The sequence below is a fragment of the Oncorhynchus masou genome, chromosome 17 (assembly GCF_036934945.1).
Source record: "Oncorhynchus masou masou isolate Uvic2021 chromosome 17, UVic_Omas_1.1, whole genome shotgun sequence".
NCBI lineage: Eukaryota > Metazoa > Chordata > Actinopteri > Salmoniformes > Salmonidae > Oncorhynchus > Oncorhynchus masou.
The window spans coordinates 2,331,191-2,475,369 of NC_088228.1; the positions used below are offsets into that span (position 1 = coordinate 2,331,191).

Sequence of the window (144,179 nt, forward strand, 5' to 3'; positions counted from 1 at the left end):
AGAACCCCATAGAGATAGATAGATGACTCATCTTTGTCTGATTCCTCCTGATGACCCGGTTGAACTCCAACTTCATTTATTTAACTACATTAAAATGGTGTAAGTCCTCAATGGCGCTGTCCATGTTAAATGGCCTTTTGGCCACTAGAGGCCTCTATCATTCTCTATGGAGAACCTTGATCTAGACTAGAGACGAGATGTTTCATAGAGGTCAGACTCCGGGGTCATAGCTCAGAGAGTTCAGAGTTCAGAGGGGATTTCTCCAAACAAAAAAATGTCACACAGACTTTACGCAACTAACTTGACGTGGTGTCGTAGTTACCACTGGGCTACATTTCACCATATCATCTGTTATTACACATGATCAACCACATGATCAAACACATCGAAAAGAAAAACAAAATCATATTTTTCAATTTTAAGTTTCACAAGGGTGCTTTCGGTGCTGTAGTGCTTCTCTGATGGAAACTGAACCAGGTTTAGAGGAAGAGGAGAGGAGAGGAGAGGTGAGGAGGTGAGGAGAGAGGAAAGGAGAGAGGTGAGGAGAGAGGAGAGGATAGAAGAGACAGCGAGGTGGTGTATCAGGGTCTGTTACCATGGAGACGTGAGGTGTATCAGGGTCTGTTACCATGGAGACGTGAGGTGGAGATGTATCAGGGGTCTGCTACCATGGAGACGTGAGGTGGAGGTGTATCAGGGTCTGTTACCATGGAGACGTGAGGTGGAGATGTATCAGGGGTCCGTTACCATGGCTGCATCTGACAACACCCGCCATGTGGATTACATCAGCAGATCTTGTCCTGTGATTGGTTTAAAAACCTGGTAGGAATCAAAGACATGCCTCTCAAATACAGATCTAGGAACATATTCCCTCTCATCAACATAACATTGATACCCCCACACTACCATCACCACACACCAGTGTCAGGGTCATATTCATTAGTTCAAAACGTAGAAAAAATGTTTTGCAATAGAAAACTAAAAAGGTCAGGTAGTCCCTGCCCGTTTGTCAGTTATCTTCTGTTAGGTGAACACGACCCTGAATAGTAGTAGGCCCACTAAACCCGGAGAGGAGGGAGGACCCTCTTCTGTCTCGGCACTCAGGAATGTCAGTGTGCCTTTTTCAGTTTTTTAAAATTTTATTTTAAATAGTGTTTTTTATATTTCCATTATGTTCAGCTCAGCCAGGGGCTGGCTGGCTGAGGGCCGCTGAAACTGTGGCCCCAGGGCTGGACCAGGAAGGAGCCGCTCGGTGTAGCTGAAACTGTGGCCCCAGGGCTGGACCAGGAAGGAGCCGCTCGGTGTAGCTGAAACTGTGGCCCAGGTGCTGGATCAGGAGGCTAGGGGTCTGTAGCTGTGGCCCCAGGGCTGAGATTAGGGGCCATGCTGTCATCTGTTAGCAGGGTAGTAGTTGGGGTCCAGGTAGTTATATCCAGGGGTCTGAGCCAGACAGTAGTCCCTGTCTAGGAAGGTCTCATGGTGATGGACAGGCTCCAGATGGTGGCTGGGCAGGTGGCTCTCTGTCTTGTACAGGCTGGAGGAGGTAAACACAGGGGAATCGATTGGGAAAAGCACTCCACATACACCGATACAGTTGTGGCCAAATATATTGACACCCTTGTACTTCTCTTAAATAATTCCCAATTTCTTCAATAGTAAGTTGGTCACCTTGCTGTCGGTTTTTACACATTGCAGAACCCATTTAATTTTTTTGTAAACTCTATTTTTCCAAATTAAAATTGTAAACTTAAAAGACAAAATGGCACGGACAAATGTAGTGGCACCGCAGAGCTAGTATTTGATCAAGGGAACTGCAGACAAATTATTCTTGTAGCAATGAGCACTTTTCTTTTGGACATTTGTCCCACTCTTCAGCATTAAACAAAAACTAATTATTCCAACGTTTGAGGGGTGCCCTCCACCAACTGCTGTTGTCAGATCTTGTCATAAGTTAGATCAGGATTCTTCGCTGGAACAGTCCAGCGACTCTTCTTAACCTCTGTTCAACCAAGTGTCTAAAACTGTGTCTCTGTTGAAGGTTGTGGGACTTCCAGTAGGAGGACACATTAAAACACATAAACGTCCCTTTTTCAGGACCCTGTCTTTCAAAGATAATTCGTAAAAATCCAAATAACTTCACAGATCTTCATTGTAAAGGGTTTAAACACTGTTTCCCAATGTTTGCTCAATGAACCATAAACAATTCATGAACATGCACCTGTGGAACGGTTGTTAAGACACTAACAGCATACAGACGGTTGGCAATTAAGGTCACAGTTATGAAAGCATAGGACACTAAAGAGGCATTTCTACTGACTCTGAAAAGCACCAAAAGAAAGATGCATAAGGTCCCTGCTCATCTGGGTGAACGTGCCTTAGGCATGCTGCTAGGAGGCATGAGGACTGCAGATGTGGCCAGGGCAATAAATTGCAATGTCCGTACTGTGAGATGCTTAAGACAGCGCTACAGGGAGACAAGACGGACAGCTGATCGTCCTCTCAGTGGCAGACCATGTGTTACAACACCTAGACAGAATCGGTACATCCGAACATCACCCCTGCGGAACAGGTACAGGATGGCAACAACAACTGCCCGAGTTACACAAGGAACAATCCCTCCATCAGTGCTCAGACTGTCCGCAATAGGCTGAGAGAGGCTGGACTGGGGGCTTGTAGGCCTGTTGTAAGGCAGGTCCTCACCAGACATCACCGGCAACAACGTCACCTCTGGCCACAAACCCACCATCGATGGACCAGACAGGACTGGCAAAAAGTGCTCTTCACTGACGAGTCAGGGTTTGTCTCACCAGGGGTGATGGTCAGATTCGCGTTTATCGTCGAGGGAATGAGCGTTACACCGAGGCCTGTACCCTGGAGAGGGATCGATTTGGAGGGTCCGTCATGGTTCTGGAGCGGTGTGTCACAGCATCATCGGACTGAGCTTGTTGTCAATGCAGGCAATCTCAACTCTGTGCGTTACAGGGGAGACATCCTCCTCCCTCATGTGGTACCCTTCCTGCAGGCTCATCCTGACATGACCCTCCAGCATGACAATGCCACCAGCCATACTGCTCATTCTGTGCGTGATTTCCTACAAGACATGAATGTCAGTGTTCTACCATGGCCAGTGAAGAGCCCGGATCTCAATCCCATTGAGCAGGTCTGGGACCTGTTGGATCGGAGGGCTAGGGCCATTTCCCCCAGAAATGTCCGGGAACTTGCAGGTGCCTTGGTGGACGAGTAGGGTAACATCTCACAGCAAGAACTGGCAAATCTGGTGCAGTCCATGAGGAGGAGATGCACTGCAGTACTTAATGCAGCTGGTGGCCACACCAGATACTGACTGTTACTTTTGATTTTGACCCCCTTTGTTCAGGGACACATTATTCAATTTCTGTTAGTCACATGTCTGTGGAACTTGTTCAGTTTATGTCTCAGTTGTTGAATCTTATGTTCATACAAATATTTACACATGTTAAGTTTGCTGAAAATAAACACAGTTGACAGTGAGAGGATGTTTCTTTTTTTGCTGAGTTTAGAAGCACCCAGGAATGGTTCAAGAAGAAATGCTGGACTGTTATGAAATGAATAGAGAACTATTTAAGAAAAGTGCAAAGAGGGTGCCAATATATTTGGCTGCGACTGTTGAGTAGTATAGAAGACAGAACGTCAACACTATAACATATTTCTTGTACCGTGGTGGGTAAAAACAGAGGAATTATGGGTTAATACATAACGATGAAACAGTTAACACAGAGATCAACAGAATACGCAACAAGGCTGCCATGCCGGCGTAGGAAGCTACAAGGGGACTTACTTCCTGTCTTGCTGGAGGTGGCAACCGGGTTCAGACATGTCAATCAAGGCAACTGAAAACTGGCAACTTGATGCATTTACATTACATTTAAGTCATTTAGCAGACGCTCTTATCCAGAGCGACTTACAAATTGGTGAATTCACCTTCTGACATCAGTGGAACAGCCACTTTACAATAGTGCATCTAAATCATTTAAGGGGGGGGGTGAGAAGGATTGCTTTATCCTATCCTAGGTATTCCTTGAAGAGGTGGGGTTTCAGGTGTCTCCGGAAGGTGGTGATTGACTCCGCTGTCCTGGCGTCGTGAGGGAGTTTGTTCCACCATTGGGGGGCCAGAGCAGCAAACAGTTTTGACTGGGCTGAGCGGGAACTGTACTTCCTCAGTGGTAGGGAGGCGAGCAGGCCAGAGGTGGATGAACGCAGTGCCCTTGTTTGGGTGTAGGGCCTGATCAGAGCCTGGAGGTACTGCGGTGCCGTTCCCCTCACAGCTCCGTAGGCAAGCACCATGGTCTTGCATCAATGAACTAACTCAAAATGTGAAAATAAACTTTTCCTGCATCTTAGCGGCATTTTTATTTTTTTACTGGTGTAAACTGGTATTATTGTTATGTCCCACACAATGTATTTTATGTGTGTTTTCAAAATAGTTTTAACACGTTTCAAGCATACTGAACAGAGCCCGAGCCAATACATTGACACACGCATCAATGAAACTGAAGTTGTCTACTGCACCAGGAACAAAACTATTAAGATGCATGCAGGGTATATAATGGGAGTTAAACCTCCCTGTTTAATTCCATTTAAAATCATTAGCCTACTGAACAGAGCCCCAGCCAGGCAGGACTCACCAGTCGGAGCAGTTGGAACAGAAGTCCACAGCGTTGTCTGAGGGACAGTCCTGACAATGCCACCGCACGCCCTGGATGGGCTCCACACCACACACGTCACACTGCAGAGAGAAACATGAGCTCAGATGATTTACACAAATACTTACGTCAAACCACATTACACTAAGGAGAGAGAGTTAGCAAGCTAGCACACATTACACTAAGGGAGAGAGTTAGCTAGCACACATTACACTAAGGAGAGAGAGTTAGCTAGCACACATTACACTAAGGAGAGAGAGTTAGCTAGCACGCATTACACTAAGGAGAGAGAGTTAGCTAGCACGCATTACACTAAGGAGAGAGAGTTAGCTAGCACGCATTACACTAAGGAGAGAGAGTTAGCTACCACACATTACACTAAGGAGAGAGAGTTAGCTAGCACACATTACACTAAGGAGAGAGAGTTAGCTAGCACACATTACACTAAGGAGAGAGAGTTAGCTAGCACACATTACACTAAGGAGAGAGAGTTAGCTAGCACACATTATACTAAGGAAAGAGAGTTAGCTAGCACACAATCTACTAAGGAGAGAGAGTTAGCTTGCTACCACACATTACACTAAGGAGAGAGAGTTAGCTAGCACACATTACACTAAGGAGAGAGAGTTAGCTAGCACACATTACACTAAGGAGAGAGAGTTAGCTAGCACACATTACACTGAGAGAGAGTTAGCTAGCTTGCACACATTATACTAAGGAGAGATAGTTAGCTAGCACACATTACACTAAGGAGAGAGAGTTAGCTAGCACACATTACACTAAGGAGAGAGAGTTAGCTAGCACACATTACACTAAGGAGAGAGAGTTAGCTAGCTAGCACACATTACACTAAGGAGAGAGAGTTAGCTAGCACACATTACACTAAGGAGAGAGAGTTAGCTAGCTACCACACATTACACTAAGGAGAGAGAGTTAGCTTGCACACATTATACTAAGGAGAGAGAGTTAGCTAGCACGCATTACACTAAGGAGAGAGAGTTAGCTAGCACGCATTACACTAAGGAGAGAGAGTTAGCTAGCACACATTACACTAAGGAGAGAGAGTTAGCTAGCACGCATTACACTAAGGAGAGAGAGTTAGCTACCACACATTACACTAAGGAGAGAGAGTTAGCTAGCACACATTACACTAAGGAGAGAGAGTTAGCTAGCACACATTACACTAAGGAGAGAGAGTTAGCTAGCACACATTACACTAAGGAGAGAGAGTTAGCTAGCACACATTATACTAAGGAAAGAGAGTTAGCTAGCACACATTACACTAAGGAGAGAGAGTTAGCTAGCTACCACACATTATACTAAGGAGAGAGAGTTAGCTTGCTACCACACATTACACTAAGGAGAGAGAGTTAGCTAGCACACATTACACTAAGGAGAGAGAGTTAGCTAGCACACATTACACTAAGGAGAGAGAGTTAGCTAGCACACATTACACTGAGAGAGAGTTAGCTAGCTTGCACACATTATACTAAGGAGAGAGTTAGCTAGCACACATTACACTAAGGAGAGAGAGTTAGCTAGCACACATTACACTAAGGAGAGAGAGTTAGCTAGCTAGCACACATTACACTAAGGAGAGAGAGTTAGCTAGCACACATTACACTAAGGAGAGAGAGTTAGCTAGCACACATTACACTAAGGAGAGAGAGTTAGCTAGCTACCACACATTACACTAAGGAGAGAGAGTTAGCTTGCACACATTATACTAAGGAGAGAGAGTTAGCTAGCACGCATTACACTAAGGAGAGAGAGTTAGCTAGCACGCATTACACTAAGGAGAGAGAGTTAGCTAGCACACATTACACTAAGGAGAGAGAGTTAGCTAGCACACATTACACTAAGGAGAGAGAGTTAGCTAGCACACATTACACTAAGGAGAGAGAGTTAGCTAGCACACATTACACTAAGGAGAGAGTTAGCTAGCACGCATTACACTAAGGAGAGAGAGTTAGCTAGCACACATTACACTAAGGAGAGAGAGTTAGCTAGCACACATTACACTAAGGAGAGAGAGTTAGCTAGCACGCATTACACTAAGGAGAGAGAGTTAGCTAGCACGCATTACACTAAGGAGAGAGAGTTAGCTAGCACACATTACACTAAGGAGAGAGAGTTAGCTAGCACACATTACACTAAGGAGAGAGAGTTAGCTAGCACACATTACACTAAGGAGAGAGAGTTAGCTAGCACACATTACACTAAGGAGAGAGAGTTAGCTAGCACACATTACACTAAGGGAGAGAGTTAGCTAGCACGCATTACACTAAGGAGAGAGAGTTAGCTAGCTACCACACACTAAGGAGAGAGAGTTAGCTCGCTAAGGACACAGTCAGAGTTACACTAGGGCATTGGGTCACCACCAGAACAGCTTCAATACACCTCGGTATAGATTCTACAGGTGTCTGTCGGGAGAAATTCCATCATTTGGTGTTTTGTTGATGGTGGTGGAAAACGCCGTCTCAAGTGTTCAATTGGATTGAGTTCTTTGAGTCAGTGACCACTGGTGTCCTGTGGATGGGGGGTGTTGTCATCCTTGAAGAGACCACTCCCATCTGGATAGAACTTCTTCACCATAAGGTCGAAGGTGATCACTCACAACGGCTGTGTATTTAATGGTGTTTACCTTGCCCTCTAAGGGGTTGAGTGGACCGGAACCACGGCAGGAAAATGCACCTCACACCAGAGCCGCCAGAAGCCTTATATTTACCTGTACATTCCAGCGGACAGCAGAGACACGTGGGTAGATAATCAGTAGATATAGCTTGAAGCCCGTATGAAAGCTGATTAACCACTACCTTGTATCCATGGTGCAATGCCAATGGCGGTGTGTGTATGTTGTATCCATGGTGATGTGTGTGCCTTGTATCCACGGTGATGTGTGTGCCTTGTATCCACGGTGATGTGTGTGCCTTGTATCCACGGTGATGTGTGTGCCTTGTATCCACGGTGATGTGTGTGCCTTGTATCCACTTGTATCCACGGTGATGTGTGTGCCTTGTATCCACGGTGATGTGTGTGCCTTGTATCCACGGTGATGTGTGTGTCTTGTATCCACGGTGATGTGTGTGCCTTGTATCCACGGTGATGTGTGTGCCTTGTATCCACGGTGATGTGTGTGCCTTGTATCCACGGTGATTTGTGTGCCTTGTATCCACGGTGATTTGTGTGCCTTGTATCCATGGTGATGTGTGTACCTTGTATCCATGGTGCAGGGCCATGCTACTCTCAGCCTGGATCTCCTGCAGTTTGTGTTTCTTCATTCTCTTCAGCTCCAGAAGCTCCTTGTACTCCGGCAGGTGTCTCAATTGACTGATTTAGACAGTGTTTATTAGACTCCTGTATTCCTTTACACATTGTCATATACACTGATTTAGACAGTGTGTTATATAGACAGTGTGTTATACACTGATTTAGACAGTGTGTTATATAGACTGATTTAGACAGTGTGTTATATAGACTGATTTAGACAGTGTGTATATAGACTGATTTAGACAGTGTGTTATATAGACTGATTAACAGCAGTGTGTCATATAGACTGATTTAGACAATGTGTTATATAGACTGATTTAGACAGTGTGTCATATAGACTGATTTAGACAGTGTGTTATTAGACTGATTTAGACAGTGTGTCATTTAGACAGTGTGTTATATAGACTGATTTAGACAGTGTGTCATATAGACTGATTTAGACAGTGTGTTATATAGACTGATTTAGACAGTGTGTTATATAGACTGATTTAGACAGTGTGTCATATACAGTGTGTATATAGACTGATTTAGACAGTGTGTCATATAGACTGATTTAGACAGTGTGTCATATACACTGATTTAGACAGTGTGTCATATACACTGAGTGTGTTATATAGACTGATTTAGACAGTGTGTTATATAGACTGATTTAGACAGTGTGTCATATAGACTGATTTAGACAGTGTGTCATATAGACTGATTTAGACAGTGTGTTATATAGACTGATTTAGACAGTGTGTTATATAGACTGATTTAGACAGTGTGTCATATAGTGTGTTATATAGACTGATTTAGACACTGATTTAGACAGTGTGTTATATAGACTGATTTAGACAGTGTGTCATATAGACTGATTTAGACAGTGTGTCATATAGACAGTGTGTCATATACACTGATTTAGACAGTGTGTCATATAGACTGATTTAGACAGTGTGTTATATAGACTGATTTAGACAGTGTGTTATATAGACTGATTTAGACAGTGTGTTATATAGACTGATATAGACAGTGTGTTATATAGACTGATTTAGACAGTGTGTTATATAGACAGTGTGACTGATTTAGACAGTGTGTTATATAGACTGATTTAGACAGTGTGTTATATAGACTGATTTGATTTAGACAGTAGACAGTGTGTTATATAGACTGATTTAGACAGTGTGTCATATAGACTGATTTAGACAGTGTGTCATATAGACAGTGTGTTATATAGACTGATTTAGACAGTGTGTTATATAGACAGTGTGTTATATAGACTGATTTAGACAGTGTGTTATATAGACTGATTTAGACAGTGTGTTATATAGACTGATTTAGACAGTGTGTTATATAGACTGATTGAGACAGTGTGTTATATAGACTGATTTAGACAGTGTGTCATATAGACAGTGTGTTATATAGATTGATTTAGACAGTGTGTCATATAGACAGTGTGTTATATAGACTGATTTAGACAGTGTGTCATATAGACTGATAGACAGTGTGTCATATACACTGATTTAGACAGTGTGTCATATAGACTGATTTAGACAGTGTGTTATATAGACTGATTTAGACAGTGTGTTATATAGACTGATTTAGACAGTGTGTTATATAGATGATTTAGACTGATTTAGACAGTGTGTTATATAGACTGTTATATAGACTGATTGAGACAATGTGTCATATCGACTGATTTAGACAGTGTGTCATATAGACTGATTTAGACAGTGTGTTATATAGACTGATTTAGACAGTGTGTCATATAGACTGATTTAGACAGTGTGTTATATAGACTGATTTAGACAGTGTCATATAGACAGTGTGTTATATAGACTGATTTAGACAGTGTGTCATATAGACTGATAGACAGTGTGTTATATGACTGATTTAGACAGTGTGTTATATACACTGATTTAGACAGTGTGTCATATAGACTGATTTAGACAGTGTGTTATATATATAGACTGATTTAGACAGTGTGTCATATAGACAGTGTGTTATATAGACTGATTTAGACAGTGTGTTATATAGATTTAGACAGTGTGTCATATAGACAGTGTGTTATATAGACTGATTTAGACAGTGTGTCATATAGACAGTGTGTTATAGACTGATTTAGACAGTGTGTAGACTGATAGACAGTGTGTCATATACACTGATTTAGACAGTGTGTCATATAGACTGATTTAGACAGTGTGTCATATAGACTGATTTAGACAGTGTGTTATATAGACTGATTTAGACAGTGTGTTATATAGACTGATTTAGACTGTGTTATTAGACTATAGACAGTGTGTTATTAGACAGACAATGTGTCATATCGACTGAAGACAGTGTGGACAGTGTGTCATATAGACTGATTTAGACAGTGTGTTATATAGACTGATATAGACAGTGTGTTATGACAGTGTGTATATAGACTGATTGAGACAGTGTGTCATAAGACTGATTTAGACAGTGTGTTATATAGACTGATTTAGACAGTGTGTCATATAGACAGTGTGTTATTAGACTGATTTAGACAGTGTGTTATATAGACAGTGTGTTATATAGACAGTGTGTTATATAGACATTCAGACATGTTATATAGACTGTGTTATATAGACTGATTTAGACAGTGTGTTATATAGACAGTGTGTTATATAGACTGATTTGTGTCATATAGACTGATTTAGACAGTGTGTTATATAAGTGTGTGTTATATAGACTGATTTAGACAGTGTGTGACTGATTTCAGTGTGTTATATAGACTGATTTAGGGAACAGTTATATAGACTGATTTAGACAGTGTATATTGACTGATTCAGACAGTGTGTCATATTGACTGATTTCATTAAAAGACTGATTTAGACAGTGTGTTATATAGACTGATTTAGACAGTGTGTCATATAGACTGATTTAGACAGTGTGTCATATAGACTGATTTAGAGACTGATTTAGACAGTGTGTCATATAGACTGATTCAGACAGTGTGTCATATAGACAGTGTGTTATATAGGGAAAGTGTGTTATATAGACAGTGTGTTATATAGACTGATTTCTTGAGACTGATATAGACAGTGTGTTATATAGACAGTGTGTTATATAGACTGATTGAGACAGTGGAGGGAGTGTGTCATATAGACAGTGTGTTATATAGACTGATTTAGACAGTGTGTTATATAGACAGTGTCATATAGACTGATTTAGACAGTGTGTTATATAGACAGGGAGACTGATTGAGAGTTATATAGACTGATTTAGACAGTGTGTCATAGAGACTGATTTAGACATTGTGTTATATAGAGAGATTTAGACAGTGGAGACTGAGACAGTGTGTTATATAGACTGATTTAGAGGGAGACTGATTTAGACTGTGTCATATAGACTGATTTAGACAGTGTGTTATATAGACAGTGTGGACTGATTTAGACTGTGTTATATAGACAGTGTGTTATATAGACTGATTGAGACAGTGTGTTATATAGACTGAGACAGTGTGTCATATAGACTGATTCAGACAGTGTGAGACAGTGTGAGACAGTGTGAGCGAGAGAGACAGTGTGATGAGAGGGACAGGGATAGACAGTGTGAGACTGATTGAGACAGATGAGACAGTGGATAGACAGTGTGAGGAGTGTGTTATATAGACAGTGTGTCATATAGACTGATTTAGAGATAGACAGTGTGAGACTGATTGAGACAGTGGTTATATAGACTGAGATATAGACTGATTTAGACATTGTGGAGACTGATTTAGACAGTGTCATATAGACTGATTTAGACAGTGTGGAGACTGATTTAGACAGTGTGTTATATAGACTGGAGACAGTGTGTTATATAGACTGATTTAGACTGTCATATAGACTGATTTAGACAGTGTGTTATATAGACAGTGTGATATAGACTGATATAGACAGTGTGTTATATGAGACAGTGTGTTATATAGACTGATTGAGACAGTGTGTCATATCGACTGATTTAGACAGTGTGTCATATTGACTGATTCAGACAGTGTGTCATATAGACAGTGTGTTATATAGACTGGACAGTGTGTTATATAGACTGATTTAGACAGTGTGTCATATAGACTGATTTAGACAGTGAGACTGATTTAGACAGTGTGTTATATAGACTGATTTAGACAGTGTGTCATATAGACTGATTCAGACAGTGTGTCATATAGACAGTGTGTTATATAGTGTAGGTTATATAGACAGTGTGTTATATAGACTGATTTAGACAGTGTGGATATAGACAGTGTGGACAGTGTGTTATATAGACAGTGTGTATAGATATAGACAGTGTGGTCAGTGTGGATTTAGACCGTGTGTTATATAGACTGATTTAGACTGGTCAGGTGGTCAGTGTGTCATAGACAGACTGTGTTATATAGACAGTGTGTGACAGTGTGTTATATAGACCGTAGACAGTGTGTCATATAGACTGATTTAGACATTGTGTTATATAGACTGATTTAGACAGTGTGTCATATAGACTGATTTAGACAGTGTGTCATATAGACTGATTTAGACAGTGTGTTATATAGACTGATTTAGACAGTGTGTTATATAGTGATTTGGTCAGACTGATTTAGACAGTGTGTAGACTGATATAGTATAGACTGATTGAGTGGTCATAGTGATTTGTGTGTCATATAGACAGTGTGTTATATGGTCAGTGTGTCATATAGACCAGTGTGTTATATAGACTGATTGAGACAGTGTGTTATATAGACTGATTTAGACAGTGTGTGGATTTCAGTTATATAGACTGATTTAGACAGTGTCATATAGACTGATTTAGACAGTGTGTCATATAGACTGATTTAGACAGTGTGTTATATAGACTGATTTAGACAGTGTGTTATATAGACTGATTTAGACTGTCATATAGACTGATTTAGACAGTGTGTTATATAGACAGTGGTTATCAGACTGATTTAGACTGTGTTATATAGACAGTGTGTTATATAGACTGATTCAGTGTGTTACCGACTGTGGTCATATAGACTGATTTAGACAGTGTGTCATATAGACTGATTTAGACTGTGTTATATAGACTGATTTAGACAGTGGTAGACTGATTTAGACATTGTGTTATATAGACTGATTTAGACAGTGTAGACTGATTTAGACAGTGGTCATATAGACAGTGTGTTATATAGACAGTGTGTTATATAGACTGATTTGTGGTCATATAGACTGATTTAGACATTGTGTTATATAGACTGATTTAGACAGTGTCATATAGACTGATTTAGACAGTGTGTCATATAGACTGATTTAGACAGTGTGTCATATAGACTGATTTAGACAGTGTGTTATATAGACTGATTTAGACGTGTGGTAGACAGTGTGTTATATGACTGATTTAGACAGTGTGTCATATAGACAGTGTGTTATATAGACTGTAGACAGTGTGTTATATAGACTGATTTAGACAGTGTGTCGTGACAGTGTGTCATATAGACAGTGTGTTATATAGACTGATATCAGTGTGTTATATAGACAGTGTGTTATATAGACTGATTTAGACAGTGTGTTATATAGACTGTATAGACCGTGTGGACAGTGTGTTATATAGACTGATTGAGACAGTGTGTTATATAGAATGATTTAGACAGTGTGTTATATAGACTGATTTCAGTGTGTCATATAGACTGATTTAGACATTGTGTTATATAGACTGATTTAGACAGTGTCATATAGACTGATTTAGACAGTGTGTTATATAGACAAGATTTAGACAGTGTGTTATATAGACTGATTTAGACTGTGTCATATAGACTGATTTAGACAGTGTGTTATATAGACAGTGTGTTATATGGATTGAGACAGTGTGTTATATAGACTGATTTAGACAGTGTGTTATACATTACATTTACATTTAAGTGTGGTCAGTGTGTCATATAGACTGATTTAGACAGTGTGTAGACTGATTTAGACAGTGGTCACTGATTTAGACAGTGTGTTATATAGACTGATTTAGACAGTTTTTTATAGACTGTCAGGACAGGTGGGCATTACTTTAAAAAATGTCAGAGTAATAAAACAATGAAATTCATGAGCAGTCAAAATGATTAACAAAATGATTAACAGGACAGCGACATTCGTTTCTTGTTGCACACATCAGAGAGAGAGAGGGGGGAGGAAATGTCAGATCTAGCATCTTGAGGGGAGGGAGGGAGCGAGAAGAGAGAGAGAGATGAGAGGGAGGGAGAGAGAGACAGATGAGAGGGAGGGAGAGAGAGACAGATGAGAGGGAGGGGTCAGACAGATGAGAGGGAGGGAGAGAGGGAGAGGGAGGGAGGGAGCGAGAGAAAGACAGATGGGAGTGTGGTGACAGTGTGATGGAGAGGAAGAGAGACTGCAGAGTAGAGTGGTCAGTGTGTGTACCGTGTGGTCAGTGTGTGGTCAGCGGTGGTCAGTGTGGTACCGTGTGGTCAGTGTGTGGTCAGTGTGGTACCGTGTGGTCAGTGTGGTACCGTGTGGTCAGTGTGTCGTACCGTGTGGTCAGCGTGTGGTACCGTGTGGTCAGTGTGGTACCGTGTGGTCAGTGTGTGGTACCGTGTGGTCAGTGTGTCGTACCGTGTGGTCAGCGTGTGGTACCGTGTGGTCAGTGTGGTACCGTGTGGTCAGCGTGTGGTACCGTGTGGTCAGCGTGTGGTGTGGTCAGCGTGTGGTACCGTGTGGTCAGTGTGTGGTACCGTGTGGTCAGCGTGTGGTACCGTGTGGTCAGCAGTGGTGTGGTACCGTGTGGTCACCGTGTGGTCAGCGTGGTACCGTGTGGTCAGCGTGGTACCGTGTGGTACCGTGTGGTCAGTGTGTACCGCGTGGTCAGTGCGTGGTCCGTGTGGTCAGTACCGTGTGGTCAGCCGTACCGTGTGGTCAGTACCGTGTGGTCAGCGTGTCGTACCGTGTGGTCAGTGTGGTACCGTGTGGTCAGTGTGTGGTACCGTGTGGTCAGCGTGTGGTACCGTGTGGTCAGTGTGTGGTACCGTGTGGTCAGCGTGTGGTCAGCGTGTGGTACCGTGTGGTCAGCGTGGTACCGTGTGGTCAGGTGGTACCGTGTGGTCAGCGTGTGGTACCGTGTGGTCAGTGTGTGTACCGCGTGGTCAGCGCGTGGTACCGTGTGGTCAGTGTGGTACCGTGTGGTCAGTGTGTGGTACCGTGTGGTCAGTGTGTGGTACCGTGTGGTCAGTGTGTGGTACCGTGTGGTCAGTGTGTGGTACCGTGTGGTCAGTGTGTGGTACCGTGTGGTCAGTGTGTGGTACCGTGTGGTCAGTGTGGTACCGTGTGGTCAGGTGGTCAGTGTGTGGTACCGTGTGGTCAGTGTGTGGTACCGTGTGGTCAGCGTGTCGTACCGTGTGGTCAGTGTGTCGTACCGTGTGGTCAGTGTGTGGTACCGTGTGGTCAGTGTGTCGTCACCGTGTGGTCAGTGTGTGGTACCGTGTGGTCAGGTGGTCAGCGTGTCGTACCGTGTGGTCAGCGTGTCGTACCGTGTGGTCAGTGTGTCGTACCGTGTGGTCAGTGTGGTACCCGTGTGGTACCGTGTGGTCAGGTGTGTGGTCAGGTGGTCAGTGTGTGGTACCGTGTGGTCAGTGTGTGGTACCGTGTGGTCAGTGTGGTCAGTGTGTGGTACCGTGTGGTCAGTGGTCACCGTGTGGTCAGCGTGTGGTACCGTGTGGTCAGGTGGTCAGCGTGTGGTACCGTGTGGTCACAGCGTGTGGTCAGCGTGTGGTACCGTGTGGTACCGTGTGGTCAGGTGGTCAGCGTGTCGTACCGTGTGGTCAGCGTGTGGTAGCGTGTCGTCCGGTGGTCAGCGTGTCGTACCGTGTGGTCAGTGTGGTACCGTGTGGTCAGTGTGTGGTACCAGTGGTCAGCGTGTGGTACCGTGTGGTCAGTGTGTGGTACCGTGTGGTCAGGTGGTCAGCGTGTGGTCAGCGTGTGGTACCGTGTGGTCAGTACCGTGTGGTCAGCGTGTGGTACCGTGTGGTCAGCGTGGTACCGTGTGGTCAGCGTGTGGTACCGTGTGGTCAGCGTGTGGTACCGTGTGGTCAGTGTGTGCTACCGTGTGGTCAGTGTGTGTGGTCAGTGTGTGGTACCGTGTGGTCAGTGTGTGGTACCGTGTGGTCAGGTGGTCAGTGTGTGGTACCGTGTGGTCAGGTGGTCAGCGTGTCACCGTGTGGTCAGTGTGTCGTACCGTGTGGTCAGTGTGTCGTACCGTGTGGTCAGTGTGTCGTACCGTGTGGTCAGTGTGTGGTACCGTGTGGTCAGGTGGTCAGCGTGTCGTACCGTGTGGTCAGTGTGTCGTACCGTGTGGTCAGTGTGTCGTACCGTGTGGTCACTCAGGTGGTGTGTCGTACCGTGTGGTCAGTGTGGTACCGTGTGGTCAGGTGGTCAGTGTGGTACCGTGTGGTCAGTGTGTCGTACCGTGTGGTCAGTGTGTCGTACCGTGTGGTCAGTGTGTGGTACCGTGTGGTCAGGTGGTCAGCGTGTCGTACCGTGTGGTCAGGTGGTCAGTGTGTGGTCAGGTGGTGTGGTACCGTGTGGTCAGCGTGTGGTACCGTGTGGTCAGTGTGTCGTACCGTGTGGTCAGTGTGGTACCGTGTGGTCAGGTGGTCAGTGTGGTACCGTGTGGTCAGTGTGTCGTACCGTGTGGTCAGTGTGTCGTACCGTGTGGTCAGTGTGGTACCGTGTGGTCAGGTGGTCAGTGTGGTACCGTGTGGTCAGTGTGGTACCGTGTGGTCAGTGTGTGGTACCGTGTGGTCAGGTGGTCAGTGTGTGGTACCGTGTGGTCAGGTGGTCAGTGTGGTACCGTGTGGTCAGTGTGTGGTACCGTGTGGTCAGGTGGTCAGCGTGTCGTACCGTGTGGTGAGTGTGGTACCGTGGTCAGGTGGTCACCGTGTGGTACCGTGTGGTCAGGTGGTGTGGTACCGTGTGGTCAGTGTGGTCAGGTGGTCAGTGTGTTGTACCGTGGTCAGTGTGTGGTACCGTGTGGTCAGTGTGTGGTACCGTGTGGTCAGGTGGTCAGCGTGTCGTACCGTGTGGTCAGTGTCGTACCGTGTGGTCAGTGTGTGGTACCGTGGTCAGTGGTCAGTGTGTGGTACCGTGTGGTCAGGTGGTCAGCGTGTCGTGTGGTCACCGTGTGGTCAGGTGGTCAGCGTGTCGTACCGTGTGGTCAGTGTGGTACCGTGTGGTCAGCGTGTGGTACCGTGTGGTCAGGTGGTGTGGTACCGTGTGGTCAGGTGGTCAGCGTGTGGTACCGTGTGGTCAGGTGGTCAGCGTGTGTGGTGTGGTCAGCGTGTGGTACCGTGTGGTCAGGTGGTCAGCGTGTCGTACCGTGTGGTCAGTGTGGTACCGTGTGGTCAGGGTGGTCAGTGTGTTGTACCGTGTGGTCAGTGTGTGGTACCGTGTGGTCAGTGTGTGGTACCGTGTGGTCAGGTGGTCAGCGTGTCGTACCGTGTGGTCAGGTGGTCATTGTGTGGTACCGTGTGGTCAGTGTGTGGTACCGTGTGGTCAGTGTGTGGTACCGCGTGTCGTACCGTGTGGTCAGTGTGGTACCGTGTGGTCAGGTGGTCAGCGTGTCGTACCGTGTGGTCAGTGTGTGGTACCGTGTGGTCAGCGTGTCGTACCGTGTGGTCAGGTGGTCAGCGTGTGGTACCGTGTGGTCAGGTGGTCAGCGTGTCGTACCGTGTGGTCAGTGTGGTACCGTGTGGTCAGGTGGTCAGCGTGTCGCACCGTGTGGTCAGTGTGTCGTACCGTGTGGTCAGCGTGTCGTACCGTGTGGTCAGGTGGTCAGCGTGTGGTACCGTGTGGTCAGGCGGTCAGCGTGTGTACCGTGTGGTCAGGTGGTCAGCGTGTCGTACCGTGTCGTCTCCATCGGGGTCCTGCAGGGAGCTGTAGTAGGCCGCTCTCTCATCCTCTTCTTCCATAAAGACGGGAGGCTCATATGAGGTCAGGAAGGTAGACACAGGTACAGGTGCTTGTTCAGGTGGTGCTGCCTCTTATTGGACACCTACAGGCATAAACAACATTATCAACAACATCATTACCTATTACTAGCCTGTTCAACCTGTCTTTCGAGTCGTCTGAGATTCCCAAAGATTGAAAGCTGCCAAGGTCATCCTCCTCTTCAAAGGGGGAGACACTCTAGACCCAAACTGTTACAGACCTTTATCCATCCTACCCTGTCTTTCTAAGGTCTTCAAAAGCCAAGTGAACAAACAGATGACCAACCATTTAGAATCCCACCATACCTTCTCCACTATTCAATCTGGTTTTAGAGCCGGTCACGAGCACCTCAGTCACGCTCAAGGTCCTAAACTATATCATAACCGCCATCGATAAGAGACAATACTGTGCAGCTGTATTCATTGACCTGGCCAAGGCTTTCGACTCTGTCAATCACCACATTCTTATCGCCAGACTCAGCAGCCTTGGTTTCTCAAATGACTGCCTCATCGCCTGTTTAAAATGTTCACCAACTACTTCTTAGATTGAGTTCAGTGTGTCAAATAGGAGGGCCTGTTGTCCGGACCAGGTCTGGTGAGTAATCTATGGGTAGTGATCTAACAGGGTTCAATTAAAATAAAGTGGACATGACTAAATATTTCATTTTTAAAATAATGATGTAATTAACTGAAATCCTGCTGCTGATTAACAAATGCCATTGGTTACAACTCTCCTTCCGTGGCCTCCAACTGCTCTTAAATGCTAGTAAAACTAAATGCATGCTCTTCCCCTGAACAGGCAGCCCTGTTCCCAGGCCGTCATTGAAAATAAGAAGTGTTCACTACTCTGGTTAAAAAAAAAAAAAATAATAAATTTTCTGGTCCTCCAATGAATTTGTGGACAACTACAAATACCTAGGTGTCTGGTTAGACTGTAAACTCTGGATACAGCTTCCTAGTTACGCTGTTTAGCATTTAGGCCAAGTTTTAGCTGCAGTAGAAAATTAAGGCTAGCTAATCGGCATCTCCAATCCATTTTTTGTGAACAAAGCATGTTTCACTCATGCTGCCAAACATACCCCATTGTATTGTGTCTGTATAAACTGACCATCCTACTCGATCCTCGTTCCCCCTCCCTTAGCTATGTCATTTATAAAATAGTCCTCCAACACTCTACTCAACAAATTGTATGCAGTCTATCACAGTGCCATCCATTTTGTCACTAAAGCCCCATATACTACCCACCACTACCCAGGATCCTCTACTCTCCTCTCCTCGTTCCCACCTATCATCAATACCCTGGGTCATCATCATCAATCCCACCATCATCATCATCATCATCTACCATCATCACCATCATCCCAACCCACATCATCATCATCCCACCATCATCAACCCTGGGTCCTCATCTACTCACCATCATCATCAATACCATCATCATCATCATTCCCATCATCATCAATACCATCATCATCATCATCCAACACCATCATCATCATCAACACCATCATCATCATCACCATCATCATCACAACACCATCATCATCTCATCATCGTCCCCCTCCCTTAGCTACCCTGCATCATACTCACCATCATCACCATCATCAACTACAGATTCACTCTACTTCCTGTTTCCCACCATCATCATCTACCCAGGATCATCACTCTCCTCGTTTTCCACCTATCATTAAATCATCATACTCTGTCGGGGACCCTCCCTCTGACACCAACTTCCTAGGGACCTCCCTCCCCCCTCCCTTAGCAGCCAGGGGGACTCTAGTCCCCCCCTCCCTTAAAACTGATGTCTATGTCTTCTCCCTCTCCTCCCTTAGTACCCAGATCAGACTTACTACTGGCCTCGTTCGCCATACCCAGGATCCTCTACTCTAAATATGTTCACCTATCACCTCCCTTAGCTACCCAGGGTCCTCTACTCTGTGTATCCTGTCCCTCCCTTAGCTACCCAGGGTCCCTGACCTACTCTCCTCGTTCCCACCTATCAGGAAGTCCCTTAGCTCAGGATCCTCTACTCTATGTATAGCCATGTCCCAGTCCCTTAGATGTCCTCCCTGACTAAATAATCCCTTAGTACCCAGGCTCCCCCCCGAGTTACCCAGGCTCCCGGGTTAGCTACCCAGGTCCTGTCTAGTTAAATAGCTGACCATGTTTTAAACCTATCCTCTCCCTTTAGTAGACCTAATCCATGTAACTTGGCTACCCAGGATCCTCTACTCTATTCCTACCTAACCTCCCTTAGCTACCCAGGATGACTAAATACTGGTCCTTTTTAAAACTAATGAATGTAATTAACTGAAACCCTGGATTTCCATAGTGTTCCTCGCCTGATTAACAAAGTGCTTCATTGGTTAATAAGCTACCCGGGCGCGTTTCACCTATCAGCTTAGGTCCTGTTCCCCTCAGCTGAGGGTTGAGCACCATTTGGGGCGGCAGGGTAGCCTAGAGGTTACTCTCCTCTCCGTTCCCACTATAACCTTCTTAGCTACCCAGGATCCTCTACTCTCCTCTCCTAGTTCCCAGGTTGTATCACCTCCCGAGCTGACTGGGTCCTCTACAAATCTGTCGTTCTCACCTCCCTGAACAGGCAGTTAACCCCTTAGCTACCCAGGCCGTCATTGATAATAAGAATGTGTTCTTAACTGACTTGCCTGGTTAAAAAAAAAAAAAAAAATCCTCTTCACATGGTCCTCCATTGCAATTTGGGGTGTTCTCTACTCTACGGGCAGTTGATTTAACCTGTCCGGGTACTCTCCTCGTTCCCACCTATCACCTCCCTTAGCTACCCAGGGTCCTCTAAGTAAAGGGGAACGTTAGGCTGTGGATACAGCTGGAAAAGAGGTAAGGTCCTCTAGTTACACTGTTTAGCATTTAGGCCGTAGTTTTAGCTGCAGTAGAAACCCTATTGAGAGGCTGAGCCATTGACTCCCTTAGCGACATCTCTACATTTTTGTTTTCAGTTTTCATATCCTGCATGTTTCTGTTATGGACAAATGTTTGAGACAAGACGGTATCTCTGAACTCTCCTCGTTTGTCCCATCTATTGTGTCTGTATAATCACCTCCCTTAGCTACCCAGGGTCCTCTATTCTACTCTCCTCGTTCCCCCTATCTCCCTTAGCTACCCAGGGTCCTCTATTCTACTCTCCTCGTTCCCCCCCCTCCCTTAGCTACCCAGGGTCCTCTATTCTACTCTCCTCGTTCCCCCCTCTCTTAGCTACCCAGGGTCCTCTATTCTACTCTCCTCGTCCCCCTCCCTTAGCTACCCAGGGTCCTCTATTCTACTCTCCTCGCTCCCCCTCCCTTAGCTACCCAGGGTCCTCTATTCTACTCTCCTCGTCCCCCCCTCCCTTAGCTACCTAGGGTCCTTTATTCTACTCTCCTCGTTCCCCCCTCCCTTAGCTACCCAGGGTCCTCTATTCTACTCTCCTCATTCCCCCCTCCCTTAGCTACCCAGGGTCCTCTATTCTACTCTCCTCGTTCCCCCCCCTCCCTTAGCTACCCAGGGTCCTCTATTCTACTCTCTCTCCTCGTTCCCACCTATCACCCCCCTTAGCTACCCAGGGTCCTCTATTCTACTCTCCTCGTTCCCACCTATCACCCCCTTAGCTACCCAGGGTCCTCTACTCTCCTCTCCTCGTTCCCACCTATTACCTCCCTTAGCTACCCAGGGTCCTCTATTCTACTCTCCTCGTTCCCACCTATTACCTCCCTTAGCTACCCAGGGTCCTCTATTCTACTCTCCTCGTTCCCCCCCTCCCTTAGCTACCCAGGGTCCTCTATTCTACTCTCCTCGTTCCCCCCCCTCTCTTAGCTACCCAGGGTCCTCTATTCTACTCTCCTCGTTCCCCCCCTCCCTTAGCTACCCAGGGTCCTCTATTCTACTCTCCTCGTTCCCCCCCTCCCTTAGCTACCCAGGGTCCTCTATTCTACTCTCCTCGTTCCCCCCCCTCCCTTAGCTACCTAGGGTCCTTTATTCTACTCTCCTCGTTCCCACCCCCCTCCCTTAGCTACCCAGGGTCCTCTATTCTACTCTCCTCGTTCCCCCCTCCCTTAGCTACCCAGGGTCCTCTATTCTACTCTCCTCGTTCCCCCCCCTCCCTTAGCTACCCAGGGTCCTCTATTCTACTCTCCTCGTCCTCCCTCCCTCCCTTAGCTACCCAGGGTCCTCTATTCTACTCTCCTCGATCCCCCCCTCCCTTAGCTACCCAGGATCCTCTACTCTACTCTCCTCAGCGTTCCCCCCTATCGCCTCTTAGCTACCCTGGGTCCTCTACTCTACTCGGGGACCTCCCTCCCCCTCCCTTAGCTACCCTAGGTCCTCTACTCTACTCGGGGACCTCCCTCCCCCTCCCTTAGCTACCCTGGGTCCTCTACTCTACTCGGGGACCTCCCTCCCCCCTCCCTTAGCTACCCTGGGTCCTCTACTCTACTCTGGGTCCTCTACTCTACTCGGGGACCTCCCTCCCCCCTCCCTTAGCTACCCTAGGTCCTCTACTCTATTCTACTCTCCTAGCTCCCCCCCAGATGCTCTATGCCTTTGAACTCATCCAGAGGTGAACTAGACTACAAAACATGATGAAATGTCTGGGGAGAGGAGAGGCTTGAGATCCACTGAGGGAGGGGATGTGTAGATACCTTCTTGCTGTAGATGTTGGGGCTCCTCCCAGGAACAGGGATTCCTGCTCTAGTCAGTTTGATGAAATACTTCTGTACGCGGCTGGCCACCTGCACACACAGAGAACAAACCTTTAGCTCAATAGATAATGTATTGGTGTGTGTGTGTGTAGGTGTGGGTGTGTGTGTGTGTGTGTGTGTGTGTAGGTGTGTGTGTGTGTGTAGGTGTGTGTGTGTGTAGGTGTGTGTAGGTGTGTGTGTGTAGGTGTCTGTGTGTGTAGGTGTGTGTGTGTGTGTGTGTGTGTGTGTGTGTGTGTGTGTGTGTGTGTGTGTGTGTGTGTGTGTGTGTGTGTGTGTGTGTGTGTGTGTGTAGGTGTGTGTGTGTAGGTGTGTAGGTGTGTGTGTGTGTGTGTGTGTAGGTGTGTGTAGGTGTGTGTGTGTGTGAGACACCTGTTTAGCGGTCCTGTTGCCCAGGGCGTCAGCTATCTTCTGCCAGCGTTTAGACTCCGCCTCCTCAGGAGAGAACTGCAGCAGCAGATGCTCCAACTTTTTCTACACAGGAACGGCTCCTTTGGGAACGGCTCCTTTGGGAACGGCTCCTTTGGGAACGGCTCCTTTGGGAACGGCTCCTTTGGGAACGGCTCCTTTGGGAACAACTCTATTTAGGAACAACTCTATTTGGGAACGGCTCCTTTGGGAACGGCTCCTTTGGGAACGGCTCCTTTGGGAACGGCTCCTTTGGGAACAACTCTATTTAGGAACAACTCTATTTAGGAACAACTCTATTTAGGAACAACTCTATTTAGGAACAACTCTATTTAGGAACAACTCTATTTAGGAACAACTCTATTTAGGAACAACTCTATTTAGGAACAACTCTATTTAGGAACAACTCTATTTAGGAACAACTCTATTTAGGAACAACTCTATTTAGGAACAACTCTATTTAGGAACAACTCTGTTTGGAACAACTCTGTTTGGAACAACTCTGTTTGGAACAACTCTGTTTGGTTTGGAACAACTCCTTTAGAAACAGCTCATTTAGGAACAACTCATTTTGAAACAACTCATTTAGAAACAACTCACTTTCAACACAGAAACAACTCATTTAGGATGCTCACAAATAACAAACAAAAAAGACACTTTAAAGAGAGGAGATCTCAGATCTCTATGGTATTGTTGTACACTCTTGTCTGAGACAACTAGGAGTTTTAAATGAGTCTAAATGTATTTATTTATTATTTGTAAAAAATAAAGAATGTCTTGTCAGTACCTGTTCCTCCACGGTCCACAGCTGGTTGAAGGTGTCAGGTTTACTCTGGTGACACAGCCGCCCTCGGATCCTCTGGAGATGGACAGACATGTTTAAGACCGCGGAAGGACGCCTAATATTGTGCAGAAGTTGAACATGTCTATACACTGAGTGGACAAATCATTAAGAACACCTGCTCTTTCCATGACATAGACTGACCAGGTGGATCCAGGTGAAAGCTATGATCCCTTATTGATGTCACTTAGACTATGTAGGCAGTAGGGGAATAGACTATGAAGGCAGTAGGGGAATAGACTGCCATTTGGGATGCAGACATTATGTGATATTTGTTCAGGAGAATCTACACAATCAATTAAATTGACTGCTTTACACACACACACACACACACACACACACACACACACACACACACACACACACACACACACACACACACACACACACAGCAGTAGAGCACCAGAAGAGGAGAGATGGTTTGTTTCCATAGATACCATCTCTTATCCTCTAGTATGGGTAGAGGAATGGGTTGGTGAGGTGTGACAAGGGGCTATAAAATGACAATAACATGGTCACTTGTGAGATCTTTGAAAGCAATTAGTAGAGAAAGGAGGCTGTTGTGGCCTAGCTAGCTACATAACAAACACATCCATGTTGTTATCAAGCTGCAGTTGTGCCCTAAATGACATGGCTTTGGGTATAGCCTGTGGGCTAACAGTGGGATGTACCTGTGAGTTGTTGCTGTTCTCAAGAGTGTCACTAGAGGGCAGAGCAGAGTACAGGGTTGATGGTTCACCCTCCTCCTCCTTAGGATCCAGAGAGCTTTTTGGTCCATCTGGTAACCTAACTACAGGATAATATATATATATATATATATATATATATATATATATATATATATATATATATATATATATATATATATATATATATATAATATTGATTTATAAATACATGATTTACACTATTTAACAAAACAACAACAAATGCTGTTAAGCATTTCCAAAACAAATTCCATATATTCTAATGAGGAAATATACTAAATGAATCAAATCAACTGAATCAATATATGGCAGGGTCAACTCACCCTTATCGAATATGAGTTTGAGCCTCCTGGTTGTGCGTTTCTTGTTACAGAACTCCCTCTCGAAGTCTCCCAGTCCTGACGTGTACTGGTCCCATGAGACGTCTGGCAGCTGAACCACTCTCTGGGGACGCGGCAGGTCCAACTCCACCTGAGGTTAGAGGTCAGAGGTCAACAGGAAGTGGCCTCATAGAATTAGACAAAGATCACAAGGATCCATGTACGGGCAGGAAATATGTGAACTAGTTCCTCGAAAGTAGCCTTTGGCCTAACGTTCTACTTTGTCAGATCACGTCAGGGCTTTACAGCCAAGACGAGCAGCTGAGAGCTGCCATGTTGAACCACCTGGGGCGACAGCCTCTTGTATTTGTATAAGAAAGTCTTGTCGTTTAGATCAGTGTATGAATTTTGGATAGAGGTTTATTTACCCTTTTGTACTTGAACTATTTGCACATCGTTACAACACTGTATATAGACATAGTATGACATTTGACATGACTCTATTCCTTTGGAACTATTGTGAGTGTAATGTTAATTATCTATTTCACTTGCTTTGGCAATGTAAACATAATATGTCTTGCCTGCCAATAAAGCCCTTCAATTGAATTGAATTGTGAGTGAGTGAGTGAGTGAGACAGAGAGACAGAGAGAGAGAGAGAGAATGAGAGAGAGAGAAAGAGAGACATAGAGAGAGAAAGAGAGAGAGAAAGAGAGAGTGAGAGAGAGAGAGTGAGAGAAAGAGAGAGAGAGAGAGAAAAAAGAGAGAGAGAGAGAGAGAGGTTACTAGTACTATTACTACAGCGCTCATACAGTATACTACCTGTTTCTGCAGGGTTAGAGTTATAATGTTACATATACCTGTTATAACCTGTTATAACAAGCTGTTACCTATTGTGTAAAGTACAGTACCTGTTTCTGCAGCTGCTCCACAAAGCTGACGGGGTCTCGGAGAGCTTCTCTCTGCTGTCTGGCCAGACGCTCCAAGTCCCGTATACTCTGGGTTCTCTGGGCCTCCAACACAGCTACAGTCTGGAGCAACCTCTGGTAACTGGTGGACGGGGAGAGAGGACAACATGCATCAGGGAATCCAACAATACATTATTAACTCAGGATAGGTCCCAATTGGTACCCTGGTCAAAAGTAGTGCACTATATTATAGGGAATTAGGGTGCCATTTAGGAGGGATCCACACTATTGGAGAAACAGACAGCAGCATGTATGTAAACAGGAAACAGATCAGAGGTAGGCTGTGTCTGTGTCCCAAAACAGGAAAATTAATTTATTTGCAAATTATGGTGGAAAATAAGTATTTGGTCACCTACAAACAAGCTTTGACAGCTCTTTGGTCTTGGTCATAGTGGAGTTTGGAGTGTGACTGTTTGAGGTTGTGGACAGGTGTCTTTTATACTGATAACAAGTTCAAACAGGTGTCATTAATACAGGTAACGAGTGGAGGACAGAGGAGCCTCTTAAATAAGAAGTTACAGGTCTGTGAGAGCCAGAAATCTTGCTTGTTTGTAGGTGACCAAATACTTATTTTCCACCATAATTTGCAAATAAATTCATAAAAAATCCTACAGTGTGAATTTCTGGATTTTTTTTCTAATTTTGTCTGTCATAGTTGAAGTGTACCTATGATGAAAATTACAGGCCTCTCATCTTTTTAAGTGGGAGAACTTGCACAATTGGTGGTTGACTAAATACTTTTTTGCCCCACTGTATATATATAATCCCATAAACTCCCACTACGTACTCTTTGTTATGTTTGAGGGTCAGGTGATCTGACTCAAAGTGATACACGTTTGGGTCGTCCTCCTGTTGACTTCCTGGAACCTCCTCTCGGCCTCCCCTGGTCTCACAGAGCTCCCCATGGCCCGTACTGTCCCATTCTACCCTGTCCCTTCTGGCCCCACCGTTACCCTGCTCCATGGGGACAGACGGGGGAGACAGGAGGGACCCCTCCATGGCCTGGATACTGGAGCATGGGGAGAGGGAAGGAGTAGCGACCAGCTCTCTCCCCGCCTCCACCCCCTCCATCAGAGGGTCCCTGGGAGAGGAGCAGGGGGCCACAGCCTTGCCACCGCCGCAGGCCGCCCTACGGGGCGAAGTCCTCAGGGTGTACCTGTGTTCGTGGGGATCTGTGAAGGAGGGGGGCAAGGTGCTGGAGATAGAGGGGTGCAGGGTGGGTCTGAGCATGTTGGGGGGGCTAGCAGTGGCATCGTGAATTCTCCTGAGTTGTTGTTGTTGTTGATGTTGTTGTTGATGATGATGCTGGTGGCAACAGTGTTCTGCACCACCAGCGACGTGAACGACCATCCGTTAATTCCCCCGCCGCAACTCTCCTCCTCCTCGGTCGCTGTCACCACTTCCTCCCGACACACTGAGTACCCCACCACATCTACCTCCTCCTCTCTGACAGACAGGTGGGGAGTAGAGGAGTCCTCCTCAAAGGAGGCCAGAAGAGGAGCAGGACACTCCCCTGAGTCTTTACACTCTTCCTCCTGCCCAGGATCAGAGTCTTTACACTCTTCCTCCTGCCCAGGATCGGAGTCTTTACACTCTTCCTCCTGCCCAGGATCGGAGTCTTCACACTCTTCCTCCTGCCCAGGATCGGAGTCTTCACACTCTTCCTCCTGCCCAGGATCAGAGTCTTTACACTCTTCCTCCTGCCCAGGATCAGAGTCTTTACACTCTTCCTCCTGCCCAGGATCAGAGTCTTTACACTCTTCCTCCTGCCCAGGATCGGAGTCTTTACACTCTTCCTCCTGCCCAGGATCGGAGTCTTTACACTCTTCCTCCTGCCCAGGATCGGAGTCTTTACACTCTTCCTCCTGCCCAGGATCGGAGTCTTTACACTCTTCCTCCTGCCCAGGATCGGAGTCTTTACACTCTTCCTCCTGCCCAGGATCGGAGTCTTTACACTCTTCCTCCTGCCCAGGATCGGAGTCTTTACACTCTTCCTCCTGCCCAGGATCGGAGTCTTTACACTCTTCCTCCTGCCCAGGATCGGAGTCTTTACACTCTTCCTCCTGCCCAGGATCAGAGTCTTCACACTCTTCCTCCTGCCCAGGATCGGAGTCTTTACACTCTTCCTCCTGCCCAGGATCGGAGTCTTTACACTCTTCCTCCTGCCCAGGATCGGAGTCTTTACACTCTTCCTCCTGCCCAGGATCGGAGTCTTTACACTCTTCCTCCTGCCCAGGATCGGAGTCTTTACACTCTTCCTCCTGCCCAGGATCGGAGTCTTTACACTCTTCCTCCTGCCCAGGATCAGAGTTTCTACAAGGCACTATGGGGTCTGGGGGCGAGGGGCAGGGCGCCCCCCTCTGGCTGCCGTTCAGCACTGCTGAACCGGGACCTGGACAGGTGGTGTTGGAGGCAGTGCTGAACCGGGACCTGGACAGGTGGTGTTGGAGGCACTGCTGAGACACAGGGAGTTTGTCTGAGCATCAGGGCTACTGCTGGTCTGCCCAAGCCAGATACAGGACTTATGGGAGTTGGAGTTCAGGAGCTGCTGAACATGGCCGTCATCCTCCTCCTCCTCCTCTCCTTCCTCCTTGTTGAGGACAGGTGAAGAAGAGGAAGGTGAGGCTGCGGTGGAGTTTTGTCTGAGCAGGTCATTCCCTTCACTGTTCTCCTTGACAGTCGTTAAGGGGGCACAGGGGGAGGCGGAGATGACGGGCGCAGACGGGAGGTCATCCTTGGATCCATGGGACTCCCCAGAGCGGAAGCACCGTCTGGCCCTTTTGAGGAGTGGCGAGGCATCCCTCCCCACAACACCTGACGTCTCCTTCCCCCTCCCTTCACAGTTCTCAGCCTTCCCAGAACCCCCAACCCCCTCTCTCTCTGAGCAGGACAGGACCCTCTTCCTGGGGCTTGCCCATGTCTCCCCGTCCACTGAGGTGGCCTTGTGGTGGGCTACCTTTCCCTGGTGACCCCCAGGCTTCTCTGAGGCCCCGGCCTGGTCATCCTGTCTCTTCTTGGGGGAGCGTGGGGCCCTGCTGCCGGGGAGCGGTGACCCCTGAACCTCCTCCGGCTGGGCGATACTGCGATTCCTGAGGGTTCGGCCACAGAGCCCGACCGATGACCTTGTGACGCGCGAGGAACGTGACGCGGCCATGCTACGGCGGGAGGCTACTGGCGTCTCATCGTGCTGCTCGCTCCTCTGCTACAGAAGTGGGGCACCTGGGAGCATAGAGGAGACAGAGGTTATAAAGCTTCATAAGAGATCCATTATCCATGAATAAGGTTCAGCGTTGGGAGATGCTATACTGACAGAGGATGAATAAGGTTCAGCGTTGGGAGATGCTATACTGACAGAGGATGAATAAGGTTCAGCGTTGGGAGATGCTATACTGACAGAGGATGAATAAGGTTCAGCGTTGGGAGATGCTATACTGACAGAGGATGAATAAGGTTCAGCGTTGGGAGATGCTATACTGACAGAGGATGAATAAGGTTCAGCGGTGGGAGATGCTATACTGACAGAGGATGAATAAGGTTCAGCGTTGGGAGATGCTATACTGACAGAGGATGAATAAGGTTCAGCGTTGGGAGATGCTATACTGACAGAGGATGAATAAGGTTCAGCGTTGGGAGATGCTATACTGACAGAGGATGAATAAGGTTCAGCGTTGGGAGATGCTATACTGACAGAGGATGAATAAGGTTCAGCATTGGGAGATGCTATACTGACAGAGGATGAATAAGGTTCAGCGTTGGGAGATGCTATACTGACAGAGGATGAATAAGGTTCAGCGTTGGGAGATGCTATACTGACAGAGGATGAATAAGGTTCAGCGTTGGGAGATGCTATACTGACAGAGGATGAATAAGGTTCAGCGTTGGGAGATGCTATACTGACAGAGGATGAATAAGGTTCAGCGTTGGGAGATGATATACTGACAGAGGATGAATAAGGTTCAGCGTTGGGAGATGCTATACTGACAGAGGATGAATAAGGTTCAGCGTTGGGAGATGCTATACTGACAGACTGGGAATAAGGTAAGAGAATCAGAGATGCTACAGTTGAAGTCGGAGGTTTACATACACTTAGTTTGAAGTCATTAAAATTTGTTTTTCAAACCACTCCATAAATTTCTTGTTAAAAAACTATAGTTCTGGCAAGTCGGTTAGGACATCTACTTTGTGCATGACACAAGTACATTTCCAGCAATTGCCTACAGAGAGATTATTTCACTTAATTAGAATTCCAGTGAATCAGAAGTTTTCATACACTAAGTTGACTGTGCCTTTAAACATCTTGGAAAATTCCCCAAAATGATGTCAAGGATTTAGAAGATTCTGGTGCACCTGTGGATGTATTTCAAGGCCAACCTTCAAACTCAGTGCCTCTTCGCTTGACATCATGGGAAAATCAAATCAGCCAAGACCTCAGAAAACAAATTGTAGACCTCTACAAGTCTGGTTCCTCCTTTGGAGCAATTTCCAAACGCCTGAAGGTACCACGTTCATCTGTACAAACAATAGTACACAAGTATAAACACCATGGGACCACGCAGCCGTCATACCGCTCAGGAAGGAGACGCATTCTGTCTCCTAGAGATGAACGTACTTTGGTGCGAAAAGTACAATCAATCCCATAACAGCAAAGGACCTTGTGAAGATGCTGGAGGAAACAGGTACAAAAGTATCTATATCCACAGTAAAACGAGTCCTGTATCCACAGTAAAACGAGTCCTATATCGACATAACCTGAAAGTCCGCTCAGCAAGGAAGAAGACACTGCTCCAAAACTGCCATAAAAAAAGAGACTACGGTTTGCAACTGCACATGGGGACAAAGATCTTACTTTTTAGAGAAATGTCCTCTGGTCTGATGAAACAAAAATAGAACTGTTTGACCATAATGACCATCGTTATGTTAGGAGGAAAAAGGGGGAGGCTTGCAAGCCGAAGAACAGTGAAGCACGGGGGTGGCAGCATCATGTTGTGGGGGTGCTTTGCTGGTGGACTTCACAAAATAGATGGCATCATGAGGTCGGAAAACTATGTGAATATATTGAAGCAACATCTCAAGACATCAGTCAGGAAGTTAAAGCTTTTGGTCGCAAATGGGTCTTTCAAATGGACAATTTACCCCAAGCATACTTCCAAAGTTGTGGCAAAAAAAAGGACAACAAAGTCAAGGTATTGGAGTGGCCATCATAAAGCCCTATAGAAAATCCTATAGAAAATGTGTGGGCTGAACTGAAAAAGCATGTGTGAGCAAGGAGGCCTACAAACCTGACTCAGTTACACTAGCTCTGTCAGGAGGAATGGGCCAAAACCCAACTTATTGTGGGAAGCTTGTGGAAGGCTACCCAAAACGTTTGACCCAAGTTAAACAATTTAAAAGACAACGCTACCAAATACTAATTGAGTGTATGTAAACTTTTGACCCACTTGGAATGTGATGAAAGAAATAAAAACTGAAATAAATCATTCTTTCTACTATTATTCTGACATTCCACAATCTTAAAATTAAGTGGTGATCCTAACTGACCTAATACAGGACATTTTTCCTAGGATTAAATGTCAGCAAATGTGAAAAACTGAGTTTAAAAGTATTTGGCTAAGGTGTATGTAAACTTCTGACTTCAACTGTATATTGACAGAGGGTGAATAAGGGCAGGGCAGTATCTTTCATCTCGTGCCAGTTCAAAGAGAATTAAATGTCAGCCCAGCTTTGATGCTTCAGCTGTGAGTGATCTGTGTCTATCTGGGGAAGCAAGTAGACTGGAACACTAGGTTTCACATCCCAAATGGTACCCTATTCCCTATATAGCGCACTACTTAGCCATAGGGCTAAGTGCACTATGTAGGGAATAGGGTGCCATTTGGGACATATTCCCTTATCTCTCGCTCTCAGGGTCAGGTTTTCCAAAAACCACCGTTTTTAACCTCGCACTTGAAAAACGTTAGTAATCTGATGCCCCCATTTACATCGTGACCTTCATGCAAGTTTATTCCACTACTGGACGGACAGCCTAGTCTCCCGTCAGAGATAGCATTTATTTAGGGAGATGTTACCTTTTCATTCAAGACAGGAGAAACATTGTTTTAAGATGATAATAAATGTTAGAGAAAAAAGTAGCTAACTTTCTAGCAAGTCAAGCTAGCTTGCACTGCAGAGCAGCTAGCTAAAAGCTAGGCTAGGTTGAAGATTATACTGTAGCTAGCTAAAAGCTAGGCTAGGTTGAAGATTATACTGTAGCTAGCTAAAAGCTAGGCTAGGTTGAGGATAATACTGTAAGCTAGCTAAAAGCTAGGCTAGGTTGAAGATTATACTGTAGCTAGCTAAAAGCTAGGCTAGGTTGAAGGCATCACTGTAGCTAGCTAAAAGCTAGGTTGAAAATACCACTGTAGCTAGTGACCTCCACCTAATAATTATCAAACACAAACGTCCTTACCATAAATAAACTTAAAACGGGAGGTAACAGTCATAATATAATTTACTTAACACTACTATAAAAATATGACTTGCTTGTAGAAATGGGTAATTGTTTACAAGTTGCAAGCTTTCCCATAAAGCCATCACCAAAAACCACATATTTTAATCTTCTGTGGTTTGGTGACTTCTTGTTCTTCGACGGACTCCGGCTGGACTTTGTCTCCTCAACCCATGTAGAACACATCCTTTGTCTCCTCTACCCAGGTAGAACACATCCTTTGTCTCCTCTACCCAGGTAGAACACATCCTTTGTCTCCTCTACCCAGGTAGAACACATCCTGTCTCCTCTACCCAGGTAGAACACTTCCTTTGTCTCCTCTAACCAGGTAGAACACATCCTTTGTCTCCTCTACCCAGGTAGAACACATCCTTTGTCTCCTCTAACCAGGTAGAACACATCCTTTGTCTCCTCTAACCAGGTAGAACACACCCTTTGTCTCCTCTACCCAGGTAGAACACATCTAAACCAAGATGGCATAGCAGTTCAGACGTATTTTGTCCTCGTCTTGTCGTGTCCCATATATATAACTTTTCATTACATTTCATTATAGTACAACGGTTTGATTTGTCTAATCTTAGCAATTTCTTCTTAGCTAGCTACATAGCCGTCTTTGTATCAAAGATAATTGCGTAATTATCGTATTTCGTCGTCCTAACGTAGTCTACACTACTTTCTGCCCAGCAGCTAGCTAACGTCCACTAGCACAGCAGCTAGCTAACGTCCACTAGCACTGTAGAAACTATTACACTCAACGACTCGATTAGTGTAGTGTTAGCTAGCTACATAGTTGTCTTTGCTGTCTTCGTATCCAAGGTATTGTGTAGTTTAGAGTGTGTAGACTTAGAGTGATTATCTTAATTTACCGAGGTTAGCTAGCCAGCTATTTGTCGTCCTTAACGTAGGAGTCACTGCTATAGCTAGCTAGCCAACAGCTAGCCAACGTCTTCCGAATTGAACTTCAACAACCCGGTCAACATTCCGCCTCGCTCCACAGGTAGTATCACATTTTCATTTCACTTCACTACAGTACAACGGTTTGATTTGTTTGATCGTAGCTAGCTAGCTACATAGCCGTCTTTGTATCTAAGACAATTGTGTAGTCTGGAGCGATTTTCTAGGTTAGCTAGCCAGCTATTGTCGTTCTTCTAACGTAACGTTACGTAATCAACACTGCTAGCTAGCCAGCTAGCCCCCGAATAGCAGCACTGTAGAAACTATTACACTCGACGGAACGACTTGATTAGTGTAGTGTCAACAACGTAGCCACTGCCAGCTAGCCTACTCCAGCAGTACTGTATCATTTCAATCATTTTAGTCAATAAGATTCTTGCTACGTAAGCTTAACGTTCTGAACATTCGATAAGTGTAGTCCACTTGTCATTCCAATCTCCTTTGCATTAGCGTAGCCTCTTCTGTAGCCTGTCAACTATGTGTCTATCTATCCCTGTTCTCTCCTCTCTGCACAGACCATACAAACGCTCCACACCGCGTGGCCGCGGCCACCCTAGTCTGGTGGTCCCAGCGCGCACGACCCACGTGGAGTTCCAGGTCTCTGGTAGCCTCTGGAACTGCCGATCTGCGGCCAACAAGGCAGAGTTCATCTCAGCCTATGCCTCCCTCCAGTCCCTCGACTTCTTGGCACTGACGGAAACATGGATCACCACAGACAACACTGCTACTCCTACTGCTCTCTCTTCGTCCGCCCACGTGTTCTCGCACACCCCGAGAGCTTCTGGTCAGCGGGGTGGTGGCACCGGGATCCTCATCTCTCCCAAGTGGTCATTCTCTCTCTCTCCCCTTACCCATCTGTCTATCGCCTCCTTTGAATTCCATGCTGTCACAGTTACCAGCCCTTTCAAGCTTAACATCCTTATCATTTATCGCCCTCCAGGTTCCTCGGAGAGTTCATCAATGAGCTTGATGCCTTGATAAGCTCCTTTCCTGAGGACGGCTCACCTCTCACAGTCCTGGGCGACTTTAACCTCCCCACGTCTACCTTTGACTCATTCCTCTCTGCCTCCTTCTTTCCACTCCTCTCCTCTTTTGACCTCACCCTCTCACCTTCCCCCCTACTCACAAGGCAGGCAATACGCTCGACCTCATCTTTACTAGATGCTGTTCTTCCACTAACCTCATTGCAACTCCCTCCAAGTCTCCGACCACTACCTTGTATCCTTTTCCCTCTCGCTCTCATCCAACACTTCCCACACTGCCCCTACTCGGATGGTATCGCGCCGTCCCAACCTTCGCTCTCTCTCCCCCGCTACTCTCTCCTCTTCCATCCTATCATCTCTTCCCTCTGCTCATACCTTCTCCAACCTATCTCCTGATTCTGCCTCCTCAACCCTCCTCTCTTCCCTTTCTGCATCCTTTGACTCTCTATGTCCCCTATCCTCCAGGCCGGCTCGGTCCTCCCCCTCCCGCTCCGTGGCTCGACGACTCATTGCGAGCTCACAGAACAGTGCTCCGGGCAGCCGAGCGGAAATGGAGGAAAACTCGCCTCCCTGCGGACCTGGCATCCTTTCACTCCCTCCTCTCTACATTTTCCTCCTCTGTCTCTGCTGCAAAAGCCACTTTCTTCCACTCTGAATTCCAAGCATCTGCCTCTAACCCTAGGAAGCTCTTTGCCACCTTTTCCTCCCTCCTGAATCCTCCTCCCCCTCCCCCCCTCCTCCCTCTCTGCAGATGACTTCGTCAACCATTTTGAAAAGAAGGTCGACGACATCCGATCCTCGTTTGCTAAGTCAAACGACACCGCTGGTTCTGCTCACACTGCCCTACCCTGTGCTCTGACCTCTTTCTCCCCTCTCTCTCCAGATGAAATCTCGCTTCTTGTGACGGCCGGCCGCCCAACAACCTGCCCGCTTGACCCTATCCCCTCCTCTCTTCTCCAGACCATTTCCGGAGACCTTCTCCCTTACCTCACCTCGCTCATCAACTCATCCCTGACCGCTGGCTACGTCCCTTCCGTCTTCAAGAGAGCGAGAGTTGCACCCTTCTGAAAAACCTACACTCGATCCCTCCGATGTCAACAACTACAGACCAGTATCCCTTCTTTCTTTTCTCTCCAAAACTCTTGAACGTGCCGTCCTTGGCCAGCTCTCCCGCTATCTCTCTCAGAATGACCTTCTTGATCCAAATCAGTCAGGTTTCAAGACTAGTCATTCAACTGAGACTGCTCTTCTCTGTATCTCGGAGGCGCTCCGCACTGCTAAAGCTAACTCTCTCCTCTGCTCTCATCCTTCTAGACCTATCGGCTGCCTTCGATACTGTGAACCATCAGATCCTCCTCTCCACCCTCTCCGAGTTGGGCATCTCCGGCGCGGCCCACGCTTGGATTGCGTCCTACCTGACAGGTCGCTCCTACCAGGTGGCGTGGCGAGAATCTGTCTCCTCGCCACGCGCTCTCACCACTGGTGTCCCCCAGGGCTCTGTTCTAGGCCCTCTCCTATTCTCGCTATACACCAAGTCACTTGGCTCTGTCATAACCTCACATGGTCTCTCCTATCATTGCTATGCAGACGACACACAATTAATCTTCTCCTTTCCCCCTTCTGATGACCAGGTGGCGAATCGCATCTCTGCATGTCTGGCAGACATATCAGTGTGGATGACGGATCACCACCTCAAGCTGAACCTCGGCAAGACGGAGCTGCTCTTCCTCCCGGGGAAGGACTGCCCGTTCCATGATCTCGCCATCACGGTTGACAACTCCATTGTGTCCTCCTCCCAGAGCGCTAAGAACCTTGGCGTGATCCTGGACAACACCCTGTCGTTCTCAACTAACATCAAGGCGGTGGCCCGTTCCTGTAGGTTCATGCTCTACAACATCCGCAGAGTACGACCCTGCCTCACACAGGAAGCGGCGCAGGTCCTAATCCAGGCACTTGTCATCTCCCGTCTGGATTACTGCAACTCGCCGTTGGCTGGGCTCCCTGCCTGTGCCATTAAACCCCTACAACTCATCCAGAACGCCGCAGCCCGTCTGGTGTTCAACCTTCCCAAGTTCTCTCACGTCACCCCGCTCCTCCGCTCTCTCCACTGGCTTCCAGTTGAAGCTCGCATCCGCTACAAGACCATGGTGCTTGCCTACGGAGCTGTGAGGGGAACGGCACCGCAGTACCTCCAGGCTCTGATCAGGCCCTACACCCAAACAAGGGCACTGCGTTCATCCACCTCTGGCCTGCTCGCCTCCCTACCACTGAGGAAGTACAGTTCCCGCTCAGCCAAAACTGTCAAAACTGTTCGCTGCTCTGGCCCCCCAAAGGTGGAACAAACTCCCTCACGATGCCAGGACAGCGGAGTCAATCACCACCTTCCGGAGACACCTGAAACCCCACCTCTTCAAGGAATACCTAGGATAGGATAAAGTAATCCTTCTCACCCCCCCCCCCCCTTTAAATGATTTAGATGCACTATTGTAAAGTGGCTGTTCCACTGGATGTCAGAAGGTGAATTCACCAATTTGTAAGTCGCTCTGGATAAGAGCGTCTGCTAAATGACTTAAATGTAAATGTAAATGTAATAGACAGGCAGTTAGAAAAGCCAAGGCTAGCTTTTTCAAGCAGAAATTTGCTTCCTGCAACACTAACTCAAAAAAGTTCTGGGACACTGTAAAGTCCATGGAGAATAAGAACACCTCCTCCCAGCTGCCCACTGCACTGAAGATAGGAAACACTGTCACCACTGATAAATCCACCATAATTGAGAATTTCAATAAGCATTTTTCTACGGCTGGCCATGCTTTCCACCTGGCTACTCCTACCCCTGTCAACAGCACTGCACCCCCCACTGCAACTCGCCCAAGCCTTCCCCCAAATCCGTTCAGCTGATGTTCTGAAAGAGCTGCAAAATCTGGACCCCTACAAATCAGCCGGGCTAGACAATCTGGACCCTTTCTTTCTAAAATTATCTGCCGAAATTGTTGCCACCCCTATTACTAGCCTGTTCAACCTCTCTTTCGTGTCATCTGAGATCCCCAAAGATTGGAAAGCAGCTGCGGTCATCCCCCTCTTCAAAGGGGGACACTCTTGACCCAAACTGCTACAGACCTATATCTATCCTACCATGCCTTTCTAAGGTCTTCGAAAGCCAAGTCAACAAACAGATTACCGACCATTTCAAATCTCACCATACCTTCTCTGCTATGCAATCTGGTTTCAGAGCTGGTCATGGGTGCACCTCAGCCACACTCAAGGTCCTAAACGATATCTTAACCGCCATCGATAAGAAACATTACTGTGCAGCCGTGTTCATTGATCTGGCCAAGGCCTTCGACTCTGTCAATCACCACATCCTCATCGGCAGACTCGACAGCCTTGGTTTCACAAATGATTGCCTCGCCTGGTTCACCAACTACCTCTCTGATAGAGTTCAGTGTGTCAAATCGGAGGGTCTGCTGTCCGGACCTCTGGCAGTCTATTGGGGTGCCACAGGGTTCAATTCTTGGACCGACTCTCTTCTCTGTATACATCAATGAGGTCGCTCTTGCTGCTGGTGAGTCTCTGATCCACCTCTACGCAGACAACACCATTCTGTATACTTCTGGCCCTTCTTTGAACACTGTGTTAACAACCCTCCAGGCAAGCTTCAATGCCATACAACTCTCATTCCGTGGCCTCCAATTGCTCTTAAATACAAGTAAAACTAAATGCATGCTCTTCAACCGATCGCTACCCGCACCTACCCGCCTGTCCAACATCACTACTCTCGACGGCTCTGATTTAGAATACGTGGACAACTACAAATACTTAGGTGTCTGGTTAGACTGTAAACTCTCCTTCCAGACCCATATCAAATATCTCCAATCCAAAGTTAAATCTAGAATTGGCTTCCTATTTCGCAACAAAGCATCCTTCACTCATGCTGCCAAACATACCCTTGTAAAACTGACCATCCAACCGATCCTCGACTTTGGCGATGTCATTTACAAAATAGCCTCCAATACCCTACTCAACAAATTGGATGCAGTCTATCACAGTGCAATCCGTTTTGTCACCAAAGCCCCATATACTACCCACCATTGCGACCTGTACGCTCTCGTTGGCTGGCCCTCGCTTCATACTCGTCGCCAAACCCATTGGCTCCATGTCATCTACAAGACCCTGCTAGGTAAAGTCCCCCCTTATCTCAACTCGCTGGTCACCATGGCATCTCCCACTTGTAGCACACGCTCCAGCAGGTATATCTCTCTAGTCACCCCCAAAACCAATTCTTTCTTTGGCCGCCTCTCCTTCCAGTTCTCTGCTGCCAATGACTGGAACGAACTACAAAAAGCACTGAAACTGGAAACACTTATCTCCCTCACTAGCTTTAAGCACCAACTGTCAGAGCAGCTCACAGATTACTGCACCTGTACATAGCCCACCTATATTTTAGCCCAAACAACTACCTCTTTCCCTACTGTATTTAATTTATTTATTTTGCTCCTTTGCACCCCATTATTTGTATTTCTACTTTGCACATTCTTCCATTGCAAATCTACCATTCCAGTGTTTTACTTGCTATATTGTATTTACTTTGCCACCATGGCCTTTTTTTTGCCTTTACCTCCCTTATCTCACCTCATTTGCTCACATCGTATATAGACTTGTTTATACTGTATTATTGACTGTATGTTTGTTTTGCTCCATGTGAAACTCTGTGTCGTTGTATATGTCGAACTGCTTTGCTTTATCTTGGCCAGGTCGCAATTGTAAATGAGAACTTGTTCTCAACTTGCCTACCTGGTTAAATAAAGGTGAAATAAAATAAAATAAATCCTTTGTCTCCTCTACCCATGTAGAACACATCCTTTGTCTCCTCTACCCATGTAGAACACATCCTTTGTCTCCTCTACCCATGTAGAACACATCCTGTCTCTTCTACCCATGTAGAACACATCCTTTGTCTCCTCTACCCATGTATAACACATCCTTTGTCTCCTCTACCCATGTAGAACACATCCTTTGTCTCCTCTACCCAGGTAGAACACATCCTTTGTCTCTTCTACCCAGGTAGAACACATCCTTTGTCTCCTCTACCCAGGTAGAACACATCCTTTGTCTCTCCTACCCAGGTAGAACACATCCTTTGTCTCCTCTAACCAGGTAGAACACATCCTTTATCTCCTCTACCCAGGTAGCCAAGCAGAGGAACAGTGGACATGATGACACATGCTATCACTTCATCGGTTAATAACTGACTACGACGCATGTCTTAAAATAGGGAACAGAGTAATGTCTGTGTGTGTGTGATCATTTCATTACCTTCCTGTGGTATGATGTGATGCATTGTCTTGTCATTCAGACCTAACCTTCCTAAAACATGTTTGTGTGAGCTCTCTACATACACTACAACACCATGCCCCCCATAGAGCTCTCTACATCCACCACCACCCCCCATAGAGCTCTCTACATCCACCACCACCCCCCATAGAGCTCTCTACATACACCACCACCCCCCATAGAGCTCTCTACATACACCACCACCCCCCATAGAGCTCTCTACATACACCACCACCACCCATAGAGCTCTCTACATACACCACACCATCCCCCCATAGAGCTCTCTACATACACCACCACCACCCATAGAGCTCTCTATATACACCACAACACCACCCATAGAGCTCTCTACATACACCACACCACCCCCATAGAGCTCTCTACATACACCAAACCACCACCCCCATAGAGCTCTCTACATACACCACACCACCATCCCCATAGAGCTCTCTATATACACCACACCACCACCCCCATAGAGCTCTCTCTACACCCCCCCATAGAGCTCTCTACATACACCACACCACCACCCCCATAGAGCTCTCTACATACACCACACCACCACCCCCATAGAGCTCTCTATATACACCACCACCCCCCATAGAGCTCTCTATATACACCACACCACCACCCCCATAGAGCTCTCTACATACACCACAACACCACCCCCCATAGAGCTCTCTACATACACCACAACACCACCCCCCCATAGAGCTCTCTACATACACCACACCACCACCCCCCCATAGAGCTCTCTACATACACCACACCACCACCCCCATAGAGCTCTCTACATACACCACACCACCACCCTCCCATAGAGCCTCTATATACACCACACCACCACCCCCATAGAGCTCTCTACATACACCACAACACCACCCCCCATAGAGCTCTCTACATACACCACAACACCACCCCCCATAGAGCTCTCTACATACACCACACCACCACCCCCCATAGAGCTCTCTACATACACCACACCACCACCCCCATAGAGCTCTCTACATACACCACACCACCACCCTCCCATAGAGCTCTCTATATACACCACCACCCCCATAGAGCTCTCTAGATACACCACCACCAGTCATAGGGCTCTCTACATACACCACCACCAGTCATAGGGCTCTCTACATACACACCCCCCCCCACAGAGCTCTCTACATACACCACAACACCACCACCACCCCCATAGAGCTCTGTACATACACCACACCTACCCCATAGAGCTCTCTACAAACACCACCATCCCCCCCATAGAGCTCTCTACATACACCACCCCCCATAGAGCTCTCTACATACACCACCCCACCATAGAGCTCTCTACATACACCACCCCCCCCCATAGAGCTCTCTACATACACCACACCACCACCCCCTCCCATAGAGCTCTCAACATACACCCCCCATAGAGCTCTCAACATACACCCCCCATAGAGCTCTCTACATACACCACAACACCACCCCCCCATAGAGCTCTCTACATACACCACCACCACCCATAGAGCTCTCTACATACACCCCCCCCCCATAGAGCTCTCTACATACACTGCCCCCCATAGAGCTCTCTACATACACCACCACACCACCCCCCCCATAGAGTTCTCTACATACACCACCACCCCCATAGAGCTCTCTACATACACCACCACCCCTCCATAGAGCTCTCTACATACACTGCCCCCCATAGAGCTCTCTACATACACCACAACACCACCCCCCATAGAGCTCTCTACATACACCACCACCACCCATAGAGCTCTCTACATACACCCCCCCCCATAGAGCTCTCTACATACACTGCCCCCCATAGAGCTCTCTACATACACCACCACACCACCCCCCCATAGAGTTCTCTACATACACCACCACCCCCATAGAGTTCTCTACATACACCACCACCCCCATAGAGCTCTCTACATACACCACCACCCCCATAGAGCTCTCTACATACACCACCACCCCCATAGAGCTCTCTACATACACCACACCACCACCCCCCCATAGAGCTCTCTACATACCCCCCCCATAGAGCTCTCTACATACACCAAACCACCACCCCCATAGAGCTCTCTACATACACCACAACACCCCCCCCATAGAGCTCTCTACATACACCCCCCCCCCCATAGAGCTCTCTACATACACCACACCACCCCCCCCCATAGAGGGGTGTTATCAGACAGACAGACAGACAGACAGACAGACAGACAGGGGGGTGTTATCAGACAGACAGACAGACAGAGACAGACAGACAGGGGGGTGTTATCAGACAGACAGACAGAGACAGACAGGGGGGTGTTATCAGACAGACAGAGACAGACAGACAGACAGACAGACAGACAGACAGACAGACAGACAGACAGACAGACAGACAGACAGGGGGGTGTTATCAGACAGACAGACAGACAGACAGACAGACAGACAGACAGACAGACAGACAGACAGACAGGGGGTGTTATCAGACAGACAGACAGACAGACAGACAGACAGACAGACAGACAGACAGACAGACAGACAGACAGACAGACAGACAGGGGGTGTTATCAGACAGACAGACAGACAGACAGACAGACAGACAGACAGACAGACAGACAGACAGGGGGGTGTTATCAGACAGACAGACAGAGACAGACAGACAGACAGACAGACAGACAGACAGACAGACAGACAGACAGACAGACAGACAGGGGGGTGTTATCAGACAGACAGACACAGACAGACAGACAGACAGACAGACAGGGGGGTGTTATCAGACAGACAGACAGACAGAGACAGACAGACAGGGGGGTGTTATCAGACAGACAGACAGACAGACAGACACAGGGGGTGTTATCAGACAGACAGACAGACAGACAGGGGGGTGTTATCAGACAGACAGACAGACAGACAGACAGACAGACAGACAGACAGACGGGTGTTATCAGACAGACAGACAGATATTTGCTCATGCAGACAGAGGGTCTTTGAGGCATTATGCAGGGAAGGGAGGGGCAACAGGTAGGCAAGTGGATCATTTCCCCATTATGTTCATTTAATTACGTCACAAATGGCAACCCTATTCACTATATAGTGTACTACTTTTGACCAGAGCCCTAAGCACTAAAAATAGGGCTCTGGTCAGAAGTAGTGCACTATGTAGCATGGAATTGGATTCCATTTCAGTGTCTGGCAACATGTAAACATGAGATGCGGCAGTACTAGACAACATTTCAACAACTCCAAGTGTAAGTTGTATATGTCAAGCATTAATGACTTCCTGCCCAGGATGCGTTGCATGACGTCAACTTTAAATTGAGACGTAGCCTTTCTAATTCTACCCGTCCTGACAGTTATCCAAGCCAGGTTTTAAAACCGTGTAAACATATAGTCACAAGAACAAAACGAATTAAACCGCGTGTGAAAGGAAAGCTGATGGTTAGCTTCCTTGATTGGTATAGGAAACGGTGGAGTAGCTAGTTGCACGTAGATATGTGATCCAACTTCACTAATAAATAAATAAATACATTCAATCAAAAATAAAAAGACATTTATTTTTAACTTCACTAATTCAATAGAGTAAACAATGGAGTATTTCGTTTAGTTTTTTTGTTCTAACCCCATCATCTATACTTCTCCACCCTATATAAATATATCTCCATTCAGAGACCGGACTGCCTCCGCCAAATCCCCGGTAATGGCACTCCAGCCGAGAGGCAGGGAGCACCGACGGGACCCGACAACACTGAAGGTCTTAATAAGTAGTTCTTTAACTCGCTCCAAATACGGTAGCTACTATTTCCCAAGAGAAGTCGGATAACTAGTCCCCGTGGTCGTGTGTTCATCTTACTACCTACCAATGCTTAAACCAATGCAAACTAGCCGGCTCTCACACCGTTAGCCCACATGCTAACCAACCCGTTAGAAACGGCTGCAGACAGCAGCTTGGTCGCACCCTGATATGCCTTATGCACCATAAACTGGTTGCTATTCTTAACATATTTCTGCTCTTCTCATCCGTTTTTCTTTTGTTTGTTTCCTCGCAAAAGTTAGCAAATGACTGGATAACAAAATCATTTGTTTTTATTACATTAAATAAAAGTAGTAATGTTAGCTAGCTCACTTAGCGGTTAGTTACATTGCCAATTGGCGCACCGGATAGTTACCGAATTTACTAGTTATATATATTTATATATCAGTCTTACTAAATATATACATTATATATCAGTCTTACTCGTCTTAAAATAAATGGTTCGCTAAGGAGTAATGGTTTATTATGCATATTACAAGTATTTGACAAGCTATATTAATACTAAAGTAAGTGAGTTGATAATCGCATAGCTTTAACATTGGTAGGTAACGTTAAATTGATGGACATTAGCGGGTGGCCTAAACTCGTAATAACAAAGCTAGGATAAAGATGTGCAATAAGGGAATAGTTCCTTCTGTGGCTCGGCTGCTGCTTGCTAACAGCGGCTAGTAAACAACTTTCCTAAAGCATTAGCATGCATAACGGGCTCACTATTTGGTCGACTTTATCACTAAAATTGTTCATTAGATGGCAAGTCTATGCTTCACTTCTGATCACGACCGACTTTATCGTTTATTGGAAAAAAAAATGGGGTTGTGAAGATAGCTAGAGAATTACACTCACCTCACTTCCGCAAATCGTGTGCTGCCACACTCGACAGGGGACATATTTTCTATCCAGTCAACGGGGTCCGTGTGTGTGTGCTGCCTAGTTCCACAACTTGTCAAAATGAAACACTACATTTTACCTGTTGAAAGGAGAACAGGAAAGACATCTTGGGCCCCTGGACGAGACTGTGTGTAGCTCGGGCTACCAATGCCATGTCTCACTTGAAAGTCGAACAATATCTATAATGACCAGAGTCAGAACCTATTAGTCAGAATCCAGAAATAAAGGGTCGCTTATAATGAAATTAGTATTTCAGAGATGTTCTGATTAGTTGGTAGAACAAAACAAAATGTTGTGATACACAAGAGTTTTGGTCCACAATTCAATGAAACATAAATTTCCATACAAAATGTTCAACGTTGATCTTAAAACTATAATATGCACTGCAATAAATAGGTTTAAAATTAAGTTGCTGAGTAAACAAACAGGTGAAGAGAAATCATGTGTGTTACACTGTTCTTTCATCGTCAGGGTTTAACAGAATCGTAGAACCAGAATCATATCAACCATTCTGAATCAGAACAGATGTGTTTAATAGAACCAGAATCATATCAACCATTCTGAATCAGAACAGATGTGTTTAATAGAACCAGAATCATATCAACCATTCTGAATCAGAACAGATGTGTTTAATAGAACCAGAATCATATCAACCATTCTGAATCAGAACAGATGTGTTTAATAGAACCAGAATCATATCAACCATTCTGAATCAGAACAGATGTGTTTAATAGAACCAGAATCACATCAACCATTCTGAATCAGAACAGATGTGTTTAATAGAACCAGAATCACATCAACCATTCTGAATCAGAACAGATGTGTTTAATAGAACCAGAATCACATCAGCCATTCTGAATCAGAACAGATGTGTTTAATAGAACCAGAATCATATCAACCATTCTGAATCAGAACAGATGTGTTTAATAGAACCAGAATCATATCAACCATTCTGAAATCAGAACAGATGTGTTTAATAGAACCAGAATCATATCAACCATTCTGAATCATTACAGATGTGTTTAATAGAACCAGAATCATATCAACCATTCCGAATCAGAACAGATGTGTTTAATAGAACCAGAATCATAATCAACCATTCCGAATCAGAACAGATGTGTTTAATAGAACCAGAATCATATCAACCATTCCGAATCAGAACAGATGTGTTTAATAGAACCAGAATCATATCAGCCATTCCGAATCAGAACAGATGTGTTTAATAGAACCAGAATCATATCAGCCATTCTGAATCAGAACAGATGTGTTTAATAGAACCAGAATCATATCAGCCATTCTGAATCAGAACAGATGTGTTTAATAGAACCAGAATCATAATCAACCATTCCGAATCAGAACAGATGTGTTTAATAGAACCAGAATCATATCAACCATTCCGAATCAGAACAGATGTGTTTAATAGAACCAGAATCATATCAGCCATTCTGAATCAGAACAGATGTGTTTAATAGAACCAGAATCATATCAGCCGTTCCGAATCAGAACAGATGTGTTTAATAGAACCAGAATCATAATCAACCGTTCCGAATCAGAACAGATGTGTTTAATAGAACCAGAATCATATCAACCGTTCCGAATCAGAACAGATGTGTTTAATAGAACCAGAATCATATCAACCGTTCTGAATCAGAACAGATGTGTTTAATAGAACCAGAATCATATCAACCGTTCTGAATCAGAACAGATGTGTTTAATAGAACCAGAATCATATCAACCGTTCTGAATCAGAACAGATGTGTTTAATAGAACCAGAATCATATCAACCATTCTGAATCAGAACAGATGTGTTTAATAGAACCAGAATCATATCAGCCATTCTGAATCAGAACAGATGTGTTTAATAATCAGAATCATATCAACCATTCCGAATCAGAACAGATGTGTTTAATAGAACCAGAATCATATCAACCATTCTGAATCAGAACAGATGTGTTTAATAGAACCAGAATCATATCAGCCATTCTGAATCAGAACAGATGTGTTTAATAGAACCAGAATCATATCAGCCATTCTGAATCAGAACAGATGTGTTTAATAGAACCAGAATCATATCAGCCATTCTGAATCAGAACAGATGTGTTTAATAGAACCAGAATCATATCAGCCATTCTGAATCAGAACAGATGTGTTTAATAGAACCAGAATCATATCAACCATTCCGATTCAGAACAGATGTGTTTAATAGAACCAGAATCATATCAACCATTCCGAATCAGAACAGATGTGTTTAATAGAACCAGAATCATATCAGCCATTCTGAATCAGAACAGATGTGTTTAATAGAACCAGAATCATATCAACCATTCCGAATCAGAACAGATGTGTTTAATAATCAGAATCATATCAACCATTCCGAATCAGAACAGATGTGTTTAATAGAACCAGAATCATATCAGCCATTCTGAATCAGAACAGATGTGTTTAATAGAACCAGAATCATATCAACCATTCTGAATCAGAACAGATGTGTTTAATAGAACCAGAATCATATCAACCATTCTGAATCAGAACAGATGTGTTTAATAGAACCAGAATCATATCAACCATTCTGAATCAGAACAGATGTGTTTAATAATCAGAATCATATCAACCATTCCGAATCAGAACAGATGTGTTTAATAATCAGAATCATATCAACCATTCTGAATCAGAACAGATGTGTTTAATAGAACCAGAATCATATCAGCCATTCTGAATCAGAACAGATGTGTTTAGTAATCAGAATGCAGTATTCCATATACCTACAGCATTCTTCACATTGCTTCTTCAGTCTTCAGTGACCACATACCAAAAGAAACACCATGCCCTTATACACAAGTTAATGCTTTCTTCCACTGACAAAACTGATGAACGTTATGATTTGAAAGCTTGTCATGTAATTCTGTACATTTCAAAGACGGCCACAGAAGTTTGTGATTCATTGTGTATCTATATATATATATATATATATATATATATATATATATATATATATATATATATATATATATATATATATATATATATATATAAATAATGCAGTGAGTGGGCAGCTTACATGTAATTTAATGTGACCATAACCTTTTTTCAAATCATTCGTACATCAGGGTTGGGGGTCAATTCCACATTTGAGTAAAATTTGATTTGGAATTTCAGTTCACTTCCTGAATTGAAATGGGATTGAACCCCAACCCTGGCTGAGTGAGTGGGGTCCCCTCTAATGCATGCCTGCCAGCCACATATTCTATTTTTTTTAAGTCTAACATCATATAGGTGCCTCCTAAATGGAACACTATGCCCCATGGGGCCCTGGTCAAAGGCAGAGCACTATTTAGGGAATTGGGTGCATTTGGTATACACGGTTAATCCACCCCCTGGTCTGGCCAACAGGGGGGTAAATAACAAGGAAGTCCTGGGACCGTAGTACACCAGGGGTGTATTCATTAGGTAACACACACCAGGTTTTACAATGGAAACAAGAGTTTACATTGGACAAATTCAGATAGGTGGGTCCCGACACGTTTCATTCCTTTTAGATCCTAGTGAATACACCCCTGGACTCACGAGTACATTCAAATACACATCAGACATTGTGTGAACATGCCACGTATCTTAACCAGTAAAAAAAATAAAAAATAATTAAGAAGCATACAAATCCTTCCTGAGACTACTTAGTTTACACAGGCAGCCCAATTCTGATCTTTTGACCAATTATTGGCGAAATACCTGATCTGATTGGTCAAAAGATCCGAATTAGGCTGCCTGTGTAAACACATATCCTTAGCAGTGTTTCCCTTTTTTCCATTCACTTGCCACGATTCCAAAAAAAACAGGAGAATTTAAAATTCCCCAGTTGTCTTGGTATGGGGCCCCCATTGATTTTGTGACGTTTGCCCAGATAGCACAAGAACACGGTATGGCAAAATCTGTAGCATTGTAGGAAATTCGCTTTTACAAACAAGAGGAGGGTCTCTTACAATGTGTGGACGGAGATTTCTCTTCTTCACTTTATGGAAAATGTAAGAGCTTGAGTTTTTTTTTTTTTTTTTTAGAACCATTCACTTCAACAATATGTTATTTTCTTAGAACATGTATTAAAAAAAAGAGAACAATTTTGATATCTACATTTAGATGCATTTGTGGTTGATTCTTCTTTTGTCGTTTGCGACACACAAGACATAAGAGTGACATCATATAGAACCCCCTCCAGGGAACTCAGTCAGGGTCTCAACTTACTGTTGCTAGGTAGAATAGTAGAATGCACCAAGGTGTAACTTCAAAACATTTTTTTTTTACCTTTAATTTACTAGGCAAGTCAGTTAAGAACAAATTCTTATTTTCAATGACGGCCTAGGAACAGTGGGTTAACTGCCTGTTCAGGGGCAGAACGACAGATTTTGTACCTTGTCAGCTCGGGGATTTGAACTTGCAACCTTTCGGTTACTAGTCCAACGCTCTAACCACTAGGCTGCACTGCCGCCCCTGTGCATCAGCAGTTATGTAAGTCACTGACAGCCACTCAATTAGCCCATATCAGCTAAAAAAAAATGTTGATTGGTAAATTAGTCTAGCCAGCTATCTACATTTGTAGTAATCATGGTCGAATTACTGACCAGGGGGGCCTCCGTTGATTTTGTTAATTACTCTCACTCAGATATATTAAAAACCGCAGACATTTATCTCCACCCTATGGCAAAATGTGTAGAATTGCAGGAAATTAGCTGTAAAACTGACATGTTCTCTCTGCCCCATTGCATTATGTTTTTATTACAATTGCATGAAATTTGTTATAAAATTGAAAAATGTTCACCGCCCCATGGCAAAATGTGTAGAATTGCAGCAAACTTGCTTTATAAAACTGAAAAATGTATAGAATTACAGGAAATAAATTAAAACATTAATTCTTTCTCTCCGCTGTCAAGAAGGGTGCTGCTAAAATGTTTTGCTCGCAAGGGGGGGGGGGGGGGTCATCAAAATTTCACTTAGGGCCCCCAAAAGGAGAGGGCCGGCTCTGATTGCATGTGTGGGTATGGATGTGGGTATGCAGGCCCACGAACCATAATGGCCCCCCATAATGAGTTCAGATTTCTTTGTGGCCCCCACCCCCATTAAAGTTTCCCATCCCTGATATAGAGTGACATTGTCTCAATTTTGGTTGTTTGTTTTTTAAACGCTGCATTCAGGAAAATACATTTTTTTAAACCTGCGAACAAAATGAATAAATGCCTGGTTCTGGAAATGACCAGACACCGTTCCCATGTATTGTTCTACAGTGCTATTAGAAATGATATATTTCTACATTTATGTAGAAACAGGGCATCCTGTTATTTTCAGACATGTTCATTCTTCCGCCCAGTTGTCAAGAAGGGCTGTTCATTTTGTGGTGGTCAAGGAAGGGAAATCCTTCGTTCCAACGCTTTTTAAATAAAAAGTAAAGTGCAAAATAAAAAAGGCTTTAGTTGTTGTTTTACTCAGGGTTGGTGTTGGGGGTTTCCTGTTTGGGGGTTGGTGTTGGGGGGTTTCCTGTTTGGGGGTTGGTGTTGGGGGTTTCCTGTTAGGGGGCTGGTGTTGGGGGTTTCCTGTTGGGGGCTGGTGTTGGGGCGTTTCCTGTTAGGGGGCTGGTGTTGGGGCGTTTCCTGTTAGGGGTTGGTGTTGGGGGTTTCCTGTTAGGGGGTTGGTGTTGGGGGGTTTCCTGTTAGGGGTTGGTGTTGGGGCGTTTCCTGTTAGGGGGTTGGTGTTGGGGGTTTCCTGTTAGGGGGTTGGTGTTGGGGGGCTGGTGTTGGGGCGTTTCCTGTTAGGGGGTTGGTGTTGGGGCGTTTCCTGTTAGGGGTTGGTGTTGGGGCGTTTCCTGTTAGGGGTTGGTGTTGGGGGTTTCCTGTTAGGGGGTTGGTGTTGGGGCGTTTCCTGTTAGGGGTTGGTGTTGGGGCGTTTCCTGTTAGGGGTTGGTGTTGGGGCGTTTCCTGTTAGGGGGTTGGTGTTGGGGCGTTTCCTGTTAGGGGGTTGGTGTTGGGGCGTTTCCTGTTAGGGGGCTGGTGTTGGGGGTTTCCTGTTAGGGGTTGGTGTTGGGGGTTTCCTGTTAGGGGTTGGTGTTGGGGCGTTTCCTGTTGGGGGGTTGGTGTTGGGGGGTTTCCTGTTGGGGGCTGGTGTTGGGGGCTGGTGTTGGGGCGTTTCCTGTTAGGGGGTTGGTGTTGGGCGTTTCCTGTTAGGGGGTTGATGTTGGGGCGTTTCCTGTTAGGGGGCTGGTGTTGGGGCGTTTCCTGTTAGGGGGTTGGTGTTGGGGGTTTTCCTGTTAGGGGGCTGGTGTTGGGCGTTTCCTGTTGGGGGGTTGGTGTTGGGGGTTTCCTGTTGGGGGTTTCCTGTTGGGGGTTTCCTGTTGGGGGTTTCCTGTTGGGGGGTTTCCTGTTGGGGGTTTCCTGTTGGGGGGTTTCCTGTTAGGGGGTTGGTAGGTAGTTTCCTGTTAGGGGGTTGGTAGGTAGTTTCCTGTTAGGGGGTTGGTAGGTAGTTTCCTGTTAGGGGGTTGGTTGGTAGGTAGTTTCCTGTTAGGGGGTTGGTAGGTAGTTTCCTGTTAGGGGGTTGGTAGGTAGGTAGTTTCCTGTTAGGGGGTTGGTTGGTAGGTAGTTTCCTGTTAGGGGTTGGTTGGTAGGTAGTTTCCTGTTAGGGGTTGGTTGGTAGGTAGTTTCCTGTTAGGGGGTTGGTTGGTAGGTAGTTTCCTGTTAGGGGGTTGGTTGGTAGGTAGTTTCCTGTTAGGGGGTTGGTTGGTAGGTAGTTTCCTGTTAGGGGGTTGGTAGGTAGTTTCCTGTTAGGGGGTTGGTAGGTAGGTAGTTTCCTGTTAGGGGGTTGGTAGGTAGGTAGTTTCCTGTTAGGGGGTTGGTAGGTAGGTAGTTTCCTGTTAGGGGGTTGGTAGGTAGTTTCCTGTTAGGGGGTTGGTAGGTAGGTAGTTTCCTGTTAGGGGGTTGGTTGGTAGGTAGTTTCCTGTTAGGGGGTTGGTAGGTAGGTAGTTTCCTGTTAGGGGGTTGGTAGGTAGGTAGTTTCCTGTTAGGGGGTTGGTAGGTAGGTAGTTTCCTGTTAGGGGGTTGGTTGGTAGGTAGTTTCCTGTTAGGGGGTTGGTAGGTAGGTAGTTTCCTGTTAGGGGGTTGGTAGGTAGGTAGTTTCCTGTTAGGGGGTTGGTTGGTAGGTAGTTTCCTGTTAGGGGTTGGTATGTAGGTAGATTTAAACGTAGCACGTCTCCACCTATATCTTGTCCTTAGACTACGAGGAGGCCTCTAGTTCGGGGTGAGAGACGTTGGGCCGGACTGTTACGAGTGGACCTCCTCCGTGGACGGACTGGAGAAAGTTCCACGTCTCCTCAGAGATCTGTCCCGAGTCAGCTCCTTGAGGGAAAAAGTAGCACACAGATTTATTGAGACAGAAAAGCTACTAAATGTGTGCGTTATTTCAATCTTGATCAAGTGTGTCCACAAGTTCCATCACACTGATAGGACATTATATAAGCAGGTGATTTAGAGAAGACAATAGTTGACTGGGTCAGGCTCTTACCTTGTCTGAGTGTTAGATGGCCATTCTTGTTGATGGCGATCCTGGAGTTATCGATTGGTCCCGGTGGATCTGCAAGGGAGAGGGAAATAAATTATTATGACACATAAAATGTAGTCTGAAGGCAGCCAAATATAGCACATTATAGCACTCCTTTCAACAGCTGGGGGTGGAGACTCCAAATCACACCTACTACTCTATCCACACAGCAGTATCTAGACACCCCTTCAAATGAGTGGATTTCGCAACTTCAGCCACACAATCTCCATAGACAAACAGAGGTATAATGGCCGTACTGAAGAGCTCAGTGACTTTCAACGTGGCACCGTCATAGGATGCCACCTTTCCAACAAGTCAGTTTGTCAGATTTCTGCCCTGCTTGAGCTGCCCTGGTCAACTGTAAGTGCTGTTATTGTGAAGTAGAAACGTATAGGAGCAACAACGGCTCAGCCGCGAAGTGGTAGGCCACACAAGCTCACAGAACCGGACCACCGAGTACTGAAGCATGTAAAAAAATTGTCTGTCCTCGGTTGGGCTGAACCCATTTAGAACCTTTAATAATGGTCTGTCCTCGGTTGGGCTGAACCCATTTAGAACCTTTAATAATGGTCTGTCCTCGGTTGGGCTGAACCCATTTAGAACCTTTAATAATGGTCTGTCCTCGGTTGGGCTGAACCCATTTAGAACCTTTAATAATGGTCTGTCCTCGGTTGGGCTGAACCCATTTAGAACCTTTAATAATGGCCTGTCCTCGGTTGGGCTGAACCCATTTAGAACCTTTAATAATGGCCTGTCCTCGGTTGGGCTGAACCCATTTAGAACCTTTAATAATGGTCTGTCCTCGGTTGCAACACTACCAAGTTCCAAACTGCCTCTGGAACCAACATCAGCACAATAACTGTTCGTCAGGAGATTCATGAAAGGGGTTTCTATGGCCGAGCAGTCGCACACAAGCCTAAGATCTCCATGCACAATGCCAAGCGTCGGCTGGAGTGTAAAGCTCGATGCCAGTGGACTCTGGAGCAGTTGACACGAGATCTCTGGAGTGATGAATCACGCTTCACCATCTGGCAGTCCAACGGACAAATCTGGGTTTAGGAGATGCTAGGAGAAGGCGACCTGCCCAAATGCAACTGTAAAGTTTGGTGGAGGAGGAATAATGTTCTGGGGCTGTTTTTCATGGTTCAGGCCCCTTAGTTCCAGTGAAGGGAAATCTTAACGCTACAATGACATTCAAATCAAATGTTATGTCACATGCGTCGAATACAACAGCTGTAGACCTTACAGTGAAATGCTTCCTTACAAGCCCTTAACCAACAACACAGTTTAAAGAAAAACAAGTGTTAAGTAAAAAAGAAACAGTTAAATAGCAGCAGTACAATAACAGTAGTGAGGCTAAATACAGGGTATTACGGTACAGAGTCAATGTGGAGGCTATATACAGGGGGTACCTGTACAGAGTCAATGTGGAGGCTATATACAGGGGGTAACGGTATAGAGTCAATGTGGAGGCTATATACAGGGTGTACCGGTACAGAGTCAATGTGGAGGCTATATACAGGGGGTACCGGTACAGAGTCAATGTGGAGGCTATATTCAGGGGGTACCGGTAGAGAGTCAATGTGGAGGCTAGATACAGGGTGTTATGGTACAGAGTCAATGTGGAGGCTATATACAGGGTGTTATGGTACAGAGTCAATGTGGAGGCTATATACAGAGGGTACCGGTAGAGAGTCAATGTGGAGGCTATATACAGGGGGTACCGGTACTGAGTTAATGTGGAGGCTATATACAGGTGGTAACGGTATAGAGTCAATGTGGAGGCTATATACAGGGTGTACCGGTACAGAGTCAATGTGGAGGCTATATACAGGGGGTACCGGTACAGAGTCAATGTGGAGGCTATATTCAGGGGGTACCGGTACAGAGTCAATGTGGAGGCTATATACAGGGGGTACCGGTACAGAGTCAATGTGGAGGCTATATTCAGGGGGTACCGGTACAGAGTCAATGTGGAGGCTATATACAGGGTGTTATGGTACAGAGTCAATGTGGAGGCTATATACAGGGTGTTATGGTACAGAGTCAATGTGGAGGCTATATACAGAGGGTACCGGTAGAGAGTCAATGTGGAGGCTATATACAGGGGGTACCGGTACTGAGTTAATGTGGAGGCTATATACAGGTGGTACCGGTACAGAGTCTATGTGGAGGCTATATACAGGGTGTTATGGTACAGAGTCAATGTGGAGGCTATATACAGGGGGTAACGGTATAGAGTCAATGTGGAGGCTATATACAGGGGGTACCGGTACAGAGTCAATGTGGAGGCTATATACAGGGTGTACCGGTACAGAGTCAATGTGGAGGCTATATACAGGGGGTACCGGTACAGAGTCAATGTGGAGGCTATATTCAGGGGGTACCGGTACAGAGTCAATGTGGAGGCTATATACAGGGTGTTATGGTACAGAGTCAATGTGGAGGCTATATACAGGGTGTTTCGGTACAGAATCAATGTGGAGGCTATATACAGGGGGTACCGGTAGAGAGTCAATGTGGAGGCTATATACAGGGTGTACCGGTACAGAGTCAATGTGGAGGCTATATACAGGGGGTACCGGTACAGAGTCAATGTGGAGGCTATATTCAGGGGTACCGGTACAGAGTCAATGTGGAGGCTATATACAGGGTGTTATGGTACAGAGTCAATGTGGAGGCTATATACAGGGTGTTTCGGTACAGAGTCAATGTGGAGGCTATATACAGGGGGTACCGGTAGAGAGTCAATGTGGAGGCTATATACAGGGGGTACCGGTAGAGAGTCAATGTGGAGGCTATATACAGGGGGTACCGGTACTGAGTTAATGTGGAGGCTATATACAGGGGGTACCGGTACAGAGTCAATGTGAAGACTATATAAAGGGGGTACCGGTAGAGAGTCAATGTGGAGGCTATATACAGGGTGTACCGGTACAGAGTCAATGTGAAGACTATATAAAGGGGGTACCGGTAGAGAGTCAATGTGGAGGCTATATACAGGGTGTACCTGTACAGAGTCAATGTGGAGGCTATATACAGGGTGTTATGGTACAGAGTCAATGTGAAGACTATATAAAGGGGGTACCGGTAGAGAGTCAATGTGGAGGCTTTATACAGGGAGTACCGGTACAGAGTCAATGTGGAGGCTATATACAGGGGGTACCGGTACAGAGTCAATGTGGAGGTTATATACAGGGGGTACCGGTACAGAGTCAATGTGGAGGCTATATACAGGGGGTACCGGTACAGAGTCAATGTGGAGGCTATATACAGGGGGTACCGGTACAGAGTCAATGTGGAGGCTATATACAGGGGGTACCGGTACAGAGTCAATGTGGAGGCTATATACAGGGGGCACCGGTACAGAGTCAATGTGCAGGCTATATACAGGGGGTACCGGTACAGAGTCAATGTGGAGGCTATATACAGGGGGTACCGGTACAGAGTCAATGTGGAGGCTATATACAGGGGGTACCGGTACAGAGTCAATGTGGAGGCTATATACAGGGGGTACCGGTACAGAGTCAATGTGGAGGCTATATACAGGGGGCACCGGTACAGAGTCAATGTGCGGGGGCACCGTTTAGTCAACGTAATTGATGTAATATGTACATGTCGGTAGAGTTAAAGTGAAGGAAAGTTGGCCCCTCCTCTGTAGTGCCTTGCATGATGCAACCAGTCAGGATGATCTCGATGGTTCAGCTGTAGAACTTTTTAAGGATCTGAGGACCCATGCCAAATCTTTTCAGTCTCCTGAGGGGGAATAGGCTTTGTTGTTACCCTCTTCACAACTGTCTTGGTGTGTTTGGACCATGTTAGTTTGTTGGTGATGTGGACACCAAGGAACTTGAAACTCTCGACCCGCTCCACTACAGCCCCGTCGATGAGAATGGGGACGTGCTCGGTCCTCCTTTTCCTGTAGTCCACAATCATCTCCTTAGTCTTGGTTACGTTGAGGGAGAGGTTGTTGACCTGGCACCACACGGCCAGGTCTCTGACCTCCTCCCTATAGGCTGTCTCGTCGTTGTCTGTGATAAGGCCTACCACTGTTGTGTAATCAGCAAACTTAATGGCGGTGTTGGAGTCGTGCCTGGCCATGCAGTCGTGGGTAAACAGGGAGTACAGGAGGGGACTGAGCACGCACCCCTGGGGAGCTCCAGTGTTGAGGATCAGCGTGACGATGTGTTGCTACCTACCCTTACCACCTGGGGGCGGTCCGTCAGGAAGTCCAGGATCCAGTTGCAGAGGGAGGTGTTTAGTCCCTGGGTCCTTAGCTTAGTGATGAGCTTTGAGGGTACTATGGTGTTGAACGCTGAGCTGAAGTCACAGCATTCTCACATTCTCGCGAGTTCATTAGAACGTGCGTTGAAGATGTCGTTCCCATAGCAACGATTAAAACATTCCCTAACCAGAAACCGTGGATTGATGGCAGCATTCTCGTGAAACTGAAAGCGCAAACCACTGCTTTTAATCAGGGCAAGGTGTCTGGTAACATGACCGAGTACAAACAGTGCAGCTATTCCCTCCGCTATCAAACAAGCTAAGCGTCAGTACAGAGACAACGGAAACATGCGGTCTCTCCTTCACTGCAGCCGAGGTGAGTAAAACATTTAAACGTGTTAACCCTCGCAAGGCTGCAGGCCCAGACGGCATCCCCAGCCGCGCCCTCAGAGCATGCGCAGACCAGCTGGCTGGTGTGTTTACGGACATATTCAATCAATCCCTATACCAGTCTGCTGTTCCCACATGCTTCAAGAGGGCCACCATCGTTCCTGTTCCCAAGAAAGCTAAGGTAACTGAGCTAAACGACTACCGCCCCGTAGCACTCACTTCCGTCATCATGAAGTGCTTTGAGAGACTAGTCAAGGACCATATCACCTCCACCCTACCTGACACCCTAGACCCACTCCAATTTGCTTACCGCCCAAATAGGTCCACAGACGATGCAATCTCAACCACACTGCCCTAACCCATCTGGACAAGAGGAATACCTATGTGAGAATGCTGTTCATCGACTACAGCTCGGCATTCAACACCATAGTACCCTCCAAGCTCGTCATCAAGCTCGAGACCCTGGGTCTCGACCCCGCCCTGTGCAACTGGGTACTGGACTTCCTGACGGGCCGCCCCCAGGTGGTGAGGGTAGGTAACAACATCTCCTCCCCGCTGATCCTCAACACGGGGGCCCCACAAGGGTGCGTTCTGAGCCCTCTCCTGTACTCCCTGTTCACCCACGACTGGGTGGCCACGCACGCCTCCAACTCAATCATCAAGTTTGCGGACGACACAACAGTGGTAGGCTTGATTACCAACAACGACGAGACGGCCTACAGGGAGGAGGTGAGGGCCCTCGGAGTGTGGTGTCAGGAAAATAACCTCACACTCAACGTCAACAAAACTAAGGAGATGATTGTCGACTTCAGGAAACAGCAGAGGGAACACCCCCCTATCCACATCGATGGAACAGTAGTGGAGAGAGTAGCAAGTTTTAAGTTCCTCGGCATACACATCACAGACAAACTGAATTGGTCCACTCACACAGACAGCATCGCGCAGCAGCACCTCAGGAGGCTGAAGAAATTTGGCTTGTCACCAAAAGCACTCACAAACTTCTACAGATGCACAATCGAGAGCATCCTGGCGGGCTGTATCACCGCCTGGTACGGCAACTGCTCCGCCCTCAACAGTAAGGCTCTCCAGAGGGTAGTGAGGTCTGCACAACGCATCACCGGGGGCAAACTACCTGCCCTCCAGGACACCTACACCACCCGATGTTACAGGAAGGCCATAAAGATCATCAAGGACATCAACCACCCGAGCCACTGCCTGTTCACCCCGCTATCATCCAGAAGGCGAGGTCAGTACAGGTGCATCAAAGCTGGGACCGAGAGACTGAAAAACAGTTTCTATCTCAAGGCCATCAGACTGTTAAACAGCCACCACTAACATTGAGTGGCTGCTGCCAACACACTGACACTGACTCAACTCCAGCCACTTTAAGAATGGGAATTGATGGGAAATGATGTAAATATATCACTAGCCACTTTAAACAATGCTACCTTATATAATGTTACTTACCCTACATTATTCATCTCATATGCATACGTATATACTGTACTCTATATCATCGACTGCATCCTTATGTAATACATGTATCACTAGCCACTTTAACTATGCCACTTTGTTTACATACTCATCTCATATGTATATACTGTACTCGATACCATCTACTGTATCTTGCCTATGCTGCTCTGTACCATCACTCATTCATGTATCCTTATGTACATATTCTTTATCCCCTTACACTGTGTATAAGACAGTAGTTTAGGAATTGTTAGTTAGATTACTTGTTGGTTATTACTGCATTGTCGGAACTAGAAGCACAAGCATTTCGCTACACTCGCATTAACATCTGCTAACCATGTGTATGTGACAAATAAAATTTGATTTGATTTGATTTAGGGGTTCCTTTTGTTCAGGTGTGAAAGGGCAGTGTGGAGTACAATAGAGATTGCATCATCTGTGGATCTGTTGGGGCGGTAGGCAAATTGGAGTGGGTCTATGGTTTCTGGGATAATGGGGTTGATGTGAGCCCTGACCAGCCTTTCAAAGCACTTCATGGCTACAGACGTGAGTATTATGGGTCAGTAGTCATTTAGGCAGGTTACCTTAGTGTTCTTGAGCACAGAGACTATGGTGGTCTGCTTGAAGCATGTTGGTATTACAGACTCAATCAGGGACATGTTGAAAATGTCAGTGAAGACACCTGCCAGTTGGTCATCACGTGCTCAGAGCACACGGTAATCCGTCTGGCCCTGCAGCCTTGTCTATGTTGACCTGTTTAAAGGTCTTACTCACGTCGTCTACGGAGAGCGTGATCACACAGTCATCCGGAACAGCTGATGCTCTCATGCATGCTTCAGTGTTGCTTGCCTTGAAGCGAGCATAGACGTAATTTATCTCATCTAGTAGGCTCTTGTCACTTGCCTCCCTCTCTCTCAACCAGCCACTCACCATTGTTCTTTCCCTTGACAAAGCCCTCCCACTCTCTGAACCAGCCACTCACCATTGTTCTTTCCCTTGACAAAGCCCTCCCACTCTCTGAACCACTGCATGCTGATGCAGTAGATGATCAGTGGAGACTCCTCCTCTTGGAACGCCTTGTTCAGCTGAACAGAGGAAGGAAGAGGGGATGGGGGGAGTGAGGGAAGGGGAGGATAGGGAGAAGAGCGAGGGATGGGGAGAGGACGGGAAGAAAGAGAACATTAAAACAGGTGTGTTAGTGCTGGGGTGGAAAAAAATCCTGCAAAGGAAAGTATCCGTGAAAGTCCTTACCCGGACAAACATGTCCAGCTCTGTCCTGCGTCTCTTCTCCAGCTTCTCAATCTCTGTCTGACAAGTGTGACACACATACAGGTGGTTGACAGCAGGCCCGCCTCCATACCTGAACAGACCATTCACAGCTTAGTAACACACCTTGACAGACCAATCACAGCTTAGTAACACCTTGACAGACCAATCAGAGTTTAGTAACACACCTTGGCAGACCAATCATAGCTTAGTAACACACCTTGACAGACCAATCACAGCCTAGTAAAACCTTGACAGACCAATCAGAGTTTAGTAACACACCTTGACAGACCAATCATAGCTTAGTAACACACCTTGACAGACCAATCACAGCCTAGTAAAACCTTGACAGACCAATCAGAGTTTAGTAACACACCTTGGCAGACCAATCACAGCTTAGTAACACACCTTGACAGACCAATCATAGCTTAGTAACACACCTTGACAGACCATTCACAGCTCAGTAACACACCTTGACAGACCAATCACAGCCTAGTAAAACCTTGACAGACCAATCAGAGTTTAGTAACACACCTTGGCAGACCAATCACAGCTTAGTAACACACCTTGACAGACCAATCAGAGTTTAGTAACACACCTTGGCAGACCAATCACAGCTTAGTAACACCTAGACCAGGGACCACAGTCCCAGAATTCAGGCCTTGAAACACAGCGGAGTGAATAAACCTCTCCGCATGCGAAGCCAGGAGACGGCCGTCTGACGTCAGACAATGCTCCGAGCCGTAAAACCTTATAAACCATGACTTTATCAACTACGGGTACGGTTACACTGACACAATCATGTGATTATTGTGAATAACGCTTGATTAATTAACATAGGTTTGATTAAAACATCGTATGCAAGAAAAAGGATTTCCCTTTTTCCAATCCTGTTTAATACTCCGCCATGTAAACGTAGTCAATAATCCCACTTAATGACGGTACCGTGTCGCTGTATGAAGCTGACCTGCTGTAGAGGTGGTCCCACGCGTTCTGAGGCAGCATCACGACCAGTTCATCGATGAACGCGGCCTTGGCAGGCGGCACGCCTGACAACACAACATTTAAAAAGATATAAAATATATATAAATGTCTGATAGAGACAGATATATAAATGTCTGACAGAGACAGACATGGGTAGTTGGAAAGATAAGATATATAAATGTCTGACAGAGACAGACATATAAATGTCTGACAGAGACAGATATATAAATGTCTGACAGAGACAGATATATAAATGTCTGACAGAGACAGACATATAAATGTCTGACAGAGACAGACATATAAATGTCAGATAGAGACAGACATATAAATGTCAGATAGAGACAGACATATAAATGTCAGATAGAGACAGACATATAAATGTCAGATAGAGACAGACATATAAATGTCAGATAGAGACAGACATATAAATGTCAGATAGAGACAGACATATAAATGTCAGATAGAGACAGACATGGGTAGTTGGAGAGACATGGGTAGTTGGAAAGATAAAAGTCCATGGCTCCGTACCGCCATGTGAGCAGAGGAAGTCGTCATTGGAGATAGGTCCAGGCTCAGCGAATGTCTTGAACTTGTTGAGCCACTGTCTAGAGACATAGAACTGTAGCAGACTGGGCTCCGTCACGCCGAGTAGACCCGTCACCTTCCTCCTCTCCTTCAGCGCCTCCTCGTTGCTCTTCCTCGAGGCACACAAACAGTACACATTAGTAACCGTGCACTAAATCAACTAAACGGACGTGGTCGGTACAAGAGCACGGAAACTTCCTGTTTACAAAAAACAAGAACATGATAATCTGTTAAAACTGGCCTCCAGAGAAGGCTCTAATCCAGATTAGAATTCTGCTGTTGACGTCTGGAGGATGTCGCCCCACTGTTCAGGATTAGGTCTCAACTGTTCTTAGTGTGGTGGTCTTATGCTGTGTTGCTGTGTGTGATAAGTCCTCTATCACACCACTCCCAGAGGAGGAGGAGGTAGTTCTAATAATACCACTCCTAGAGGAGGAGGAGGTAGTTCTAATAATACCACTCCTAGAGGAGGAGGTGGTTCTAATAATACCACTCCTAGAGGAGGAGGTAGTTCTAATAATACCACTCCCAGAGGAGGAGGTAGTTCTAATAACACCACTCCCAGAGGAGGAGGTAGTTCTAATAATACCACTCCTAGAGGAGGAGGAGGTAGTTCTAATAATACCACTCCCAGAGGAGGAGGAGGTAGTTCTAATAACACCACTCCCAGAGGAGGAGGTAGTTCTAATATACCACTCCCAGAGGAGGAGGTAGTTCTAATAATACCACTCCTAGAGGAGGAGGTAGTTCTAATAATACCACTCCTAGAGGAGGAGGAGGAGGTAGTTCTAATAATACCACTCCCAGAGGAGGAGGAGGTAGTTCTAATAACACCACTCCCAGAGGAGGAGGTAGTTCTAATATACCACTCCCAGAGGAGGAGGTAGTTCTAATAATACCACTCCTAGAGGAGGAGGTAGTTCTAATAATACCACTCCTAGAGGAGGAGGTAGTTCTAATAATACCACTCCCAGAGGAGGAGGTAGTTCTAATAATACCACTCCCAGAGGAGGAGGAGGTAGTTCTAATAATACCACTCCCAGAGGAGGAGGAGGTAGTTCTAATAACACCACTCCCAGAGGAGGAGGTAGTTCTAGTAATACCACTCCTAGAGGAGGAGGTAGTTCTAATATACCACTCCCAGAGGAGGAGGTAGTTCTAATAATACCACTCCCAGAGGAGGAGGTAGTTCTAATAATACCACTCCCAGAGGAGGAGGTAGTTCTAATAATACCACTCCCAGAGGAGGAGGAGGTAGTTCTAATAATACCACTCCCAGAGGAGGAGGAGGTAGTTCTAATAACACCACTCCCAGAGGAGGAGGTAGTTCTAATAATACCACTCCTAGAGGAGGAGGAGGTAGTTCTAATAATACCACTCCTAGAGGAGGAGGAGGTAGTTCTAATAATACCACTCCTAGAGGAGGAGGAGGTAGTTCTAATAATACCACTCCTAGAGGAGGAGGAGGTAGTTCTAATAATACCACTCCTAGAGGAGGAGGAGGTAGTTCTAAAAACACCACTCCTAGAGGAGGAGGAGGTAGTTCTAAAAACACCACTCCCAGAGGAGGAGGTAGTTCTAATAATACCACTCCCAGAGGAGGAGGTAGTTCTAATAACACCACTCCCAGAGGAGGAGGTAGTTCTAATAACACCACTCCCAGAGGAGGAGGTAGTTCTAATAATACCACTCCTAGAGGAGGAGGAGGTAGTTCTAATAATACCACTCCTAGAGGAGGAGGTAGTTCTAATAATACCACTCCTAGAGGAGGAGGAGGTAGTTCTAATAATACCACTCCTAGAGGAGGAGGAGGTAGTTCTAATAATACCACTCCTAGAGGAGGAGGAGGTAGTTCTAATAATACCACTCCCAGAGGAGGAGGAGGTAGTTTCTAATAATACCACTCCCAGAGGAGGAGGAGGTAGTTTCTAATAATACCACTCCTAGAGGAGGAGGAGGTAGTTCTAATAATACCACTCCCAGAGGAGGAGGAGGTAGTTCTAATAATACCACTCCTAGAGGAGGAGGAGGTAGTTCTAATAATACCACTCCCAGAGGAGGAGGAGGTAGTTCTAATAATACCACTCCCAGAGGAGGAGGAGGTAGTTCTAATAATACCACTCCCAGAGGAGGAGGTAGTTCTAATAATACCACTCCCAGAGGAGGAGGTAGTTCTAATAATACCACTCCTAGAGGAGGAGGAGGTAGTTCTAATAATACCACTCCTAGAGGAGGAGGAGGTAGTTCTAATAATACCACTCCTAGAGGAGGAGGAGGTAGTTCTAATAATACCACTCCTAGAGGAGGAGGAGGTAGTTCTAATAATACCACTCCTAGAGGAGGAGGAGGTAGTTCTAATAATACCACTCCTAGAGGAGGAGGAGGTAGTTCTAATAATACCACTCCTAGAGGAGGAGGAGGTAGTTCTAATAATACCACTCCTAGAGGAGGAGGAGGTAGTTCTAATAATACCACTCCTAGAGGAGGAGGAGGTAGTTCTAATAATACCACTCCTAGAGGAGGAGGAGGTAGTTCTAATAATACCACTCCTAGAGGAGGAGGAGGTAGTTCTAATAATACCACTCCTAGAGGAGGAGGAGGTAGTTCTAATAATACCACTCCTAGAGGAGGAGGAGGTAGTTCTAATAATACCACTCCTAGAGGAGGAGGAGGTAGTTCTAATAATACCACTCCTAGAGGAGGAGGAGGTAGTTCTAATAATACCACTCCCAGAGGAGGAGGTAGTTCTAATAATACCACTCCCAGAGGAGGAGGTCGTTCTAATAATACCACTCCCAGAGGAGGAGGAGGTAGTTCTAATAATACCACTCCTAGAGGAGGAGGAGGTAGTTCTAATAATACCACTCCTAGAGGAGGAGGTAGTTCTAATAATACCACTCCTAGAGGAGGAGGTAGTTCTAATAACACCACTCCCAGAGGAGGAGGTAGTTCTAATAATACCACTCCTAGAGGAGGAGGTAGTTCTAATAATACCACTCCTAGAGGAGGAGGAGGTAGTTCTAATAATACCACTACTCGGTGTGTTGGTTATATGATAATGCTGTTTGTCTTACTTGTAGAACAGGACGTAGGCCTCAGCGTTCTGGACGCAGGACTCTGACACCTCCGTGACGCTCTGGTCGTCAAACTCATACCAGAGGTTGTTCAGGTCATTCCTACAGTAGGCTATGTAGTGACCACCTGGTGAGAGGAGGAGGATAGGGAGAGGAGGAAGAGAAAGGAGGTAAACCTGGAGTTTGCAAGAAGATAAAACGATAACAATCCCCATGAAGATGATGACTTTTTTTAAAAGTGAAAGACCTCAAGGTCCATGCTAGAACAAGTTCCTATCCGTCGATCCAGAGACCTCTGTCTCCCTCCATAAGAACAGACCTTATCTCAGAGGGGGGGCCTGAACGAATACTCACTGCTGGCGGTGCCATGGTGACAGATGACGGACAGCAGGTCATAGGAGGTGGTGTGGGCGGAGCTATCCTTGGCCAGGAAGGGCTGCAGTTCCAGGCCCTCCAATGGGAAGGAGACGTGAGTCCCGATCTTAGTGGAGAACATCAGCTCGTGTCTAAACCGCTTCAGGTGGATGCACAGGATCTGGAAAGGGAATGAAAACAAATTATTATTGACCCTGTAAAACAATACAATTCACTGCACCTATCTGATGTATGTGACAATAAATCACATACACTCACACTCTTCATGGCCAAAAGTATGTGGACACCTGCTCGTCGAACATCTCATACAAAATCATGGGCATTAATATGGAGTTGGTCCCCCCTTCGTTGCTATAACAGCCTCCTACATTTTCTTTCCACTAGATGTTGGAAAATTGCTGCTATAACAGCCTCCACTTTTCTGGGAAGGCTTTCCACTAGATGTAGGAACATTGCTGCTATAACAGCGTCCACTCTTCTGGGAAGGCTTTCCACTAGATGTTGGAACATTGCTGCTATAACAGCCTCCACTCTTCTGGGAAGGCTTTCCACTAGATGTTGGAACATTGCTGCTATAACAGCCTCCACTCTTCTGGGAAGGCTTTCCACTAGATGTTGGAACATTGCTGCTATAACAGCCTCCACTCTTCTGGGAAGGCTTTCCACTAGATGTTGGAACATTGCTGCTATAACAGCCTCTACTCTTCTGGGAAGGCTTTCCACTAGATGTTGGAACATTGCTGCTATAACAGCCTCCACTCTTCTGGGAAGGTTTTCCACTAGATGTTGGAACATTGCTGCTATAACAGCCTCCACTCTTCTGGGAAGGCTTTCCACTAGATGTTGGAACATTGCTGCTATAACAGCCTCCACTCTTCTGGGAAGGTTTTCCACTAGATGTTGGAACATTGCTGCTATAACAGCCTCCACTCTTCTGGGAAGGCTTTCCACTAGATGTTGGAACATTGCTGCTATAACAGCCTCCACTCTTCCTGGAAGGCTTTCCACTAGATGTTGGAACATTGCTGCAGCTAAACCCACTGTTCCTAGGCCATCATTGAGAATTAAGACAATTGGCCCAGCGTCGTCCGGATTTGGCCGGGGTAGGACGTCATTGAAAATAAGAATTTGTTCTTAACTGATTTGCCTCGTTAAATAAAATTAAAAAAATAGACCTGTCAGCAATGTGTGGCTGAAATTGAGCCCACTAATTTAAAGGGGTGTACGCATAGTTTTGGCCATGTTGTGTATATTCAGCTCATTCTTAAAGTATTCAGACCCGCTAATATATATATATATATGTCCTTATCAATCTACACACAACACCCCATAATGACAAAGCAAAAACAGGATTTTAGAAATGTTTGCAAATGTATAATTTTTTTTACCTAATTATCACATTTACATAAGTATTCAGACCCTTTACTCAGTACTTTGTTGAAGCACCTTTGGCAGCGATTACAGCCTTGAGTCTTCCTGGGAATGACGCTACAAGCTAGGTACACCTGGATTTGGGGAGTTTCTCCCATTCTTCTCTGCAGATCCTCTCATACTCTATCAGGTTGGATGGGGAGCGTCGCAGCATAGTTATTTTCAGGTCTCTCCAGAGATGTTCCATCAGGTTCAAGTCCGGGCTCTGGCTGGGCCACTCAAGGGCATTGAGACTTGTATTTCTTGGGTGTGTCCTGAGGATCGTTGTCCTATTGGAAGGTGAACCTTTGCCCCAGTCTGAGGTTGAGCGCTCTGGAGCAGGTTTTCATCAAGGATCTCTCTGTACTTTGCTCCGTTGATCTTTCCCTCCATCCTGACTAGTCTCCCAGTCCCTGCCTCTGAAAAACATCTCCACACCACCATGCTTCACTGTAGAGACGGTGCCAGGTTTCCTCCAGATGTGAGGCTTGGAATTCAGGCCAAAGAGTTCAATCTTGGTTTCATCAGACCAGAGATTCTTGTGTCTTTTGGCAAACTCCAAGCGAGCTTTCATGTGCTGCAGAGATGGTTGTCCTTCTGGAAGGTTCTCCCATCTCCACAGAGGAACTCTGGAGCTCTGTCAGTAACTATCGGGTTCTTGGTCACCTCACTGTCCAAGGCCCTTCTCCCCCTATTGCTCAGTTTGGCCCGGCAGCCAGCACTAGGAAGAGTCTTGGTGGTTCCAAACTTCTTCCATTTAAGAATGATGCCACTGTGGCCACTGTGTTCTTGGGGACCTTCAATTCTGCAGACATTTTTGGTATCCTTCCCCAGATCTGTGCCTCGACACAATCCTGTCTCTGAGAACTACGGACAATTCCAACCTCATGGCTTGGTTTTTGCTCTGACCTGCACTGTCAACTGTGGGACCTTTATATAGACAGGTGTGTGCCTTTCCAAATCATGTCCAATCAATTGAATTTACCACAGGTGGACTCCAGTCAAACTGTAGAAACATCTCAAGGATGATCAATGGAAACAGGATGCACCTGAGCTCAATGTCGAGTCTCAGAGCAAAGGTTCTGAATACTGATGTAAATAAGTTTTTTATTTTATTCTGAAAACCTGTTTTCGCGTTGTCTTTATGGGGTGTCAGGATGTCATTATGGGGTGTGGGGATGTCAGTATGGGGTATTGTGATGTCATTATGGGGTATTGTGATGTCATTATGGGGTATTGGGATGTCATTATGAGGTATTGGGATGTCATTATGAGGTATTGGGATGTCTTTATGGGGTATTGTGATGTCATTATGGGGTATTGGGATGTCATTATGAGGTATTGGGATGTCATTATGAGGTATTGGGATGTCATTATGGGGTATTGTGATGTCTTTATGGGGTATTGTGATGTCATTATGGGGTATTGGGATGTCATTATGAGGTATTGGGATGTCATTATGGGGTATTGGGATGTCATTATGGGGTATTGGGATGTCATTATGAGGTATTGGGATGTCTTTATGGGGTATTGGGATGTCTTTATGGGGTATTGGGATGTCTTTATGGGGTATTGGGATGTCTTTATGGGGTATTGGGATGTCTTTATGGGGTATTGGGATGTCTTTATGGGGTATTGGGATGTCTTTATGGGGTATTGGGATGTCTTTATGGGGTATTGGGATGTCTTTATGGGGTATTGGGATGTCTTTATGGGGTATTGGGATGTCTTTATGGGGTATTGGGATGTCATTATGGGGTATTGGGATGTCATTATGGGGTATTGGGATGTCTTTATGGGGTATTGGGATGTCTTTATGGGGTATTGGGATGTCTTTATGGGGTATTGGGATGTCTTTATGGGGTATTGTGTGTAGATCGATGAGGAAAATCAGCTATTTAATCAATTTATGAATAAGGCTGTAACGTAAATTTGGTTGATAGAAAAAGTCAAGGGGTCTGAAAACTTTGCAAATGCACTGTACACCCTGTAATATCAGCTGTAAAATACTGTACACCCTGTAATATCAGCTGTAAAATACTGTACACCCTGTAATATCAGCTGTAAAATACTGTACACCCAGTAATATCAGCTGTAAAATACTGTACACCCAGTAATATCAGCTGTAAAATACTGTACACCCTGTAATATCAGCTGTAAAATACTGTACACCCAGTAATATCAGCTGTAAAATACTGTACACCCAGTAATATCAGCTGTAAAATACTGTACACCCAGTAATATCAGCTGTAAAATACTGTACACCCTGTAGTATCAGCTGTAAAATACTGTACACCCTGTAGTATCAGCTGTAAAATACTGTACACCCTGTAGTATCAGCTGTAAAATACTGTACACCCAGTAATATCAGCTGTAAAATACTGTACACCCAGTAATATCAGCTGTAAAATACTGTACACCCAGTAATATCAGCTGTAAAATACTGTACACCCAGTAATATCAGCTGTAAAATACTGTACACCCAGTAATATCAGCTGTAAAATACTGTACACCCAGTAATATCAGCTGTAAAATACTGTACACCCAGTAATATCAGCTGTAAAATACTGTACACCCAGTAATATCAGCTGTAAAATACTGTACACCCAGTAATATCAGCTGTAAAATACTGTACACCCAGTAATATCAGCTGTAAAATACTGTACACCCAGTAATATCAGCTGTAAAATACTGTACACCCAGTAATATCAGCTGTAAAATACTGTACACCCAGTAATATCAGCTGTAAAATACTGTACACCCAGTAATATCAGCTGTAAAATACTGTACACCCAGTAATATCAGCTGTAAAATACTGTACACCCAGTAAGTAATATCAGCTGTAAAATACTGTACACCCAGTAATATCAGCTGTAAAATACTGTACACCCAGTAATATCAGCTGTAAAATACTGTACACCCAGTAATATCAGCTGTAAAATACTGTACACCCAGTAATATCAGCTGTAAAATACTGTACACCCAGTAATATCAGCTGTAAAATACTGTACACCCTGTAATATCAGCTGTAAAATACTGTACACCCTGTAATATCAGCTGTAAAATACTGTACACCCTGTAATATCAGCTGTAAAATACTGTACACCCTGTAATATCAGCTGTAAAATACTGTACACCCTGTAATATCAGCTGTAAAATACTGTACACCCTGTAATATCAGCTGTAAAATACTGTACACCCTGTAATATCAGCTGTAAAATACTGTACACCCTGTAATATCAGCTGTAAAATACTGTACACCCTGTAATATCAGCTGTAAAATACTGTACACCCTGTAATATCAGCTGTAAAATACTGTACACCCTGTAATATCAGCTGTAAAATACTGTACACCCTGTAATATCAGCTGTAAAATAGCTGTAAAATACTGTACACCCTGTAATATGTAATATCAGCTGTAAAATACTGTACACCCTGTAATATCAGCTGTAAAATACTGTACACCCTGTAATATCAGCTGTAAAATACTGTACACCCTGTAATATCAGCTGTAAAATACTGTACACCCTGTAATATCAGCTGTAAAATACTGTACACCCTGTAATATCAGCTGTAAAATACTGTACACCCTGTAATATCAGCTGTAAAATACTGTACACCCTGTAATATCAGCTGTAAAATACTGTACACCCTGTAATATCAGCTGTAAAATACTGTACACCCTGTAATATCAGCTGTAAAATACTGTACACCCTGTAATATCAGCTGTAAAATACTGTACACCCTGTAATATCAGCTGTAAAATACTGTACACCCTGTAATATCAGCTGTAAAATACTGTACACCCTGTAATATCAGCTGTAAAATACTGTACACCCTGTAATATCAGCTGTAAAATACTGTACACCCTGTAATATCAGCTGTAAAATACTGTACTGGCCCTGTAATATCAGCTGTAAAATACTGTACACCCTGTAATATCAGCTGTAAAATACTGTACACCCTGTAATATCAGCTGTAAAATACTGTACATCCTGTAATATCAGTAATATCAGCTGTAAAATACTGTACATCCTGTAATATCAGCTGTAAAATACTGTACATCCTGTAATATCAGCTGTAAAATACTGTACACCCTGTAATATCAGCTGTAAAATACTGTACACCCTGTAATATCAGCTGTAAAATACTGTACATCCTGTAATATCAGTAATATCAGCTGTAAAATACTGTGCATCCTGTAATATCAGTAATATCAGCTGTAAAATACTGTACACCCTGTAATATCAGCTGTAAAATACTGTACACCCTGTAATATCAGCTGTAAAATACTGTACATCCTGTAATATCAGCTGTAAAATACTGTACATCTGTAATATCAGCTGTAAAATACTGTACATCTGTAATATCAGCTGTAAAATACTGTACACCCTGTAATATCAGCTGTAAAATACTGTACACCCTGTAATATCAGCTGTAAAATACTGTACACCCTGTAATATCAGCTGTAAAATACTGTACACCCTGTAATATCAGCTGTAAAATACTGTACACCCTGTAATATCAGCTGTAAAATACTGTACATCCTGTAATATCAGCTGTAAAATACTGTACATCCTGTAATATCAGCTGTAAAATACTGTACACCCTGTAATATCAGCTGTAAAATACTGTACATCCTGTAATATCAGCTGTAAAATACTGTGCATCCTGTAATATCAGCTGTAAAATACTGTACACCCTGTAATATCAGCTGTAAAATACTGTACATCCAGTAATATCAGCTGTAAAATACTGTACACCCTGTAGTATCAGCTGTAAAATACTGTACACCCTGTAATATCAGCTGTAAAATACTGTGCATCCTGTAATATCAGCTGTAAAATACTGTACATCCTGTAATATCAGCTGTAAAATACTGTACATCCTGTAATATCAGCTGTAAAATACTGTACATCCAGTAATATCAGCTGTAAAATACTGTACACCCTGTAGTATCAGCTGTAAAATACTGTACACCCAGTAATATCAGCTGTAAAATACTGTACATCCAGTAATATCAGCTGTAAAATACTGTACATCCTGTAATATCAGCTGTAAAATACTGTACATCCAGTAATATCAGCTGTAAAATACTGTACACCCTGTAATATCAGCTGTAAAATACTGTACACCCTGTAATATCAGCTGTAAAATACTGTACACCCTGTAATATCAGCTGTAAAATACTGTACACCCTGTAATATCAGCTGTAAAATACTGTACACCCTGTAATATCAGCTGTAAAATACTGTACACCCTGTAATATCAGCTGTAAAATACTGTACATCCTGTAATATCAGTAATATCAGCTGTAAAATACTGTACATCCTGTAATATCAGTAATATCAGCTGTAAAATACTGTACACCCTGTAATATCAGCTGTAAAATACTGTACACCCTGTAATATCAGTAATATCAGCTGTAAAATACTGTACACCCTGTAATATCAGCTGTAAAATACTGTACACCCTGTAATATCAGCTGTAAAATACTGTACACCCTGTAATATCAGTAATATCAGCTGTAAAATACTGTACATCCTGTAATATCAGTAATATCAGCTGTAAAATACTGTACACCCTGTAATATCAGTAATATCAGCTGTAAAATACTGTACACCCTGTAATATCAGCTGTAAAATACTGTACACCCTGTAATATCAGCTGTAAAATACTGTACACCCTGTAATATCAGCTGTAAAATACTGTACACCCTGTAATATCAGCTGTAAAATACTGTACACCCTGTAGTATCAGCTGTAAAATACTGTACATCCTGTAGTATCAGCTGTAAAATACTGTACATCCTGTAATATCAGCTGTAAAATACTGTACACCCTGTAATATCAGCTGTAAAATACTGTGCATCCTGTAATATCAGCTGTAAAATACTGTACACCCTGTAATATCAGCTGTAAAATACTGTACACCCTGTAATATCAGCTGTAAAATACTGTACACCCTGTAATATCAGCTGTAAAATACTGTACACCCTGTAATATCAGCTGTAAAATACTGTACACCCTGTAGTATCAGCTGTAAAATACTGTACATCCTGTAGTATCAGCTGTAAAATACTGTACACCCTGTAATATCAGCTGTAAAATACTGTACATCCTGTAGTATCAGCTGTAAAATACTGTACATCCTGTAATATCAGCTGTAAAATACTGTACATCCTGTAATATCAGTTGTAAAATACTGTACATCCTGTAATATCAGCTGTAAAATACTGTACACCCTGTAGTATCAGCTGTAAAATACTGTACATCCTGTAATATCAGCTGTAAAATACTGTACATCCTGTAATATCAGTTGTAAAATACTGTACATCCTGTAATATCAGCTGTAAAATACTGTACACCCTGTAATATCAGCTGTAAAATACTGTGCATCCTGTAATATCAGCTGTAAAATACTGTACATCCTGTAATATCAGCTGTAAAATACTGTACATCCTGTAATATCAGCTGTAAAATACTGTACATCCTGTAATATCAGCTGTAAAATACTGTACATCCTGTAATATCAGCTGTAAAATACTGTACATCCTGTAATATCAGCTGTAAAATACTGTACATCCTGTAATATCAGCTGTAAAATACTGTACATCCTGTAATATCAGCTGTAAAATACTGTACATCCTGTAATATCAGCTGTAAAATACTGTACATCCTGTAATATCAGCTGTAAAATACTGTACACCCTGTAATATCAGCTGTAAAATACTGTACACCCTGTAATATCAGTAATATCAGCTGTAAAATACTGTACACCCTGTAATATCAGTAATATCAGCTGTAAAATACTGTACACCCAGTAATATCAGCTGTAAAATACTGTACATCCTGTAATATCAGCTGTAATATGAGTCTTGTGGGTTTCCTAAAGTGTTTGAACACTCACCTCTGGTACACTCTGAACTTTGCAGAATTTCACTCCATTCCGTAATCTAGCAGAGAAAAATCAGTCTTAATTAAATCTTGTATTCATGTTTCCTGAGTTAAACCATGAAGAAGTTCCATTCAGTCATCTATCTAATGATTTACATATTTTGTTGTTGGAGGGGGGGGGGGTTCATTTCAAGGTCCTGGAGTGGCTTAGCCAGTCTCCAGATCTCAACCCCATAGAAAATCTTTGGAGGGAGTTGAAAGTCCGTGTTGCCCAGCAACAGCCCCAAAACATCACTGCTCTAGAGGAGATCTGCATGGAGGAATGGGCCAAAATTTCAGCAACAGTGTGTGAAAACCTTGTGAAAACTTACAGAAAAAGTTTGACCTCTGTCATTGCCAACAAAGGGTATATAACAAAGTATTGAGATAAACTTTTGTTATTGACCAAATACCTATTTTCCACCATAATTTGCAAATAAATTCATTAAAAATCGTACATTGTGATTTTCTGGATTTATTTTCTTCTCACTTTGTCTGTCATGGTTGAAGTGTACCTATGATGAAAATTACAGGCCTCTTTCGTCTTTTTAAGTGGGAGAACTTGCACAATTGGTGGCTGACTAACTACTTTTTTGCCCCACTGTAAATATAATTTTGTTGTTGGAGGGGGGTGTTCGGATACTCACTTCTTGCATTTCTCACAGCTGTACATGTTGTCACCTAGGGACACACAGAAACAACACAGTAACGCTCCAGACTGAACAGGTACCAGAGACCTGAAGCATCGAGGTAGAGACAGTCAAGGTCCTCACCTTTCAGCTCGTCTCTGGTGAAGAAGGCAGCCAGACAGTCCTGTAAGGTCACCACAGGACCCCACCACCAGCTGGAACACAAGGACATATTCACAAGAGTTTTCACTGTTAACAGAAAAGACTTCACACAACTCACTGATGGCTCCAACCAGGGTTGGGTTCAATTCCATTTCAATTCAGGAAGTACACTAAAATTCCAGTTTCTCTTAAACACTTTGAATTTGTATTGAAGTGTTTATTTATTGGAATTGACCCCAACCATGACTCCTACTAACAATGTGTTAATGTTGACCCCAACCATGACTCCTAACAATGTGTTAATGTTGACCCCAACCCTGACTCCTACTAACAATGTATTAATGTTGACCCCAACCCTGACTTCTACTAACAATGTATTAATGTTGACCCCAACCCTGACTCCTACTAACAATGTGTTAATGTTGACCCCAACCCTGACTCCTCCTAACAATGTGTTAATGTTGACCCCAACCCTGACTCCTACTAACAATGTATTAATGTTGACCCCAACCCTGACTTCTACTAACAATGTATTAATGTTGACCCCAACCCTGACTCCTACTAACAATGTGTTAATGTTGACCCCAACCCTGACTCCTACTAACAATGTATTAATGTTGACCCCAACCCTGACTCCTCCTAACAATGTGTTAATGTTGACCCCAACCATGACTCCTACTAACAATGTGTTAATGTTGACCCCAATGTGTTAATGTTGACCCCAACCCTGACTCCTCCTAACAATGTGTTAATGTTGACCCCAACCATGACTCCTACTAACAATGTGTTAATGTTGACCCCAACCCTGACTCCTCCTAACAATGTGTTAATGTTGACTCTTAATAAGTGCGTGAATTGAACAATTTTCCTGTCCTGCTAAGTATTCAAAATGTAATGAGTACTTTTGGTTGTCAAGGAAAATGTAAGGAGTAAAAAGTACAATATTTTCTTAAGGAATATAGTGAAGTAAAAGTAAAAGAAGCCAAAAAATAATAAACAGTAAAGCAACGTACAGATTCCCCAAAATAAACTACTTAATTAGTACTTTAAAGTATTTTTATTTAAGTACTTTTATAGTTAGGGTCGCCAGGCTGTCTGTCCCCATTAAAGGGTTTTCTAGTTAGGGTCACCAGGCTGTCTGTACCCATTAAAGGGTTTTCTAGTTAGGGTCACCAGGCTGTCTGTACCCCTTAAAGGGTTTTCTAGTTAGGGTCACCAGGCTGTCTGAACCCATTAAAGGGTTTTCTAGTTAGGGTCACCAGGCTGTCCGTACCCATTAAAGGGTATAAGAGTTAGGGTCACCAGGCTGTCCGTACCCATTAAAGGGTTTTCTAGTTAGGGCCGCCAGGCTGTCTGTACCTCTTGATGTATTCCATGACGAAGGCGACCCATCCCTGAGCAGCGTAGGCCTCCCCACAGGACCCAGCCTTGACCAGAGAGGTCTGATGGGAGGAGGAGTGGAGTTTAGCCAGGTCCTCCTTACCTGGGATGGGCAGGGACAGGTCCTGGAAGTTCTCTAGGGTCACTGACACCTGGAGGGAGGAGTGATATGTTACGATGAGGTAGGCTGTTCCGAGGGAAGGTTGTTGCTAGATATGTTCGAATTGCGTCGAGGATAATTGTAGCATTTTAGCTAACCCTTTACCCAACCGAATCATCCTACCCTGCTACGTTAACTATCCTTCCCTACTACGTATAGTCACTCCCTACTACGTATAGTCACTCCCTACTACGTATAGTCACTCCCTACTACGTATAGTCACTCCCTACTACGTATAGTCACTCCCTACTACGTATAGTCACTCCCGCCACGTATAGTCACTCCCGCCACGTATAGTCACTCCCGCCACGTATAGTCACTCCCGCCACGTATAGTCACTCCCGCCACGTATAGTCACTCCCGCCACGTATAGTCACTCCCGCCACGTATAGTCACTCCCGCCACGCAGTCACTCCCGCCACGCAGTCACTCCCGCCACGCAGTCACTCCCGCCACGCAGTCACTCCCGCCACGCAGTCACTCCCGCCACGCAGTCACTCCCGCCACGCAGTCACTCCCGCCACGCAGTCACTCCCGCCACGCAGTCACTCCCGCCACGGAGTCACTCCCGCCACGTAGTCACTCCCGCCACGCAGTCACTCCCGCCACGCAGTCACTCCCGCCACGCAGTCACTCCCGCCACGCAGTCACTCCCGCCACGCAGTCACTCCCGCCACGCAGTCACTCCCGCCACGCAGTCACTCCCGCCACGTAGTCACTCCCGCCACGCAGTCACTCCCGCCACGCAGTCACTCCCGCCACGTAGTCACTCCTGCTGTACTCCGTCCAAACTGGCAGGCCTTCCCACAGAACCGTGTGGGTTCAGAGTGACTCCATACTCCAAAGATGAGGCAGAGAGACGCGAGTCAAGGGGGCTGAGAGGGTTAAGGCCTGAGAGGAGGAAGGAGCCCCACAATATGGCTAGACAAAATACTCACCCTATCGCAGGTCAGACACTGTACTGAGCTGACTATGGTCCCATCAAACACGTCTGATATCACACTACGGTACTTCTTCTGGCTCTTTGTTGAGGAGAATGAGGACACTACAGAGCCAGAGAGAGAGAGAGAGAGAGAGAGAAAGAGAGCCAGAGAGAGAGAAAGAGAGCCAGAGAGAGAGAGAGAGAGCCAGAGAGAGAGAGCCAGAGAGAGCGAGAGAGAGAGCCAGAGAGAGCGAGAGAGAGAGCCAGAGAGCCAGAGAGCGAGAAGAGAGAAGAGAGAAGAGAGAAGAGAGAAGAGAGAAGAGAGAAGAGAGAAGAGAGAAGAGAGAAGAGAGAGTGAGTCAGAGAGAGAGAGTCAGAGAGAGAGAGTCAGAGAGAGAGAGTCAGAGAGAGAGAGTCAGAGAGAGAGAGTCAGAGAGGCAGTGTGTTGATTGAATTGCTCGATGATAGATCTTTTTTATTTATTTGTACCCCTTTTTTTTCCTGCTTCTTGACACAATGCCCACTTAACCCGGAAGCCCGCCGCACCAATGTATCGGAGGAAACACAGTACACCTGGCAACCGTGTCAGCGTGCACTGCGCCCGGCCCGCCACAGGAGTCGATGGGTCTCCTGGTCGTGTATTTTCATTTGCCGCAAAAATAGATTTTCATATTGTACCTTTCTTATGGCTGGAGGACATTCCTGGCCAGACAGAGTTAGTCTTGGGGGGGCTGGAGGACATTCCTGGCCAGACAGAGTTAGTCTTGGGGGGGCTGGAGGACATTCCTGGCCAGACAGAGTTAGTCTTGGGGGGGCTGGAGGACATTCCTGGCCAGACAGAGTTAGTCTTGGGGGGGCTGGAGGACATCTTGGTGAGGCGTCCCTCCGTATGGACTGGATTCTGGGTCCGGGTGCTGCTGGACACTACCTGCAGCTCTGGGAACAGAGAGGTGCAGAGAGGAGGAGACTGTTATCCAAAACAACTTACAATCAGTGCCACCCACCAGCCACCCCACCCACCAGCCACCCCACCTACCCCACCTACCAGCCATCCCACCCACCAGCCACCCCACCTACCCCACCCACCAGCCACCCCACCACCCCACCTACCAGACACCCCATCTACCCCACCTTACCAGCCACCCCACCCACCATCGCCCCTACCAGACATACCAGCAATCCCACCCACCCTACCAGCCATCCCCCACCCACCAGCCATACCAGCCACCCCACCCCACCATCCTACCAGCCACCCCACCCACCCCACCTACCAGACATACCAGCCACCAGCCACACCACCTTACCAGCCATCCCATCCACCAGTCACCCCAGCCATCCCACCCGCCAGCAGTCCCACCAACCCGCCAGCCGTCCCACCTACCCGCCAGCCATCCCACCCGCCAGCCATCCCACCCGCCAGCCATCCCACCCGCCAGCCATCCACCTGCCAACCATCCCACCTGCCAGCCATCCCACCTACCAGCCATCCCACCTACCAGCCATCCTACCTACCAGCCATCCCACCCGCCAGCCATCCACCTGCCAACCATCCCACCTACCAGCCATCCCATCCCACCTACCAGCCATCCGGTTCTGTATTTGGACTTTGATTGTCCCATGGCTGCTGACGATGGGCGTGGCCTCGTTGGTGGGAGCGGTATCCACGTCTTTATCCAGGTCTCCCCCTGACCCCCGGTAGAGGTCGTTGATCAGGTTCTTCTCTTTCTGCAACTCCCTATTGGTCTGGCCGGAGGAGTGGGAGGAGTCAGGCCCGTTGGGGATCAGCATCTCCGCCTCGTTAGACTCCTCCCTTGACGCCGCCTGCCTGTCCCCGCTCCCACCCTGACCCTCGCTGTCCACCCGCTCGCTGCCGCCGCCGCCACACGACTCGCACGACTGAAAGTCGCTGTCCGATTGGCTGGGGCTGTCGTCGGGGCCGCCGTCGTCCATAACGATGGCGTGAGAGTGTAGGTCGTTGTCGGGGGGCTCGGCCAGTGGCTCCTTCAGCTCCTCGTGGAGCTGGTCCATCAGACAGCGCAGGAACTCCTGAGAGTCCTGGAGTAGACATAGATCATATATACTGTCCTACACACTGGACAAAACATTAGGAACACCTGAGAGTCCTGGAGTAGACATAGATCATATATACTGTCCTACACACTGGACAAAACATTAGGAACACCTGAGAGTCCTGGAGTAGACATAGATCATATATACTGTCCTACACTGGACAAAACATTAGGAACACCTGAGAGTCCTGGAGTAGACATAGATCATATATACTGTCCTACACACTGGACAAAACATTAGGAACACCTGAGAGTCCTGGAGTAGACATAGATCATATATACTGTCCTACACTGGACAAAACATTAGGAACACCTGAGAGTCCTGGAGTAGACATAGATCATATATACTGTCCTACACTGGACAAAACATTAGGAACACCTGAGAGTCCTGGAGTAGACATAGATCATATATACTGTCCTACACACTGGACAAAACATTAGGAACACCTGAGAGTCCTGGAGTAGACATAGATCATATATACTGTCCTACACACTGGACAAAACATTAGGAACTCCTGAGAGTCCTGGAGTAGACATAGATCATATATACTGTCCTACACACTGGACAAAACATTAGGAACACCTGAGAGTCCTGGAGTAGACATAGATCATATATACTGTCCTACACACTGGACAAAACATTAGGAACACCTGAGAGTCCTGGAGTAGACATAGATCATATATACTGTCCTACACACTGGACAAAACATTAGGAACACCTGAGAGTCCTGGAGTAGACATAGATCATATATACTGTCCTACACACTGGACAAAACATTAGGAACACCTGAGAGTCCTGGAGTAGACATAGATCATATATACTGTCCTACACACTGGACAAAACATTAGGAACACCTGAGAGTCCTGGAGTAGACATAGATCATATATACTGTCCTACACTGGACAAAACATTAGGAACACCTGAGAGTCCTGGAGTAAACATAGATCATATACAGTTAGTATATACTGTCCTACACATACACACCGGACAAAACATTAGGAACACCTGCTCTTTCTTTCCAGGACATGACTGACCAGGTGAACGGTATGATCCCTTATTGGTGCCACTTCAATCAGTGAAGGGGAGGAGACGGGTTTAAGAATGATCCATTAAGGTTAAATTAGGATTTTTTAAACCTTGAGACATGGATTGTATGTATGTGTGCCATTCAGAAGGTGAATGGGCAAGACAAAAGATTGAAGTGCCTTTGAACAGGGTTTATGGTAGTAGGAGACAGGCGAACCAGTTTGATCGTGTCAAGAATTGTAACACTGCTGGGGTATTTCCACGCTCAAGAGCAACAGACAGTCAACTGACAGTCCAGTACAACATTGGTGCCCAAAGACCCATAAAATACTGTACAACTCGATGAACCTTGACACGAATGGGTGTACGGCAGCCGACGACCTTGAAGAGATCGACTTCCTCTCAGCAAATAACAACAAGATCATGTGGTTGCAGTGGTCTTAAGGAGGAAAACACCGGCCTCTCGAGAAATGGAAAAACATTGCCTGGTCTAATAAAGCCTGGTCCCTGCTGTTTCACGCGGCTGGGAGGACGAGGGTAGGGAGAAAACCACGAGCTCCTGCATCCATAACGCCGTGCGTCAACATTACAGGCTGGTGGTGGGATGGTGTGGCGTGTGTTTTCATGGTACACACTGGGCCCCTGGATAAAAGTGGAGCTACGTTTGAATGCCACAGGATACCTGAACATCATAGCCAATCAGGTGCCTCCCTTCATGGCAGCAGTGTATCCATCTGCATGTATATATGTTTTCAACAGTAAAATGCCATGAACATAACAGTGAATTCTGCTTGCTGCAGTGTCCTGCCCAAATGAGCATCAGTGCAGATATTACTGGAGGCTTAGAGGAAATGTATAATGATAAAGTGATAACTATATCATTATAACTATAGGTATAATGATAGTTATATAGGTATAGCGATATAGTTAATGATATAGTTATATAGTTATGAGATAATATAGTGATATAGTTATAATGATCAAGTTATATAGTTATAATGATAGGCATAATGAGAACTTTATAGTTATATGACAGTTATATAGGTAGTGATATAGATACAATGAGATAATATAGTTATATAGGTAGTGATATAGATACAATGAGATAATATAGTTATATAGGTAGTGATATAGGTATAATGAGATATAGTTATATAGGTATAGTGATAGGTATAATGAGATAATATAGTTATATAGGTAGTGATATAGATACAATGAGATAATATAGTTATATAGGTAGTGATATAGGTATAATGAGATAATATAGTTATATAGGTAGTGATATAGGTATAATGAGATAATATAGTTATATAGGTAGTGATATAGGTACAATGAGATAGTGATATAGGTACAATGAGATAATATAGTTATATAGGTATAGTGATATAGGTATAATGAGATAATATAGTTATATAGGTATAATGAGATAATATAGTTATATAGGTATAGTGATAGGTATAATGAGATAATATAGTTATATAGGTAGTGGTATAGGTATAATGAGATATAGTTATATAGGTATAGTGATATAGGTACAATGAGATAATATAGTTATATAGGTAGTGATATAGGTACAATGAGATAATATAGTTATATAGGTAGTGATATAGGTACAATGAGATAATATAGTTATATAGGTATAGTGATATAGGTACAATGAGATAATATAGTTATATAGGTAGTGATATAGGTATAATGAGATAATATAGTTATATAGGTATAGTGATATAGGTACAATGAGATAATATAGTTATATAGGTATAGTGATATAGGTACAATGAGATAATATAGTTATATAGGTATAATGAGATAATATAGTTATATAGGTATAATGAGATAATATAGTTATATAGGTATAGTGATATAATATAGTTATATAGGTACAATGAGATAATATAGTTATATAGGTATAATGAGATAATATAGTTATATAGGTATAATGAGATAATATAGTTATATAGGTATAATATAGTTATATAGGTATAATGAGATAATATAGTTATATAGGTACAATGAGATAATATAGTTATATAGGTATAATGAGATAATATAGTTATATAGGTAGTGATATAGGTACAATGAGATAATATAGTTATATAGGTATAATGAGATAATATAGTTATATAGGTATAGTGATATAGGTACAATGACATAATATAGTTATATAGGTATAGTGATATAGGTACAATGAGATAATATAGTTATATAGGTAGTGATATAGGTATAATGAGATAATATAGTTATATAGGTAGTGATATAGGTACAATGAGATAATATAGTTATATAGGTAGTGATATAGGTACAATGAGATAATATAGTTATATAGGTAGTGATATAGGTACAATGAGATAATATAGTTATATAGGTAGTGATATAGGTATAATGAGATAATATAGTTATATAGGTAGTGATATAGGTATAATGAGATAATATAGTTATATAGGTAGTGATATAGGTACAATGAGATAATATAGTTATATAGGTAGTGATATAGATACAATGAGATAATATAGTTATATAGGTAGTGATATAGGTATAATGAGATATAGTTATATAGGTAGTGATATAGATACAATGAGATAATATAGTTATATAGGTAGTGATATAGGTATAATGAGATATAGTTATATAGGTAGTGATATAGGTATAATGAGATAATATAGTTATATAGGTAGTGATATAGGTACAATGAGATAATATATAGTTATATAGGTAGTGATATAGGTATAATGAGATAATATAGTTATATAGGTAGTGATATAGGTATAATGAGATAATATAGTTATAATGAGATAATATAGTTATATAGGTAGTGATATAGGTACAATGAGATAATATAGTTATATAGGTATAGTGATAGGTATAATGAGATAATATAGTTATATAGGTAGTGATATAGGTATAATGAGATAATATAGTTATATAGGTATAGTGAGATAATATAGTTATATAGGTATAGTGATATAGGTACAATGAGATAATATAGTTATATAGGTATAGTGAGATAATATAGTTATATAGGTATAGTGATATAGGTACAATGAGATAATATAGTTATATAGGTATAGTGATATAGGTACAATGAGATAGTGATATAGGTACAATGAGATAGTGATATAGGTACAATGAGATAGTGATATAGGTACAATGAGATAGTGATATAGGTACAATGAGATAGTGATATAGGTACAATGAGATAGTGATATAGGTACAATGAGATAATATAGTTATATAGGTAGTGATATAGGTATAATGAGATAATATAGTTATATAGGTAGTGATATAGGTATAATGAGATATAGTTATATAGGTATAGTGATAGGTATAATGAGATAATATAGTTATAATGAGATAATATAGTTATATAGGTAGTGATATAGGTACAATGAGATAATATAGTTATATAGGTATAGTGATAGGTATAATGAGATAATATAGTTATATAGGTAGTGATATAGGTATAATGAGATAATATAGTTATATAGGTATAATGAGATAATATAGTTATATAGGTATAGTGAGATAATATAGTTATATAGGTATAGTGATATAGGTACAATGAGATAATATAGTTATATAGGTATAGTGAGATAATATAGTTATATAGGTATAGTGATATAGGTACAATGAGATAATATAGTTATATAGGTATAGTGATATAGGTACAATGAGATAGTGATATAGGTACAATGAGATAGTGATATAGGTACAATGAGATAGTGATATAGGTATAATGATCTAGTTATGATAGTTAATGATCTAGTTAAATAGTTAATGATCTAGTTAAATAGTTATGATGATATAGTTATGATATGGTTACACAGTTATAATGGTATAGTTATAATGGTATAGTTATGATATGGTTACATAGTGATAATGGTATAGTGATAATGGTATAGTGATAATGGTATAGTTATAATGGTATAGTTATAATGGTAGTTATAACAGCCTGCCTTGCAGAGCAGCGTGACAAATGAATATTCCCTGACTAAAACTGCAGAACAAACAGTGAACTGACACTGTATGGACCACAGAATGGTGTCAAACTTAAGAGAAACGGACTGTTGAATCAGTTCAATGCTCGCGATGGTGGGCTGAGGAAAGACAGACATGACCTTTACTGGTTCAGTAACAGCCTGAGAGAAGAACAACAAGAGGAGCCCATGTGTCTGCCTGGGAATGACCTTTGGTAACAGCCCCAGAGAAGAAGAACGAGAGGAGCCCATCTGTCTGCCTGGGAATGACCTTCAGTAACAGCCCCAGAGAAGAAGAACAAGAGAAGCCTGGGAATGACCTTTAGTAACAGCCCCAGAGAAGAAGAACGAGAGGAGCCCATCTGTCTGCCTGGGAATGACCTTCAGTAACAGCCCCAGAGAAGAAGAACGAGAGGAGCCCATCTGTCTGCCTGGGAATGACCTTCAGTAACAGCCCAGAGAAGAAGAACGAGAGGAGCCCATCTGTCTGCCTGGGAATGACCTTCAGTAACAGGAATGACCCAGTAACAGAAGAAGAACGAGAGGAGCCCATCTGTCTGCCTGGGAATGACCTTCAGTAACAGCCCAGAGAAGAAGAACGAGAGGAGCCCATCTGTCTGCCTGGGAATGACCTTCAGTAACAGCCCTAGAGAAGAAGAACGAGAGGAGCCCATCTGTCTGCCTGGGAATGACCTTCAGTAACAGGCCCAGAGAAGAAGAACGAGAGGACATCTGTCTGCTGGGAATGACCTTCAGAGCCCCAGAGAAGAACGAGAGGAGCCCATCTGTCTGCCTGGGAATGACCTTCAGTAACAGCCCCAGAGAAGAAGAACGAGAGGAGCCCATCTGTCTGCCTGGGAATGACCTTCAGTAACAGCCCCAGAGAAGAAGAACGAGAGGAGCCCATCTGTCTGCCTGGGAATGACCTTCAGTAACAGCCCAGAGAAGAAGAACGAGAGGAGCCCATCTGTCTGCCTGGGAATGACCTTCAGTAACAGCCCCAGAGAAGAAGAACGAGAGGAGCCCATCTGTCTGCCTGGGAATGACCCATAACAGCCCCAGAGAGAAGAACGAGAGGAGCCCATCTGCCTGGGAATGACCTTCAGTAACAGGCCCAGAGAAGAAGAACAGAGAGGAGCCCATCTGTCTGCCTGGGAATGACCTTCAGTAACAGCCCCAGAGAAGAAGAACGAGAGGAGCCCATCTGTCTGCCTGGGAATGACCTTCAGTAACAGCCCCAGAGAAGAAGAACGAGAGGAGCCCATCTGTCTGCCTGGGAATGACCTTCAGTAACAGCCCCAGAGAAGAAGAACGAGAGGAGCCCATCTGTCTGCCTGGGAATGACCTTCAGTAACAGCCCCAGAGAAGAAGAACGCCCCAGAGGAGCCCATCTGTCTGCCTGGGAATGACCTTCAGTAACAGCCCCAGAGAAGAAGAACGAGAGGAGCCCATCTGTCTGCCTGGGAATGACCTTCAGTAACAGCCCCAGAGAAGAAGAACGCCCCAGAGAAGAAAGAGCAGAGGAGCCCATCTGTCTGCCTGGGAATGACCTTCAGTAACAGCCGTGTCAAACACCACAGAAGAAAAGGTTAGGACTGTGTCAAACACCACAGAAGAAGAAGGTTAGGACTGTGTCAAACACCACAGAAGAAGAAGGTTAGGACTGTGTCAAACTCCACAGAAGAAAAGGTTAGGACTGTGTCAAACACCACAGAAGAAAAGGTTAGGACTGTGTCAAACACCACAGAAGAAAAAGGTTAGGACTGTGTCAAACACCACAGAAGAAAAGGTTAGGACTGTGTCAAACACCACAGAAGAAAAAGGTTAGGACTGTCAAACACCACAGAAGAAAAGGTTAGGACTGTGTCAAACACCACAGAAGAAAAAGGTTAGGACTGTCAAACACCACAGAAGAAAAAGGTTAGGACTGTCAAACACCACAGAAGAAAAAGGTTAGGACTGTCAAACACCACAGAAGAAAAGGTTAGGACTGTCAAACACCACAGAAGAAAAGGTTAGGACTGTGTGTAACACCACAGAAGAAAAGGTTAGGACTGTGTGTAACACCACAGAAGAAAAGGTTAGGACTGTGTCAAACACCACAGAAGAAAAGGTTAGGACTGTGTCAAACACCACAGAAGAAAAGGTTAGGACTGTGTCAAACACCACAGAAGAAAAGGTTAGGACTGTGTCAAACACCACAGAAGAAAAAGGTTAGGACTGTCAAACACCACAGAAGAAAAGGTTAGGACTGTGTCAAACACCACAGAAGAAAAGGTTAGGACTGTCAAACACCACAGAAGAAAAAGGTTAGGACTGTCAAACACCACAGAAGAAAAAGGTTAGGACTGTCAAACACCACAGAAGAAAAGGTTAGGACTGTCAAACACCACAGAAGAAAAGGTTAGGACTGTGTGTAACACCACAGAAGAAAAGGTTAGACTGTGTGTAACACCACAGAAGAAAAGGGTTAGGACTGTGTGTAACACCACAGAAGAAGAATAGCGTACATTGGCTTTTATTATGAACCTTGATTTAACCAGGAGGACCCACTGAGACCAGGGTATCATTTCCAATGGTGCCCTGACAACAACCGTTCAAGCAATGTGAGGAACTATTTGGTATTTCTATTTATTAAGTATAACAATTATTATGGATCCCCATTAGTTCCTGCCAAGGCAGCAGCGACTCTTCCTGGGGTTTATTATTAAATAACTTATTTTCCACCAGTCCCCGCTGTTCCCTAAGGTGTATTTTTATCTGTTTTTAAATCTGATTCTACTGCTGCATCAGTTACCTGATGTGGAATAGAGTTCCATGTAGTCATGGCTCTATGTAGTACTGTGGAATAGAGTTCCATGTAGTCATGGCTCTATGTAGTACTGTGGAATAGAGTTCCATGTAGTCATGGCTCTATGTAGTACTGTGGAATAGAGTTCCATGTAGTCATGGCTCTATGTAGTCCTGTGGAATAGAGTTCCATGTAGTCATGGCTCTATGTAGTACTGTGGAATAGAGTTCCATGTAGTCATGGCTCTATGTAGTACTGTGGAATAGAGTTCCATGTAGTCATGGCTCTATGTAGTACTGTGGAATAGAGTTCCATGTTGTCATGGCTCTATGTAGTACTGTGGAATAGAGTTCCATGTCATGGCTCTATGTAGTACTGTGGAATAGAGTTCCATGTAGTCATGGCTCTATGTAGTACTGTGGAATAGAGTTCCATGTAGTCATGGCTCTATGTAGTACTGTGGAATAGAGTTCCATGTTGTCATGGCTCTATGTAGTACTGTGGAATAGAGTTCCATGTAGCTCTATGTAGTACTGTGGAATAGAGTTCCATGTAGTCATGGCTCTATGTAGTACTGTGGAATAGAGTTCCATGTAGTCATGGCTCTATGTAGTACTGTGGAATAGAGTTCCATGTTGTCATGGCTCTGTGTAGTACTGTGGAATAGAGTTCCATGTTGTCATGGCTCTATGTAGTACTGTGGAATAGAGTTCCATGTTGTCATGGCTCTATGTGGTACTGTGGAATAGAGTTCCATGTAGTCATGGCTCTATGTAGTACTGTGGAATAGAGTTCCATGTCATCATGGCTCTGTGTAGTACTGTGGAATAGAGTTCCATGTAGTCATGGCTCTATGTAGTACTGTGGAATAGAGTTCCATGTAGTCATGGCTCTATGTAGTACTGTGGAATAGAGTTCCATGTTGTCATGGCTCTGTGTAGTACTGTGGAATAGAGTTCCATGTTGTCATGGCTCTATGTAGTACTGTGGAATAGAGTTCCATGTTGTCATGGCTCTATGTGGTACTGTGGAATAGAGTTCCATGTAGTCATGGCTCTATGTACTACTGTGGAATAGAGTTCCATGTAGTCATGGCTCTATGTAGTACTGTGGAATAGAGTTCCATGTAGTCATGGCTCTATGTAGTACTGTGGAATAGAGTTCCATGTAGTCATGGCTCTATGTAGTACTGTGGAATAGAGTTCCATGTAGTCATGGATCTGTGTAGTACTGTGGAATAGAGTTCCATGTTGTCATGGCTCTGTGTAGTACTATGGAATAGAGTTCCATGTAGTCATGGCTCTATGTAGTACTGTGGAATAGAGTTCCATGTAGCTCTATGTAGTACTGTGGAATAGAGTTCCATGTAGTCATGGCTCTATGTAGTACTGTGGAATAGAGTTCCATGTAGTCATGGCTCTATGTAGTACTGTGGAATAGAGTTCCATGTAGTCATGGCTCTATGTAGTACTGTGGAATAGAGTTCCATGTAGTCATTGCTCTATGTCAGGGGTGTCAAAGTCAAATGGACGGAGGGCCAAATAAAAAATTTAGCTACAAGCCGAGGGCCGGACTGTTCGAATGTTCATTGAAAAATTTTTAAATGACGCATATAGTCTAGTGAACCTAATTGAACCTACTGAAAACCTAACAAATATATTCCAATATGATCAGATAAATAAAGCAATATTTTCTTATGGCTCTGTCAGTAATCTTTAATTTTCAACAGACACAAAAGACAAATTTCCTTTATATAAAAATCCCCATAACATGAACATTAAATGAAAGAAACCGTATTCAAGGCACCATCAGTAGCCTATATTTTCTATTTTAGCAAAAGTGGGCTAAATTTACTTCAAAGAAAAAAACAATAATAGCAATTTTCTATCATCCACTCAACTGAAATATTTTTAAAATATAATTGGATTGAAATACAATAAAATAAAGTGCAAAAATCTATTAATCAAAAACAACACTTTGTTTAAGGAGAAGTAACATGCAGTGAAAACAAATATTAAACTTTAACTTTTAAACTTGAACTGAGTAAAAACTCTAAATATGTGATTGCACAGTAATGTTCACTTGTTTGAGGTTGAGGGTGATACTTGGTGGTGTCCCATCTTTTCCACAAGTTCATCAATGTTCGGTAAGGCTCTGAGCTGAGGAAATCCTCAGAATTGAGTGGAGGTGTTCAGCAGTAAGTCGACTTCTGTGTGATGTTTTGTTCAGGTTCATCAAAGAAAAAAGTTGTTCACACAGGTATGTGCTGCCAAACATAGACAACGTTTGAGCAGCCTGGATGCGCAGCTGGGGCATTGTGTCGGGGAGGAACGGGCGAACTCCGCAGCACCCACTGCCGCATATTTTGCCCTCAGTGCATCATTGCATTGGAGGTCAATCAACTCCATTTGGAGGTTTGGTGGTGAGCTTTCCACGTCAACAGCAAATGGGTTACCGAGCAGTTCCAACCTGCTTTTTTGTGCTTCAAAGTCAGCAAATCGGCGTCGAAAGTCAGCGGCAAGCATACCTATTTTATCAGCCAACTGTGCGCTCGGGAACGCACTGGTAGAGAGCTTTCTTTCATGGTCTGGCAGCTGGGAAAGTGGCTCAAATTTTCTTTCCGCATCTGCGTCTCCCACAGAGTCAGTTTGGTTTTAAATGCCTTCACTGTACTGTACATATCAGAGATGACATGATCCCGACCCTGCAGCTGCAAGTTCATTGCATTCAGATGACTCGTAATGTCACACAGAAAAGCCATTTCACACAGAAACATTTCGTCTCGGAGTTGTGTTGTGTCTTTCCCTTTGCTGTCCAAGAACAGACAAATCTCCTCACGAAGCTCAAAAACATCTTTGAAGCACCTTCCCTGGCTTAGCCATCGCACCTCTGTGTGATAAGGCAAATCACCATGCTCCGTTTCTAACTCCGTCAGAAATGCCTTGAACTGGCGGTGATTCAAACCTTTGGCTCTGATAAAGTTAACTGTGCGCGTGATGATGCTCATTACATGCTCCATTTTCAAGGCTTTACCGCACAACGCTTCCTGGTGTATGATACAATGATAAGCTGTCAGCTCACCTGTCGCGTTTTCCTCTTGCATCTTTTCCCATTATCTTCGCCACCAGTCCGCTCCTGTGTCCACACATCGCAGGTGCTCCGTCGGTTGTCAAACCCACGAGTTTTTCCCAAGGCAGCTCCATCTCATTTACACATCTTGACACCTCTTCATACAAATCATGCCCCGTAGTTGTGCCATGCAGGACGTAAAGCCAAAAACTCCTCTGTCACGCTTAGGCTGGAGTCCACCGCGGATGAAAATTGACAACTGGGCAATGTCAGAAATGTCGGTGCTCTCATCCACAGCCAAGGAATATGCAATGAAATCTTTTCCTTTTTCACAAGCTGCTCTTTTAGATTGATGGACAACTGGTCTACTCTCTCGGCAATGGTGTTTCTGCTCAGACTCACATTTAAAAAGAGTTGCCTTTTTCTGGGCAAACTTCGTCACAAACTTTAATCATGCAGTTTTTGATGAAATCCCCTCCGTAAATGGCCGGGCTGATTTAGCGATCTCTTCTGCCAAAATAAAACTGGCCTTGACAGCAGCCTGGCCTTGTGATTTGGCTTTTGAACAGAGCCTGTCGAGATTTGAGGCCTCGTTTAATTCCTCTGCCTTTGTAGCCTTTGTTCCATGTCCATATTCTTGTTTTTGTCCGTGTTTCGTTTCATAATGTCGTCTCAGATTATACTCTTTCAGTACCGCCACACTTTCTCCACACAGAAGACACACAGGTTTTCCAGCTACCTCCGTGAACATATACTCCGACTCCCACCTTGTTTGAAACCCCCGGTTCTCAGTGTCCACCTTCCGTTTTGCCATTTTTGATGGGTATCTGAAAGTTAATTTTACTGTGATGCTGACGACTGTGCCAATAAATATTGAAATGAAGCAGCCTACTGCTCGGTGCGTCACCGTTGCATTGTGGGAAATGTAGTATTGGTGCGTGTAAAAGATCTGCGGGCTGCCGGCTTGCTGCGGTCTGCGGGCCGGTTCTAATAATAAATCAAGATCATCCCAGGGGCCGTAAAAAACCTTCTCGCGGGCCGGATGTGGCCCGCGGGCCTTGACTCTGACATATGTGCTCTATGTAGTACTGTGGAATAGAGTTCCATGTAGTCATGGCTCTATGTAGTACTGTGGAATAGAGTTCCATGTTGTCATGGCTCTGTGTAGTACTGTGGAATAGAGTTCCATGTAGTCATGGCTCTATGTAGTACTGTGGAATAGAGTTCCACGTAGTCATGTCTCTATGTAGTACTGTGGAATAGAGTTCCATGTAGTCATGGCTCTATGTAGTACTGTGGAATAGAGTTCCATGTAGTCATGGCTCTATGTAGTACTGTGGAATAGAGTTCCATGTATTCATGGCTCTATGTAGTACTGTGGAATAGAGTTCCATGTAGTCATGGCTCTATGTAGTACTGTGCACCTCCCATAGTCTGTTCTGGACTTGGGGACTGTGAAGAGACCTCTGGTGGCATGTCTTGTGGGGTATGTATGGGTGTCTGAGCTGTGTGTTAGTAGTTTAAACAGACCTCTGGTGGCATGTCTTGTGGGTATGTATGTCTGAGCTGTGTGCTAGTGGTTTAAATCTGAGCTGTGTGCTGTGTGCTAGTAGTTTAAAACAGACAGCTCGGTGCATTCCACATGTCAATACTTCTTACAAAAACAAGTAGTGATGAAGTCACCATCTCCTCTACTTTGAGCCATGAGAGGGATACCTGTAGGTCATTCCAGGATTGCCCTCATTTCTGAGGCCGCAGACCCTAACATGTTACAAACTGGCAGGGTAAAACAGCACCCGAGCAAGTAGATACGTGTGTAGACTAAACTGAGAGAATGAGATGTGTACCTGTTCTTGTGCCAGAGGTCTGACACCAGTTTCTGGTAGCTCTTACTCAGAGCAGGCTTCTTGTCTGTCCTCACCAGACCTCCACACTCCACAAAGAACTGGGTTAGCGGAGGACTGGAGAGAGAGAAAGAGGAGAGAAAACGAGAGAGAGACTGAGAAAGAGAGAGATTGTACTCGCACCACATTCTGTAATATATTATATACAGACACCTCTCGTGTCGTATCTTGATCAATGTCTGAGAAATGATCAATGTAACACTGAGAAAGGGATCTAGCAATGTAACACTGAGAAAGGGATCTAGCAATGTAACACTGAGAAAGGGATCTAGTAAAAGGGATCTAACACAATGTAATGATCTAGCAATGCACTGAGAAAGGGATCTAGTAATGTAACACTAGCACTGAGAAAGGGATCTAGCAATGAGAAAGGGATCAACACTGACAAAGGGATCTAGTAATGTAACACTGAGAAAGGGATCTAGTAACACAACACTGAGAAATGGATCTCGTAATATAACACAGAAATGTCCTTGTTTTTGAAAGAAAAGCATATTTTTGTCCATTAAAATAACATAACACTGATCAGAAATACAGTGTAGACATTGTTAATGTTGTAAATGACTATTGTAGCTGGAAATGGCAGATTTTTAATGGAATATCTATATAGGCGTACAGAGGTCCATTATCAGCAACCATCACTCCTGTGTTCCAATGGCACGTTGTGTTAGCTAATCCAAGTTGATCATTTTAAAAAGGCTAATTGATAATTAGAAAACCCTTTTGCAATTATGTTAGCACTGCTGAAAACTGTTGTGCTGATTAAAGAAGCTATAAAACTGTCCTTCTTTAGACTCGTTGAGTATCTGGAGCATCAGCATTTGTGGGTTCGATTACAGGCTCTAAATGTCCAGAAACAAAGCACTTTCTTCTGCAACTCGTCAGTCTATTCTTGTTCTGAGAAATGAAGGCTATTCCATGTGAGAAATTGCCAAGAAACTGAAGATCTCCACCGCTGTGTACTACTCCCTTCACAGAACTGAACTGAAGTCTCAACTTCAACAGTGAAGAGGTCAAATCAAATCAAATTTTATTTGTCACATACACATGGTTAGCAGATGTTAATGCGAGTGTAGCGAAATGCTTGTGCTTCTAGTTCCGACAATGCAATAATAACCAACAAGTAATCTAACAATTCCAAATCTACTGTCTTATACACAGTGTAAGGGGATAAAGAATATGTACATAAGGATATATGAATGAGTGATGGTGCAGAGCAGCATAGGCAAGATACAGTAGATGGTATCGAGTACAGTATATACATATGAGATGAGTATGTAAACAAAGTGGCATAGTTAAAGTGGCTAGTGATACATGTATTACATAAGGATGCAGTAGATGATATAGAGTACAGTATATACGTCTACATATGAGATGAATAATGTAGGGTATGTAAACATTATATTAGGTAGCATTGTTTAAAGTGGCTAGTGATATATTTACATCATTTTCCATCATTCCCATTATTAAAGTGGCTGGAGTTGAGTCAGTGTGTTGGCAGCAGCCACTCAATGTTAGTGGTTGCTGTTTAACAGTCTGATGGCCTTGAGATAGAAGCTGTTTTTCAGTCTCTCGGTCCCAGCTTTGATGCACCTGTACTGACCTCGCCTTCTGGATGATAGCGGGGTGAACAGGCAGTGGCTCGGGTGGTTGTTGTCCTTGATCTTTATGGCCTTCCTGTGACATCGGGTGGTGTAGGTGTCCTGGAGGGCAGGTAGTTTGCCCCCGGTGATGCGTTGTGCAGACCTCACTACCCTCTGAAGAGCCTTACGCTTGAGGGGGGAGCAGTTGCCGTACCAGGCAGTGATACAGCCCGACAGGATGCTCTCGATTGTGCATCTGTAGAAGTTTGTGAGTGCTTTTGGTGACAAGCCAAATGTTTTCAGCCTCCTGAGGTTGAAGAGGCGCTGCTGCGCCTTCTTCACGATGCTGTCTGTGTGAGTGGACCAATTCAGTTTGTCTGTGATGTGTATGCCGAGGAACTTAAAACTTGCTACTCTCTCCACTACTGTTCCATCGATATGGATAGGGGGGTGTTCCCTCTGCTGTTTCCTGAAGTCCACAATCATCTCCTTAGTTTTGTTGACGTTGAGTGTGAGGTTATTGTCCTGACACCACACTCCGAGGGCCCTCACCTCCTCCCTGTAGGCCGTCTCATCGTTGTTGGTAATCAAGCCTACCACTGTTGTGTCGTCCGCAAACTTGATGATTGAGTTGGAGGCGTACGTGGCCATGCAGTCGTGGGTGAACAGGGAGTACAGGAGAGGGCTCAGAACGCACCCAGTGTTGAGGATCAGCGGGGTGGAGATGTTGTTGCCTACCCTCACCACCTGGGGGCGGCCCGTCAGGAAGTCTAGTACCCAGTTGCACAGGGCGGGGTCGAGACCCAGGGTCTCGAGCTTGATGACGAGCTTGGAGGGTACTATGGTGTTGAATGCCGAGCTGTAGTCGATGAACAGCATTCTCACATAGGTATTCCTCTTGTCCAGATGGGTTAGGGCAGTGTGCAGTGTGGTTGAGATTGCATCGTCTGTGGACCTATTTGGGCGGTAAGCAAATTGGAGTGGGTCTAGGGTGTCAGGTAGGGTGGAGGTGATATGGTCCTGGAGGAGGTGACTCCGGGATGCTGGCCTACTAGGCAGAGTTCCTCTAACCCTGATTAGAAGCACCTGCTGCTCATCTGTTGTTATGGTAACCCTGATTAGAAGCACCTGCTGCTCATCTGTTATGGCAACCCTGATTAGAAGCACCTGCTGCTCATCTGTTGTTATAGTAACCCTGATTAGAAGCACCTGCTGCTCATCTGTTGTTATGGTAACCCTGATTAGAAGCACCTGCTGCTCATCTGTTGTTATGGTAACCCTGATTAGAAGCACCTGCTGCTCATCTGTTGTTATGGTAACCCTGATTAGAAGCACCTGCTGCTCATCTGTTGTTATAGTAACCCTGATTAGAAGCACCTGCTGCTCATCTGTTGTTTAGTAACCCTGATTAGAAGCACCCTGCTCATCTGTTGTTATAGTAACCCTGATTAGAAGCACCTGCTGCTCATCTGTTGTTATGGTAACCCTGATTAGAAGCACCTGCTGCTCATCTGTTGTTATGGTAACCCTGATTAGAAGCACCTGCTGCTCATCTGTTGTTATGGTAACCCTGATTAGAAGCACCTGCTGCTCATCTGTTGTTATGGTAACCCTGATTAGAAGCACCTGCTGCTCATCTGTTGTTATGGTAACCCTGATTAGAAGCACCTGCTGCTCATCTGTTGTTATGGTAACCCTGATTAGAAGAACCTGCTGCTCATCTGTTGTTATGGTAACCCTGATTAGAAGCACCTGCTGCTCATCTGAAGTTCTTTATAAATTCTGTTTTGAATTAAAGTAAATTGTACCTCCACTCTGAAGGTAAAGCCGAAACGTCGATGTACACAATCCCTGATGCAGTAAAACATTGATTAATGAAGTAAGCTTTATGCAACATTCCATGAGTGTGAACCCATTCCACCTCTTTCTTTTTGTGTATCTCCCTCTCCATTGAATGGGCTGGGGTCAGGGTGAAAGGTTAGATAGGGGTTTGGTATAGGTTCTCACCAGTTAGAGAGGGCCTGCAGGGCTGGGGTAAGGGTGAAAGGTTAGATAGGGGTTTGGTATAGGTTCTCACAGGTTAGAGGGCCTGCAGGGCTGGGGTCAGGGTGAAAGGTTAGATAGGGGTTTGGTATAGGTTCTCACAGGTTAGAGGGCCTGCAGGGCTGGGGTAAGGGTGAAAGGTTAGATAGGGGTTTGGTATAGGTTCTCACCAGTTAGAGAGGGCCTGCAGGGCTGGGGTAAGGGTGAAAGGTTAGAGAGGGGTTTGGTATAGGTTCTCACCAGTTAGAGAGGGGTTTGGTATAGGTTCTCACCAGTTAGAGGGCCTGCAGGGCTGGGGTAAGGGTGAAAGGTTAGATAGGGGTTTGGTATAGGTTCTCACCAGTTAGAGAGGGCCTGCAGGGCAGTTAGATAGGGGTTTGGTATAGGTTCTCACAGGTTAGAGGGCCTGCAGGGTTGGGGTATAGGTTCTCAGAAGGTTAGAGGGGGGTTTGGTATAGGTTCTCACCAGTTAGAGAGGGCCTGCAGGGCTGCGTTCATAAAGCAGGTGTTTCCTATGTTCTTCAGTCCCGTCAGACCTGGAGAGAGACACATCTTTACTGAGATACACACTAACCACACACATCTATCCTGAGACACACACACACACACCTATCCTGAGACACACACACACACACCTATCCTGAGACACACACACACACACCTATCCTGACACACACACACACACACACACACACACACACACACCTATCCTGAGACACACACACACACACACACCTATCCTGAGACACACACACACACACACACACACACACACCCCTATCCTGAGACACACACACACCCCTATCCTGAGACACACACACACCCCTATCCTGAGACACACACACACACCCCTATCCTGAGACACACACACACACACCCCTATCCTGAGACACACACACACACCCCTATCCTGAGACACACACACACACCCCTATCCTGAGACACACACACACACACCCCTATCCTGAGACACACACACACACCCCTATCCTGAGACACACACACACACCCCTATCCTGAGACACACACACACCCCTATCCTGAGACACACACACACCTATCCTGAGACACACACACACACACACACCTATCCTGAGACACACACACACACACACCTATCCTGACACACACACACACACCTATCCTGACACACACACACACACCTATCCTGACACACACACACACCTATCCTGAGACACACACCCCTATCCTGACACACACACACACACACACCCCTATCCTGAGACACACACACACACACACCCCTATCCTGAGACACACACACACCTATCCTGAGACACACAGTATTGACACACACACACACCCCTATCCTGACACACACACACAAGACACACACACACACACCTATCCTGAGACACACACCCCTATCCTGAGAACACACCCCTATCCTGAGACACACACACACACCTATCCTGAGACACACAACACCTATCCTGAGACACACACACACATACACATATCCTGAGTGATATCCTCATCATGTATTTATAAAGCCCCCTGAGACACACCACCCCCTATCCTGAGACACACACACACACACCCCCCTATCCTGAGACACACACACACACCCCTATCCTGACACACACACACACCCCTATCCTGAGACACACACACACACACCCCTATCCTGAGACACACACACACACCCCTATCCTGAGACACACACACACACCCCCTATCCTGAGACACACACACACACACACCCCCTATCCTGAGACACACACACACCCCTATCCTGAGACACACACACACACACACCCCCCTATCCTGAGACACACACACCCACCCCTATCCTGAGACACACACACACACCCCTATCCTGAGACACACACACACACACCCCTATCCTGGAGACACACACACACCCCTATCCTGAGAGACACACACAACACACACCCCTATCCTGAGACACACACACACCCCCTATCCTGAGAGACACACACACACACACACCCCTATCCTGAGACACACACACACCCCTATCCTGAGACACACACACACACCCCTATCCTGAAGACACACACACACCCCCTATCCTGAGACACACACACACACACCTATCCTGAGACACACACACACACCCCCTATCCTGAGACACACACACACACACCCCCTATCCTGAGACACACACACACACACCCCCCTATCCTGAGACACACACACACACACCCCTATCCTGAGACACACACACACACACCCCACTATCCTGAGACACACACACACACACCCCCTATCCTGAGACACACACACACCCCCCTATCCTGAGACACACACACACACACACACACACACACCTATCCTGACACACCACACCCACCCCCATCCTGAGACACACACACACCCACCACTATCCTTATCCTGAGACACACACACACACACACACACACACACCCCTATCCTGAGACACACACACACCCCTATCCTGAGACACACACACACACACACACACCCCTATCCTGAGACACACACACACACCCCTATCCTGAGACACACACACACACACACACCCCTATCCTGAGACACACACACACACACACACACCCCTATCCTGAGACACACACACACACACACACACACCCCTATCCTGAGACACACACACACACACACACACACCCCTATCCTGAGACACACACACACACACACACCCCTATCCTGAGACACACACACACACACACCCCTATCCTGAGACACACACACACACACACACCCCTATCCTGAGACACACACACACACACACACCCCTATCCTGAGACACACACACACACAACACCCCTATCCTGAGACACACACACACACACAACCCCTATCCTGAGACACACACACACACACCCCCTATCCTGAGACACACACACACACACACACCCCCCTATCCTGAGACACACACACACACACACCCCCTATCCTGAGACACACACACACACACCCCTATCCTGAGACACACACACAAACCCCTATCCTGAGACACACACACACACACCCCCCTATCCTGAGACACACACACACACCCCCTATCCTGAGACACACACACACACCCCCTATCCTGAGACACACACACACACACCCCCTATCCTGAGACACACACACACACCCCCTATCCTGAGACACACACACACCCCTATCCTGAGACACACACCCCTATCCTGAGACACACACACACACACACACCCCTATCCTGAGACACACACACACACACACACCCCTATCCTGAGACACACACACACACACACACACACACACCCCTATCCTGACACACACACACACACCCCTATCCTGACACACACACACACCCCTATCCTGACACACACACACACACACACCCCTATCCTGACACACACACACACACACCCCTATCCTGAGACACACACACACACACACACACACACACACCCCTATCCTGACACACACACACACACACCCCTATCCTGAGAGACACACACACACACACACACACACCCCTATCCTGAGACACACACACCTGTCCTGAGACACACACTAACCACACACAGATTTATCCTGAATGCCACCCGTCCCCTTGACAGCTACTAGCCTCGATTCATTAGTCAATGTTCAACTCCTAGGAGTTTGATTTAGCACAAGGAGATCAGCTGAGAGACTTGGGAACTATGGTCTGGAGGCACTCAGTTTAACAGTGATAGTCATATCATGTGTGATTTCATCATGTATTTTAAAGCCCTGGTCAGAAATGTAATTCTACACCTGCATTGCTTGCTGTTAAGGGTTTTAGGCTGGGTGTTTGTACAGCACTTTAGTATAGCAACTGATGTAAGAAGGGCTTTATAAATAAATTTGATTGATTGAAATTAAGATGACGCTGGACAGTTTAATGAAACCACTTTAAAGCTGCACCATGCAGAAATCGTTCCGCCTTCTCTTGGTTGTTAAAATTCTAATAGTTTACCTAATTTTAGTTTATGTGACAAAAAACAAGCAAGTATAGTGTAGAGAATCATAGTACCACCTAGAGAATCATTGTACCACCTAGAGAATCTAGTCTTCATTGTACCATCTAGAGAATCATTGTACCATCTAAACCGTTGAGAAATACATTTTCCAGAACCAAAAGAATATTAAATTTTCAGCTGTTTGAAGCTGGTGTTAAAAAAAAAACGAAGATAAAAGACCTGAAAATTAAACTTAAGAACGGGAAGCATAGAATTAGAACACATAGAACAGATCTATCGCTTCTTAGACTGGCTTTCAAAGAGAATGGCAGATCTATAACACACATTTCTACGTGAATTTGGTCAGGGTCGCCCAAATATGGACATATTGCAGCTTTAAATACAAATAAAAAGGTAAGAATGCAGACATGTCACATTGTGTAAACACAGGGCCTCAACATGATGCTGTTACCTCTGGGGCGGAGCTCGTCCTCCTCCTCCTCGGTCTCCATGCCCAGGTCTTCACAGCCACCAGTAGGGGGCAGTCTCAGAGAGGTGGAGCGGCCCAAACACCCTGCTACCTTCCTGGGGGACAGAAGAACCCAATTAGAACCATAAGCGTCGAAACAGTGACCTATCACAGCAGCGTGAGGCGACAACAGTGGAACCACCTGCATTTTACGTAGAGAAAGAAAACAACGTTACACAACTGAATGATTATGGACTTTAAACATGGTCTCAAAGGATGTGAAATAATTATCAACAATGACTGAATCTGTACAGTGTTCATGTTATAGGTTGATTTGGTCGGGGTTGTGGCTTTAGCTAGACAACCATTTCAATAATGACTTAGTGCTTTAAGATTCAGTCATTAATTAGTCAAGTGGCTGTTCCACTGGATCAAGGTATCAGTCAATCAATCAATCAATTCAGTATCAGTCAATCAATCAATCAATTCAGGTATCAATCAGTTAATCTAGGTATCAATCAATCTAGGTATCAATCAATCAAAATGAATTCAGGGATCGATCTATCAATTACTCAATGACTGCATCAATGAATGTATCAATCAATCAACCGACCGACCAATCAATTGACCAACCAATCGGCATATCAACCAACCAAAGTTGGTTTCAGAGCATAACATTACCTGTGTGTTGGTGAGAGGTGAAGCGAGGGTCTTGGTGCTGGGGACAGGGCAGTGAGGGCCCAGTTTTCGCTCCAGGAACACCTCTTTCCCACAGGCATAACACCACACCCTCAGAGTGGTCAGGTTCACGGTCAGGTTGTGCCCAGTCTCCTGTTATAGAGAGGTTATAAACATGTTAATGTTTCTAGATATTTATAAGGTGTAATAGAATGTATAAAGGTGGTATAAGCAAGCAAACAAATACAGTATATTGTTGTTGTTGACAGACACACAGACAGGTCAGACAGACAGACAGACAGACAGAGGTCAGACACGGGGTCAGACATTATTCATGTGTCTGCATTACTGTTGGTAGAAAGGGGCAAGGATGACAACACCCACCCCTAAGGAGCAGAGCTTCAGTGTGTAGACAGAATCTGTCAGGACTGAAAGGGATGAGTGAGTTAACTGCCTTGTTCAGGGGCAGCACGACAGATTTTTACCTTGACAGCTCAGGGGATTCGATGTAGCAACCTTTCAGTTACTGGCCTAACGCTCTAACACTAGGACACCTGCCATCCCTGGAGGTGGTTTCGGGGTTTTTCACTGGCTATTTGGACCTATAAGGATTGGGAGAAGGCTGCTTAAACGTCTTCGCCAGGACTAACCGTGACCACATGGACCGGGGAGGGGCTTTGGCCTGAGGGTAGAGTGGAAAATCCTTCTGTGGGGGTAGAGGAGGAAAATTTTCGGGGGTAGAGACACCTGGAAATCCTTCTGCGGGGTAGAGACTAGACCTGAAAATCCTTCTGTGAGGGTAGAGACTAGAGACTAGACCTGAAAATCCTTCTGTGGGGGTAGAGACCTGAAAATCCTTCTGTGGGGGTAGAGACTAGACCTGAAAATCCTTCTGTGGGGGTAGAGACTAGACCTGAAAATCCTTCTGTGGGGGTAGAGACTAGACCTGAAAATCCTTCTGTGAGGGTAGAGACTAGACCTGAAAATCCTTCTGTGGGGGTAGAGACTAGACCTGACCTAGACCTGAAAATCCTTCTGGGGGTAGAGGACCTGAAAATCCTTCTGTGGGGGTAGAGACTAGGAAAATCCTTCTGTGGGGGTTAGACCTGGAAATCCTTCTGTGAGACGGAGGTAGAGACTAGAGAAAACCTAGAAAATCCTTCTGTGGGGGTAGAGACTAGACCTGAAAATCCTTCTGTGGGGGTAGAGACTAGACCTGAGAAAATCCTTCTGTGGGGGTAGAGACTAGACCTGAAAATCCTTCTGCGGGGGTAGAGACTAGACCTGAAAATCCTTCTGTGGGGGTAGAGACTAGACCTGAAAATCCTTCTGTGGGGGTAGAGACTAGACCTGAAAATCCTTCTGCGGAGGTAGAGACTAGACCTGAAAATCCTTCTGTGGGGGTAGAGACGAAACAGGAAATCCTCATTTCTAACACTGTTGAGCGTAAAAACCCAGCAGTGTTGCAGTTCTTGACACAAACTGGTGCAACTGCCACGAACTACCATACCCCCTTCAAAAGGTTGACAATATTTTGTCTTGCCCATTCACCCTCTGAATGAAACAAATACACAATCCATGTCTCAAGGATTAAAAATCCTAATGTTTATAATGTTTTATACACTCATGTGCTGCAATAGGAACTGGGACTCTCGTCTCCTCCAACATCTCTCTCTAGGAACTGGGACTCTCGTCTCCTCCAACATCCCTCTCTAGGACCTGGGACTCTCATCTCCTCCAACATCCCTCTCTAGGACCTGGGACTCTCGTCTCCTCCAACATCCCTCTCTAGGACCTGGGGACATCCCTCTCTAGGACCTGGGACTCGTCTCCTCCAACATCCCTCTCTAGGAACCGGGACTCGTCTCCTCCAACATCCCTCTCTAGGACCTGGGACTCTCGTCTCCTCCAACATCCCTCTCTAGGAACCGGGACTCTCGTCTCCTCCAACATCCCTCTCTAGGACCTGGGAACCGGGACTCTCGTCTCCTCCAAACTCCCTTTCACCTCTCCAACATCCCCCAACATCCCTCTCTAGGAACCGGGACTCTCGTCTCCCCAAAATCCTCCAACATCCCTCCAACATCCCTCTCTAGGAACCGGGGACATCTCGTCTCTCCTCCAACATAGGACCTGGGACTCCTCCTCATCCCTCTCTAGGAACCGGGACTCTCGTCTCCTCCAACATCCCCTCTAGGAACCGGGGACTCTCGCCTCCTCCCGCATCACACCTCTTTTCTCATTATCTTCTGAACCATCCTGAATATTGATCTAGTTCTGTAGGTGTCTCCTGAACCATCCTGAATATTGATCTAGTCCTGTAGCTATATGTGGGAGTTGTAGAGGTCAAGGGTCACTCACCTGTGAGTGGATGGTGCTGTGGTCAGTGTGAGATTCTCCACAGCCCACATACACACAGCCGTTCTACAAACACAGAAAACAATGGATTTATATAACAGTCAATTTGCATGAGGCCAAAATGGTAAATCACAACTTTCTAAATAAAAGTCCCAACGAGTTACAAAACAAACATGACAAATAAAAGTCCCAACGAGTTACAAAACATGACAAAATAAAAGTCCCAACGAGTTACAACTTTTCACTCACCTCCAGACACGCCCAAAGATTCGGTCCTCCAACTTTGCAGTCTTGGCACTGGCCCTTGAAACACAAACAAACATAACCAACTAGCTCCAGTGACCAGGCCGGTGAGACAACGAAATAATCCCAGACAGACAGCAGCTAAAACAACAGTAACATGATAGAGCAAGGCCTTCTCCAATGACAACATCCTCATTTCTTGGAAAACATCCAGGTCTTGGACATTTAATCATGGTTTCTATTTCAGCGAATGCTATTAGATAATGATAAAGATAGTTAGCTAGCCTAGTTAACGTCTATTAGATAATGATAGTTAGCTAGCCTAGTTAACGTCTATTAGATAATGATAGTTTAGCAAGCCTAGTTAACGTCTATTAGATAATGATAAAGATAGTTTAGCTAGCCTAGTTAACGTCAGGACAGGTGGACTCACATGAGACTTGAGGATGAGCTCTTCCTTGGTGATCTCTCCAACACACTGTAGATGGGGACAGTCACTGCTAGAACACACAGGCATCACTCACCTGCACCTCACCTGTCTGAGGGGGGAGAGAGGTAAACACACAGCCATGGGCATTCAAGCAGTGACATTAGTTAAGATCAACAAGTAAAAAGAGTGCCGATGTGGACAACAATAGACAATCCACTATTGTTCATGTCCTCCTAAACCAGCTAGGACCACAACAGGAAACCTGAAATACTGTTAATGAATCAAGAAAACACCAAGCTGTCCGCCTGCCTGCCTGCCAGCCAGTCAATCAAACACCAAGCTGTCCGCCTGCCTGCCCGCCTATCAAACACCAATCAAACACCAAGCTGTCCGCCTGCCTGCCCGCCTATCAAACACAAGCTGTCCGCCTGCCTGCCCCCTATCAAACACCAAGCTCCGCCCTGCCCGCCTATCAAACACCAAGCTGTCCGCCTGCCTGCCCGCCAGCCAGCCAGTCAATCAAACACCAAGCTGTCCGCCTGCCTGCCAGTCAATCAAACACCAAGCTGTCCGCCCGCCAGCCAGTCAATCAAACACCAAGCTGTCCGCCTGCCTGCCAGTCAATCAAACACCAAGCTGTCCGCCTGCCTGCCTGCCCGCCAGCCAGTCAATCAAACACCAAGCTGTCCGCCTGCCTGCCCGCCAGCCAGTCAATCAAACAAGCTGTCCGCCTGCCTGCCCGCCTATCAAACACCAAGCTGTCCGCCTGCCTGCCCGCCAGCCAGTCAATCAAACACCAAGCTGTCCGCCTGCCTGCCCGCCAGCCAGTCAATCAAACACCAAGCTGTCCGCCTGCCTGCCCGCCAGACAGTCAATCAAACACCAAGCTGTCCGCCTGCCTGCCCGCCAGCCAGTCAATCAAACACCAAGCTGTCCGCCTGCCTGCCCGCCAGCCAGTCAATCAAACACCAAGCTGTCCGCCTGCCTGCCCGCCAGCCAGTCAATAGCTGTCCGCCTGCCTGCCCGCCAGCCAGTCAATCAAACACCAAGCTGTCCGCCTGCCTGCCCGCCAGCCAGTCAATCAAACACCAAGCTGTCCGCCTGCCTGCCCGCCAGCCAGTCAATCAAACACCAAGCTGTCCGCCTGCCCGCCTGCCAGCCAGTCAATCAAACACAAGCTGTCCGCCTGCCTGCCCGCCAGCCAGTCAATCAAACACCAAGCTGTCCGCCTGCCTGCCCGCCAGCCAGTCAATCAAACACCAAGCTGTCCGCCTGCCTGCCCGCCAGCCAGTCAATCAAACACCAAGCTGTCCGCCTGCCTGCCCGCCTGCCAGTCAATCAAACACCAAGCTGTCCGCCTGCCTGCCCGCCAGCCAGTCAATCAAACACCAAGCTGTCCGCCTGCCTGCCCGCCAGCCAGTCAATCAAACACCAAGCTGTCCGCCTGCCTGCCTGCCTATCAAACACCAAGCTGTCCGCCTGCCTGCCTGCCAGCCAGTCAATCAAACACCAAGCTGTCCGCCCTGCCTGCCTGCCAGCCAGTCAATCAAACACCAAGCTGTCCGCCTGCCAGCCTGCCTATCAAACACCAAGCTGTCCGCCTGCCTGCCTGCCAGCCAGTCAATCAAACACCAAGCTGTCCGCCTGCCTGCCTGCCAGCCAGTCAATCAAACACCAAGCTGTCCGCCTGCCTGCCTGCCAGCCAGTCAATCAAACACCAAGCTGTCCGCCTGCCTGCCTGCCAGCCAGTCAATCAAACACCAAGCTGTCCGCCTGCCTGCCTGCCAGCCAGTCAATCAAGCTGTCCGCCTGCCTGCCTGCCAGCCAGTCAATCAAACACCAAGCTGTCCGCCTGCCTGCCAGCCAGTCAATCAAACACCAAGCTGTCCGCCTGCCTGCCTGCCAGCCAGTCAATCAAACACCAAGCTGTCCGCCTGCCTGCCTGCCAGCCAGTCAATCAAACACCAAGCTGTCCGCCTGCCAGCCAGTCAATCAAACACCAAGCTGTCCGCCTGCCAGCCAGTCAATCAAACACCAAGCTGTCCGCCTGCCAGCCAGTCAATCAAACACCAAGCTTTCCCGCCTGCCAGCCAGTCAATCAAACACCAAGCTGTCCGCCTGCCAGCCAGTCAATCAAACACCAAGCTGTCCGCCTGCCTGCCCGCCTATCAAACACCAAGCTGTCCGCCTGCCTGCCCGCCAGCCAGTCAATCAAACACCAAGCTGTCCGCCTGCCTGCCCGCCAGCCAGTCAATCAAACACCAAGCTGTCCGCCTGCCTGCCCGCCAGCCAGTCAATCAAACACCAAGCTGTCCGCCTGCCTGCCCGCCAGCCAGTCAATCAAACACCAAGCTGTCCGCCTGCCTGCCCGCCCAGCCAGTCAATCAAACACCAAGCTGTCCGCCTGCCTGCCCGCCTGCCAGTCAATCAAACACCAAGCTGTCCGCCTGCCTGCCCGCCAGCCAGTCAATCAAACACCAAGCTGTCCGCCTGCCTGCCCGCCAGCCAGTCAATCAAACACCAAGCTGTCCGCCTGCCTGCCTGCCTATCAAACACCAAAGCCAGTCAATCAAACACCAAGCTGTCCGCCTGCCTGCCTGCCAGCCAGTCAATCAAACACCAAGCTGTCCGCCTGCCAGCCTGCCTATCAAACACCAAGCTGTCCGCCTGCCTGCCTGCCAGCCAGTCAATCAAACACCAAGCTGCCAGCCAGTCCGCCTGCCTGCCTGCCAGCCAGTCAATCAAACACCAAGCTGTCCGCCTGCCTGCCTGCCAGCCAGTCAATCAAACACCAAGCTGTCCGCCTGCCTGCCTGCCAGCCAGTCAATCAAACACCAAGCTGTCCGCCTGCCTGCCTGCCAGCCAGTCAATCAAACACCAAGCTGTCCGCCTGCCTGCCTGCCAGCCAGTCAATCAAACACCAAGCTGTCGCCTGCCTGCCTGCCAGCCAGTCAATGCTGTCCGCCTGCCTGCCTGCCAGCCAGTCAATCAAACACCAAGCTGTCCGCCTGCCTGCCTGCCAGCCAGTCAATCAAACACCAAGCTGTCCGCCTGCCAGCCAGTCAATCAAACACCAAGCTGTCCGTGCCAGCCAGTCAATCAAACACCAAGCTGTCCGCCTGCCAGCCAGTCAATCAAACACCAAGCTTTCCGCCTGCCAGCCAGTCAATCAAACACCAAGCTGTCCGCCTGCCAGCCAGTCAATCAAACACCAAGCTGTCCGCCTGCCTGCCCGCCTATCAAACACCAAGCTGTCCGCCTGCCTGCCCGCCAGCCAGTCAATCAAACACCAAGCTGTCCGCCTGCCTGCCCGCCAGCCAGTCAATCAAACACCAAGCTGTCCGCCTGCCTGCCCGCCAGCCAGTCAATCAAACACCAAGCTGTCCGCCTGCCTGCCCGCCAGCCAGTCAATCAAACACCAAGCTGTCCGCCTGCCTGCCCCCAGCCAGTCAATCAAACACCAAGCTGTCCGCCTGCCTGCCCGCCAGCCAGTCAATCAAACACCAAGCTGTCCGCCTGCCTGCCCGCCAGCCAGTCAATCAAACACCAAGCTGTCCGCCTGCCTGCCCGTCAATCAAACACCAAGCTGTCCGCCTGCCTGCCCGCCAGCCAGTCAATCAAACACCAAGCTGTCCGCCTGCCTGCCCGCCAGCCAGTCAATCAAACACCAAGCTGTCCGCCTGCCTGCCCGCCAGCCAGTCAATCAAACACCAAGCTGTCCGCCTGCCTGCCTGCCTATCAAACACCAAGCTGTCCGCCTGCCTGCCAGCCAGCCAGTCAATCAAACACCAAGCTGTCCGCCTGCCTGCCTGCCAGCCAGCCAGTCAATCAAACACCAAGCTGTCCGCCTGCCTGCCTGCCAGCCAGCCAGTCAATCAAACACCAAGCTGTCCGCCTGCCTGCCTGCCAGCCAGTCAATCAAACACCAAGCTGTCCGCCTGCCTGCCTGCCAGCCAGTCAATCAAACATGCCAGTCAATCAAACACCAAGCTGTCCGCCTGCCTGCCTGCCAGCCAGTCAATCAAACACCAAGCTGTCCGCCTGCCTGCCTGCCAGCCAGTCAATCAAACACCAAGCTGTCCGCCTGCCTGCCTGCCAGCCAGTCAATCAAACACCAAGCTGTCCGCCTGCCTGCCTGCCAGCCAGTCAATCAAACACCAAGCTGTCCGCCTGCCAGCCAGTCAATCAAACACCAAGCTGTCCGCCTGCCAGCCAGTCAATCAAACACCAAGCTGTCCGCCTGCCAGCCAGTCAATCAAACACCAAGCTGTCCGCCTGCCAGCCAGTCAATCAAACACCAAGCTGTCCGCCTGCCAGCCAGTCAATCAAACACCAAGCTTTCCGCCTGCCAGCCAGTCAATCAAACACCAAGCTGTCCGCCTGCCAGCCAGTCAATCAAACACCAAGCTGTCCGCCTGCCTGCCAATCAAACACCAAGCTGTCTGCCTGCCTGCCAGCCAGTCAATCAAACACCAAGCTGTCCGCCTGCCTGCCTGCCAGCCAGTCAATCAAACACCAAGCTGTCCGCCTGCATGCCTGCCAGCCAGTCAATCAAACACCAAGCTGTTGCCTGCCTGCCAGCCAGTCAATCAAACACAGTCAATCAAACAGCTGTCCGCCTGCCTGCCTGCCCGCCAGTCAATCAAATGGCCTGCCTGCCCGCCAGTCAATCAAACACCAAGCTGTCCGCCTGCCTGCCTGCCTGCCAGCCAGTCAATCAAACACCAACTGTCCGCCTGCCTGCCTGCCAGCCAGTCAATCAAACACCAAGCTGTCCGCCTGCCTGCCTGCCAGCCAGTCAATCAAACACCAAGCTGTCCGCCTGCCTGCCTGCCAGCCAGTCAATCAAACACCAAGCTGTCTGTCTGCTTGTCACCTTTGGAACCGGAGGCTCCAGACAGCATAACTGGTTTTTTCAGTCACCGCACAACTTCCTCCTCTCATCTCTCAGAGAGAGATATTATCCGTAGGCCCTATGATCTCCCGTTAGTACTAATGGGGTTAGAGACCTGACAACCTTAATCTCTGACTAGTTGTGAGGACTAAATAGACAGTCCAAAATACACATATCATCATATGAGCAAATTAGTTTTGATCAATCATGGAAATAAAATAGTGTTGAAAATATTTTGTCTCAACAGTTAAAAAAGAAGATTGAGGCCAGGGTATAGAAGAAGCAATACTCCACTGAATCGATGTGCACCAATCCCTACGGTATAGCATACCCTTAGACTAGGTGGTGTCTGTCATATGGGGTCCTTCTCTCTCAGACAGACAGACAGAACCTAACAAAGCAAAACAAGAAAACTCATTCATTACTGGTTCAGTCAGACAAGAATTGGAGCAAATTTCATACGCACAAGTACAAAAAAAATCTACAAGACAACAGTCCACACCTTCGCCAGGACCCTGAAGGACGTCACCCTCAACCGTAGTCCCAACACCTCACACAGGAGCAACACACCAGCGAGACGCCGGGCCCAGACCAGCGAGATCCCATCCCAGAGGACCTGCACCAAAAGGACCAGACCACATCCCCACCAACCTAGACCCCCTCAAACAAACCCTGGCCACACCCTTTATAGGTGATCTGCCTTGCCTCTGGTAGTCCCATCCACCACACTACCAGGTGGGTGGTATAGAGGAGACGGACCCACTGGTTGTCCTCTAGGTTACAGAGAGCTGGTAGTCCCATCCACCACACTACCAGGTGGGTGGTATAGAGATGGAGACGGAGTCCCATCCACCACACTGGTAGAGGAGATGTCCTCTAGGTTACAGAGAGCTGGTAGTCCCATCCACCACACTACCAGGTGGGTGGTATAGAGGAGATGGAACCACTGGTTGTCCTCTAGGTTACAGAGAGCTGGTAATCCCATCCACCACACTACCAGGTGGGTGGTATAGAGGAGATGGACCCACTGGTTGCCCTCTAGGTTACAGAGAGCTGGTAGTCCCATCCACCAAACTACCAGGTGGGTGGTATAGAGGAGATGGACCCACTGGTTGCCCTCTAGGTTACAGATACTGTTGAAGTTGGAAGTTTACGTGCACTTAGGTTGGAGTCATTAAAACTCGTTTTTCAACCACTCCACAAATGTCTTGTTAACAAACTATAGTTTTGGCAAGTCGGTTAGGACATCTACTTTGTGCATGACACAAGTAATTTTTCCAACAATTGACAGATTATTTCATTTATAATTCAATGTATCACAATTCCAGTGGGCCAGAAGTTAACTACACGAAGTTGACTGTGCCTTCAAACAGCTTGGAAAATTCAAGAAAATGATGTAATGGCTTTAGAAGCTTCTGATAGGCTAATTAACATAATTTGAGTCAATTTGAGGTGCACCTGTGGATGTATTTCAAGGCCCACCTTCAAACTCAGTGCCTCTTTGCTTGACATCATGGGAAAATCAAAAGAAATCAACCAAGACCTCAGAAAATAAATTGTAGACCTCCACAAGTCTGGTTCGTCTTTGGGAGCCATTTCCAAACGCCTGAAGGTACCACATTCATCTGTACAAACAATAGTATAAACACCATTGGACCACGCAGCCGTCATACCGCTCAGGAAGGAGATGCGTTCTGTCTCCTAGAGATGAACATACTTTGTGCAAATCAATCCCAGAACAACAGCAAAGGACATTGTGAAGATGCTGGAGGAAACATGTACAAAAGTATCTATATCCACAGTAAAACGAGTCCTATATCAACACAACCTGAAAGGCCGCTCAGCAACTGATAAAGGGTATGCACAGACAGAAGGAGCAGCTAGCAGAGCCCTGACAGAGACTGATAAAGGGTATGCAGACAGAGAAGGAGCAGCTAGCAGAGCCCTGACAGAGACTGATAAAGGGTATGCACAGACAGAAGGAGCAGCTAGCAGAGCCCTGAGACTGATAAAGGGTATGCACAGACAGAGAAGGAGCAGCTAGCAGAGCCCTGAGACTGATAAAGGGTATAGCAGAGCCCTGACAGAGACTGATAAAGGGTATGCAGACAGAGAAGGAGCAGCTAGCAGAGCCCTGACAGAGACTGATAAAGGGTATGCACAGACAGAAGGAGCAGCTAGCAGAGCCCTGACAGAGACTGATAAAGGGTATGCAGACAGAGAAGGAGCAGTAGCAGAGCCCTGCAGACAGGAAGACAGAAGGAGCAGCTAGCAGAGCCCTGACAGAGACTGATAAAGGGTATGCAGACAGAGAAGGAGCAGCTAGCAGAGCCCAGACAGAAGGAGACTAGCAGAACCCTGACAGAGACTGGGTATGCACAGACAGAAGGAGCAGCTAGCAGAGCCCTGACACAGACTGATAAAGGGTATGCAGACAGAAGGAGCAGCTAGCAGAGCCCTGACAGAGACTGATAAAGGGTATGCACAGACAGAAGGAGCATAGCAGAGCCCTGAGACTGATAAAGGGTATGCAGACAGAGAAGGAGCAGCAGCTAGCAGAGCCCTGACAGAGACTGATAAAGGGTATGCACAGACAGAAGGAGCAGCTAGCAGAGCCCTGACAGAGACTGATAAAGGGTATGCACAGACAGAAGGAGCATGCAGACAGAGAAGGAGCAGCTAGCAGAGCCCTGACAGAGACTGATAAAGGGTATGCACAGACAGAGAAGGAGCAGCTAGCAGAGCCCTGACAGAGACTGATAAAGGGTATGCAGACAGAGAAGGAGCAGCTAGCAGAGCCCTGACAGAGACTGATAAAGGGTATGCAGACAGAAGGAGAAGGAGCAGACACAGACTGATAAAGGGAGCCCTGACAGAGACTGATAAAGGGTATGCACAGACAGAGAAGGAGCAGCTAGCAGAGCCCTGACAGAGACTGATAAAGGGTATGCACAGACAGAGAAGGAGCAGAGCCCTGACAGAGACTGATAAAGGGTATGCAGACAGAGAAGGAGCAGCTAGCAGAGCCCTGACAGAGACTGATAAAGGGTATGCACAGACAGAGAAGGAGCAGCTAGCAGAGCCCTGACAGAGACTGAAAAAGGGTATGCACAGACAGAGAAGGAGACTAGCAGAGCCCTGACAGATATGCAGACAGAGAAGGAGGCTAGCAGATGACAGAGACTGATAAAGGGTATGCACAGACAGAAGGAGCAGCTAGCAGAGCCCTGACAGAGACTGATAAAGGGTATGCTCAGACAGAAGGAGCAGCTAGCAGAGCCCTGACAGAGACTGATAAAGGGTATGCACAGACAGACAGAAGGAGCAGCTCAGACAGAGCCCTGACAGAGACTGATAAAGGGTGACAGAGACAGACAGAGAAGGAGCAGCTAGCAGAGCCCTGACAGAGACTGATAAAGGGTATGCACAGACAGAGAAGGAGCAGCTAGCAGAGCCCAGACAGAGACTGATAAAGGGTATGCAGACAGAGAAGGAGCAGCTAGCAGAGCCCTGACAGAGACTGATAAAGGGTATGCAGACAGAGAAGGAGCAGCTAACAGAGCAGCTAGAAGTGCAGTCAGATCACAAGCCTCTGGAGAGCATCATGATAAAGCCTCTCCTCAGCGCACCAAAAAGACTACAACGCATGCTCTACAACGAGACTCCAAAACTACGAGGTCAGTCTGCGATACGTTCCGGGAAAACATGTGGTGCTGGCCGACACCCTGAGCAGGTCGTACCTCACAGAACAAGACAGAGGCCCTGTGGAGGTCGAAGTGGAATCAATCAATATGATTCAATACCTGCCTGTGTCAAGTGAGAGACTGAAGGCCATCCAGAGAGCCACTGAGCTGGACCGGGAGCTCCAGACACTGAAACATGTGATCCTGCAGAAGTGGCCTGGAGTGTAATAACATGTACCCTTGGAAGTAGCCATGTATTTTCACAACAGAGATGAGCTGAGTCATTGTGCCTGCCGACCTCGGGTCAGAGATAATGCAGAGAATCTGTCTCACACATAGGAACAGAGGGATGTCTGAGAAGAGCTGGTGTCTACTGGCCAGGCATGAATGCACAGCTGAGGACAAACATGGCACCTACACTGCATGAGGGTGTGAAACATAGGAAAGAGACACAGAGGCCACGCGAAGCACCAATAGGGACTGACCTGTCCAAGTTCAACGACAGACACTACATGGCAACAGTTGATTATCTCTCCAACTTCTGGGAAGTGGACCATTTGGAGAACACACAGGCGAAAACGGTCATTCAAAAACTGAAGACATACTTTGCACGCTATGGGATACATGACATCCTGTACTCAGACAAATGGTCCCCAGTACTCTTCAGATGAGTTCAAGTTTCAGCAAGGTTCGGGACTTTAAAACATCGTCTCCAGGACAACCTGCATAGTAATGGGAAAGTGGAATCGGCAGCGAAAACAGCCAAAAGACTGATGACAAAAGCAAAGAGAGCAGGTTCTGACCCGTACCTGGCCCTGCTGGATCACAGGGATCCCCGTCACAAGGAACAGTCAGCAGCCCTGCCATGGCGCTCATGGGAAGACGTACACAGACACTACTGCTAATGACTGAAAATCTGCTGAGACCGGTGATGACAAACTGTCAGCTGGAGAAGTTCACAGAAAGACAGCAGAGACGGGCAACGTACTACGACACCTCTGCTGAGGAGCTCACAGAGCTGCCAATGAGATGACAGGGTGAGAGTCCAGCCACTCACAGGACAGACAGTGGTGGCAGAGGGTCATAGCAGTCAGACCTGTGGAGCAAAGGTCCTACAAGGTGAAGACAGAACAGGGACAAGTCTTCAGGAGGAACAGGAGACCCAGCAGGGTGCGGAACACAACCTTAGAGGTGGACGCTGCACCTCAACAAGAAGATCCAGACATCTCAGGTCAAGCCCCTCCTGATGAAATAAACCCTCCTCACACAGTCTGGTAGGGCCATCCGCAGACCTCAACACCTGAAGGAATGTGTGAATGTACATTTTAAATTTTAAAACAATGTAATTGACAGTCAGATAACAATATTGATGTTACACAGGAAACGGAAACCAAACGTTAATCACCGTCTTCATGTACTGGATGTGATGGTTGACAACATGCATTGGAAAGTGCACTTAACTATTATCTTTGTCTGTCATGACTACAACACAAAGCATATTGAAACAAAATCTGTTTTGGCTTGTTGAGGTCTACAAAATGATTTGTAATAATGTTCTGTTAAGACAACCCCACATCTAACCATCTAACCAAGACAACTCCCAACTCACATTTCTTAATGAGCACTGATGAACAACGAGGCCAGATCGGGTAATTATCCTTCAACAAAACCTCCCTCAAGACGATACCTTCAACAGACGCTAATAACAGAGTTGACACCTCCTGTACTGTCTTTGATGATAGAAGACAAACTATGAATGGGCGCGCTACCAACAAGCCCCAGCATGTCAAAACAATTACTAACAATGTGGATGTAATGTATTTAGTGAAGGAAGCTACTATTCAATCATCAAAAAAGATAACACGGGGCAGACATCACATGCAGATCAGTGCGACACTCACTGCCAAGAGGCTAACGGGCAGATGGCTCGTGATATTAACTAGTTAGCCAAGAGGCTAACGGGCAGATGGCTCGTGATATTAACTAGTTAGCCAAGAGGCTAACGGGCAGATGGCTCGTGATATTAACTAGTTAGCCAAGAGGCTAACGGGCAGATGGCTCGTGATATTAACTAGTTAGCCAAGAGGCTAACGGGCAGATGCTCGTGATATTAACTAGTTAGCCAAGAGGCTAACGGGCAGATGCTCGTGATATTAACTAGTTAGCCAAGAGGCTAACGGGCTGATGGCCCCTGTGATATTAACTAGTTAGCCAAGAGGCTAACGGGCTGATGGCCCCTGTGATATTAACTAGTTAACCAAGAGGCTAACAGGCTGATGCTCGTGATATTAACTAGTTAGCCAAGAGGCTAACAGGCTGATGGCCCATGTGATATTAACTAGTTAGCCAAGTAGCTAACGGGCTGATGGCCCCTGTGATATTAACTAGTTAGCCTCTTGTCTAACGGGCAGATGGCTACTGTGATATTACTGGATGTCAGAAGGTGAATTCACCAATTTGTAAGTCGCTCTGGATAAGAGCGTCTGCTAAATGACTGAAATGTAAATGTAGTTAGCCAAGAGGCTAAACCGGTCGATATTAAATATGTTTTCGGGTCCAATTCAATTCCGATGTGTGAGAATCAAGAAAAGTTCTCGGATCAAATCGTGCTAGCTAAACAATAGTTGTATTGATGAGATCAGAATAGATGGATTGAGCTGTCATGCTAACATTAGCTAGCTAGCTAGTCACTCTAATAAAACAGCTACTTCTTCTTCTTCTCTTTTGCAGCATGAAACAAACCCGGAAAATAACCTCTTGGCTCTTACCTGCACTTTATGAAGTTACAGTTCAAAGGAACTGATCTTGAAAGTTATAAACGGCAATTAAATATGTATCTGTGACATTATTTCAAAAGTTAATGCTTTGGAAAATGTCACAGTTCCCGTTTGACCGTAACGCAAAAAAAAAACTTCCAGGTTGAAGGAAGATCCGCCTTTTGACACAACAACCGCCGTTTTCTGGTGGCGTGTGAACCGGATGTCGCTGCGCCACCTGGCGGTCAACGGTGGAATAACCTCAATCTGATTCTGCACAATCCCAGCCCAAAGCGTCCCCAACTGACTAATAAACACATGTACTTGAATTTCAAATTAACATCTGCAGGTTATTTTTTTTATCTGTAACAATTATGTTTAAATGTATTTTATTAATGCCAAAAACAACAAATAAGAGAAGGTGGATTTTATTTTCACCTTGTATTTCAGAAACGGATTCCCAAGCGCTCCACCTGACTTTTATTTTGAAACCCCTTTGCAACAGTGGCATGACCTTACTGATTGAAGATTTACTGGTATAAACTCCAGCAGCAAACATCTCTCAGGCCCAACTCTATATCGCTACCTACTGAATTAGGTGAATTCACCAATTTGTAAGTCGCTCTGGATAAGAGCGTCTGCTAAATGACTTAAATGTAATGTAAATGTACTGAAGACCTCATCTCTCAGGCCCCTAACCAACAGTAACTCAAACCGTTCAACTTAGGGACACCAAACCAACTTTCACATGTTCAGGACAGTGTTGTTGTTGACTCACTAAACCTTGAGTCCCTATGGTTAAATAAGAGTCGAGTTCAAGTCACGAATGGTTGAGTCACTATGTCTGAAGGGATTGCTAATAGCAGTGCTTGATTTGGGTGGAAGCTGTCAGGAATGACATACCAGCACCTCTCTTTTTGGGGGGAATTGATGACCAGCTCCTCTAATGCTGGTCCAGATTCACACACCGAGGCAAAAAAATGTTGATCAAAACGGAATGACGGGGGCATTCATTTCCTGATTTTCCTTTGTTCAGATTAATTTGCCGCTAGTCTGTGAATCTGTGAGTGACAGTAGTCTGTTCCAGATTGCTCAGATTGAAAATGTGTCATACCTAGGATAGAATACCTAGGAATACCTAGGATAGGATAAAGCAATCCTTCTCACCCCCCCCCCCTTAAATGATTTAGATGCACTATAGTAAAGTGGCTGTTCCACTGATGTCAGAAGGTGAATTCACCAATTTGTAAGTCGCTCTGGATAAGAGCGTCTGCTAAATGACTTAAATGTAAATGTAATGTAAATGTGTCAGCCCGGAACATGATGCGTTGTCTGTGGTTGTAGGCTGGGTTTCTGTATGATCACTTTGTGACATTAGCGGATGTAAAAAAAAATAATAAATAAAAAAGGGGATTTATAAAAACATTTGATTTGTTCCAAGTTGTCAAATGAGGGTTTGTAAGGTCATGATAAAAATCATGGAAATTAGTTTCATAATTGTTGTTAATGTAATTCATGGAAGCACACGAATTTTATCAATCGATTAAAAAAAACGACATCTCAGCCAGTCTGTGGTGTTGCAGTTCTAGCTGGTAAAATATAGCTAAACATTAATTTCCTTTTCGCCATTCCTCTGGCACTGTAGAGCCTAAATAAATATTCACCCTTAGAAAGCTGGGATTCCTTTCAATTAAACAGTAGCCATGACAACATTAAAAATGTTCAATCCCAATTGAAAAATAACCCTCCCCCAAAACATTAATATTTTAGCATTATATATATATAAACAAGTGTAGTTAGATACCTTCCTTTGAAGTAGCCTGTCTACCTTATCAATTTGATTCCTGATTTATTGAATGAGAGAATACTTTTATAAAGACAAAAGTATTTTGGCTGTAATGTTGAAAAAGCCAAGCCTGCATGCCCAGAAGCTGTCAAGATGGAGGGTTGACCACATGTGACTAACAGTGAAGTTCTATGTGGGGGGGGGGGGGGCTAAGTGCCTTGTTCAAGGGCACACTGGCGGGTGGTGGTGGGTCTACATGGGATCAGACAGCAGCTTTCCAGTGTCAATAATGCCCACCTTTTCATGTAAGCTATAATAATAGTCATGAAAATGTGTATAAACAATTAACAGTGAATGATCAGGTCTCTATAGCATAATGTCATTTGTGAATTTCGGTGAACAATCTAATGGACAAACTTCTTAGATCTTTAATTGAACCTTTATTCCTAGTGCGGCAGGTAGCCTAGTGGTTAGAGTGTAAGGGCGGTAGGGTAGCCTAGTGGTTAGAGTGTAAGGGCGGCAGGAAGCCTAGTGGTTAGAGGGTAGGGACGGTAGGTAGCCTAGTGGTGAGAGCGTAAGGGCAGTGACCGAGAGGTTGCTAAATTGAATCCCTGAGCTGACAAGGTAAAAATATGTTTGTTTTTCTGCCCCTGAACAAGGCAGTTAACCCACTGTTCCTAGGCCGTCATTGTAAATAAGAATTTGTTCCTTACTGACCTGACTTGTCAGCTTTTCTGATCCAGCAACCTTTGGGTCACTGGCCCAATGCTCTAACCACTAGGCTACCTGCTGGTCACTGGCTCAACGCTCTAACCACTAGGCTACTTGCTGGTCACTGGCCCAATGCTCTAACCACTAGGCTACCTGCTGGTCACTGACCCAATGCTCTAACCACTAGGCTACCTGCTGGTCACTGACCCAATGCTCTAACCACTAGGCTACCTGCTGGTCACTGACCCAATGCTCTAACCACTAGGCTACCTGCTGGTCACTGACCCAATGCTCTAACCACTAGGCTACCTGCTGGTCACTGGCCTAATGCTCTAACCACTAGGCTACCTGCTGGTCACTGGCCCAATGCGCTAACCACTATGCAACCTGCTGGTCCTGCCACGGCAGAAGCTACAATACCTGGGGTTTATTATGGATCCCCATTGGTTCCTGCCAAGGCAGCAGCTACTCTTCCTGGGGTTTATTATGGATCCCCATTAGTTCCTGTCAAGGCAGCAGCTACTCTTCCTAGGGTTTATTATGGATCCCCATTAGTTCCTGTCAAGGCAGCAGCTTGGTTAGTATGTTAGTATGTGTGTTAGTGTCTCTTCACAGTCCCCGCTACATAAGGTGTGTTTATCTGTTTATAAATCTGATTCTACTGCTGCATCAGTTACCAGATGTGGAGGAGAGTTCCATGTAGTCATGGCTCTGTGTAGTACTGTGGAATAGAGTTCCATGTCGTCATGGCTCTGTGTAGTACTGTGGAATAGAGTTCCATGTCGTCATGGCTCTGTGTAGTACTGTGGAATAGAGTTCCATGTCGTCATGGCTCTGTGTAGTACTGTGGAATAGAGTTCCATGTCGTCATGGCTCTGTGTAGTACTGTGGAATAGAGTTCCATGTCGTCATGGCTCTGTGTAGTACTGTGGAATAGAGTTCCATGTCGTCATGGCTCTGTGTAGTACTGTGGAATAGAGTTCCATGTAGTACTGTGGAATAGAGTTCCATGTAGTCATGGCTCTATGTGGTACTGTGGAATAGAGTTCCATGTAGTCGTGGCTCTATGTGGTACTGTGGAATAGAGTTCCATGTAGTCGTGGCTCTATGTGGTACTGTGGAATAGAGTGCCATGTAGTCGTGGCTCTATGTAGTACTGTGGAATAGAGTTCCATGTAGTCGTGGCTCTGTGTAGTACTGTGGAATAGAGTTCCATGTCGTCATGGCTCTGTGTAGTACTGTGGAATAGAGTTCCATGTAGTCATGGCTCTGTGTAGTTCTGTGGAATAGAGTTCCATGTAGTCATGGCTCTATGTAGTACTGTGGAATAGAGTTCCATGTAGTCATGGCTCTATGTGGTACTGTGGAAGAGTTCCATGTAGTCGTGGCTCTATGTAGTACTGTGGAATAGAGTGCCATGTAGTCGTGGCTCTATGTAGTACTGTGGAATAGAGTTCCATGTAGTCATGGCTCTGTGTAGTACTGTGGAATAGAGTTCCATGTCGTCATGGCTCTGTGTAGTACTGTGGAATAGAGTTCCATGTCGTCATGGCTCTGTGTAGTACTGTGGAATAGAGTTCCATGTCGTCATGGCTCTGTGTAGTACTGTGGAATAGAGTTCCATGTCGTCATGGCTCTGTGTAGTACTGTGGAATAGAGTTCCATGTAGTACTGTGGAATAGAGTTCCATGTCGTCATGGCTCTGTGTAGTACTGTGGAATAGAGTTCCATGTAGTCATGGCTCTATGTAGTACTGTGGAATAGAGTTCCATGTAGTCATGGCTCTATGTAGTACTGTGGAATAGAGTGCTATGTAGTCATGGCTCTATGTAGTACTGTGGAATAGAGTTCCATGTAGTCATGGCTCTATGTAGCACTGTGGAATAGTGTTCCATGTAGTCATGTAGTACTGTGCACCTCCCATAGTCTGTTCTGGACTTGGGGACTGTGAAGAGACCTCTGGTGGCATGTCTTGTGGGGTATGTATGGGTGTCTGAGCTGTGTGCTTGTGGATTGAACAGTGTATTCAACATGTCAATACTTCTTACAAAAACAAGTAGCGATGAAGTCATTATCTCCTCCACTTTGAGCTATGAGATTGACATGCATATTAATGTTGGCTCTCTGGGTACATTTAAGGGCAAGCCGTGCTGCCCTGTTCTGGGCCAGCTATACATTTCCCAAGTCCCTCTTTGTAGTACCTGACCACATGACTAAACAGTAGTCCAGGTGCAACAAAACTAGTTCGCTTAATTGCAGCATTTTAAATCAGTTTACTGCGTTATCATTTTCACGTTTCTTTTGCCTGCTGAACAAAAATATTAATGCAACAATTTTGACCTGCCTGAACCTGTGTTGTGTTGGTCCCATGTTTCATGAGCTGAAATAAGAGATCCCAGAAAACTTCCATAAGAAGACAAATATAAAACTTTGGTTTCCATAGCGGTTAGCATTTCACCTTTTTGATTTCCCCAGGTAGGCCAGTTAAGAACAAGTTCTCATTTACAACTGCAACCAGGCCAAGATAAAGCAAAGCAGTGAGACAAAAACACAGAGTTACAAACGTAGTCAATAACACAATAGAAAAATCTATGTACAGTGTGAGCAAATGTAGAAGAGTAGGGAGATAAGGCAATAAATAGACCCTAGTGGTGAAAATAATGACAATTTAGCATTAACACTGGAGTGATAGATGTGCAGATGATGATGTGCAAGTAGAGATACTGGGGTGCAAAAGAACAAGAGGGTAAGTAACAATATGGGGATGAGGTAGTCGGGTGGGCTATTTACAGATGGGCTGTGTACAGGTACAGTAAGCTGCTCTGACAGCTGATGCTTAAAGTTAGGGAGGGAGATATAAGACTCCAGCTTCAGTGATTTTTGCAATTTGTTCCAGCCATTGGCAGCAGAGAACTGGAAGGAAAGGCAGCCAAAGAAAGTGTTGGCTTTGGGGATGACCAGTGAAATATACCTGCTGGAGTGCGTGCTACGGGTGGGTGTTGCCATGGTGACCAGTGAGCTGAGATAAGGCCTCCCATCCACCTGACAGCTGTGGTATATCAAGAAGCTGATTTAATGACCATGCTGTTTAACAGGTGCACCTTGTGCTGGGGACAATACAGTTCCACTAAAATGTGCAGCTGTCACAGATGTCTCAGGATGTGAAGGAGCAGCAATTGGCATATTGACTGCAAGAATGTCCACCAGAGCTGTTGCCAGAGAATTGAATGTTAATTTCTCTACCATAAGCCTCCTCCATGGCAGCACGTCCAACCGGCCTCACAACATGTAACCATGCCAACCCAGGAACTCCACATCAGGCTTCTTCACCTGCGGGATTGTCTTACACCAGCCTCTCGGACAGCTGATGAAACAGAGTTTGCAGAACCAAATTATTTCTACACAAACTGTTAGTGTTATGGTATGTGCAGGCATAAGCTACAGACAACGAACACAATTGCTTTTTATTGATGGCAATTTAAATGCACAGAGATAACATGGCGAAATCCCGAGGCCCGTTGTGGTGCCATTCATAGGCCACCGTCACCTCCTGTTTCAGCGTGATAATACACTGCCCCGTGTCATAACGATCTGGACAAATCCTGGAAGCTGAAAATGTCCCAGGTCTTTCATAGCCTGCGCACTCACCAGACATGTCGCCCATTGAGCATGTTTAGGATGCTCTGGAATCAACAGCATGTCTCAGTTCCTGAACATATTCAGCAACTCCACCTGATCAACTCTATTCAGGAGGTGTCCTGCTGCACAAGGCAAATGGTTTTTAATCCAGGCCCCTACTTTATGTGACCAACAGATGCATCACTATTCTCAGTCCTGTTTATTCCATAAACTAGGGCCTAATACATTTTTCAATTGATTGATTACCTTAAGTGTAAATCTAAAAAATAAAAAAAAAGATGTATTTATATTTTGGTTCAGTATAGTTTAACACCATCTGCTCACAACAGTCAATCCGGATATAAAAATGGATATGCAAACGCTGCCAAATGTTTTAATTCATTTACAAGGTCCCACAAAAATCATCCTGTTGTCACGCTTTTGGGTATTACAAAATGCTCTCATCCTACATTAGACTATTCTCAATTGAATAATTTATTAATATGTCAAATTAGTTTCTATTTATAATGGCCGATTTTTCAAATGGCCAGGTGAAGGAGATGACTTATTCCAATAGCGGATGGAGGCCACTTACCTGCCGGTTCGTCTTTTATTTATGCGGGGTCGGCTAGATATTTCACTCCACACGTTAACCACCGTTCGAGGAGCACGCAGCTTTCTGCTGCGCGACAGGTGATATTACACCCAAACGTTGGGCCCTCCAACGTTCTTGGAGTTCTTACATTTGGGAAACAGAGTGAAATCTTTCCGGGAACATCGAGAGACGCATGTTTCTACAATTAAACATTTTCTTTAACTGTTGCCAGCCCCCCTCTGCGCACTGGTGAAAGGGATTAAGGATAAAGGAGATTGAAACGCAGTGGTGAGAGATTATGTAGCTCAAAAGGTCATATTAGCCTAAAACATTTTAAATCAATCCTATCACGAGGCTATACAAAATCAAATACATTGACTATAATTGTAGGCCAACTGAATTTATTTAATATTGGAGTATAGGCTAGACGAATTATGTACCAGAGACAACAAATACGTTTTTTTTGCTGCGTGCGTAATAAACCATAGCTGTATGAAAGCACAATAATTTAAAAACCAGGCTATTGTTTCCGGATTGAGCTCACATAGTGTACATCAAAAACGTACATACCCTGGACTCATTAGATTCATTAAAACTCGTTTTTCAACCACTCCACAAATATCGTAAAACTAAAGTTTTGGCAAGTCAGTTAGGACATCTACTTTGTGCATGACAAGTCATTTTTCCAACAATTGTTTACAGATAATTTCACTTATAATTCACTTAATCACAATTCCAGTGAATCAGAAGTTTCCATACACTAAATTGACTGTGCCTTTAAATATCTTGGAAAATTACAGAAAATCTCATGGCTTTAGAAGCTTCTGATAGGCTAATTGGAGGTGCAACTGTGTATTTCAAGGCCTACCTTCAAACTCAGTGCCTCTTTGCTTGACATCATGGGAAAATCTAAAGAAATCAGCCAAGACCTCAAAATAAAAATTGTAGACCGCCATTGGGAGCCATTTCCAAACACCTGAAGGTACCACGTTCATCTGTACAAACAATATTACGCAAGTATAAACACCGTGGGACCACACAGCCTCCATACTGTGTGATCCTAACTGACCTAAAACAGGGAATTGTCACTAGAATTAAACGTCAGGAATTATGAGAAACTGAGTTTAAATGTATTTGGCTGAAGTGTATGCATGTAAACTTCGACTTCAACATAATCCACACATAAAACAGTCAACCGAATCGTTTCCAGTCATCTCTCCTCCTTCCAGGCCTTTATATGGCAATTGGCAACTAACTTTCATCATAAGGTGTATTAGCACAACCGACCTCAGTTCCTCTTTCAATCATATGCTTCTAAAAGCCAATGAGGAGAGGCAGGACATGCAGCATGTTCTGCGCCACAAATATAATTAACTTTTATTTTAGCACCTGGCAATGCAGACGCTCGTTGGCTCACGCGAGCAATGCGGGCGCAATGATTAAATAATATATACACCACTGTTCAAAATGTAGAGGTCACTTAGAAATGTCCTTGTTTTTGAAAAGCTAATTTTGTCCATTAACATCAAATTGATCAGATATACAGTGTAGACATTGTTAATGTTGTAAATTAATATTGTAGCTGGAAACGGCTGATTTTTTAATGGAATATCTACATAGGCTTAGAGGCCCATTATCAGCAACCATCACTCCTGTGTTCCAATGGCACGTTGTGTTAGCTAATCCAAGTTTATCATTATAAAAAGGCTAATTGATAATTAGAAAACACTTTCAATTATGTTAGCACAGCCTAAAACTGTTGTGCTGATTAAATTAGCATTAAAACTGGACTAGTTTAGTATCTGGAGCATCAGCATTTGTTGGTTCTATTGCAAGCTCTCGTCAGTTGTTCTTGTTCTGAGAAATGAAGGCTATTCCATGTGAGAAATTGCCAAGAAACTGAAGATCTCCAACGCTGTGTACTACTCCCTTCATAGAACAGAGCAAACTGGCTCAAACCAGAATAGAAAGAGTGGGAGGCCCCCGGTGCACAACTGAGCAAGAGGACAAGTACATTATGTGTCTAGTTTGAGAAACAGACGCCTCACCAGTCCTCAACTGGCAGCTTCATTAAATAGTACCCGCAAAACACCAGTCTCAACGTCAACAGTGAAGAGGTGACTCGGGGATGCTGGCCTTCTAGGCAGAGTTGCAAAGAAAAAGCCATATCTCATATCTCAGACTGGCCAATAAAAAGAAAAGATTAAGATGTGCAATTCGATTGGGGGGGGGGATGTAAAACCAGAGGTTACCTTGTCTCAACGGTCACGTGGAATTTTACTGTGGTCATGACAACAGCCCTAACCACAACACCGCCTTCCCCATGGCAACCATGTCAAACTACTGATATCGTCTCTCTGAAACACATCCTGGTCCTCCGGGCTTTGTCACATCCTTCTCAGGACGGACAGGGGTGTCCAACCGCTCCTTAAAACGCAACAGCCTCGCCAACGCTATCATTCTGTGGAGTGATATTGGTGACTCACCTCAAATCCCCTCCTCGCGAGAGGAAAAATGAGTAAATATTAACTTCTCTCCAACAGACGTTTGGGATTTAATTCTTAAGAGTTTACAGGATGTTCCCGTATCACCCATAACAATGAGATAACTGGGTTTATGTAAAATAGACAAGTTGACTGTTGATAAGGAGCTAGTCTAACGGATGTGTGTGATTGGCTAATATTTTTTATTGAGGTGAGTGATAAGTCGACTGAGCCCAATGAGGTTTGAGGAGATTAGTCTTCCTGGAACACTGGGGGGGGGCACACCGGGTTGGAGCTGACCACAAGAGGGGTGAGAAACATGTCACTTCCAACGTGTTTGTGCCAAGGGACTCACCATCTGACTGTTATACATACCTCCTCTAAACCAGGTGAACCCACCCCCCAATCCAGCCTGACTCCGTCAAACCACACCCCCCAGCCTGAGCAAGCAAAACATTACAAGACAGTCAATAAGTATCTGGCTATAGAGTTGTTAACTGGAAGTATATTGTAGAGAACGACTCAAAGGGAACAGATAAACACCATCGTCTTTATTACCATTTCTGGACAGGGCAACAAAGATCCAGAACAGTCAGACAGAAAAACAAAACAAAGTTGCATTCGATAAAACATTAAACCTTTCATTTGTTTACCTTATAAAGGCATGCTCCATATTTCTCCCTTCTGAGTCTTCCACACCACCCAAACGTGCCCCCTGACCTCAAACTGTGTACGTGTGAGATGCAAGAATGAATACACAGCAACTTAAAAGAATATGCTAGGAGCAAAATGACTAGCAAGAGGACATAAGACTTCTAATGAATGAAGAGAACAAACAGAACTAGAAGGAAACTCTCCAATTTACTGCCAAAAAGGTTTGAACGAGCCTGACATTTGAACGTAAAAAAAAAACAAAAACAGCACTTCCTGGTTATTTCTCATCCAACTCTCTAAAGCATTGGTGGTTCAGCACAACTAAGCAACACGCCCTAGCTCATGACAGCATTGAGAATAGCACCCTATTGCCTATGTAGAAATGCACTACTGACCAGGGCAGAAGTGATACGCGTAGGGAATAGGGTGCCATTTGGGATGCAGGAAGGAAGTGGCGGAGAATCATCATGAGATAAATGTGATAGATACGTCACCAGGTGCGGTCATCAGAAATGCTATGACATCTTTTAGAGAAAGAGATAGCTGTACAAAGATGATAAGACATCCCTAACAAACAGCATCACGGTAAATTTATCAAATCACAGAATCCCCCCCCCATTTCATTGCATTGCTTTGTTCTGTTTTAGTTTAGTTTACCTTATCTGGAGCTCGCTCTCAAATGGTCACCTACACCTCGATCATCAGACAGACTCAAAAAAGGTGTGACGCCTCTCTCAGTGGTCTCCTCTACAGGACAACTAGCCCAGCCTGGCTGGGGCCTGTTCCTGAATCTAGAACATACTAGATGGAGAACCAGATCAAGAATGTGGAACCTCAGTCTTCCAACAGCATCTGAGTGAGAGGTGGGAGGCAGGCAAGGCAGCAGGGGGTTTATATATATATAGATATATTTTTTTTAAACAACACTGCATCATTGCATTGTGGGGCATTATATTATAGATAATGAAAGCTTTGCATCACACCAATGATCAGTCAGTTTAACAGCATGAGCATCATTAGATTACAGCATCATGTACTTGTATAACTTGTATGCACATTAAGTCTGGCTTTCTGCCAACAGTAGCAGTCTGTTATATTATAGGCATGTTAAAAAGTGGTTTTCTGCTAGCATTCTACTCCAAGCCACCCCTAGGTCATACCAAGGAGTGGCAACGAGTGGAACGACAGCTAAACAGACAGGTACCCAGGCTAAATGTTAAAGTAGACCAGCTATGCTTCAGGCAAGCTGCAGGACTTACCGGGACAATCACGCATTATAGTAGGCATTACCATGGGGGAGACTATGCTACACAACCTTCAATAAAACTGATTTATTAAAATCACAGAATTACTAGAACTAAAAGCAACATATAGGAAGAAATGTCAAATTGTACTAAAGATAAGTCAGAGGTGGGACAAGCCATCATAAAGAACGTTGCATTAGCTTCAGAGGGGGAAAAAAAATGTTGCTGCTCCTAAACAAAACCCACACAACTCAACATGTTCCATGCAAGTCATTCATTACCATCACAACTTTATATAATGAACAAACAACTGTTGATATCACTACAAATCCTACCTAGCTCATTAAGATCCTCAGCATAGCTAGATTTAACATGGTATGCTGGGCAGTTAAAGGCTTTTATCAGGTACGTTCAGGTGAGCAAATCTGGGTGTATACAAAATGTATGTGACAGGGTCGGGCGTTTTCCTTACCTGTGTGACTCACTGCCAGCAGCAGAACCTATGGGTCAAGGTCTGGGGTGACAGTGACACTGCAACGATCACACAGATGACATTGCAACTGTACGCACTCAGTTCAAAACCAGCCTTAGTTCAGTTACAGTGCTGAATATCAACAGAACAGCGTGTCACATCGGAGATAGAAAAAAATCAAATCAATGGAATATCTGTCACTTGAACATTGTACTGCACCAATAACCCACATGCTGATGATAGGAGACATCAATAAGCAGCATTGAAACGACGCCGACATGCTACTGAATGGGGAAAAACGAGAACAATTCAGAGAAAATATGCATTTCCAATAGAAAATTACATTTTTTGGGCCATGAAATCGCTTCCTTTTTCTCTCTCCCTCTTCTTCAAATAATGCATCAATAATTACCATCTCTATATTCTGACTAAGCAAAACCTCTTATATAACCAAGAAATGATTACATTCCTACATGATGAATGCACAGAGCAGTCTGTCGATAGTACATGTACTAAAATCTGACAGGAAACGATGCTTACACTTCAGAGTTCAAAGTTCAAACAGAACAGTCTGACTGGTATTGTGATAGAACAGGTTCCTACGAAGAGTCCCGATTGAACACAAGCTATAATTCAATACTCTCTAAATGCATCATGGGAGTTATTGCAGGGGGAAACAAAACAGTCCGAACAATAATAATGGAAGGACAGGAAGGACAAAATTCCAAAGTACGTTACTTTCTGTACCAGAACTTGATACTTACCCAGTACTTCAGGAAAACATTTGCAATTTGACAAAAACACTACAGTTTTGTATGTCAGCCAAATAACTACATTGACAGCAAGACAATAACTGGGGTTGTTATATAGTCACGGCAGTAGTGCTCAGTCACTGGGGTTGTTATATAGTCACGGCAGTAGTGCCCAGTCACTGTTATATAGTCACGGCAGTAGTGCTCAGTCACTGTTGTATAGTCACGGCAGTAGTGCTCAGTCACTGTTGTATAGTCACGGCAGTAGTGCTCAGTCACTGGGGTTGTTGTGTAGTCACGGCAGTAGTGCTCAGTCACTGGGGTTGTTATATAGTCACGGCAGTAGTGCTCAGTCACTGGGGTTGTTATATAGTCACGGCAGTAGTGCTCAGTCACTGGGGTTGTTATATAGTCACGGCAGTAGTGCTCAGTCACTGGGGTTGTTATATAGTCACGGCAGTAGTGCTCAGTCACTGTTATATAGTCACGGCAGTAGTGCTCAGTCACTGTTATATAGCCACGGCAGTAGTGCTCAGTCACTGGGGGTTGTTATATAGTCACGGCAGTAGTGCTCAGTCACTGTTATATAGTCACGGCAGTAGTGCTCAGTCACTGTTATATAGCCACGGCAGTAGTGCTCAGTCACTGGGGGTTGTTATATAGTCACGGCAGTAGTGCTCAGTCACTGTTGTATAGTCACGGCAGTAGTGCTCAGTCACTGGGGTTGTTATATAGTCACGGCAGTAGTGCTCAGTCGCTGGGGTTGTTATATAGTCACGGCAGTAGTGCTCAGTCACTGGGGGTTGTTATATAGCCACGGCAGTAGTGCTCAGTCACTGGGGGTTGTTATATAGTCACAGTAGTGGTGCTCAGTCACTGGGGTTGTTATATAGTCACGGCAGTAGTGCTCAGTCACTGGGGTTGTTATATAGTCACGGCAGTAGTGCTCAGTCACTGTTATATAGTCACGGCAGTGGTGCTCAGTCACTGTTGTATAGTCACGGCAGTAGTGCTCAGTCACTGGGGTTGTTATATAGACACGGCAGTAGTGCTCAGTCACTGTTATATAGTCACGGCAGTGGTGCTCAGTCACTGTTGTATAGTCACGGCAGTAGTGCTCAGTTACTGTTGTATAGTCACGGCAGTAGTGCCCGGTCACTGTTATATAGCCACGGCAGTAGTGCTCGGTCACTGGGGTTGTTATATAGCCACGGCAGTAGTGCTCAGTCACTGGGGTTGTTATATAGCCACGGCAGTAGTGCTCAGTCACTGGGGTTGTTATATAGCCACGGCAGTAGTGCTCAGTCACTGGGGTTGTTATATAGTCACGGCAGTAGTGCTCAGTCACTGGGGGTTGTTATATAGTCACGGCAGTAGTGCTCAGTCACTGTTATATAGACACGGCAGTAGTGCTCAGTCACTGTTATATAGTCACGGCAGTGGTGCTCAGTCACTGTTGTATAGTCACGGCAGTAGTGCTCAGTTACTGTTGTATAGTCACGGCAGTAGTGCCCGGTCACTGTTATATAGCCACGGCAGTAGTGCTCGGTCACTGGGGTTGTTATATAGCCACGGCAGTAGTGCTCAGTCACTGGGGTTGTTATATAGCCACGGCAGTAGTGCTCAGTCACTGGGGTTGTTATATAGCCACGGCAGTAGTGCTCAGTCACTGGGGTTGTTATATAGTCACGGCAGTAGTGCTCAGTCACTGGGGGTTGTTATATAGTCACGGCAGTAGTGCTCAGTCACTGTTATATAGTCACGGCAGTAGTGCCCAGTCACTGTTATATAGCCACGGCAGTAGTGCTCAGTCACTGTTGTATAGTCACGGCGGTAGTGCTCAGTCACTGGGGGTTGTTATATAGTCACGGCAGTAGTGCCCGGTCACTGTTATATAGCCACGGCAGTAGTGCTCAGTCACTGTTGTATAGTCACGGCAGTAGTGCTCAGTCACTGGGGGTTGTTATATAGCCACGGCAGTAGTGCCCGGTCACTGTTATATAGCCACGGCAGTAGTGCTCAGTCACTGTTATATAGTCACAGCAGTAGTGCTCAGTCACTGGGGGTTGTTATATAGCCACGGCAGTAGTGCTCAGTCACTGGGGTTGTTATATAGTCACGGCAGTAGTGCTCAGTCACTGGGGTTGTTATATAGTCACGGCAGTAGTGCTCAGGCACTGTTACATAGCCACGGCAGTAGTGCTCAGTCACTGTTATATAGTCACGGCAGTAGTGCTCAGTCACTGGGGGTTGTTATATAGTCACGGCAGTAGTGCTCAGTCACTGGGGTTGTTATATAGTCACAGCAGTAGTGCTCAGGCACTGTTATATAGCCACGGCAGTAGTGCTCAGTCACTGTTGTAGTCACGGCAGTAGTGCTCAGTCACTGGGGGTTGTTATATAGCCACGGCAGTAGCGCTCAGTCACTGGGGTTGTTATATAGTCACGGCAGTAGTGCTCAGTCACTGGGGTTGTTATATAGTCACGGCAGTAGTGCTCAGTCACTGGGGGTTGTTATATAGCCACGGCAGTAGCGGCAGTAGTGCTCAGTCACTGGGGTTGTTATATAGTCACGGCAGTAGTGCTCAGGCACTGTTATATAGCCACGGCAGTAGTGCTCAGTCACTGTTATATAGCCACGGCAGTAGTGCCCAGTCACTGTTATATAGTCACGGCAGTAGTGCTCAGTCACTGTTATATAGCCACGGCAGTAGTGCCCAGTCACTGTTACATAGTCATGGCAGTAGTGCTCAGTCACTGGGGGTTGTTATATAGCTACGGCAGTAGTGCTCAGTCACTGGGGTTGTTATATAGTCACAGCAGTAGTGCTCAGTCACTGGGGGTTGTTATATAGTCACGGCAGTAGTGCTCAGTCACTGGGGTTGTTATATAGTCACGGCAGTAGTGCTCAGTCACTGGGGTTGTTATATAGTCACAGTAGTGTACTTACAGAGTAAGAGGTCAACTGTTGGCACCGCTCAGACCAGCCAAACCCTCGTGCCTACAAACAACCTACGTTCTTACGTTGACTAAACAGAACAATGCATTGGGTAGAGTAAATTTATACACGTCTTCTGCATTTTTTTACAGTATTAAAAAGAGTTTAGAAAACGCCAGCAAATGTATGTACACATTTTAGAGGGAGGGGTGGGGAAGAGAACAAACGTTTGAATGCAGGGCATGTCTCAAAGGCAGCATAACAGACCAGTTACCTGTCCTGGAAGACAGAGGGAGCAGAACAGAAATACACTAACCCAACATTTTTGCAGTGAGACATTTTTTCTGAGGAACATTTTGGATTGTTTAAAAAAAATTAAAATATATACTTGCTTTGCTTACCGCTTGTCTAAGCTTGAGTGTGAGGGAGAAAGTAACTCTCATTATATAAACAGTAAAGCACACGAAGGCCGTGTTGACACAGGCAGCCCAAATCCAATATTTTGTCCACTAATTGGCCTATGGACCAATCACATCAGATCTTGATTCAATGCTGATCCAAAATTGGTCAACATACCAGTTGGTGAGACGATAATGTGAGAAATGGGCTGCATGTGTAAAACGTAGCCTTATTAGTTACCTTAGTTCAGGTTGAGTCCCTCCCCAAATGGCTCCCTGTTCACAGTATAGTGCACTACTTTAGACCAGAGCCATAGGGAGCCCAGTGCACTACAACTGGAATAGGGTAACACATTTGGGCCGCAGACAGTCAGATTACATCAGTCGAGTTTGACAGAGATGCCAGAACACTGCAGGTAATGAGACACGTAGATCAGAACATTAAGCCACCAACTCTACCAGTGCTACATTATGGGATAAGGAGACATCTGCCTGGTCATACAGAACAGGCAGAAAAACAAAGACTAAAAATTTAAACAAGAGTCGAGACTGGGTAATATTTAAAAATTGGTCCTAGAACAGAACCTTGGGGAACACCGAAACCAGACCCCAGTCAAATACAGGCAGAACAATGAACTTCCATCTAAATAAACCACCGTACTGTTACCAGGAGATGTGTAGACCGTTGGAGAGAGAGACAGAACAACAACTTTCAGGCAGTCAGAAAAAATCATTTTGACAGTCAAAGGAGAGCGAGAGTAGAGAGAGAAGTGAGGGCCCTGCATTTAGTTTAAAAACATTTTTTCCCCCCCAAGTTTCCATTGTGCCATTACGGTCAAAACAAAGAATATAGATACATGATTTTTTAAAGTTGAATTCATATTTAGTCACACCTATTACCGACCCAACTTACCAACACAGTAGGTTTCACTTTAGTTTATTGCAAAACACAGGCATATTATTTAAAAATGGAGCTGATATCACATGGTAGACGACTAGAGATAATAACAGGAGCTCTAACCACATAGCATGACAGAAGAATAGAAATCACCATATTACCTCACTAAAAACAAAACCGTTAATTTACAAGAAAATCAACAAACAAAAGAGATAAATAGGACGGTGGTTTGTGTCGTGTCTCCGGAGTGACTTCGTGGTCATCACATCTATTGTGAAACATACTTTTTTTTTTTTTTAAACCAACCAACCAACCAACCAACCAAGAGGGGGGATATTAAGATCTTCATCAAGACGTCATCTGCACCATCCAACACATTTAACAAAAAAGGGCTTTTTTTGTTTGTTTTTTTTCGACAATGTAGCATGAAATTTTTGTCCACTTCACATTACTGGCCCTGTGCAGAATACATAGAACATACAGGCCATGTTAACAGCAGAACACAGAGCTTCTCTCTCCAGATACCTATGTATACACACACACATATTTGTATAGACAGTATCAGTCACAAGTTTGGACGCACCAACTCATTATTTGTTATTATTTTCTACATTGTAGAATAATAGTGAAGACATCAAAACTATGAAACACATGGAATCATGTAGTAAAAATGTTTTTTTTTAAGTGTTAAAATCAAAATATAGTTTATATTTCAGATTCTTCAAAGTAGCCACCCTTTGCCTTTACAGCGTTGCACTCCTGGCATTCTCTCAACCAGCTTCACGAGGTAGTCACCTGGAATGCATTTCAATTAACAGGTGTGCCTTGTTAAAAGTTAATTTGTGGAATGTCTTTATGCGTTTGTTGTGTTGTGACAAATTAGGGGTGGTATACAGAAGATGGTCTTCTACCAAATAGGGCTCAGTCCATATTATGTCAAAAAACAGCTCAAATAAGAAAAGAGAACAAAAGTCAATTTCAAGTGCAGTCGCAAAAACCATCAAGCGCTATGATGAAGCTGGCTCTCATGAGGACCGCCACAGGATGGGAAGACCCAGAGTTAACTCTGCAGCAGAGGATAAGTTCATTAGGAGTTACCAGCCTAAGAAATTGCAGCCCAAATAAATGTTTCACAGAGATCAAGTAACAGACATCTCAACATCAACTGTTCAGAGGAGACCGAGTAGATCAGGCCTTCATGGTCGTGTTGCTGCAAAGAAACCACTACTAAAGAACAACAATAAGAAGAGACTTGCTTGGGCCAAGAAACACGAGCAATGGACATTAGACCGGTGGAAATCTGTCCTTTTGATCTGATGAGTCCAGATTCTCAGCATGTGTGGTTCCCACAGTGAAGCATGGAGGAGGTGGTGTGATGGTGCTTTGCTGGTGACACTGTCTAATTTATTTAGAATTCAAGGCACACTTAACCAGCATGGCTACCACAGCATTCTGCAGCGATACACCATCCCATCTGGTTTGCGCTTAATTGGACTATCATTTGTTTTTCAACAGGACAATGACCCAACACACCTCCAGGCTGTGTAAGGGCTATTTGACCAAGGAGAGTGATGGAGTGCTGCATCAGATGACCTGGCCTCCACAATCACCGGACCTCAACACAATTGAGATTGTTTGGGATGAGCTGGATAAGAGCGTCTGGATGAGCTGGATAAGAGCGTCTGCCAAATGACTTAAATGTAAATGTAGCTGGAGTGCAGAATGAAGGAAAAGCAGCCCAAAAAAAATGCTCAGCATATGTGGGAACTCCTTCAAGACTGTTGGAAAAGCATTCCAGGTGAAGCTGGTTGAGAGAATGCCAAGAATGTGCAAAGCTGTCAAAGGCAATGGGGGACTAATTTAAAGAATGTCAAATATATTTTATGGTTACTACATGATTCCATGTGTTATTTCATAGTCTTCACTATTATTCTACAATGTAGAAAATGGTAAAAAAATAAAATTAAACGAACCCTGAGTGAATGAGTAGGTGCATCAAAACATTTGACTGGACTGTGTATATGTATATATAATATTAACCCTGTTTAAAGGAGGTAAAAGTAGCATTAGTTTCTTCAGGGCAACACCGACGACTCCTGTCCCCTAGAACACCTAGGAGGAAGGAAGCGGGTCACAGACAGATGGACGCTTTATAAAACACAGTAGGAGAAATCAGTCGTTCATAGTCGCAGCACAAGCGTCAAAAATAGCTCTGACAAAATACATGGACAATACAGTAAAACAGAAACCGATAGTTGAGACGTCGAATGAGGGGGGTGAGAGGGAGGGAACCCGGGCAAGGGGGGGGGGTACAGGTGGACGGTATTGGTCTTATTGGTGGTGTACCTGAGGTGCTTGCGGCTGGGCTCCCATGGCCTGTGGGCTTCCCTGTCCGTAGTAAGCAGCCTGCTGACGGTAGTACTCTGCCCAGGCAGCACTGTAGTCCGGCTGCCCAGCTGGCTGCCCAGCTGGCTGCCCGCCTGGCTGACCGCCTGCTGCTGATGCCTGGGGGGCAGCTTGACCTGGGGGAGGTGGTAACAGCATGAACACTCATTGCAATATGATTTAAGGGTTCATGTTGCCTAAGCAACAAGGGCATCGTCAATAAAGATTAAAAACAGCAACAACTGACTAATAGTCAAATGTAAAAACTTTGGGATTATAATCTGTACCCAAGGCAACCAAACTGGACCAACGCTACTGGCGGACCAACGCTACTGGCGGACCAACGCTACTGGCGGACCAACGCTACTGGCGGACCAACGCTACTGCAGGAGAGGTGTGAAACACTGAACAAAAAAAATATATAAAAACGCAACATGTAAAGTGTTGGTCCCATGTTTAATAAATAAAACTACATTATCCATAAGCAGAAAAAGTTAATTTCTCTCAAATTTGTTTATATCCCTGTTAGTGAACATTTCTCCTTTGCCAAGATAATCCATCCACCAGACAGATGTGGCATGTCAAGAAGCTGATTTACACAGCATGACATAAGCCTAGCCCTTCGTCCGGGTTAAGGAGGGTTTGGCCGGTAGGGATATTCTTGTCTCATCGCGCACCAGCGACTCCTGTGGCGGGCCGGGCGCAGTGCACGCACGGTAGCCAGGCGCACGGTAGCCAGGTGCACGGTAGCCAGGTGCACGGTAGCCAGGTGCACGGTAGCCAGGTGCACGGTGTTTCCTCCTCTGACACATTGGTGCATCAGAGGATTGGTGCGTCTGTGTTAAGAAGCAGTGCGGCTTGGTTGTGTATCGGAGGACGCATGACTTTCAACCTTCGTCTCAACCTTCGTCTCTCCCGAGCCCGTACGGGAGTTGTAGCGATGAGACAAGATAGTAGCAACTAAAACAATTGGATACCATGAAATTGGGGAGAAAAAGGGGTAAAATAAATAAATAAATATAAGCAGCACAGTCATTACACAGGTGCACCTTGTGCTGGGGACAATAAAAGGACAATAAAAGGTCACTAAAATGTGCAGTTTTCAAACACAATGGCCCTTAGTGCAATTGGCATGCTGACTGTCCACCAGGGCTGTTGCCAGAGAATCAACACTCCACAAGAGGAGTGGGACAACATTTCCACAGGCCTGATCAACTCTAGATGTGTCGCGCTGCATGTGTCGCGCTGCATGAGGTGGTCACACCAGATACTGACTGGTTTTCTGATACGAGTCACTACCTTATTTTTTTAAATATATTTTTTAAGGCATCTGTGACCAACTCCGTCATGTGAAATCCATAGATTCGTGAGTCATTTATTGATTTTAATTTAACGCCTTCCCTACGTGAACTGTAACTATCATTTTTTAAATTATTGCGTTTATATTTTCTTGCGAGTGTGAGAAGGGGAACGAACCCTCCACCGGTTCTCTGGGTGGTGGGACAGAAACCCTCTGCCTTGCTCTGGGGCAGCTGTGGTGGCAGACCCTCTACTACAGAGAGAGCTGGGAGGGGGCACAGCTGCCCACAACATGACCAATGACAGCTGAACTATTATAAATATAAGTCTCAACTGATATTTTGTCGTTTCTCACCTTGTTTCTTATAGTACTCTTCCCAGGCCTTAGTGTAGTCCTGTGGTTGCTGACCTGAAATTACAACAAAAACATCATTCATTGACCCACAGAAATCGGGCCCGAACGAAACCATACGGCTGGTTGTCTCCTCTTGAAATAAAGCTCTTCTGCATTCCCAGTATAACCCGGACCGGCCTGTGGAAAGCAAGACTGATGGGTAGACAAAACAGCAGTCTAAACAGCTATAAACATAACAGTGAGTGGACCACAACCATAGTGGACCAGTGAGTGGACCACAACCATAGCTGATCATCTCTCATCACGCCACATTCAGGCGGCAAACGGACTTGACGACTTTCAAAGCACAGCGGGTGTACACACGGATCCCTGGTTCGCCCTGCTGGAAAGATCAAACTCAAGCTGCAAAACATTGATTTATGTTAATGCTACGGGTGACAAATGGCTAAATACTTATGGTTTTAATTCACCAGGTTTTCCATTAAAGCGACAAGAAAATAAAAACATACAACTCCACAATGCGGATGGACTACAGATGGAAGACATAGGGCTTCCTTGACGAGAGAGAGAGAGAAATGCTATCATTTATGCTGCTGCTGGTCTTGGTACGTGGAGCCTTGTTCTCGGGCCTCATCAAACCCGGCACGAGGCAAGATATTAGGATATTATCTAGTCAATGGAAGACGGCATTAAAATGACAGAACTACAAGTTAAACGAGAAGGACAGGCGACATCACCAAGAGCCAACAGGTAATTTATTAACCGTAGTCTCGATTAGCCTCGCTGGCTAGCGCTCTCGGTTTGATGCAGTCCAGATGGGTGCTACGTAGTCAGATGACAACTAACTTCCAACCCCCACGTGTGTGCGACCACATTTGAAAAGGGGACAACCTCTACAAAAAATAACAAGGAATGTCTGGGAACAAGTGCGTTTGCCTTCTCAGTATGAACGAGTGGCATGGGGCGGCAGGGTAGCCTAGTGGTTAGAGTGTAGAGGCGGCAGGGTAGCCTAGTGGTTAGAGTGTAGGGGCGGCAGGGTAGCCTAGTGGTTAGAGTGTAGAGGTGGCAGGGTAGCCTAGTGGTTAGAGTGTAGGGGCGGCAGGATAGCCTAGTGGTTAGAGTGTAGGGGCGGCAGGGTAGCCTAGTGGTTAGAGTGTAGGGGCGGCAGGTAGCCTAGTGGTTAGAGTGTAGAGGAGGCAGGGTAGCCTAGTGGTTAGAGTGTAGGGGCGGCAGGGTAGCCTAGTGGTTAGAGTGTAGGGGCGGCAGGATAGCCTAGTGGTTAGAGTGTAGAGGAGGCAGGTAGCCTAGTGGTTAGAGTGTAGGGGCGGCAGGGTAGCCTAGTGGTTAGAGTGTAGGGGCGGCAGGATAGCCTAGTGGTTAGAGTGTAGGGGCGGCAGGGTAGCCTAGTGGTTAGAGTGTAGGGGCGGCAGGTAGCCTAGTGGTTAGAGTGTAGAGGAGGCAGGGTAGCCTAGTGGTTAGAGAGTTGCACGACTACAACACCGGAGTGTAGGGGCGGCAGGTAGCCTAGTGGTTAGAGAGTTGCACGACTACAACACCGGAACCCTATATAGGGCACTACTACAACACTGGGACCCTATATAGGGCACTACTACAACACTGGAACCCTATATAGGGCACTACAACAACACTGGGACCCTATATAGGGCACTACTACAACACTGGGACCCTATATAGGGCACTACTACAACACTGGAACCCTATATAGGGCACTACAACAACACTGGAACCCTATATAGGGCACTACAACAACACTGGGACCCTATATAGGGCACTACTACAACACTGGGACCCAATATAGGGTACTACTACAATACTGGGACCCTATTCCCTATATAGTGCACTACTATAACACTGGGACCCTATTTAGTCCACTACTACAACACTGGGACCCTATATAGGGCACTACTACAACACTGGGACCCAATGTAGGGCACTACTACAACCCTAGGACCCTATTGGGGCGGCAGTGTAGCCTAGTGGTTAGAGCATTAGACTAGTAACCGAAAGGTTTCAAGTTCAAACCCCCGAGCTGACAAGGTACAAATCTGTCGTTCTGCCCCTGAACAGGCAGTTAACCCACTGTTCCTAGGCCGTCATTGAAAAGAAGAATTTGTTCTTAACTGACTTGCCTAGTTAAATAAAGGTCCAAATTAATTGAACGAGTGGTATGTTGATATATGTTGCTAACAGCATATCTTTCAACTCAACAGTACGTTTCTACATAGTATGATTCGTACCCAGTACATGGTTTTAGTAAGTCGTAGGCCAGACAGATTTGAGACACGGACACTACGCCAGGTTGAAAAGGAGACAAATATGAGGTCGGTCCCTCCCCATTTGGTTCCTAGTGAACACAGTCCAGCAGAAAACCACAGGCTGAGGTAGCGATTGGAGGAGGTGGTAGCTACCTTGCCCATTGGCCTGTGGGTTGCCGGGGGCTCCGCCGGTGGGCGTCATGGGGGCCTGGGGTTGCTGCTGGTACTGGGAGTAATACGCTGCCCAGGCCGCCGCGTTGGCATCAGCTGCAGCTTTACCTAAAAACAAAACAAACATTAGATACATCCCGGGTTGCTTGACCTACAAACAAAACAAACATTAGATACATCCCGGGTTGCTTGACCTACAAACAAAACAAACATTAGATACATCCCGGGTTGCTTGACCTACAAACAAAACCAAACATTAGATACGGGATATCCCGGGTTGCTTGACCTACAAACAAAACAAACATTAGATACATCCCGGGTTGCTTTGCCGTACATACCTACACGTATGCTACGGTCACAAGAGTCCTGTGTGGCTCAGTCGGTAGAGCATGGCGCTTGCAACGCCAAGCGTCGTGGGTTCGTTTCCCACTGGGGCCACCCATATGTAAAAGTAGTGGCCCCAGCCGACTTGTAAGTCGCTTTGGACAAAAGCGTCTGCTAAATGGGATATATTATTATTTATATTACAAGACGCAGGCCTCCTAATTGTCCCTAGAATTTCTAAGCAAACAGCTGGAGGCAGGGCTTTCTCCTATAGAGCTCCATTTTTATGGAACGGTCTGCCTACCCATGTCAGAGACGCAAACTCGGTCTCAACCTTTAAGTCTTTACTGAAGACTCATCTCTTCAGTGGGTCATATGATTGAGTGTAGTCTGGCCCAGGAGTGTGAAGGTGAACGGAAAGGCTCTGGAGCAACGAACCGCCCTTGCTGTCTCTGCCTGGCCGGTTCCCCTCTTTCCACTGGGATTCTTTGCCTCTAACCCTATTACAGGGGCTGAGTCACTGGCTTACTGGGGCTCTCTCATGCCGTCCCTGGAAGGGGTGCGTCACCTGAGTGGGTTGATTCACTGATGTGGTCATCCTGTCTGGGTTGGCGCCCCCCCTTGGGTTGTGCCATGGCGGAGATCTTTGCGGGCTATACTCAGCTTTGTCTCAGGATGGTAAGTTGGTGGTTGAAGATATCCCTCTAGTGGTGTGGGGGCTGTGCTTTGGCAAAGTGGGTGGGGTTATATCCTTCCTGTTTGGACCTGTCCGGGGGTATCATCGGATGGGGTCACAGTGTCTCTTGACCCCTCCTGTCTCAGCCTCCACTACTGCAGTAGTTTATGTGTCGGGGGGCTGGGGTCAGTTTGTTATATCTGGAGTACTTCTCCTGTCCAATTCGGTGTCCTGTGTGAATCTAAGTGTGCGTTCTCTAATTCTCTCCTTCTCTCTCTCGGAGGACCTGAGCCCTAGGACCATACCCCAGGACTACCTGACATGATGACTCCTTGCTGTCCCCAGTCCACCTGGCCGTGCTGCTGCTCCAGTTTCAACTGTTCTACCTTATTATTATTCGACCATGCTGGTCATTTATGAACATTTGAACATCTTGGCAATGTTCTGTTATAATCTCCACCCGGCACAGCCAGAAGAGGACTGGCCACCCCACATAGCCTGGTTCCTCTCTAGGTTTCTTCCTAGGTCTTGGCCTTTCTAGGGAGTTTTTCCTAGCCACCGTGCTTCTACACCTGCATTGCTTGCTGTTTGGGGTTTTAGGCTGGGTTTCTGTACGGCACTTTGAGATATCAGATGATGTACAAAGGGCTATATAAATAAATTTGATTTGACCTACAAACAAAAACAAACAGATACATCCCGGGTTGCTTTACCTACAAACGGGTTTAATCTGCTTTATCTTATGGTCTTGCAACACAGAAAAGGGGGCAAATCAACAGGAGCTAAGGGCTAACACACACTAGCAAATGTCTTTTCTAGGCAAAAAGGACCATTTGTTAAACATCTATGTGCTCAAAACCAGCACCATCATAACAGATGGTGGCTACACAATCTCACCAGGGTCTGGCTGTCCTTGCTGCCAATGGGGGAAGCCGTTGCCCCAACCCTGAGGCTGGTAGGGAGCCGGAGGACCACTAAGAGAAGAAGAGAACCATTACAACACCATACAAGCCTGTGTCAGACTCGTTTAGATCATTTTTTTTTTTAATATTACTTTCCCCCTGATTTGATCGTTAATGAATCATGTGCAAATTATCTCCAATGAACTTCAGATCAACCGAGATATGTAGGGAGAAAGGCGAGCCGCCGGCAAAAGTGCTCTTACTGTGGTCCAGGGGGTCCCTGGTTGTAGGGGCCGGGGTTGTAGGGGCCCATTTGAGCAGGGGGTCCAGGTGGGCCGGGGGGCCCGTGGGGAGAGGGCCCTCCGTGGGGGCCTGGTGGGCCGTGAGGACCACCCATTGGACTGACTGGACCCTGGAGAGGCGGACAGGACAGGCGTGTCAACGAACGAGACAGATACCAGTTAGAACCTTGAAAACTAGACCGTTAGAGGCTTAGTGCTCACCGACCAGCCACGTCTACTAGTTAAACTAGACTTAGTGCTCACTGCTCACCGACCAGCCACGTCTACTAGTTAAACTAGGCTTAGTGCTCACTGCTTACCGACCAGCCACTTCTACTAGTTAAACTAGGCTTAGTGCTCACTGCTTACCGACCAGCCACGTCTACTAGTTAAACTAGGCTTAGTGCTCACCGACCAGCCACTTCTACTAGTTAAACTAGGCTTAGTGCTCACTGCTTACCGACCAGCCACTTCTACTAGTTAAACTAGGCTTAGTGCTCACTGCTCACTGACCAGCCACTTCTACTAGTTAAACTAGGCTTAGTGCTCACTGACCAGCCACTTCTACTAGTTAAACTAGGCTTAGTGCTCACTGACCAGCCACTTCTACTAGTTAAACTAAACTTCTACTAGTTAAACTAGGCTTCTACACCAGCGTCCGGTGACTGAGCGTCACACTGATATGTAGGATATTTATTTTTATTTTTTATTTAACCAGTCAAGTCAGTTCAGAACAAATTCTTATTTTCAATGACGGCCTAGGAACAGTGGGTTAACTGGTCTAGGAACAGTGGGTTAACTGGTCTAGGAACAGTGGGTTAACTGGTCTAGGAACAGTGGGTTAACTGGTCTAGGAACAGTGGGTTAACTGGTCTAGGAACAGTGGGTTAACTGGTCTAGGAACAGTGGGTTAACTGCCTGTTCAGGGGCAGAACGACAGATTTGTACCTTGTCAGCTCGGTATCTACAACAGACACTGAACACCACTCACCCCGATCTTCTCCTCGACCAGCTGCCGTGCGTAGTCTATCTGTTGATGAGATCCTCGGACGGTGAACATCTTAATGTTGGGGTCGGAGTTGGGGGGAGGATTTCTCTGGAGCTCGATACGCGCTCCAGACTGCTGACTGATGCCCTTGATGGTCTCTCCTCCTGGAGAGGGACAGAGGACGGAAGAGTTTTGGACTCTACTATAAAACACTGTCCTACGACAGACAAATTACCAGGACACACACTGTCCTACGACAGACAAATTATCATGACACACACTGTCCTACGACAGACAAATTATCATGACAACATGGAAACTTAATAAAAACCTGAATGTTTTCTAGGGGGACGTAGTTTCAGTTCCTATTATTTATAAGAACGGAGGATTCAATTTTTTTTTAAATCTGAAAAAAAAAGTCCCATTCCAGAAGGCGATAGAGACCTCGACATGGGATGGGTGTGAGAAGGGGAACGAACCCTCCACTGGTTCTCTGGGTGGTGGGACAGAAACCCTCTGCTTTGCTCTGGGGCAGCTGTGGTGGCAGACCCTCTACTACAGAGAGAGCTGGGAGGGGGCACAGCTGCCCACAATTAACTATATTAGTCACAATATATACTCATTGAAGCAGGCATGAGGAAAAAGAAATTAAACTAGCAAACCATCTTTCCTCTAAGTTGGTCTAATTTACTGTGAAACGTGTATTGCCAGTCCTCACAAGCATCTAACGGACTAGGCTGCATCAGCTGTTGTACTACTCCAGTTAAGGACTAAGTTTAGTGACAACAACCCTGGTACGAGGCATGTGTAGTAGTGTTTTAGCTGTGTGTGTGTGTGTGTGTGTGTGTGTTCTACCTTGTGTATGAAAGTATCAGATATGTTTTGTTAAGTCTTCCCACCTTTAAAAACAGGAAGGAGGTATACCAGAGAGGTAGAACAGGAAGGTAGAACAGGGTGCTATAAAGCCCGTAGGTGTCTCTAGCTCAGTCTAAGTTCACCTACCTTTGCCGATGATGAGTCCAGTCTTCATGGTCGGGACGGTAAAGGTGAACTCCTGCAGTCCTCCTGGAGGACCCATGTTCCAGTTACCACCCCCGTTACCCCCCCTGCCTCTCCCCCTGCCCCCTCCGTTAGGACCACCCGGCCCCCCCTGCTGGACACTCCTCAGAAGGTCAGTGATGATTTCTGCTGCATGCTGGGACTGGTCTGGAGGACCTATGATCTGGGCTATCCTCTCCGGGGTAGTGCCGTCATCTGGAGACGGAGAGGACGGGAGAGAAGAGAGAAAAAGGAGATTAAGAGATGTCAGCATTTCCCTTAGCAGCAGCAGCTCCCCCCCAGCCGTAAAGGGTTGTTTCTGGTGCTTTGTCAGACTGGACAGGCTGTCTCTCCTGGTAAGCTGCACTGTCAGTAAAGACTCCCTCTAGTGAGACACTTAACTGTACATTGAAACTGGGTCCGACTTAATCACCGGTTTGTCTTCAAGAAAGCAGCAGAACTTGTGATGGGTTGTCAGTACAATATAACACCCAGGTGGCTTGACCATGGTAGAGGTCCGGTCAAAGGACACGGATGCAAACTGGTGAGGGTTGTCGCACGGCAACACACTGACAATCTGTAAACCGCACAAAAATGTGCTTATTTTCAGTGTGGTTGTCAATACTAATGACAAAATACCAAGCAGCATTCTGATCCCACAGTGCAGCTGAGTAGGCCCACGGACCGGCCGCCGGGGGACGCCCACGGACCGGCCGCCAGGGGATGCCGATGGACGGACAGTTAGGGGACGGTCACAGCTGTCACACGTGATATTGGATGAAGCAATAATTCTGATATAACTTCAGGTTCTGAACTCTGATACTAATTGTAGGACACATTCGGTCCTGTAGGTCCAGTCCAACCCTGTTCCTGGATCTACCGTCCTGGAGGTCCAGTCCAACCCTCTTCCTGGATCTACAGTCCTGGAGGTCCAGTCCAACCCTCTTCCTGGATCTACAGTCCTGTAGGTCCAGTCCAACCCTCTTCCTGGATCTACCGTCCTGGAGGTCCAGTCCAACCCTCTTCCTGGATCTACAGTCCTGGAGGTCCAGTCCAACCCTCTTCCTGGATCTACAGTCCTGGAGGTCCAGTCCAACCCTCATCCTGGATCTACAGTCCTGGAGGTCCAGTCCAACCCTCTTCCTGGATCTACAGTCCTGGAGGTCCAGTCCAACCCTGTTCCTGGATTTACAGTCCTGTAGGTCCAGTCCAACCATGTTCCCGGAGAAGTACCGTCCTGTAGGTTCAGTCCAACCCTGATCTAGAACACCCAATTCTAACAACTAGCAGGTCGATAAACAATCAGGTAAATTACAACTGGGATTGGCGCTAAAAACCGACAGGCGGTAGATCCAGGAACAGGGTTGGACTGGACCTACAGGACTGTAGATCCAGGAACAGGGTTAGACTGAACCTACAGGACTGTAGATCCAGGAACAGGGTTGGACTGGACCTACAGGACTGTAGATCCAGGAACAGGGTTAGACTGAACCTACAGGACGGTAGATCCAGGAACCGGGTTGGACTGGACCTACAGGACGGTAGATCTCCAGGAACCGGGTTGGAGACCCGCGACTGAACCAGACTCTCAGTCAGTGACGTCTCACCTGGTTTGAACTGGATCCTGACTCCTGTGTCGCTCTGGATCTTCTTGATCATCTCTCCGTTTCTCCCGATCACGATTCCTACCGCAAACCTAGGGACAGGAACCTAAGGGAGGGAGGACACGGGCCAGGTTAGAAATCCACACAAACCTAGGGACAGGAACCCGAGGAGGGAGGACAGGCAGGCCCAGTTTCCCGAAAAGCATCTAAAGGCTGAGGTTAGTTGTTTCAAACTTTGTAGGAGCATCATTAGCGCGCCCCCACTTAAAACCGCGGTCGACGCGCCCCCACTTAAAACCGCGGTCGACGCGCCCCCACTTAAAACCGCGGTCGACGCGCCCCACTTAAAACCGCGGTCGACGCGCCCCCACTTAAAACCGCGGTCGACGCGCCCCCACTTAAAACCGCGGTCGACGCGCCCCCACTTAAAACCGCGGTCGACGCGCCCCCACTTAAAACCGCGGTCGACGCGCCCCCACTTAAAACCGCGGTCGACGCGCCCCCACTTAAAACCGCGGTCGACGCGCCGCACTTAATAAAAACACTCGTCATCCAACTCCTGCATCAGACCACTCTAGAACCACCAAGTGTGTCGTTAGATGCTTTCAGCAGCGCGTCACTTTTACCACAACAGATGGCCGATACACACGGCCGGACCGTGGGATCCGGTCTGTGACCAGAGGCAACAGCAGAACAAAGGAGCCAATGTCTTCGCAATAGATACAAACAAGACATTAAAAAATATATTCTTCAAATAAATTTTAAAAAACGAGATGACCACAATAAAATACACAGTAAGCTGTATATTCCTATTTCAAATCATATTGAAATGCATTTAATGTTCATTCGATTGAGTTCTATTTTGCTACTTGTCGGCTCCCGTCTGTAATTAGTCTCAATATATCTCATGATGTGTATCCTAACATGAACACAATGATGTGCCAAATCAGGTATTTAGTGTGTTCTTATTGGCTAAGCATTAGAAAAAACTGCCTCATTACTTGCAGCCATAGCTGGTAATCTCTCTCTAGGAGCTGATCTATTGTCAGTTTGGTGAAATAATTCTAATGTTAAAGGTCAGATCTGAATGGAGAAAGCTGATCTGAGAGCTCCCTTTCTTTCCATCCTATCAGTATCAACTCTACGCCTCGACGACACACTTAGTGAACCTTCTCTCAGTGTGGTGTTCTGGGAAAACACACGTTACATCTTCTGGTGTTGTCGGAAATAGGCATCGTTAAAAAAAAAAAAAAAAAACACTCGTAAGTCTAATTTTCATCGCTGTCGGGAAACCGGGCCCTGGTTAGGAGTCAACTCCAACGCCTTCAGATAAACCTACACGGTCAAAATGAAGCCGTTACAGTCTCGTCCAATCCCAGACGGCAGGTCCAATCTTTACCAACTGACCTTCATACGGAAAAATAGCGAGACGCTGCCAACTCAACATCTGCGGTGCTGCTGGTTGAGTCGCAGAGTCAACTGAATCTATTATGTGGCAGTGAAGACAAGTGTAGTGTGGGAGTTACTGTACACTTACATCTAGGCCCTCTCCTCCTCCTCCTCCGCCGCCACCTCCTCCTCCTCCTCCTCCCATCCTGGAGCCATACTCTCCTCTCTGCTCCCTGAAGCCCTGCTCTCTGATCA

The 144,179-nt window shown here is 45.6% G+C and overlaps 2 protein-coding genes and 1 pseudogene across 4 annotated transcripts in view; all 3 read right to left on the reverse strand.

Annotated features, from left to right (window-relative positions):
* Nucleotides 1–281: 281 nt before the first annotated feature.
* On the reverse strand, nucleotides 282–39,578 carry LOC135558079 (ZZ-type zinc finger-containing protein 3-like; annotated as a pseudogene).
* An 11,337-nt stretch (nucleotides 39,579–50,915) lies between these two features.
* On the reverse strand, nucleotides 50,916–113,865 carry LOC135558080 (ubiquitin carboxyl-terminal hydrolase 33-like). Its single transcript, XM_064991830.1, is given in 24 exon segments — nucleotides 50,916–51,622; nucleotides 51,789–51,857; nucleotides 58,894–58,996; nucleotides 59,163–59,271; nucleotides 60,145–60,226; nucleotides 60,690–60,859; nucleotides 63,821–63,947; nucleotides 64,175–64,355; nucleotides 72,515–72,560; nucleotides 73,188–73,221; nucleotides 73,314–73,384; nucleotides 74,691–74,863; nucleotides 75,810–75,916; nucleotides 76,472–76,729; nucleotides 77,374–77,878; nucleotides 78,011–78,014; nucleotides 90,571–90,684; nucleotides 94,720–94,789; nucleotides 98,649–98,757; nucleotides 99,327–99,476; nucleotides 101,685–101,747; nucleotides 101,931–101,984; nucleotides 102,358–102,463; nucleotides 113,700–113,865. Coding segments are annotated over 23 exon segments (2,844 nt in total). The 5' UTR covers nucleotides 102,442–102,463; nucleotides 113,700–113,865; the 3' UTR covers nucleotides 50,916–51,461.
* A 9,545-nt stretch (nucleotides 113,866–123,410) lies between these two features.
* The window catches only part of LOC135558315 (far upstream element-binding protein 1-like), a 30,336-nt gene continuing 9,567 nt past the window's right edge, over nucleotides 123,411–144,179 (reverse strand). For 2 of the 3 annotated variants that reach the window (XM_064992053.1, XM_064992051.1), the window contains exons 8-16: nucleotides 144,073–144,179; nucleotides 142,539–142,641; nucleotides 140,896–141,147; nucleotides 139,897–140,057; nucleotides 138,888–139,036; nucleotides 138,620–138,696; nucleotides 136,705–136,830; nucleotides 134,276–134,329; nucleotides 132,553–132,758 (exon numbers count right to left, since the gene is read on the reverse strand). The exon at nucleotides 144,073–144,179 is cut by the window's right edge and continues 25 nt beyond it. In XM_064992053.1, the coding sequence (XP_064848125.1) occupies nucleotides 132,568–132,758; nucleotides 134,276–134,329; nucleotides 136,705–136,830; nucleotides 138,620–138,696; nucleotides 138,888–139,036; nucleotides 139,897–140,057; nucleotides 140,896–141,147; nucleotides 142,539–142,641; nucleotides 144,073–144,179 (1,220 nt within the window). In that variant the 3' untranslated portion in view covers nucleotides 132,553–132,567. Of the gene's footprint in view, nucleotides 130,694–132,552; nucleotides 132,759–134,275; nucleotides 134,330–136,704; nucleotides 136,831–138,619; nucleotides 138,697–138,887; nucleotides 139,037–139,896; nucleotides 140,058–140,895; nucleotides 141,148–142,538; nucleotides 142,642–144,072 lie in introns of those variants that run through there. The other variant, XM_064992052.1, reaches the window with a different exon arrangement.